The 144,179-nt window shown below is 41.3% G+C and overlaps 2 protein-coding genes across 2 annotated transcripts; one reads left to right on the top strand and one right to left on the bottom strand.

Moving 5' to 3' along the window:
* The first annotated feature begins 11,766 nt into the window (after nt 1-11,766).
* On the top strand, nt 11,767-14,562 carry HEY1 (hes related family bHLH transcription factor with YRPW motif 1). The gene is made up of 5 exons (XM_036378868.2): nt 11,767-12,145; nt 12,251-12,326; nt 12,400-12,483; nt 12,599-12,680; nt 13,481-14,562. Exons 1-5 carry the CDS (start codon nt 11,928-11,930, stop codon nt 14,062-14,064), a joined length of 1,044 nt encoding a protein of 347 aa, XP_036234761.1. The 5' UTR covers nt 11,767-11,927; the 3' UTR covers nt 14,065-14,562.
* A 24,154-nt stretch (nt 14,563-38,716) lies between these two features.
* On the bottom strand, nt 38,717-79,976 carry STMN2 (stathmin 2). The gene is made up of 5 exons (XM_036405717.2): nt 79,755-79,976; nt 54,514-54,609; nt 53,707-53,879; nt 42,439-42,630; nt 38,717-40,077 (listed from the first exon to the last, which is right to left on the bottom strand). Exons 1-5 carry the CDS (start codon nt 79,771-79,773, stop codon nt 40,018-40,020), a joined length of 540 nt encoding a protein of 179 aa, XP_036261610.1. The 5' UTR covers nt 79,774-79,976; the 3' UTR covers nt 38,717-40,017.
* Between the last annotated feature and the right edge of the window lie 64,203 nt (nt 79,977-144,179).

Here is a 144,179-nt window from a genome sequence, read left to right as displayed (position 1 = left end):
TTACATTTCTTGCTGTTAACTTTTCAAGAGGTCAACAGCCAGTGTCTGCAGGAAGGATGTCCCTGGGAGTTAGAATATTCTGACTGTGTGGTTCCTTCCAGCAGCTTCGTCGTTTAGTGGTCCAAGGTAGTTACCATCTTTCCATATTTTCGTTTCTTCACTGCGTCTTAAATTATGTATATATGTATATGTGCTTCCCATTAGCCAAAGCCCCTCCTCCCTACTACTTATGAGAAAGTGTAACAATGATGATATCGACTTCCAGTTTTGAGCCACAAGATTGATATTCCTCCAAAGTAAATACTGGCCTTGGCGGTGCCACAGTCAATATTTACTTTGAGTAAAATAAATCTTGCTGACAACCAAAACCTGAAGTCAATATTGGCTTGCTGTAATCCAGCTGGTATAAAGTAATCAGTTTCCTTTATAATACCTGAATGCTTTATGCAAATATTTTCAAGTTAAAGGTGGACTCTACATTCCTGGAGTTGTAAATGCAGTACTGAAACCATCCCCCCATTTTCAGTCATCACAAACCTGAGAACTCACCAAGAGAGAGTATGAAAGCTCTCCTATCTCAGAAACAATCTGTGAGTGACTGATTAACTATCTCATCTGTGTACTTTGAGGCCCAATACTTCAGTGTCTAAGAGTCTTACAAATCCTTAAGAGAGGCAAAGTTAAAAAAAAAATGGAGTACCTTTTACTAGAGTAGGCAATATAGCTGAGAAAGTGGGTAAACTGGATACACAAACCTTAGATCTAAAGATATGGACTCTTGCAGAAAACCCTGCATTTTGTTTATTTATACCATTACGTCTACAGCAATATCATTGCTGCTACTACCTCTAAGGATTGAAATAATATCTTCCTCCTAATCCACAGGGAAACACTTTAGTACTCAAAATAGGTAATTTTTAAATGGAGTTCCTTTGGCAACCAAGTTTCAGCAACATTCTCATTTATCTGCTTTGCTGTTTATGTATTTATTGATCAGACACTCCAAGCTCAATAATGTTGAAGCCTGTTGGCTACCACCTCACCACCTTTGATGAATGTCAGATTCAAACTAATGGATATCCTACAGGTTTATGCAAACCTGGGGAAGAAAAGGGCCCTAGATTGGTTGTCCTCTGTTGGCCATGCCAGAGGATTTGGTCTGGGTAGTCAGCATGCCCAAGCCCTCTGCCCATTGCAGCATCTCCTGCTTCCTGCCCACGTGCCAGCCTGTGGGTGCAGGCAGCAGCACCATGGAGCAAACTGGCAGGTACAGACTCTGGGCCAGAATCAGGATGTAGAGCATTGCTCCATAGAAAACAGGGTTTGATTAATTCTGCTGACTGTGGAAAAACACCATTTTAAAAATTTTTGTGTGTAACCAAGTATATTGTACCAGTACACACACCAAAAGAAAGTTGAAATGAGGTCGTTCATTTAATTTGTAGTTCCAGAAGGGGTGGGCATCTTCACAGAACATTTTGCAATTACTGTGACCAATGTACCCAGAAGCCTCTCTTTTAGCTGCAGCTCTTTTCCATTGAAGTGACTATTGTAGGCTACTGTGGCCATGAAGTCTGAGTGAAGCTCCCTCAGGCTCATATAGGCTTTGCATATCAGGACACAAATCATGAGCCACTTTCCATATTCAGTGAGAAAACAGGAAAAAGAACAGAGAACTTTCAAATGACTCACTGATGGGCTGGGTTTTTTTGTTCTAGTTGGAGCTTTTTAATTTCTAAATATAAATAAGGAGTTGCAAGGACTAAAAAATAATTAACTAGATTTAGTTCTGAAGAAGCCTTGTAATTGTTACAGTGCACAGAGTTGCTTTGCTAGATTATTTTTCCTTTGGTTCAAGTTACTTGTGCAAAGATGTTGGTGGTCCTCACATATTCTTAAAAGATATCTGAACAGAGCACTCACCACTCCCTGCAGTGCAATTCTGTCTGATTAGCAATCTCTCTGGGAGGTCAGTGTCTGGAGCAGTTTGTGAGTTGCATTATAAAAGAAATAAATAGTAAGAAATTATAATGCTTACAGTCAGGGGAAGACCACAGGTGCAAAAGGCAGCAGACTCTATCAACTGTTAGTGTTATGATAAAGCCTAGTCTTCCCCTCAATAATACTGCAGCCATTCCAAAGGAGAGGGATGCTGTCCACCAGGAAGAGGAAGATCTGACAGGACATTGCTCAGGACTATTTGCAAAGATATAAACCTGGGGCCAAGTCAGGGATTATTTAATGGAAATTATGAAGTTAATGATGCACATGTGAAAGCCTCCCATATTTCTACATGGCACCTTCCTCACTGGTCACCAGTTTCCTGAGTAAAGCAGGCCATGATGCAGGGTGGATTCTGCAGGTCTTTCCCTCTCTAAGCTTCTCCACATTCACAGTAGGAGAGCCTGCCTTCAAGGCAGACTCTGCTTTCCAACCTGCTAGAGCACCAGAAGTGCCTGCTCATCTGCAGGGGCTGGGTCACCAGCTACTTGCTCACCTCTCCTTAAATTCTAGCTCTTTATCTCATTGAAAGCTAGACTGCAATTTACTTACCAAAGCAATTGGAGCTACTGCATGGATGTGAAGTGTTTGTAAATGACAAAAGCAGTTATGAGCAGAAAGCCAGATGTGCACGATGGTACTGAGGACACCAGCTCTGAAGCCTTGTACAATAACTCTGTAAAATGCTTCTTTCCATGGCAGGGAAAATTACCTGCACTTCTCTGGGCCAGCCATTCAGTCTGTATCTTCAATAACGCAAAATATCGTCCTGTACCCTGAGCTGAAGGGGCTGTCATGAGACAGGTAACCCAGACAGAGGGTTCAGTTTCTAAACAAAACAGGGTTGGGGGATAACATAAATGACAACATCCAAGTATTAAAGTGAATCTCACAGAGATGCCCTTTAAAGCTGAGCTGACTCACAGGGAAGCATTTCACTGTTTCCGAAACACAGGACTTGTTTTCCTCACTGAAAGGACAGGAAAACCCCAAACCAAACAGACTTGAGATATTTCAGTAACCAAAGTGAAAGCAAAATAAAAGCATAGAAATACTGGGATTTCCCAGAGGATAGATATTTGTGCCTAGCTGCAATCCCACAATGTCAAGGCAGACTGATAATAACTCTTTCTTTAGGCCTTTCCTTTAACTGCACCAGAGTTGTACAGGAAAGCACAGGCCATACTTGCACTAGTCTGACTGTGGTCATTAGCAGCACATCTCTGCTTGGAGAAAACTGTGCTTGGTGAAAGGGAAGCAAGCACAGATTTAGACCGTGTTGTGTTTCTGGGTGAGTGCTTGGCAGCACTCCCTGTCAGAGGTTCGGGCCTGCCTCCTCCTGAGCACCTGTGCCTTGGCTGAGCCCGACCACGGCAGCACAGGCGCTGGGCACTCCAGCCTGCCGCTGAAATGGAAGAGCCCCAGCCCCAGTCAATGCTCGCTGCAGGGCTCCCTCCAGGGCTCCCTGGCCACCCGAGCCGCTGCCCAGCCCGGCCCGGCCCGGCCCACTGCAGCACCGCCGCTGCTGACGGCTCTCAGCGCCACTATTTCCTCAGCACAGGAGCAGAACACGGGAGTCACTGCAGAGCAGCAGGACAGGGACTGTCAGTGCCAGAGGAGCACGGCCCCAGGGCTCGCTGGCTGCCTGAGAGGGACAGGCAGGGGTCGGTGGGACCCTGGCAACTCCTACAGCTCCAGTTCGTTGCCTGTGTGGGCTACGTGCTGCCTGCATGATCTGAGGGGGGTCTAGTCTGCTCAGCATTTGAAAAGCACCAGAGCACCAGGGCTGTGGGCAGAAGGATTTAACTAGAGATCTAAAAGTTAAAAAAAAAACCAACCCAACACCTAAACCAAATCCAGGTGAGCCTAAAACCTGATCCATGCACAGGTAGTTGGTGCTGCTGTGTGACTTGGCCCTGCTGTCTGACGCCTGCTCTAATAAGCAAATGCCATGACTCAGGTAATCTTCCCTCTCTCTCTCTCTCTCTCTGGGTCTCATTTCATTTTGCAAGCCATGGCATGAACTAGCTTAGCCCTGCAATAGAAAATGGACTCACTTCCTAAGGGCAGACTAAAATAACCTGAGGATTTTTTTTTTCAAATGGTGCTTTTACATTCTTAGCTACAACAGAAAAACATTGGGGATTTCTGAAGATTAAAAAAAAAATTAAAAATCGGGTTTGTTAAACACAGATGAGATGTTCTTTCCAGCCCAATTTTCTCTGCCTCTCTGAGTTGCTCCTTTTCAGAAGAGAATCTGTGCCTCTCCGGTGTCTAGTGCTTGACAATCAGCACTTCTTCTCTCTTGCCTGAGTGGTAAAGCCGGGGGGGAGGGAGAGGGCTGAAAGTAAAGCAAAGAATTGTTCAGATTGCCTAGATCCCTCCAGGAAGTGATCTTTCTGCTTTTACTCCAGACACACGCCTCCCAGCTAGCCAGCGGCTCCAACTAATTAGCACACGTGATGGGAATAGGAAACAAAGCCACAAACAATAGTAGCGTGGGAACGCAGTGTAAACTGCAATTACATAGACCCCCCCCTCCTCCCCCGCCCGCCCCCCACTCTGCCCTTTTCCAAATAAATAAATAAAGGCATAAATAAATAAATAAGTGTATAAATCCGAAATAGCTGCCGACAGTGCAGCAGATAAGCGTGGGAGGTACTGCAGACCGTGCTGGGAAGGAGGTGAAGATCGGCGTTTGCAGGGCGAGCAAGAGCCAGCTATTATTTTCATTCCATACTTCAAGTATATCCAGGCTGCTTCGTTTCCTTTTGTTCAGCGTTGGGGCACAACAGAAAAATCTGTTTGGGGAATTTCAGCACTTGCCAGGTCATGGGGGAGGTCACTCTACTTTTGTTGGGAGAGAGGCAGAAGAAGAAAGAGGGCAATCAAATATCCTCCTTGAGACAGCTTACAAGCACATGTCTCATGCTGTCAGGGGGCTAGGCTCCAGTGTGACACTTCCAGCTTCTTGTCCTCCTGCCAAGCTGAATATGTTTGGTATACGTTATATATGTGAGAAGTGGTCAGCACTTCCCTGGCCGAGCACAGCTTTAAGACACAGGATAACGGGGCTATTGTGTGGGATTAAACACATTTGCCGTGGTGTAAGCATTAAGAGCGTGTGACTGTTTGCACTTGCTGTAGAGCACCGTCATTAACAGTGACTGTGGAGGTGCTCCTGGAGAGCTCATCATCCTGGCATCTCAGTGCTTGCACAGTTATGTATTGAGAGCCATGTCCCAGAGGTTTGGTTTGCTGACAAGTAAACACAAGGGATTTTTATCATGGCTAGAGCAGTATGAATCAAGAGAGGCCTGGGTGTGCCTGGGAAGTAAGTGCTGTAGGTGACCTGGCATGCTGCTTTGATAGTGTCTTTTCCCATATAACTGAGGTTTTCTGGAATAAATCTTTTAGATGGGGGCTGTTCTGGAAGAAAACTATTTCCCCTGGAATAGTTTTTCATCTTTAGAAGCAGCTGAAATGAAGGTTACTCAGAGAGCAGTGAATCTATACAGGGTACGGGTTTTGCACTGCTATACTGGTCAGCTCTGCAGGGTCCACAAGTCTTGACTTTTCTGAAACTGACAGGAATGCTGCTGTTTTTAAGAACTGTGAGCAAGACTGAAGTAAAGCAAGTCACAGGAAAATACCCTCAATGTCAGTGCAGGATGTTACAAAGCTTTCATGGCACTTCAAAATCGGTTTGAATCTCAAAATTATGACCCCTCAATTTGGAGTCAAAATGCTCAAGTCAAATGGTAGGTAAAGCATCTAACTCCATTCTAGCAAAATTACAGTGACACTTCTTTTCTGTGGTATATTTTTTTCCTGGTATTCCATAGGGAAGAGACAATTGATGATAGGATTTGGTTTTGGTGTCCTCCAATATCCAAATACTCTGACTGTCTGGAATAAGGATTCACATTCAAACCAGTCAAGCTTAGTCATTACCTAAAGTAGGCAAATCAAGCTACTTTGCCAGGGTCTCCATGATGAAACCTCAGCCAAAGCCCTGACCAACTTTATGGCAATTGAAAATCCCTGGCACTTTCTCACTCTTGTCACACATGCTAAACATCCCCTCACAGTTCATCTCTCTGTGGCTGGGGAGTGTCTCCTGCAGTGGCTGCTTCCCCAGGTCCAACTTTTGCTCAGGTGGCTGATCCCCGTGGGACAGCAGCTGTCTGGTAAAGCCTAGGGCAGAAAGGTGTGAGGTGAATACAAGTTATCATCTGAAAGAGACCAGATGCTCTTCTGGGAGTCAGTGCTCACCACTTCAGATACAGAGTATTCACCATTTTCATTTAACTCATCTGTGCAATGGTCTTAATAGAGCTGGTACCTTCAAAAGTAATGGATTAATACTTTGATTTGCTTTATTCCAAACTGCCCTTACCAGCAGCAACAGGGCATGCTCCAGATTCATTTTTATTTTTTCACAATGAAATTCAGTTCAAATAAACTATTTTAGATAAAAATATTGGTTTTATTAGCCAAAAAGTCAGGTTTTCCTCTTGAAAGAGCATACTGTAAAAATTAGTTTTCATGGTAAAACAGAAGGTCTGGGAGTTGTTCTCTATCCCACACCTCCTAGCAAGAATGAGTAGTACACACACATTTTTCTCAAAGCTGCATCTTACTGTCAGAGAAAACTCAAAGTAGGTCTCAGGCTGCAAAGTCTTCAGAGCAGGGACTTCCATATATCACTGTATAACACAAACATGGTTCGAACACTGCTTTTAAAACACTGAAGTTGTAAAATTGCACAGGAAAACAGCTAGTCAGGCTGTTCCTTGATGGACAGTGAAGATTTCAACGGCATGAAACCAGAGCAAACTTCTGCATTATTACTCCTCAGTCCATTTATGAGAAGCACTGTAGGAACAGAGCAAAACTACTTTGGCAAACTCCGGAGAACCTGGTTATAAAAAGTTGGCAAAAGGAAAACCTGGTTTTATTCTGTGATATTTGGTGCCAACTGTACTGTGATAATGAGAAGTGACTGTGATAGCGAGGAGTGATCACTGGTGTAAATGAACTACCCATTTACAGTGAAATTGTCACCATGGTGGCATGGTGTCAGTAGTTGACACAATTTTGGGGTTACTGTCCCCTCTAGATTTGGCAATGCTGTCAGAGGCTGTCCTGCCAATAATGTGTTGCTGACTTTTTGTGTGATTTTACACAAGGTGCACTGTTATACATATGAACAGGGTGTCACTTTCCCATGATTAGGATCAAAGGTGGTTGCAAGTCAAACCAGAATTTCCTACACTGTGCCATGTCAAGTTTGCCTCCTTTTGCATCTATTCTGAGACAGCCTTTAATTAATATGACCTGGTGTCATTCTTCCTGTAGGGTCTTCCTGTGTCTTGCAGTGTCTTTCCACAGGACAGCCTGTGTTGTGGAAATGGAAGAAGGGATATTTATGGAAGAAGCTGACATCTGTAAGAGCCTTAGGTCAGATGGAACCTTGCATGAAAAGAGGCAAAATTTATTGGAAAGGAAACCAGGTAATAAAATAGCTGATCTGCCTCTTCCCTCCTCAATCACAGGGCTGATGAAATATGAGGTAGCTTTGCCTGTCAGCAGCTTGAATGTGCAGTCACAGAGCCTTTTACACAGGTCTGGTTTTGGAGAAGAGCTGAAGCCTAAGCAGGTAAATGCAGAGTTGGAGCCTGTTGGAGACATCCAGAACAGATATCTGTTTGCATTGCTGCTCTTACTGTGCTGACAGTGCTAGTCTTGCTTATTCATAGCTATACACTGCTTCCAAAAGATGACACTTGAAACTTATCCTGCAGCAGAAGCACTGCAGCAGGAGCATTCTGCTTACAGTAAACACTTTGATGTAAATATTATTTATCCCTGTCCTTGGCCAGCTTGAAGAGAGGATCTGCCTATCACTACAGATGCATATGAATGTGTGAGGTTTGTGTCCTTCTGCTGCAGCAATGGCTCCAGCACAGACACTCAGTGCCTGCATGGCAGAAGCTGGGGCCAGTGTGCTTAGAGAGCACCCCAGCCTAACTTCTGAGCTGCCTGTTTGGACCTCTGGCATGTGCAGACAGGAGTGTCAGAGTTCAGCTCCTGAGGAAACATATTTATAGTCACAGCGCTGCTAACAGATCATGCAAGGAGTCTAAAACCCACCTCTGTCACTCCCATTCACTTCTCCAGCACTTCCATTTGACCTGTGATAACTAGTTTTGCCTTGTGTCAGTGGCACCAACAATCAACACTCAGCCAAAACTCCGTAAAGAAAAGCACAAGATTTGGAGCAACAACCTCTTGCTTGCAGAGCTGATGCTGCAGCTGGATATATGCGGGGAGGGGAGGTCAGGGGGGAGCACTGATGTTTTTGCCTGGCTGCAATGTGAGTGCCAGAGCCACCAGTTGAATTGGGCACAGTAACCATAGCAACAGCGAGTTTCCGGGACTTGGGGTGACAGGTTGACGGGATTACTCTTCAAAGCACTTGCTCTCTTGGGAGAGAAAACCTAAAGGAAGGGGATGGGAGTTAATTTAGCACACACACACTGGAGCAAGGGTCAGCAGTGGCAGGTCTCTGCTGGAGGGAAGCCTGCAGCAGCAATAAACAACACCATTTCAAGCACTTTGAGTAGCACTGAAATCACTACAGGGGGGCATCCAACAAAGAAAAATGTGGGGTGCACACAAAAACTAGCACTACTCCCTTCCAAAGGACAGTTGCCACAAAAGTTCCTGCATATCTCAAACCTGAGTCTCTGCTCTGGTGTGAGGGCTGTACCCTGTCCTGCCATTCCTGCTTCCAGCACTGGGGGCCAGATGTGGCTGCAGACCCAGGATCTGGAAATGCTGAGTTGTGCCAGACCTGGAAGCAATGGGGAAACTGAGGCAGGGGGGAGTGGCAAGAGGGGGCATGTCAAGTGTGGTGGTGTGTGTGATAGGAAGGGGTGTGAGATGAAATATTTGGATGGTGGGGTGACTGAGGCACGGCATGGCTGCAGTAGGACGTGGGCATGTAGGAGGTAAGAGGGCACTGCAGTGTGAAACAGGGAAAAGGGAGGCACAGTGTCAGTGTAGGGGAGACAAGAGAGAAGGCTGTCATCTCCTAAGGTTCATAGCCTCATTGGTGCAAAGCTATCAGTAGGGCCTGAAATTCAGTTCTATTTATTATGCCCTGTTTTAATTTCCTTGGGATTTGGTGAGCAATGGGCTGCTCTCCTGTCTGCCCTTCTGGTGAGAAAGATGTATGACAGCGCTGTCTTGGTGTGTTGGTAATTTTGAGCTAATAAAATTTCCCTTTGGGCCATGGTTAACAATTAGACCAATGCTATGGATCCATGCCCAGCACCAGAAAAACACAAGAGCAATTTAAAGCTGGTTTTGCTGTCTGCTCCTCCTAGTGCTGGATGGGGAGATTGAAACCACACACAGGCAAACATTTCCTATCTTCCCACAGCTGCTGATAGCCAGCCACAATTGCTCACACTATGTGGAGGCACAGCTACACTCTACCTGCCCGTTCTTGTAAATCATTTGCAGAAGTCAGTATCTACACAAGCTCAGAAAGCTTCTCTGGAGGCTGCCTGGCCCCAGTGGTTCTCAGAGCTAAAGATGGGGGCAGCTCCAGATCCAGCTGCTGGGAACCTGGGTGGCCACACCTCTACTCCCAAGCAATCGATGCTTAATCCCAAGGAACTTCTTCTACCATGTTTTTTTTCTCCACAGTAGAAGATCTATATGTGCCTGGATGGGAGAACTCAGATGTGTAGTCTGCAGGCCAGAAAGGCATAAATGTCACTGTACCTTTCACTGACCTGTAAAAGCAAGTGGTGCAGGCAGACAAGTTTCACAACAAAAATATAGAGGCTGGGAAGGTGGATGTAATAGAATTGCTGACACAAACTTAATTATTAAAGCACTGCAGAAAGGATATCTTTGTCAAAAAAATAATGTGGGAATAAAAGATTTCTGTCATCTTCTGTTAGCTGCTTACAGGTGGCTACAGGACTGTTTCTATCTTCTTAACTGCTGGTCTTTTGCTACTTTTAGCTTGATCCCTGCTTCCATTTCTCTCCTACTTGTGAAGCTTTGCAAAAATATGGGCACCTTCATGAAATCTGAGGCAACCCTGTGCTGGTAACTAAACCAATGGGAGGCTGAAGGTAATTATCCCAGGGCCTTAGAATGGGAAAATCTGGGTTCATCAACTCTTTGCTCTCACATGATGCTCATCTTGGTTATCCTCCAGTCCATCCGATTGTGAAATGTGGAAGAATCAGCTTAGAAGGGAGCCTGAGTTGAAAGGCTCCATGTAAATGAAAATTTAATTATTATGAAACCACCTCAAAGAGTGCACCCTCATTTCACCTGTCCTATTTTGCCTGTACCTCAGCCTGAGAAAGCTGGCAGAATGAAGAGGACTTGCTGGGGGAATACAGCATTCAGGCTGAGGGCCCTGCTGAGTGCAAGGCAGCATGTACTCACAGCAAGCGTGCCAGCCAGACCTCCACACATCCTGTATCCAGTGCTGACTTTTCCTGTCATTCCTCCCTCCTTGCCAGCAAAGGCCATGTGCTTTCAGCTTCTTAAAAGCTGTTCCTGCTTCTGCCCATTGCCACAATACGTGATGGGGGGAGTAAACAAGAAAAGGATGTGCCTGGCAGATTTGCAGTTTGGAAGGGTACAGGAAAGAGGGATGCCTTGATTTCCCTTGCATTGCCAACAAACTGAAAAACCCCAAGGGTTTTTTTTGTTTTGTTTTGTTTTGTTTTGTTTTTGAAAGAGGGCAGGCTACCCTTGCCAAGGCTTTCCCTTTTTCTTTTAGCCTGGAAAAGAGGATCGGGATGACCTTATCACTTTCTAGAACTCCCTGCAAGGAACTTGTAGCCAGGTGGGGATCACCATCTCCTCCCAGGCAATCAATGACAGGATAGTAGGACATAGTCTTAAGCTGTGCTAGGTGAAGTTCAGGTTGGACATGGGGAGGTATTTCTTCACAGCAAACATGGTACCTGGAATGGGCTGCCAGGGAGGTGGTGGAGTCACCATACCTGGAGGTGTTTAGGAAAAGAGTGGATATGGCACTTAGTGTGGTACTAGCCATTGTCTGGTCTGTCAGGTCTCTTCTAACCTCATTTATTCTGTGATTGTACTCACTTAGCTCTCCCAGGCCCTTAGGGAAGCCCTAGAAGCTTCATCAGCCTCTGCAGGGTGCAGTGATTCTGCTGGGTTCGGGCTGCTGGGGGACCCCAGCAGGAGGGGCTGGCAGAAGGACTGGCAGGAGCCCGAGGGTGCTGTCCTGTCCTGTCCTGTCCATCTGCACAGCACCCACAGCAACCACACTGGCTCCCCAGCTGGGGACGTGCCCATTCCATCCGTCCATCCATCGGTCCGTCCATCCGTCCATCCATCGGTCCGTCCGTCCATCCATCCATCCATCCATCCATCCATCCATCCATCCATCCATCCATCCATCCATCCATCCATCCATCCATCCATCCATCCATCCATCCATCCGTCCATCCATCCGTCCATCCATCCATCCATCCATCCATCGGTCCGTCCATCCATCCATCCATCCAGCCGTCCATCCGTCCATCCGCCCCCCGCCCCCCGCCGCGCCCCCCGCCGCGTTCCCACGGCGGCACCTCCCCCGCGGCGGGGGCGTGGCCCCGGCAGCGGCCGGCGGCGATTGGCTGGGGCGGCGGCGGCGGCGGCCAATGGGGGCGGGCGGGGCCCGCGCGTGGCGGTGCTGTGCGGCGGGCGGCGGCGGGCGTGCTCTGCCGGGCTGCGTCCGTGCCCGCCGCCTCCGCATCCTTCCCTCCCTCCATCCCTCCCTCCCTCCATCCATCTGTCCATCCATCCCTGCTTCCCTCCGTCCCTCCCTGCCTCTGCCCGCTGTCTCCTGCCCGCCCGCCAGGCGTGGGAACTCCATGGGAGAGACGGGCGCCGGGCGAGGCGCGGGACGCGCTCTGGGCGCGCTCCTCCCGCGCCCCGCCGCCCGCCGCCTCCCCGAGGGCCGCCCGCGCCCCGCCGCCCCCGGCCCCGCCGTCGGTGCCATGAAGCGGGCGCACCCCGAGTACAGCTCGTCGGACAGCGAGGAGCTGGATGAGGCCGTCGAGGTGGAGAAGGAGAGCGCAGACGAGAATGGGTGAGCTCCGGCGGGCTGCGCCGCGCCCCCCACCTCCCCTTCGCCCCGCGGAGCCCCGGCATCCCCGAACCCCCCGCGGTGACCGTGTCCCGCTGCTCCCCGCAGGAACCTCAGCTCGGCCGCGGGCTCCATGTCTCCCTCCACCACCTCGCAGATCCTGGCCAGGAAGAGGCGCCGAGGGGTGAGTGCCCGCCGGCCGGCCGCGGCTCCCCGCAGCCCGGCACGGCCCCGCTGACCCCCGCTCTCTGCCCTAGATCATCGAGAAGCGCCGCCGCGACCGCATCAACAACAGCCTGTCCGAGCTGAGGAGGCTGGTGCCCAGCGCCTTTGAGAAGCAGGTAGCGCCCAGCGACCCTCCGCGGTGCCCCCCATCCCTGCCCGGGAGGGAGCGTCACCCCTCGGAAATGTCTTTGGTGCTGCCTGAAACGTTTCGTGCCTTCCCTTCTCTCCTAGGGATCAGCCAAGCTGGAAAAAGCAGAGATTCTGCAGATGACTGTCGATCACCTGAAAATGCTGCATACAGCAGGGGGGAAAGGTAAAGTTTTGTGCGTGACAGAGTCAGCAGCCTGCAGGGAGGCTGCTGGGAGAGCAGCCTCCCGAGCATTGGCAATGCCTGCAGAAAGTGAACGGCAGCTCTCTTACGTTTCATCAGAAATGAGGGACTTTCTCTACTTCACAAGATTTGTGGCATCACTAGCGCTGCAAGGTTTTGCAGTGCTAGCTCTGAGGGAAGAGTTGTTCTAGAGGAGAGTGACTATGTCTCTCTAGCAGTGTGTCAGCACTGAGAAGTGAATCAGCTTTTGGCAGCTTGGAAAGCAGTTATTATTGGTGTCTAATGCTTGTTTCTCTAATTTTCTGAAAGTTCAGAACAAAACTAGGAAAAAATGCAGGATGAAATAAGTGGTGAAAAAAATTAGCAGAAATGCTGAAAGGTTTTTAAGAAAAAAGTACTTTGCCTGCTCAAGTCTCCCCTGATAAGTTAGGACTTGTGTTTCTAATGAATTTCACTGTGCTGTGGTTTAACTTGCACAAGGGAGACAAACGGAAGGAACAAAAATACTTTCCTCCAGTGTCAGTGGGCAATTCCAGTTTAAAAATGGCAGTTTGTGCGTGGTCTTGGGACTTGCAGCATCACAGCACAGATATAAAAGAAAAGCTTGTTAAACAAAAAAAGGGAGAAAAAAAAAAGGAGCTTGGCAGCTAGTCTATGGTTGGGAACACTAACCACATCCAAGTGAAATATGCTTATAGGGGAGGGTGGAGTGGGGAGGCTACTTGTAGACACTGACTAGAAAACAACATCTTAAGACTTCATTCTCTGTTCTTTTCTCTTAGGTTATTTTGATGCTCACGCTTTGGCTATGGACTACCGGAGTCTCGGGTTTCGAGAGTGCCTGGCTGAGGTTGCTCGATACCTGAGTATCATAGAGGGTCTGGATGCCTCGGACCCCCTGCGGGTGCGACTCGTGTCTCATCTCAACAACTACGCCTCTCAGCGGGAGGCGGCGAGCAGTGCACACGCTGGCATTGGACACATTCCTTGGGGCAGCGCCTTTGGACATCACCCTCACATACCTCACCCATTGCTGCTGGCTCAAAATGGGCATGGTAACAGCAGTACTACAGCATCTCCCACAGAACCACATCACCAGACCAGAATTGCTGCCCCTCATGCTGAAACTCCCTCACTCAGAGTGCCCCCAAATGGCAGCGTCGGACCAGTGCTTCCTGTGGTCACATCTACCACCAAACTGTCTCCTCCTCTTCTCTCCTCCATGGCATCTTTGTCTGCGTTCCCCTTCTCGTTTGGCTCCTTTCATCTGCTGTCCCCCAACGTGCTGAGCCCATCGACACCAACGCAGTCAGCAGCGCTCAGCAAACCCTACAGACCCTGGGGGACTGAGATTGGCGCCTTCTGAGAACTGACTCTTGAGCAAGGGTGGGAAAGCCTATAAACCTAGCTGAGCTGGGTTATGCCACCCTTACAGTTGAAGTTCTTAGTAACTGGGACAAAGGTACAGCTTCACCTTAACTGAGTTTGTCTAAAAACTTTCTCATTGGATTTTTCTTTTTGTTTTCTACATTTTTGTATTAACAGGTTGTTTGGTTTTTTTTTTGTTTTGATAGTTGCTGAAGTTGTCCAAAAATAAAATTACAATAGTGGTTTGTTAACACTTGTGTTAGATCTCTACTGAGCATTTAAGTCACTTTTGTAAACAGTTTGTTTCAAATGTTTCATTTTTCCTGAGTACATCAGACTGGCTTTTTATGAGGAGATACCACCTATTATTGTTAGCGATGACTTAGTTTTGTTACTAATTTTTCCAAGACCATTCTTCTCAGAATTTACAAGCTGTGTTTTTGTTAGTATTTTGACACTGAGATGTTCTATAAAGAATTACTCTTTTTGTAAACTATATTTGAGTCGTATATTTCTGAGCAAAGCGTTGACAAATCAGATGGACCTGCTTGACCAGCTTTATCTAAGAGCCCAATTCCTCTTTCTTCTGAAGCCATTGGTATATTTGGCAATCTTACTCTAGTTCCTAGTAGATATTTACTCACTTCTTAGAACCACTACACTATTTCTTCCATCAAAAGGAGCAGTATGAGTGGGGAGGGTTCAAAAGCCAAATTGCATGCTGTATTGGTAGTGGGTTTAGTTGTTGGGGAAGTTTTGGGAATTAAAGTTGTCACCTGCAGTAATCTCCCAGCCAGAGCTGGTCACATGCATCTTCATTCCATAGGGCCAGATCCTGCTTTGAGTTACAGTGGAGTAATTGTTCTGCTACCCTGAATTCTTGGGTATCTGAGGTCAGACTCTTCTCTGTCAGCTGAAAATTTTCAGCTGAAACAGTTGATGCTGGTATTTAAATAGCCAGTGGAATGGTACAGTGGGAACCTGTTCAGTGCACAGCCTTGTTTAACAGATGCATTCTCAGTAGGTGATGTTTCCATTGCATTTTAGGTGCAGTTCAGTGCCACTCCTCATTTTTTAAGGGTTCTGCTGTGTTCTTGTGTGCCTGAGAGTGTGTGCATGTACATATATTTTGCTTGATTTCATGAGAATCTTGATCTGAACAGGCTTATTGAGTGAGTTCCACTGGAAGGGGTTTGCCTGCTCTTGTATCTGTGTTGTGGCTAAATAAAGGAGAAAGAACAAAGTATTTTAAATGACATACTTGTCTGATATATATCAGTGGAGAATTCTATGCCTGTGGGTGTCACAGGAGATATTGAACGGGATCTGCTACTTAGTCCTGCTGTGGCCATTTGTATTTGCTCTTTTCTCAGATATTACGGCACGTGTAGCTTTACTAGCTGAGTACATGAAAAACCACAGTGCCTTGGAGTAACAGTCAAGGGAAGGAAAATGTAGGATTTCTTTTGCACATTGGTTTTATGTGCCTGGCAGTGCGTGGGCAGGTAGTGAAGATAGCAGGGTTTCTGCTAAAGAAGAAGTTAAAGCTGCACTGCACTTGAATATTCTTAGTGACTTGTATTAACATTAAAAAGTGATCATCTTTACAAATACGAAGTCCTTTTCTGTGTAACTCATGAACTTGTTATCTGTCCTGTAGCTCTGGAATGAAGTTTTGTACGTTAGAGTGAGGTTCAGACCACATTCAGTTCGTTAGTGTAGAATCTACCCCAGGTCTCTGACTGATCCTGTATTTGTTTCTGAGTGGTACCACCAGTGTCTAACACCCTTGCTTGAAGTAAAAACCTGGCAGGATTACAGGCAGATAGGTTTTCTCCTGTGCAGTCCATCCTACCTGCAGAACTTCTGGAAGTACTTCTTTCCTGCACATTTGAATTTATAGTGCACTTGTTTTGGTAAATGGCACATCCTTGTCTGGATTTAGCTGTGCCAGAATAGCAGAAAGAACTCGGCCCTGTGGGAGACGAGAGCTTTGTTTAAAGAGGGGCTCTCAGGCCAATTAAGGAGTGGCATTGATGAGAGACTTTCTCGGAAGAAGGGTTGCTGTGAGGCTGGAAAGAGCGGGAGAGCATTCAAGTGCATAACCTTGTTTTACCTTCCTTCTGGGGCTGTAAGAGACCACTGCTAGAAATGAAATGCAAAACACTGTGGAAGCTAGAAATACATAGGTGTTATTAAGGAGAGATTATAGAGCATAGTATTTCATGTAGAAACCTGAAATAAGAGGCTGTAAAATTCCAAATCCAGTTTCCTTTCACAGTGTGTATTGTCTCCTGTTTAATTATGCTCTGCCCTGTCCCTAACAGGTTTTTATACCAAATTAACAACTCCTACCTAGAAGATTGCTATAGTGCACGCAACTATTCTTTAGATCTTTTAATAAATGGCAATGCTTCTCAGCCTTTTAATGGTTATTTCATTGACATTCAAATGACTTTGCCTCCCTCTAAATAGCTGGCTCTTTTGTGTAGAAAGACCCCTATAATTATTTTTGTCCCACTGTCCTACCCTTGAATGGACTTCAGAAGCAGACTGCAATAAAAGTTTTGCTGCTGGTGTTTGTCTCTATATCCACTGTCTTCTCTTTCTATTACCAATGACAAAGGTATTAATGAAAAGTACTAATTCAACTTTTTAGTAATTCTGTATTCAATTTTAGGGATTCAAAAATCTACTGATTGTTATCATAGAAAGAAATGAATGAATTCTAGCAACTCACAAAAACTAGTAATTCAAATGGGAAATGCATGGCCCAGAAGCTGAAACACTGGGATTGTAAGTCCAGGGCTATTGCAAACTTTGTTAATCTGTCTTAGCAATCACTTCATATACATCTGTTTTTCCAGCAGTGAAACAGGTATGGCAGTGTTTGGTCTCCTTTCCTTAAGAGGCAGTTACAGTTGGAAATTTTCTCTGTGAATGATAAATGCTGTTATTTCTTAAAACCTAAAATTCTGAGACATTCTGCTATTTTTTCTTTCCTACAGGATGGTAGGTTTCTAAAGAGAAACTGAGAAAGGCAAAATGAGCTTGGTTCTTTAGGCCATAGATATCTCCAGAGTCCAAAAAGTTTACTTGTTTACCCTATTGCAAAAGAGCAATTCAGGAACACAAGCTTAACCAGAGGGATGCTGGAAAAGAAAGGAAATGCATATGTGCCTTGATCCTATGACCCCCCAACGATCTTCAATTGCTTTGGATGAAATGTGTCCATCTGGAAATCCTCAGGCTAAAGCTTTGTGTAGGATGTAAGATGATGTGGTACTTCATATAAGCTAATACTATCCTCCTTTATTAAGGAAGCCGGTGTGGAGTGCAGAATAAATTTAAAAGGCTGGTAAATGCTGCACAAAACCAGATACAAACCTCTGGAAATCCATTCTGTGCTTTGGCATAAAGGAATAGCTGATGAAAGTGACATTTTTTAGCTTTTGGAAAGAAGCTGTCAGTAGTTCTTAAGACACTTTCTGTTCAGCGCTCCTGTCTTAACACTAGTAGCATGACAGAGTTTATTAGGATCCTGCTGAAAACCCCATGAATCCTGCCTATTGCTCTCTTCACTCACACATCAGCATGTGAGTCCCCAGGTGACAGGAGCCTTCCTAGACTATTGCATAGTGGTGGGAAGTCTGCCAGGCTTTTTTTTTTTTTTTCCTCCCAAGCAACAAATAAGCCCAAGTGAACACAGATAAACTGAAATCCTTCTTCCTGTTTTATATTGTGTGCATACTCACAAATGTTTATTGCCAGAAACTCCCAGTTTGGATTGCAACATGCTCTACATGGTGCTGGAATTCTCTAGTGAATAATGTAGAGGCCACGGGCTTTGTGCTGGAAGGCAGCAAAAATTATATACAAAGCCCTTTTCTGAGGCCTTACATGAAAGGATGCAGAGATGGATTGTGGTGTTTGTGACTCAGTACACTAAGGCACGAATATGTTCATGTGTTAACCAGCCTACCTGATCTTGCACGGTCTGTGTGTGCTTTGCCTGTAACCAAATTACTCTCTCTCCTCTTGCCCAGCTTATAAATAAAAATTAGAACAGTCCCTTTCTTCTGGAGCCAGGAGATGTGGGCATTGACTCATGCTTGCAATATAGTAGCGTGTCTGCAGTCATAAATGTTGAAATGCCAGTGCCTTGGAAGATACAGATCCTCGAAGGTGTCTTTTGGGAGTCTGAAATGTTCATTTGGTGAAGGCTTTTATTAAGGAAGTGCTTGGGTATTATATGTTGTTCTCTCTTTTTCCACCTAGTCCTGTGAAATTTTTTGTCTAGCAAACTCTACTGATTATTCATGCAGCTTGAAGGAGTGGACCAAACAAACTGCCTTGCTCTGACCCATGCAGTTCTTAGCAAGACTTCCCAGCAAAGTTCTTAGACGTAGGTTCCCTTCCAGCTGTTTTTTATTTTTTATCTCAACAAATCATGTAACACAGCTGTATAATGCAGGAGGGGCTTATCTAAGGACAGCTGAGCAGTGGGGGCATTCTGCCCTGCTTTTAGACCCCCTAACCACATTACATTGTTTGGACCTTTTCAGAGTCTTTCACCAGGCTGCTCATTTCAGGTGAAACCTTCTGGCAAGGAAGGAGAGGAATGGCTGGAACCAGTTCTGCACACCTCCTGCTCATTGGGGCAGCTCAGCACAAGGAGGACATTGCAGACCACACTTCTCTCTGCACTGAAGAGACTTCTTGGAGCTTTCCAGGTGGCTTCTCCAAGGTAAGCTGTGAAGTACAGGCACAAACATTAACAACAGCTTAAACAGGTACGTGCATTGCACTGGTTTGCTCTGCTTTCACAGACAGAAGGATGTTGGGAGTAGGAAAGTTGGTGAAGCAGCTCTGCAAGAGAATGGCAAGAGAAGGAAGGAAGGCTGATCTGTAGGATCAGAGGAAAATTGAAGCTGTGAACAGATGAATGAAGAGATGCATTGTTTGCATTGCCTGTGGCAAAGATACAGAAATACCTGACATCAGATGAAAAAATAAGCTGCATGCCAGTATGTAAAGAATTTAGAGAAGGGAAGGTAGTACTCAGTATTCATAATTTTTCTCAGTATGAGCACCATACAAACAGTGAGGCACATTATTTAAAACCAATAAGGTGCTGAAACAATGCATGTGAATGTCTTCATTGAATTTGGTGGGTCATCCCACTGGCTAAGGAGAAACCAGGGCTAGATGGACATCAGTGGCTGTAAGAGTGCATCACAGCATGGTTTACTGATTGCATTTGTACAGTCCAGTCAAGTAAGTGTAAGGAGCTCAGGGAATGAAAGTGTGAGATGGGGCTTGACCCAAGCTAACAGAGAATTTGAGACATCAGAATAACTGATAAGAGCATCTAGTGATTGGCAGCCTCTTCCACAAGTCGCTCAGCCTTCATCAGCAGTTACTACCTAGCTGTTACTGCTGCCACTTAACTCCTGGGTCTTGATATGGTGTTTCTCAGCATGGATTAGCCATTTATGTAGATCTGAGGTCTCCTTCACAATTACATGTGTATGGCAGGTGCATGTTCTGACCAGTTGTGGGAAATGAGCCCTTCTAGTGAAGGTGAGTAGGGAGCCTCTTTCTGAGTCAAGGGACATCTGGTAGAGAGACCACAGAACTTCTTTCATGTTATATATCTGCTATATAGTGCTGATAATGACTGGGTAATCCTCTCATTATCACCAAGCCTGCCTTCTTTAACAGCAGAGGCCATCTCAGAGGCTGGATTTCAATAGCAAAAGAAGAAAAGAGAAAAAATGTCATTTGTTGCTATTCAGGGATGGTTATGTGAAAGTTAGTGGGATTGGATAGTGATTAAAAATGTAGCAAAGGGAACTGCAGTGTGTGCTGTAGGAACTCTTTTATATGCTGCACAGCAGATATATCTGTTTTTTACTTCATCAGGAAAACATCAATGTGATTGAACAATGTTCCCTGTATGATGTAGATGCCTAACTGTCTGTAGATTGCCCCTTTGAATTTCTCTGGGATTCATTGCGTCTTCTGTTAGGAGGAAATTATCAACAACAAGAGGAAATCCTGTACTAGTACTGAATAGTCCTTATTTTAAAGGTACTTCCCTTCTTGTGGGAATTGTATATAATCAGAACAACACTCCATAAAACAGATGAATTATTTTAGAAGGAGACAGGTCAGCCTTTTATTTAAAAGGTCTGACGTTATTGTACATAAGAAAATCAATTGTTAGAGTGGATGACATTCTTCCACTAGCTGCCTGTGCTTCCCAAAGGTGGGGCAAAGTTTAAGGCATTGGTAACAGGAAGCCTGGGCTCCTTAGAGACTTTCATGTTTTCTGGAGCATGCAATGACAGAATGACTCTTTTTCTTCCCCAAAATAGCAGTAGGAATAAGAATGATTAAACTTTACCCTGTTAAGAATTGGAATAGGTAAAGATGCTAATGGTGCACATACCTGTGGGCCAAACCCAAATATCCACCAGGTTGGTATGGGCAGGGGAAGGTGCATTAGTCTGTGTTGTGCTGTAAATGCCGTGCAAGAAGAAAGAGAAGCTCTTTTGAAGACAAAACCTTCCAATAGACTTCCAAGGTCTGGCCCTCTGTACCTCAGTTCCAGCTGCATAGATCTTTCCCACCACATAAACCAGTATGGGCAGAGCAGGGGGCAGGTGCAGCTCCCACATGAAGCCAGGGGCTGAACTACCACGTGGCTACAAATATGTTCTGGGATGTGAGGCACCAAATTAACCAAGCACACCAAGAGGTGTGATTACAAATGTAAAGCTAAGTGGTTGTCATTCCCTCACTTGTTAAATCTGTGCCTGCTTCAAAGGAGACTGCTGAAATCCCACGTACACTCCTCAGCCAGCCTTCAAGCTATGACAGCCCTGAATGAGTAAGATACTCCATGAAAGAAACTAAAGCAAAATATGTTATGGGACTCTAGAAGTCCTTGGATTGTTGGTGGTTTAGACAAAGTTTGTCTAATTTTTCTCTCCTCCCTGGGAGGTAGAAGGCTCCCTGCTTCTTCATGGTGCAGACAGAGGTTTGCAGGACCCCTCAGACCGGACCTCATCCTGCCAGGAAGCAGACTGAAGGGTTATTTTCTGCCCCTGCAGCACAGCAACATCCCAGGCTGAAAGCACAGCCTCAATGGCAGGGCTGGCTGAGAGCCACAGGGGCCCAGGACTGGGAATTCCCATGGTCTGCCACCAGGGACAAAGCTGAAGGAGTGACACAACAGGTTTCCGGGTAGAAAAGTCCCTGTGGTTTTTTGTTTGTTTGTTTTTAACTGCATCAATATCCTCATAATGTGCTAGTGAGACAGTCTGACTTTATGCTTTTTTTAAATAAAAAGGGAGAAATAATGAAATTATTCTTTAGCTTTCATTTTGGCTGTATACTTTTTAATGGGGAAAAACAAAAGGTTCAAAATCCCCATCTTATTGCCAGGTCTTCTCCTAGGAACTGCAGCCTTCTCTCCATACTATTTTCATTGCCTTTCATGAGATAGATACCCAGTCTGTACTAAGCAGTTGCTGAGAAAGCTGTGATTCAAGCTGTATATAATGCACTACTTTTTATACCAGAGTCTGTTGGGAAACAGCCTGTTCAACTCAGCTATCTGCATTGCATTAACTTTTATAACCTAAAACTCCCATCAGAAAGGAGATTTTTATGAGATTGCATTTGACACATCCCCAAAAATGTTCCCTTAACAGCTATGTCTGACTGCCTGAAAAAGGCTAGAGAAGACTTTGCCAGGGGCTAGTGCCACCTCAGATTTAATTTTTGGCGACAGTGTCTGCTCCTCACTCATTTGTACTGTTGCAACACTGCTGTTAATCCTGTGGGACAGGGAGAGAGGATGAAGGTAATTTTGTGCACTGAGCTTCTATGCAGCACCTAGCCTGACTTTGCTCCAAGATCACAGAAGATGCAGAATGAAGCACAGTCCAGGTGAGTGGGTAGGGCACCAGGGAAAAGTTGAGACCCCTTTTATGTTGAAGTCTAATTCTAAAGAATAGGTTTTTTATTAATAAACTCCCTATCCCCAGGGCTTTTTCAGTCTCAACACTACTGCATCTGCCTATCCCCAAAGTCAGGTGATATTTGCAGTGTACTGTGGAGGTATAGCACTATATTTTGGGTAAGAAGATGGGACTCAGAAAGTTGAAAATCAAATAGTTGAGCTTCTTGGCAGAGGTGTTTCAAACTGGGTTCATTTTTTCTTCAGGACCTCTGCAGCAGTTCTGGATTCAAAGCACAGCTGCTCTTGATTTTCTGGAAGCCCCAGAGGGTGAATAGTTCTTCACATCAGCCTGAGTTACTTCCCATGTCAGAGTTTCAGCATAGGGAACATTTAGGAAGGCTTTTCCTAGTCTCCTACAGCACTTAAGGAAATGGAAGTAAAAGAAAAACAAAACAAAAAAACCCCCAAACAATCCAGTTCCCACTTTACCCTCAACTCTAAGACTGTATTTTCCACTCCAAAGTCTCCTAACACATTCAGCTATTTCAGCAACAACCAGATTCCTTTACTACACCCTGAAGAAAGGAAATCCAGCCAGTGTTTGGAATGAAACAGGTTTTGTAGGCAAAATTAATACTTACCTTAGATGTGTTTTTTTTGGTGTTGACTTCAAACCTCAGCACTGTGTTTCTAACACAGTCTTTTGTGTGTAATATACTAGGTGTTAAATAAATTATTTGGAGACATGGCTTTACTTACGACATCTCAAATCATCATGTGTATGGTTTATCAGTAGGGCTGAAGGTCTTCAATACTCAGACCCCTTCAACAGGGAGGAATAAGTGGTGACACATATAGGTGATCTTCATGTGGACCAGATCTTGGTAAGAATGGGTTTAAGGGGAGAAAAATACCCATGTGAGGGCTCTGTGTGATCATGGGGCATGCACAGCTGAAGACTCTGCTGAGGTGGCACAGATTGTCTTTGTGCCACTGGATCATGGTAGGGACATGGCGAGGTGCCAGCTGGGATCCCAGTGGAAAATGTGCAGTAATAAAAATGTCTAGGATGTGAAAATTGGCATTTAGAGTGCAGCTTTGAGTGAAGTTGAAGGCATGAAAGGAAACTTGTTGGGACTGTGGAAAAAGGTGAGGGCTGAGAACAGGGGCCCATGTATGAAAGGAGGGGATATTCCCCTCAATTCTCCTCACTTACCAGAAACATCATGGTGCTTTCCTATCCTGTGCGATGTATCAGTTGCTTGGACACAAGAGATAGGATCACCTTCAGATAAGGCTGAACCTTTATTCTCACTGAAATTGCCTCTGTTTATGAAATGGATGCAATTACCTGGATGAGAAGCTGACAATAAAACATCACTCCTTTTGCACAAGGTGCCCCAGATCCTGAATTTCTGCAGACACAGCTGTGCTCTTACAGCCTTCCCTGGGCACAAACAATGCCACAGATTATTTTCTCCCTAACCAATTGCTTGCTTCCCTCTGTTGCCTCTCTAGTTCTACTGTGTGATACCAGGAACAATGACAAATGTGCAGCACTAATAAACAGCTAGATGCTTCAGCAAGGCATTTGTGCCTACACATGGCTCAGTTGCTCAAAATGGCCAATCTCTAACTTGGAGCGATGTATTCAGGGAATGAACAAGGAGCCCTTCTAACCTTGGGCAAGTGGTCTTCACATGATGATGTCAGAGGAAAAAAAAGGCAATTAGGATTTGTTAGGACTTGTTTTGCAATCCTTTGTAAGGAGAGAAAGACAAAATCTTCTTAGCGTGGGTAGGAAAACTCTTTTCTGGAAGACATACGAAAATAGGTCAGTTGTGTCTCTTCTTGGGGAGTGTACAGAAAACACAGATTAGTGCTCTGGCTTTCACAAGAGGAGGAAGGCTGTGAGGCAGCAGAGTGATTGCAGTATTCAGTGGTGCGGCCCATGGGAGCCAAGGAGCGCCGTTTGGGGCGGGGTGTGGGCTGCACAATAGCGACAGGGCTGTTTGGGAAATGCTTTCAAACAATTTTATGAGAGAGAGAAAATAGATGCCTATAGAAATAACTTTTACAACTCTGTTGATTTAAAAGAGAATGAGAGTGCAATGAGGGTGCTTTTGTTCCAGCAAAGAACTTTATAGTATGTATTGTGCCCTGACGTCTCTGTGGCTTTCTGCATGTTGGGGTGCAGTGGGCTGATTCTCCTGGGTTTTCCTTCTTCTCCCTCTGAGGCCAGCAACTGTGTCAGGGCTCAGTTCTAACATTTATGGCATAAGGGAAAGAAGATTTCTTTAAAAACATAAAACAAACCAAAAACCTGTGCAGAGACTTGGTACCATGGGTAATAATTAGAAGTTTCACCCTGGGGATCTTCAGGGGGATGATATCACAGTTGCAGTTGGAGATTGCTTTTTCCCTCTGGAACCTGTGGGATAAAGTCTGACATGGTCAAAATGGACAAATAATGAATTCAGTGCCACTGAGCACTGAGATATCTCTTACAGTAAGTAATCTAGTGTCAGAAAATATCTTTCTGTTCTGGAGCTGTACTGGTATCTCTATGGAGCAGAAGCATTTCACTACTGCAAATGCCTATTCCAGATGACAGGTTATGGTTATGCTCTGGTGAAATAGTCACTATTCATAAGTTTGAATTATGTGTTATTAAAAAATGAGAAAATAGTGGAAAGCATTTGGCACACTGAACTGTCAGAGCCCTGCAGGCTCACAGACATGCACACCTAAAAAAATAACAGCATTTTCAGGTACCACAGCAAATCCTCCCTCCTGGCCCCTGAACCTCTCCATATTCATGCAGATAACCCAGCCTTCATATCAAGTGCAAGGGATGACACGGTGTGACCTTAACAACATGCATGCCTTTATGGTGTCCAGATGAGAAGCAAACAATCAGTGTTAGCAGGTTTTTTCCCAACAGATTTTTTTTTTTTTTTTGGTCTGGAGAAGTTGTTGAAGAAGTGAGACAAGGTTCAAACCATGTACACTGCTAGTCCCAAAATTAAACCAGATCACTTTGACTTTTAAGAGTCAGTGATGCCTGGACAAGAGAGGAAACTGATGGCAAAGCACAGTGGTGCTGGCCAGAGGGTTTGCATCTGTGCAAGAGGTATCTGTGATACCTCTCATACCACTAAAATGCCAGAGAGAAACCTCAGGCTTCTGGGAGGAAATGTTTGCCATCTGCTTCCCTCTGTTGACTGAGTTATTGAAGTACACCAAACTTGGGTAGATTGAAGGCAAACTTCACAGACAATAAAGTGGGGTGGAAAGGCAGACAATAGGGCAGATTCCTGGCATTTGTGAACTGCTGGAGCTTTGCTCACAGTACTGCCATGGCTGAGGATTGGCCCATTTTGCTCTTAGTTTAAGCAGCCCCTTTTATGTAAGACCATGCTCTTAAAATGAAGACATGCTTTTCGTGTACACACTTTCAAAGGTGCATCACCTTTGCATCATGGCTAAATAATAACCCCCCCAACCTAAACTTTTCTTGTTTGACAGACCAAGCTGTTGGTCACTGCTGGCACTTGGCCTACAATCAGGGAGGAAAATGAAGTAGCTTTCTTGTTCTAATGCTGTTTTTAGAACAACAGCTTTGTATTAGTCACCACAGCTACCAAATGTGGGCAGTGGTTCAGGAGAGCTTTCCAAGAGTATTGCTTTCTGCCACTGAAATGTTGGTAAACTCACACTGGCTGTAAGACAGTTTCCAGTCCTTCATTGGGTGCTATGGAAATGTAGTGTGCATTATAGAGACACTTCTATTAAACCCTAGCAGCTCATTTGCACTGGAGTCCAACTGCCTAATATCTATCATCCTGTCCTGCTCTTGGCCACAGAGTATACATTTCCCTCGTCTGGGAGGGGAGAAATGGCAGCAGTGACTCATGCTTGACACTTATGTCATTTGACATGAATACCATTTCCACTGGAGACCCTGGCTTGAAGTTTCTTTTGTTTTCTGACTACTTCTCTGGCATCTTCCTACGTGACTTTGTGTTTGAAAATGCTAGAAAGGGATGCTCTCAGTTGGCATAAGATTCACACAATTTATTTTCTACTGGCAGAAGCATGCCACTCAAAGGGGCTTCAGCTCTCCATAAAGCACCCCCCAGATTTGGACAGATTTATGTTTGCACTGTTTGCCTGAGATGCACTGCACAGCAGCATGTCTGTGCTCAGAAGCAAACTTCACCCGTGGCAAAGGCACCTTCATGGGCCTGACACAATCCTCCTCTGGGTGTACAGGTAACTTTGAGGGCTCCCCTGAGCTGGTTGGAAGAACCCTGCAAGCTCTGCTTTATCTTCTAAGAAGTAAGCTGAAGTGACAAATCACCTGCTGGACACTTTTTCTCAGCTCACCCTGTACTGAGATGCTGCTGCTTGGGACTGAGCTTAGAAATACTGTGGACCTCTCTAAGGGAATAAATCACTTAAAGCTTTTTGGCAACAAGATGTGATCATCTGCCCATATGCAGAATGTATTGGCTGGCCACCACCTGGTAGTTGTCAAAAATAGCTATGGAAAGTTGCCTGGCTACGGAATGTGCCAAGGAATGCTGCTGCTCTTTCTTGGTGGCCTGTGATCAGAGGCACGAGCTGATGATTTGCTTGGCTCTGCTCAGCAGAGAGATGTTTTAGGACTCTGGTTTTAGCTGTCATCACCAGACATCATTTGTTGTTGTCTTTACTTCAGACCTGCTCCGGTACATAACAACTATGAGTGGATTTGCTCAAAGGTCAGCCATCTCTCAGCACTAGGATGAACCAGATTCTTTTCTCATTTGGCTCCTGCATGGTGCTTTGCTCACTTGGAGTATCCTGCCAGAATCTTAAATAACCTTAAATTATGTGGGATCTCTACTGAGCTCCCCTACTCCTAGCAGTTTCTTGTTGTTCCCTTAAATGTTCTGGGTGATGGAACACTGGAAGCATGTAGAGTTAAACCAAGTGAGCATAAGCATTCTATTGTTTGCATCTTTCTCCAAAAGGGCTGACAAAGAAACTCCTCTTTGAGGTGGGTGAAAATAGATAATCTTTGCAATTATCTTCACAGATGCCTGACTACAACTTCTACAGCTTGTCCTTGACTGTGTGTTTAGCATTAAACGTGAAGGGAGAATTATGCAGGATGCATGAGGCTGTGGCCTGTCTTCCTGCTTTGGGGATAGGTTGGTTTGTGGCTGGGAGTGATGGTAAAGCAGGCAAACTTCTCCATGCAGGTTTTTTTGCTGCCAGCATGAGCCCAGTTGCCTGCATCCATCATATGAGGGCATGCTCTTACCACATGCCATAGCTTAGGTACTTGGTTGAAATGTAGAGTCTGCTACTGTTTTTATGCCTTGGACCAACCCTTCTATTCTGATGGCTTCATTAATAGCACAATGAGGATTGATAAACTCATGAGAGCTTTTCCTGGCAAACAGGAAAGTAGGAGGAGAGCAGCTCACTCAGAAAGTTCATCTGTGTCAGAGAATGGAGAGATGCAGTTCCTGAGCTGAGCCACACCTGAAGTCGCAAGTATTTAACCAGATCACTTTTTCTTTCTCTTTTTTTTTTTTTTCCCTAGGCTGCCAAAGAGAGTATTTAATTTGCTGATACTGCTTCCATTTCTGTTTGCAGTCAGATACAGGTACTGCTTGGATACATGTGATGAATGAAAGAATGATTGCCACAGTTACAGATCAACAACAATGCACCTCCCATTTTAGGCACAATTATGCTGTAGTATCTAAAAAAAGAGAGGATATAGGTCATGGTGTGTGAATTTTCTTATTTACTCAAGTGAGTCTAAATGTTTCCTTTTTGCAATGACTCAACTATTCAACTATGGGATTTTGAATGACCTGATTTAGTTTAGTGCCTGATTCAACATTAAATAACACAGTGGAACAAATTTCTGTTTTTATAAGGGAATATTCACATCAGATCCTTTATTAGCCATGCAAAGATCAAATGATCTTAAGCCATACCTCTTAAGTGCTATTTGGTATTTTTTTTCTTTTATGAAATGTTCAGCTAATTTTAAAGTTTGTGGCTTTTAAAGTGTGATCAAAATACAAACGCTGAAATTTATATCTGAAAAGATTTTACTTTGAGGGTGCATTTATAGTGGCTGTTATATCACCATCCATTTTTCTTTAGAACAAGAAAAACCAAGATATTGTTTCACCACCAAAAATTCATTCAATATTTTCTCAGGGATGAAAGCATTAATGGCCAAAACAATTAAATGGCATAGCACAGAATAAAATAGAATAGACAATTTCAGTTGAAGGGACCTACAGTGATCATCTCATCCTGATCCCTCAGGGCTCACCAAAAGTTAAGGCATGATTTTAAGGGCATTGTCCAAATGCCTCTTACACACTGACAAGCTTGGAGCATTGACCACCTCCCCGTGAAGTCTGTTTCGACAGACTGAGGTCTGGTTGACCACCCTCTTGGTAAAGAAATGCTTCCCAGTAGCCAGTCTAAGTTTGCCCTGTTGCCCATTCCCTTTTAAGAGTCCATAAAAGAGGTCCTGGCTTAAGTAAATTAGATTGTGATTAATGGGAAAGAGAGGGAAATAAACTTATCCATAAGTAATTTTGCAGATCCACAGCTGGTTTTGGGAGGCAAAGTTAATTCTTCATAAAGTAGAGCACTTCAGTTTGACAAGTACAGGATTCTGTGCAACTCCTTGTGTGTGACTTAAACAAGTTTCCACAGAGCACTGTTTCAAAAAGTGCATGTAAATTGATGAGGTCCAAACACCAAAAATGATGTGTTACCTTGTTATTTGTTACTTTATTCCCTCTTCCAAATCCCAAAGAATGACCTGCATTTGCCATGAAACACTTCTACCAGCATTTGTGATATCTTATGTCATGCTGGACAAAATACATAACATGGGGTAAGCTAAAACATACTTTAGAAACTCTCTGCCTTCTCCTTTACATATTTTTCTCTACCATGGCCTCTGAGAGTTTGTTGCCAGAAAATATTAAGCAGTTTCTAGTAAGGGGGGAGTGTCCTTCCTGAAATATTCAATAGCACTCGAGAATTTAATGGATTCCCATTCTCTCATTCTCATGTGATTGCTGTACCAAATGAAGCCACAGAGGATGAGTAGCTTGTAAGGGTACCCAGGGCAGTTGTCTGGAGACTTGGGTCATGAGAGAAGCCCTCTTAACTAAGATAGGTAGCATGTGAGTCATCTGAACTGTGAGGGAGAAGGCAAAATTAGAGAAGCTTTAATTTCTGCTTCAAGTGGTTTTGGATTTAATAACATTTATAGGAACATTATCTGTACTTCCAGCAACTTTCCAGAGACAGTTTAAAATCTGTTACTGGTGGTTGAGTGTTTGCAGCTGCCTGAATGCAGGACATTTTCACCAGAACCACCCACCTATCTGGCTGGCTTTTGATAAGTGAAAATAATTTAGGATTCCATATGGAGCTGTTGATGCTTTGTAGATTGTATGACTTCAGGGGCATATCATAGCCAATGCCAATGAAGAGATGTAGACCATGATTTCTCCATTCCTTCCTATGGAAAGTGCCATATTTGTAATTCCATAGTGGACTCCTCGTATTTAAATTTAATAAAATATCTACAGTTACTGCCAGGGCTACCTCTGTTGATGTGAGCAGCTACCCCATGCAATGCCATGACTACCATGAATATTTGTATTTTCACCCACAAATCCACTTGATTTTGTCTTCTTAAAGTCTCTTGCTTTATTTATGACCATCTCTATGCTTTTTCTCAGAAATACTCATCAGGATGGTAACATTCATGAATCTTATCTAATTCTGAGAAAAACTGAAGTTGTTCTGACATTTCTCTAGGCATTTTAGTATAGTCTCAAATGTATAGTCTTTCTTCAAGACCAGTTGCTGAATAGAACTGCAACTCTATCTACTTCCACCTCTATTTTCAGCCAGTTCTTGTCCGCCTAAGTGTAATGGAGGTAATTTTGGATTTAATTTCTATTTGCTTTCTTTTAGGACTACTGTGAGCATAGTGGTCATTTGGAGAACAATAGAGTCTTAATAGTAATGCAAAGACGCAAAGTTATATTTAAACCTTTTTCTTAGTGAGATAATATGCATTGTGCAAAAGCTTTTCTGTGATTTCAGTCAACTATATCTTCTACTACAAGGCTAGCAAGAAGAAAATAAATCATTGTTAACACCAGAATAATAAATAAATCACTGAGCAGAATAAGGAGAAAGATAATTTTTCCTATGTTAGGCAAACATGGGAAAGATTAAGTTTGTGGGTATGGCCATGCCAGGAATTAATATTGAAGTATTTGTGGTTGATTTCCATTGCTGAGGGAGAAAGTGCAATACTCCTTTCCACAGAAATCAAGATGCTTGTTAGAAAATGGTGTGTTTCTGTTTTAATCATTCATTTTTGCTTGCACCTCAGACCTGCACATCATCCTATGCTGGGCACAGGACTTTAGAGCTCCAAAATACAGACAGAGTTCTTCAGGAAACTGGAATAAATTTGGCTAACTTCTTGCTTTTGTCCTGCCTTTAATCTACTGGAAAGTAGTCTGAAATATGATGGAAAGAGAACGGGATATACAGGTTACACCTGTGTGTTCCACATACCTGGGAAGATATTATCTTCAATTTAGAAACCTCTTCCCCTTCTTTTTTTTTTTTTTTTTTTTTTGCCTGGAAAATCCATAGAAGACTGCAGGTAAAACAATATCTGACTGCAGAGTGGTCCCCCTGTGCTACAGTACATGAGAAAGGAGCAATTCTCTTTCAGTGCAGGGAATTTTTCTCCTCTAAACTGGGAAAGATCTAATTTCTCTCAGAAAGGAGAAAAATGGGGTGATGAAAAAGCAGTTCCTATATTTTATTGGTCCAAATAAGAGGAGGGGATTTTTTTTCCCAGTATTAAAGCATAGAAAATATCCAAGTTTTCCATGAAATCTGTGAGAGGGCTCCCCGCTTGCAGCAGTAAGCAGCAGCCTCTCTGGGTGAGCTGGAGCCTGTGTGGCTGTGCTTCAGCAGCCAAGTGCTTGCTCCCAGAGTCCTGGGACTCCCAGCCTGGCTGGGGAAAGATCCTGGTTTCAAGCTGGCTGAGCTCAGCAGGCTCTGAGCCCAGGACAGGAGCGTGGGGCTGTCTGAACACACCCTCACACTGTGCTGCAAGTGCCTTGGGCAACGCTCTTGGACTCTGTGTATTCAGGAGCTCTTGGTGCCTCTGGGAGCATGAAACAGGTGATGGCACTCAGGCCAGCTGGTGTGAGCACCCTGTGTCCCAGGAATGATCCCAGGATGCCTGGCAGGAATGGGGGACTCCCCAGCCCTGCCTGGGATCTGCCAGGCACAGCAGCATCTTGCACAGGCCAAAAGAGAGCCTGTTAATACTGTAAACTCTGCATGGTCCAGAGCCCTGGAAGAAGATGTCCAGTTTTGCCTTCAGCTTCGATGTGGAGAAATTCTACACCTTGGATAACCATAAAACTAATGGGAAACACTGAGGAGGAATCTCTCTAATATCAACATTGTAAATTCCAGCTTGGTTTGCCAATGAGCTGTATCAAAGCTGTGGAGGTGCACCTGCACCCCTAGAGAACAGAGATGCCTGCATGCCTTCAAAAAAAATACATTTTTAAAAGCAGTCCAAGCACCTGATTATTGTGCAAAAGATGAGGGTAAAAATGCACTGTGAAATGCAGAAGTAGCCTCATTTCTACAGTCAGGTCTAACATGGAGCCCACAGCTGGCCAGAGGACAAGCAGATAATGCCCAGTGCTGGTGACCTGCTGTGAGCTGGGGAGCACAGGACACACACCCCTGCAGTGGTGTCAGTGCTGGAAAACATCTTGGATGGGTTCAGAGTGCAGTTCCCAGGATGCCCTGGGACCCTGCTGTCCTGATTTTAGCTGGGATAGAGTTCATTTTCTTCCTAGGAGCTGGTACCATGCTGTGTTCTGGATTCAGGGTGAGAACAGTGTTGATAATACCCTGAAGTTTTGCTGAGCAGTGCTTACTCTAAGTCAAGGACTTTTCAGCTTCTCACACCACATCACTTTTAGAAGACTGGGAGGCACAAGGAGATGGGAGGGGACACAGCTGGATCAGCTGACCCCAGCTGCTGAGGGGGATTTTCCATGCCTTATGACAGCATGCTCAGTATATAAGCTTGGGAGCTGTCTGGGCATTGCTCAGTGGGTGATCAGCAATTGCATTGTGCATCCTTTTTTTGGTATAACATAATAATAATAATAATAATAATAATAATAATAATAATAATAATAATAATAATAATAATAATAATAATAAGTAGTAGTAGTAGTAGTAGTAATATTTCTGTCCTATAAAACTGTCAACTCATGAATTTAACTTTTTTCTCCCCATTTTTCTCCTCCATCCCACTGGTGGGGGGAATGAGCCAGCAGCTGTACTGTGTTAGAGGCTGATTCCTGCTCCTAGCAAGTCTGAACCAGCTCAGATGGTGCTGATGGATTAAGCCATGACACCCATGCATGGATTACCTTCCCACAGGACTCCTCCTGAGTTGCCAGGGATTGGGGAAATTCAGAGCAGAAGCAGCTTCACCGTTATTCTCCCCCAGCTTGGCTGCTGCTGCCAGTTTGCTGCTGTCTCTCAGTGGCAGCCGTCAGCCTCCTCTTCCCTGTGTTTCCCAGATTACATCTTTCCCTACAGCTCTGCCACAGGCTCTGCATGCATGGACAGGCACCCAAGGAGATGCTGGGTGAGTCAGGCTCCCTCCAGCACTGGTAGGAGAGCATGGCACAAGGCAGACTGAGCTGGCCCTTCATGGGGACATCCAAGGTCTGACAGAAACTGTTAATCTGAGCACAGACTGTGTTTTGCAATCAAGCAGCTGTGCTGCCTCCAAACCTGTCCCTGGAGGCAGAAGATGTGCTCTCATCCAGTGCTGCTCCCAGCTAATACCTGTGTCAGGAAAACATGCACTCTGTGCAACCAGCTCATGGACAGCTCTTCATATGCCACTGCACTCCACCATCTGTATCTGTCGCGGACATCTTTTCGTTAAAAATCTTTCCTTAAGATTTCTTCCTCCTGAGAAGCTGAGAGGCCTCAGGGACAGAATGTAAACAATGATTGTCTGCTGCTGTGGAATGCAACAGGTGCATCTATGATTGGTCTCATGTGGATGTTTGGAATTAATGGCCAGTCACAGCACAGCTGGCTTGGACAGAGTCTGAGGCAGCTGCCTTTGTTATCATTCTTTTCTAGTCTTAACTTAGCTAGCCTTCTGAGATGAAACTTTTTCTTCTATTCTTTTAGTGTAGTTTAATGTAATATATATCTTAAAATAATAAATCAAGCCTTCTGAAACATGGAGTCAAATCCTTGTCTCTTCCTTCAACATAAGACCCCTGTGACCACCGTCACACATATCATCATTTGCAAACATCCAAGTGCAAAAAGTGCAGAAAGGGATGTTCCACTTTCGTATGCTGTGAGCATCACCCTTTTTCAGCCTGTGTGAAATCTCTCTGAGGAGCAGTGAGGTTTTCCTGCTTCCATCCAGCACTCAGGAGAGCTGGTTCAGACTTGCTAGGAGCAGGAATCAGCCTCTAAGCTCCAGACTAAGGAACAGGTAATATCAACCTGTTTATTCATATGGCCACCTTATCCTTCAGGTTTTTTAAAATGTCTGCCAGTGCTGTATTTTTAAGGAGATGTAGCAAAAGCAATGAATTTTGCCCAAGGGAAAAGTGTTATCTTTTATATTTTATATAAACTCAAGCCCATATTTTAGGGTAAATATAGAACATCAGACTCCACACAGTAGGATTTCAGGATTCTGCAGAGGTTGAAAGGCTCTTCAAAATAAAATTTACCATCTGTAGTTGCCTATTAAATAATAAGAGATTGCCATCTTCTGGTCAGAAGCAGTTGTACATGGGGAAATTTAGCTTTTATGAATATGTAGAAATTATTATCTAAATAACTTACTGGAAAGCTGTGTCTTTTAAGAACTGTTTTGATAGGGTATTTTGATAGGGTGAACCTATTTTTCAAAGTTTGTTCAAAAATCCATTGTAACTATAATAGCTAAAAGAAATTTAAGTTGTAGCTTGGCTGTTTCCTCATATCACATTTGTCTAGGTTGTTTCTGGGATAATGCCTGGCATGTCTCCGTCAAGAGTAGCCCAGGATATCCCTTTTCTGTGACTCATTTCACCAAAGCCAAACTGCTACAGCAGGAAGACATTTTCCAGCAGCTACTTACTGCCATCCAAAAGGAGAGCACGGCATTATATTGTAGACTTGCCCTGAACCAGGACAACTTGAAGCAGGCAAATGCTTCCTTAAGTAAATTATCTATTATCTGCATTCCTATGGTCTTTGAATAGTAAAAGGAATCTCCATGAATCTCCCAGGAGGAAAACTAAAAGATCAGATGGCATCAGAGCTTCAGCACAGCACTGGAATTATGAATAGCTAGAGCACAGGCATTTTACTGCACACTGGAGAACCCCCTAATCCATGGATAATCCAAGCATATTCTGGTTCCTATTGCTCACAGAGCTATGGATCACACACACACACACACACACACACACACACACACACACACACACACACATATAATGTGGGCTGGATTTTAGGTTCCTCTGTCTTGTGCCCCAGTTCCAAGAATTGGTGTGGGGATGGAGAAAGAGTTCAGTGTTTTTCAAGGGAGACAGCTTCAACCTCTGCAGAATCCTGAAATGCTCTCTCCTTCACTGGGAGATGAAAACTACTTTTCAAATGTGAGATTTGTTTCACAGTCGTTTATCCCCTAATCTGCTGATAGTTCCTCGTGTAGCTTCTTTTGCCCTTCCCTGTACTTCAGACATTGCTTTTACAATTGTCTCAGTCTCTTTTCTGAGCTGGCTGCTGTGCACTGTGTTGCTTGCTAGACGTATTTGAAGTTTCAGTAATGCAGGAATTATCATAGTCAGGAGTGCTGACTGATGGTGGTGTTGCAATAATTGTAATTCTGGCTGCTCCATGCTCCACACAAAAATATCAGTCCTTACTTTGGACTTACAGCTATCTGTGGTCATTCCACTCCTGTTCCATAGGAGTTAAACCTGAAAATCTCTGGACTCAGGCTTCAGATTTCAAAACCATCATCTGCCTTATATAAAGCGTAAATTGTGCAGCAGATGGGATGGATATTCTTCAGAGGAAATCCTTGCAATCAATCCCTGGTGTATTCAGAGATGCTCCCCCTTGTAAACTCTGACCACTGCATGGCAGTATTGCACCAACATCAGTGTGTTACCAGCCCTGAGGCACGGGGAAAGTTGCCTAAAATTGTCCCAATATCCCCCTGGTAATATCCCCTCTGCTGAGTGAATGTCTCCTCTTCCCACCGCTGGAATATGCTCAGGACAGGGCATGTGGTGCAAGGTGGATGTGGGGCCTGCCTGTTCCTGTGCAATCCTTGCTTCTCTCCATCAAAACCTGATGGGAGGGTTTGATTTGACATGATGGTATCTGGCAACAGTGGGATGAGAAAGATGTTCATGCTGCCCTAACGTCTCACTCCTTCTAGGGGAGGGAAGTTCCTCTCTTCTCTGCATAGTTTAGGTGCTGGGAGTAAAACTCTCCTGTGCTGATCACAGAGCCCATCTCTCTGATAGGGCTGCTGGATGGCAGTCAGGCAGGCAGCTCTGAGTGTGTGTACAATGCTGCTGCACATCAGCCACATGTTTGGGGATTCTGGAGGGAGGGAATGGGCAGACAATGCTATTTGGCTATAGAAGGGTTAGCATTTTCTTCCAGTCATTCTAAAACAAAGCAACAAAAAACCCTCCATGGGACAAGAAGCATGATAACAAAGGGAGAGAAAAGGCATTGTTTTCAGGTTCTGAACTGGTGATGGATTTAAACCATACATCCAAACCTCCTGACTCTGGAAATATTTGGAGGTTGTAGCGGGGTTGGTCTCTTCTCCCAGCTAACAAGTGACTGTACAAGAGGAAATGGCCTAAAGTTGTGCCAAGGGAGGTTCAGATTGGATATTAGGAAGGAATTCTTCACAGAAGAGGTAATTAGATATTGGAATGGGCTACCCAGGGATGTGGTGGAGTCACCATCCTTGGATGTGTTTAAGGAAAGACTGGACATGTACACAGTGCTATGGTCTAGTTGACATGGGTGTTTTGTCATAGGTTGGACTAAATTGTCTTTTCCTACATAAATGATTCTGGACTGTGACTCTGATAGCAGGAAAAATTTCTTCAACATCAGGGTTATCAAGCACTGGAACAGAAGTGGTAGAGTTGCCATCCCTGAAGGTTTTTAAAAGATGTGGAGACGTGACACTTAGGGGTGTGGTTTAGTGGTGGAGTTGGAGTGCCAGGTTAATGATGCCAGGACCCAATGATCTTAAATGTCTCTTTCAACCTAAATGATTCTAGGATTCTATGAGTTGGTTTGACCATAGATTTTGTGGCTTTGGTAGGACCACGAGAAGTGTGACAGGTTTGAGCCATTCCTGTTTGATTACTCAGGCTGTCACCTCGTGGCAGCTTTGACACAACTGATGAGTTAACCAAGAGGAGATCTAACCTTAACCAGCCTGGAGTGGCAGTCCTTGGACCTGCAGAGGTCAGAGGCCAGAAGTGTCTCTCTAGATGTGCTGCACAGCTCTGCCCTGCTTCTGAGCCATCATAGAGCCCAGTGAAAGGAGGAAGCATCTGTGTGGTGCAATGCCAGCGCTCCAGCCTCCCTCCTGTCCTGTGGGAGGTCTCAGGCAGTCTGTGGGAAATGTTCTGCAGCTCAGCAGCAGCTACTCACAGCTCATGGCATGGACTTGGGCATCTACAGTTAATCAAAGAACAAGTCTAATTTTTTTGATCTAAAAGCCCTGAACCCAACCCAATGGTTGCCATTGAATTAAAAAAGCCCTGTCTTACCCAAATGGTAATACTTTAAAAGCAGGTGTTTTATACTTGTATTTTCTTACTTTTCAAGGAGATTCTTAATCTGTAGCTACACATGAAGAGAGACCCATGCCCACAATACTTTCTAGCTCCTCCCTGCTAGCACAAGCAGGGAGGAGCTAGAAAGGCAGTAGTAAAGCAAAATATAAGGAAATGTAAAGAAACAGGAGTAAAAGAAGGAAATGGCTATCTGCAGGTCTCCAGCTATTTCTTTTTGCTATTAGAGATTAAATAGGCAGTGTATTTGCAAACAGGCTTTCAAAGCATAGTTTTATATTAATAAAATGAATTGTAGACCCTCCACTGTTCAAAGAGCCAAATGAGCAGGAGCAGAGCATGGTTTGTGACCTGGGGCAGCAATGTTCCCACTGTCTGGTTCTTCACTCTTTTCCCTGGTGCAGCCTTGGTATCTGTTGAGAAGCACTTACCAGGCAAAGCACAGCTCTGTGGTGGAGTAAGAGTGTGCTGGAGACCATCCCAGTTGGCACTTTGGGTGTGGACACCCTTTTTGGAGAGGAAGAAAGTTGAACCCCATGGAAGTGATGCGGGTTGCCCTGCTTGGCTCACCAGCAGAGATTTGTTCTTGGCTTGTTCTCCGAGCAACCACAGCCAGGAAAAGGGCTTGAAGTACTTCCAGAATTTGTTAAATCAGTGGACAGGGAAAACTGTAAGTGGCTTGCCATTGGGAAATGAAAACAGAATCCACAATACCTCAAGCTAAGATCCTGGACCTTAAATTTAATTACAATAATGTCTTTTTTTTTTTTTTTTTTTTAACTGGGGCTTAAAGCAATATACAAACTTTATAGGCTTGGCAACATGGAAGTTCATGTCTTCCAGACTCAATGTCTGCTATCTGGCTCCCATGCCAGGTTTACTTCTGGAAATTTCATGAGAAAGATAAGTAATTTAGCTGCTTAACAAGCTGGAGTACTCATTTCATTCTGCGGTTCTGAGTTCACTGCACACAGAGTTGAGCTCACAGCCTTTCTCCACGTTCAACTTCTTTGTTTTGACTGCAGGCCAACTCTTGGCCCCAAAACAAAATAATCTGCTAAAATAAAAAGCTGACTGTTGCAGACCTGGAGCATAAAGTCCACTTCTCTAAAAAAGCAAGTAAATGATGCGACTTTGATGACTTCAAATAATTAGTTTAGTTTTCTACTAATCCTAGAGATAATTCTTTATCACTTGTCCAATTCAAAATAGGGTCTGATTCAATTTTACATCTCAGCTCTGTAGCTAAGCAGAAACCCAAGTGATTTTGTTCTTCAATTAATCCTGTAAATTAATGTTTTCCACCCTGGAAACCAGTGTATTAACACCCAGGATCTTGTTGTAGTTATTGAGGTACATACTCAGAGATAGATTATTTACTTTTCTTTCCCCAAATTCCATTTTTCCCCCAATGTTGAGTCAGGATTAAGGAGTGCATGTGCATGTGTATATAGCCAGTTCTTTTTTAATAAACTCAATGCTAGAGGTCACATTTATAGGCTCAGTTTATATGGTAACCTTTAAAAAAAGCCAGCCTAAGCACTGGAAAAGGCATAGCAGGAATTAGTCCCATATTAGCAGAGAAATAGGCTTGGTCTATTAATAATTGTTTTAGTCTCATTTCCATGTTTTTATGACTACATTAGGTTTTCCCCTTACATGGGCACATGCCGGAGACGTAATGGAGCCAGAGAAGAAACAAGCCCTTTTTCAGTTCACAGAACCCCAATTCTTTATTAATCACAGCTTGCTCACAATGACATACAGGAAAATAGCACTAATGAAGAGTAGAATATGCAGGCAGCAACCTCCAGGGGGGGTAGGGACAACTTCAAAACTGCAGCTATTTTGGGGATGATGTGTTGGGTTTGGTGATATTGTACTTGGCACAAGCACCCTGTCTAGTCATTCCTCCTGCTTCAGCCCTCTTAGTCCTAGATGTCTGTCCCTAGGTAGGATTGGCTAACACTGAAGAGTAAAGGTCATGATGAATGGAAGTCAGCAGTGTCATAAAAAAACAGTAACAACTGGCTCATGGGTTCCAGGTGAAATACTCAGTAGCCTCTTGTACTATTACGCATGTAATGTGGTAGCATCAGATAAGTATCATAGATCATGGCACCTACCAGATAAAGCCACTTGATGCTATCTATTAGTTGCTCCATCAATAAATTTTCAAGTGGTGAATTAAGCTCACTTTACAATTAGCATTAGTATGGCTGTTTGGCATAATCCAAAACTTGTCACAGCTTGATGGTTACAACGTGCCTCTTAAATTTGTCTCAAACTGATTTTGCTTGATTTCATTCTGCTGCACAGATGTTTTTGTTGCCTCTCACCTCAAAAAGCAGAAGCAACAAACACGCTGTGTAGCGATTCAACCTCAATTGTACAGCACAGTACAGAGCCCTGCAGCATAAGTTGCATTTGAAAAACCATTTTAAGAGCCTTTTGTCTTGGACAGCTGAACGTGAAGTCACAATACCTGTGATCTAGTCACTGTTTCAAGGAAGCTTATAGATGGCAAAGCAGTCTAGGTTATTAGGCAATGATTGGCCTCTAGCACCATAGAACTACTACTGACCTCATGGTGGGTTGGAATGAGAAGTCGCAGGGAATGGAATTAGACACGAGGTGCTTCAAATGAACAGACCCAGCAAATTCAACCGAGTGGAAATAGACAACATCAGAAGCCTGTTACAGGACATGTAAGATTATGAAATAACTTGCATAATGCAATAATTGTTTTTTTTAACAAAAATGTAAGTATTTACAAAATAAGATCCAAGTTTTTTAAACATCAAGCAAATCATTCTGCAAAGAGACCGCATTGATTTTGTCTTTATTTTTTTTTGTTTCTTTTTAAAGTTTTTTATTGAGTTCTTGTTTTTACCTTTTTTTTAAACCACGTCATACATTTCCCATACTTATATCGCATGATCCATAATAATATAGGCAGGGGGAGTTTACTAATGGTGGGGATGGGTCACATCCACCATTGCTGTTTTCAGCCAGACAGTTCCACCTGGAGCTCCTTGTTTCTACGGACCTCTGCAGCATGCCTCTCCTGGAAAACATCAAGAACAGAAAAATCAAATATTTTTCTCATTCCACCTGCCCAGGAAGGTTCATGCTGACAACCTGTTTAGTTCATGCATTAGATGCTTGTGCAAAACTTGTTTCACAGCACAACCATCTTTAAAAGAAGCAACATAGGAGAGGTGTCATCCACCAGATCAGCCTGAGGCAAATTTTGTGTTTACTTTCTACTCTTGCTCTGGAGCTCAGTCTTTTATCTGATATGGCCTTATAATCCTCAGTGCCTCACAGAGTTTCATTTAAAAGGGCCACATAGAGAGGTGCTGCTTGCAGCATAAATTGTGCCCCATGCTCACATTTGCCCTTTGAATTCCTGGATATTAAGCTAAATATAGGGAAGGATGAGTGTGGAATTAATTGCCTGCACATTGTATGTTAGTTACTCTGTTATCTGTAGCATTTAGGAACTGTAATAAAGATCCAAGAACTTAGTTTCAATGAGGGAAGTCAATCTGAACATCTCAATAATTTCCTTAGTCTGAACACTGAAGCTACCTGATCTCTTGAGTCTTTCTCTGCCTATGACAAAGAATATCACCTATTGCACTAACTTAATATGTAAATCAGTCCTTTAAAGATTTGTAATACTGAATGCTAAATTTTATAAGGGACTTCTTGCTTGGTGTTCCTATTAACTGCAGCATAAAAAAGTTATTTCTGCAGTAGCTTCTAGACACCAATACCTTGGGGAACCCACACCTCTGTGTAACTGTGGAAGACTTAGAACCAGAGACCTCACTTATTTTTCTGTATATTAAGAATTTTGATGTTGGCAAATTATGTTTGTTTTTGATGCCTTGGTGTTGACAAAATTGTATTTTTCAATTACCGGTCAGAGCAAATGTTTCCAAGAAAGTTACTGTCATCTTTCCTCAGAAGTCTTTCTTGGGTTTCATGTATATATGCTATCACATTCAGGGTTTAACAGTCTGCTAACATTAACCTAGGACAGAGAGATGCATCAGCTGTCCTTCCCACTTCCTTTTGGACCTTGAGAATAACTAATTTGCTTTTCCCTTTGTTTTCATAAGGTCTGGGTATGTGCCTGCAAATGAAGCTAATGCAAAAATGTCAAGCAATCTGAGTATAGCTTTTAAGCTCAAGAATTATCCTGTTTGTGTAGTTACTTGTGACATCATCCTTTGGATTCTGTTGTTTCTTTCCTACTCTCAAAGACTTTTGTCTGCATCACAGATGTAGAGGTGCTTATGAAGATCGCCTTGAAAACCTCTGAGAGCTATTTTCTTTATCCAAATTACTATTGAAATAGTGTATCAGAGTATATTAGAAAGTTCATTATTGAAACAAGTGGTCACTCATGCAGAACTAATTAATTTTTTCCCTAACACTTCTAAATCTTTATTTGCATGTTTCTCTCCCTTGTGTGGAAGGTTTTTTTTTGGAGAAGGACATCATCCTGCATCTAGGGTTTGTGATTCCCTGTTTCCTCTGGATGTACCAGAGGAATGATCTCCATAGGAAAATTTACTCCCTTCCTTGCAAGACTTGTGGAAAGACATACCTCTTTTGCTGTATATGAAAGATTTTTTTTTCATAATTTTTCATCTTTCTCCTCTGAGAAACCAAGAATTACAGACATAGGGCAGTTGTTTGATTTGATCAGTGACTTTTCTTAGAAGCTAAAATCTAAACACAAGTGACCTTTCATTTGTTCACAGAACTTCTTAAAAGCTAGAAAACCAACCTTTCCCTAGAGACAGTCCAGCAAAGGGCCATGAGGATTAAGGAGCATCTCTCAGTCTCTGCTATGAGGCAAGGCTGAGAGAGCTGGATTGTTCAGTTTGGAGACAGCTCAGGGGGATCTTACAAATATCTATAAATACCTGAATGAAGGGAACACAGAGCCAGGATCTTTCCAGTGGTGCCCCAGTGACATGATCAGGGGCAAAGGGCAAAGCCTAAAACCCATGAGGTTTCCTCTGAACATCAGGGAACACTTTGTCATTGTGAGGTGACCGAGCACGGGCATAGGTTGCCCAGAGTGGAATTGGAGTCCTCATTCTTGGAGATATTAAAAAGCCACCTGGACATGGCCCTGGGCAACTGGTTCTATGTGGCCCCCCTTGAGCCTGGAGTTGGATCAGATGATCTCCAGAGGGCCCTTCCAACCTCAGCCATCCTGTGATTGTGTGACTGTAGCACTTCAGTCCTTTTTTGAACTGAGTGGGGGTTTAGACAGGCATCAGTAGCTCTGACTTAAAAATAGCTCAAGTGTAGCAGCTGAGATAAGGACTATGCACAACATCTCTGCAAAATATTGATTAGCTTTCCCTCTCTAGTCTAAGGTGAGGAGTGATGGTGTGGTTACCTTCTCTTGGAGGCGTTCAATAAGAGCAGCTAAATTAGCTTCACGGTTTTCTTTGATCTGTTCCATTTTCAGTATCAGCTTTTCCTCTGCCATTTTGCTGAAGTTATTGTTCTCCTCCAAAGCTTTTTGAAGCACTTCTCGCTCATGTTCTCTCTTCTCTGCCAGATGTTTCAGCACCTGGGCCTCCTGGGACTGGAAACAGAGACACAGGCTGAGAAGAAATACTCCTGTGGAGCAAAGCATGTTGCCATGTTGCCAAGGAGCACGGTTCCTTGCCATAGGGCAACAATTCCCTGAGTGTGGAAACTGTGTAAAGTTTGCCGCCTTTTTTTAGAAGGTCACTTTGTGACTGAACCAGGTTAGCCTTAGGTTTAGAAGCACTGGCTGAATGTGGGGTACATGCCTGAGACAGCAGCAGAGACGTGTCCAAAGCTCTTCTGTTAACAAGAAATGCTGCTGTGCTGCTGCCCTGGCTCGCCTGCATTGCTGCAGTGCTTGCTCAACCTCTGACAGATGCAGTGTCTTAGCTACAGGCCTTTTATCTTTAGAGACAGGGACCTGGGGTTGAAGAAATGTACAGAGTAATTTCTGTGGAGATTACTGATGCAGGACAGGTGCAATTTTCACCCAGGCTGGACTGTTCTATAACGTGTTTGAATAGTTAATAACAGGTTTGGAAGTTCATTGACATGAAAGACAGGCAGCATCAATTCAGACAATGTTTCTTCCCATTACATTTATATTCAGATTAATCTCACTGATTAGGAAAAGAAAAAAAGTGTTTTATTGCATAGAAAATACCAAAAATTTTTAGTTAAAAGTTTTTACTTTTCAAGGAAGATGAAAACTGCAAGTAGGAATTAAACAGATGCAGTCTATGCTTAATATTGTGTTCTCCCTTGCAAACTCACTTCTCAGAAGCATAAGCTTTGTTATGTATATTCAATCAAATTTCTAACAGGAAACCACCAATCCTAGGAAAGAAGCCAAAAAGTTGCAGCATCATGCCCATTCTCCAGGCTAGTTGAAAAGGCAATTATTTGGAAAGGATGAACAACATCATATGCTTTTGGATAAAATATATGAGAAGCAGCATGAGAAGAAACAGAAAAACTTGAGAATGAAATAGGACACTGGGAGGCTAAATGTGTATTTCAGTGCTGATCCCAAGGCACTGTTGCCATTGTGATCCATAAAAATGAGTTAGTTTATGGCCTAAATTAAGGGTTTTAACCATTAATTACAATTTGTGGTAATGAAACCTTTTAAATTCTGTTGTGTGGCTTTAAATGGACTGAAAAAGGCTGCAATTCTTTTATATGAGCAAGACTTAGCTAGGAGAAAACAAATATTTTAATGAAAGTAAGATATGCATAGAACAAAATGCACTGGCAGGGCAAATAAAGGAGATTCTAGAAAAGGCTGCAAAGGCAAGGCAGAACATCTTGCAGCAAGATACTGGGGTAAAACACATCTGGCTTTGAAAGGCTGTAATGGCTTGCTTGAGATAGGACAGAGGCACTTCCATCCATTCTTTTCACTTAATGAGTTTCACCTCTGGCCTGGCTACAGGTACAAGCTCATTTCTCCATTTCCCAAACTGATTTCTGGAGCACCTGCTGGCAGGAATGGTCTCCTGGAAAGGCTGGTACCTCCCTGAGACTCTTCCTGCCTCCTCTCTCCCTTGCAGCATATGCTGAACAGAGTAATAGAGCAAGCATTTTTCATGTCTCTGACTCTGTTGTGCCAGATTAAAGATGTTGCAAATGGGAACAAAACCCCTCAGATAGATGAAGCCAAAAGCAGAGGGAATTTCACTGGTGGAAAATAGAAGAAGGATGAGCCAAAGACAAGTAGAGCTAGGCAAAGAAGGAATTTTGTAAACCAATTAAAAAATCATATAAGACCCATAAGTTTAATTAAAATATAAAAAAAAAATATAATAAAAGTAGTTTATTTTGAAACAAAATGTTTGATTTCAGGTACTTAGCATTTAATAGTTCTTAACCATAGGTTAATTTACTAAGTAAAAAAGTTATTTTGAGATCTGATGCAATGTAAACCTGAAATAATTAAATATTTTCATCTCTCTTTCCCACTTGTGGACAAACCTGAGTGGCCCAGTTTGACTAGTGCTTCTAAAGTTATTCTGCATTTTTTTGTTTAATTTACTACTCAACAGCAATCTCTCAAAAGTCTACTTTTGGAAAAGTTACAATCATTAAATTTTGTTTGCTGATATGAATTTTGTGAACCCTTTGCTTAAATGATCTAAAAGTAATGGATAATGTGGGAAGGCATTTATTTTCCTGTTGGGAGGCTGACTAGAAAAGACACCATTAGACTAATTTAATGTTATGTCCTTTCCCATGAAACATTTCAGAAGTGACTTGTTAATTTGAAAGGCTAACATTTCATAGTGTTTAAATATGCATGTATAATGTGTTATAAAATCAGACCTTTCCAGATTTGGAAAACAATTTTCAAGGACACAGCCATGCACTAATAAAAAGTAAGATTTGGACTATGCAGATAAGCATTTTTTAAAAGAGCATTTGCTTTCAATGGCGGCAGCAAAATGCCTTTGAGATTTTGAGGCACTTGCCCATTTTTCAAGATTTGTTTTCTTCATTCAAACCCTTTGCCTTCTGGAAAGACTTTTTATCATAAGTCCTGGAGAACACTGAAAAATTAGAGCTTCATATCAAAGTACGCATATTTCTGGATGCTGTGCTGGCAGACAGTACATTCAAAAGTAATTTGTCCTATAATTCATGATAATGAAGAAAATCCTTATCCTCTAATTCAGTATTTACTGGATGCAAATTGGGTTGGCACCAGAAAGAGACTGCATGAAAGCTGAACCAGGCCTCAGGAAGTGACTGTAAATCCCTAATGTGATTTTCCTTTACAATATGTCTTTAAAGGCACATTGTGATGAATTTTGAGACAGGAAAATCACTGGTACTGGTTCAAAATAAAGGAACCCCCCCCTCCCTGCCATGAAACATCCACAGGGTAAAATGTCATTCAGACTGATGTCCCTTCTCTAATGGCCTTGTACCCCAGCTGTCAGTCTGCCTGTTTCCCTGGTGCTCAGATCATTCTGAAATCCCCTTATGACAATTCTGGAAGGCGCCTGCTATGTGTTTGTACTGGATTGTCAAATTATTTTCTGTTTCCAGCCCATTTGGCAAAAGAACTTGGCCACCCTGTCTGTTCAAAGTCTACTACGCATCCAGAAATGGGTAAATGAATGACCATGGATACCCAGGGGAGCTGGGATTAATAGATTCCCTTTGTTGTTTGTTTTGGATTTTAAATGGCTGTGTTTGGACTCACACAGCTCCACAGTGATGCAAGATTCCAACAACCATAGGAGGTTTTCATTTTATTTTCGACACTGTTTGAAGTGCTGGAAAGGATATTTTCAAAATTTTTATAGTTATAACACAGTTGTATACTGCTTATGGTGTTTCTTATACAGATGTGGTGAGAAAATGAAAAAAAAAGGCTGTAAACAAGATGAAAGATAAAGAAGACTAATAAGGAGAGAAAAATATGAAATGGTAGAGCAAAAAAGCAATATTCAAGGGGAAATGTTCAGAACACTTCTTAAATATAACAAGGCATAACCAATGCAGCTCCAGCTGCAGCATCCAGTGTTACATAGAATCAAAGCATCATAGACTGTCTTGAACTGGAATGGACCTTAAAGATCATCCAGTTCTAACCCCCTGCTACAGGCAGGTACATCTTCCTCTAGACCAGGTTGTGCAAAGCCCCATCCAACCTCATCTGGGGCACTTTGAGGAATGGGGCACCCACAGCTTCTCTGAGCAACCTGTGTCACTGCCTCAGCCCTTGACATTAAAGAGCTTTCTCCTACCATCTAATCTAAATCTCTCCTCTTTTAGTTTAAAACCATTCTTCCTTGTTCTATCACTATCTGTGCTTGGAACAAATCACTTCCCCTCCATTTTACAAGCCTCCTTAAGGTACTAAAAGGCCACAAAATAATGTGGAGAAACAAAAATATTTATTTGTTAATAATTAAATGTGGAGGAATAAAAATACTGGAGAAAAGTCCTGGTACAAATACCTTTGCTCCAAGAAACATACTGATGTGCTAAAAGTGCAGGCAAACTCCTGTGATACTCATATCATATTTATTTAAAGGATTTTGTGCATCTTCAGTTTTCAGAGATGAGTGGTTCAAAAGGAAATCTACATCTGGTACCTAGATGGCTGGAGATAGATGCAGACTAAACACTCCATGAGCAAAATTAGTTATGGAAACTGGCTTTGGAGATATATTGTTTAATTACTACTCACATGAAGAAAATTCTCCTTATCTGAGTAAGAGGTGCTTTATTTTCTCACATCTATCTATCTTTGTTTGACAGATATATCCAAATATTGAAGTAATTAATGTGGAATTAAAATTAATCCTTTATTGCTCTTAAACAATAAATGGGTTCAGACAACTGTTTTTAAGCTGGAAATTTCAGCTTGAATGCATTCAACATCAGGTACCAGTACCTTTGGTTACTAGGGTGTTTTAGTGCTCCTCTTTCACAGCACATTTTATCACTGACTGTTTTTTTTGTTTTTTAACAAGGCAGTTGTTCAGAAGAAGCTGCAGTAATGTTTGTGTTCCTCAACACACTGTGTATCTAAGAGACACTGTTAAAGGACAGATTGTGGAGACAGGAGGAAAGGCTCCTACTGCAATGTAAATGCCAAGGTGAAGCCTTGGTATGGTGACTTGAAGTACTGATGTTTTCAGTGGAAGGAACTGAGGCTGGGATTTTTCCATGTAGAAGCATGGGAATGGTCTCAAATTAGACTTCTCTCAGAAATACCCATTTGGCAGGAGAGTCAGAGACATGTGATCTGTAACTATGGGTGAAGCTCTGCTTCTAGTGAAGCTAGATAATGAAAATTTTTGCTTAAATTTAGGTGGGGATTTCTTTTTTCAATTTATTTTTGTACAGTCTGCCAAACAACCTTTGGGATGTGGAGGAAAAAAACAAAGCCCATCCATGTTGTGATTCAAGAAAACTTTCTCTTCCTCAGCTGGCACAAAATTGCTTCTCTCATGGTTTGACCTGTGGGGGTGAACAAGGCATGCTGGGAGCATGCAAGAAGCACCACCTGAGCCTCTGCCCTCATGGTCTGCTGCAGTTTGAGGCCTGGCATTATAAAGTTAATGAGGATCAATGTCAAATTGTCTTACTGTCGTTCATTAGTGGCAGAGCCCATGGCAGAGTGGGCAGAGAATGTTTGCCAGCAGTGGGATGCATGCTCCTCGCTCAATGTGGTCTGAGACAGACCCTGGTGCCTAACACCAAATCCTCTCCTTGTTGGTAGCAAACATCTTCCTACAGGCCCATATTCCATAGGCTAACATGTGGTTTTGGATGAGTGTGGTGGTTTGACAGGAAATGTGTTTTTTGGGATGCTGTGTTTTGGGCCAATGGATATTCAGGCTTTAATATTGGCATTTAACCTGGCCATTGGGACATGGACACGCCTCTGAGAACACGGGGTTAAAAGCAGAGCTCTCCCCTGGGAGGGTCCTCTTGGGTTTCCAGCGGGAAAGAGTTCAGGTCTCTCCCTTGGCCCAGCTGCTGGCTGGGCAGGGGGAGGGGAAAGCCATGAGGCCGAGAGAGGTAGGCCTGAGCCCCGGGGTGGAAGGGTGGATTATTAACAAAATTACCCCTGGGAGGGGTGGAAGAGAGAGAGAGAGAGAGAGACACTGGGAGCCACCGGGCAGCCCCCCCTGAGAGACACAGAGAGAGAGAGAGAAAGAGAGAGCCGCTGCCTGGGACTGTAACCTTGAAGCTTCATAAACATGGGCCTGCGCCGGCAGCACGGCTGGGACGGAGAAGAAGGGGGGGGGTTCAGCCGGCCGCTTGTAGGAGCTTTTAACCCCTTTTTGGAGAATGAGAACTTTACAGAACACTGACCTTTCCTAGAAGATAGAGTGGAAGATGAGGAAGGAAATGGGCCAGTGTGAGAGAGGTCTGGGCGAGTGAGAGATAGTAGAAGAATAGAGAAGAATCCTAGTGAGAAGAGATGATGGAGTAGCTTTTGCTAGACTCCTTTTGTATAGCCATGGACAGAACCATGTTCCTTGTGATACAGAGACTGCATTCTAGGGGGAGGCAATGGCCTCAGAACCAAGAGGGTTCAGTGTTGATGCCCCTCGGCCCCAGGGGGTGAAAAAATATGGGGGGGACAGGTGTCCCAAAGGAGAGATTGTGAGGACAAGTGTCCCAAAGAGAGACTGTGCCTTTTTTGGATCGGGACAGAGCATCCTTAAAAGACAACCCTAGAAGCAGCTCTGGTCCGTGTTCAGTGGTGAGAGCACTGGACATGAAAGGAAGAGGTCACGATGGCAGATGTACTCCGGGCGGTGCCACGAGTGACACAGAAACACACGAGGCTTCAGCTGTGTTTCCAGGGGAAGCCCATGGTACAAGAAGGACTCCTCTCCTCTTGATGAACTGAGGATTGATTGTCTAAAAGGTGCTGCTGGACCGAGAGTTGGTGATTTGAAGAACAAATGTATTGTGTTGGAAATTTGGTGGGGGGAGGAGGAAATGCATTTGTGAGGTTTTCATTTTCACTGTGTGTGTGTGTGTTCCTTTTTATCTGTAGTTGTAGAGTAGTTAATAAAGTTCTGGTTCTTTTTTCCCTAAGTAGGAGCCTGCTTTGCTTATTCCTGGTCACATCTCACAGCAGAAACCAGGGAGAAGGTATCTTCATGGGGACACTGGCATTGTGCCAGCGTCAAACCATGACAATGAGGAACTGTGAAGTTTCTTGGAATTTTTGCTATCTTTGTTTACTTAGGAGTGAACCCCTGTGTATTGACACACTATGGTGTAAAGAAAAATGTGACAGAAACATCTGTTTCTGGTGCTGATTACACCTATTACTGGGACCTTTACATGGAAAAATGCTTCATGCTGTGTTACTTCTCCACAGAAGCACAGCTGAGGGCCAGCAGCAATAGAAAGGAAGATCAATAGGTGGGCAAGACAGGAGACATATGTCTTGGGCATTGCCTATCTTCATTCCCATTCTTCTCACCTTAAAATTTGGTAGGAAAGGGTAACAGAAATGAGATGGAAGGAGAAAGCTTGACTTTTGACAGGGAAGGAGCACATCCCTTCTCTGCCTGTCACCTGGAGCAGCAGTTCTGTAGGTATCATGCAATGTCCAGGGAGGAACATCTGTCCCCCAGCTCTGCTGCCTTCCCTGCCTTCCCCCAGCAGCCTCCTGTACAGAACACTAAACATGGGTGGAAAAGCAGAGATGGTAAAGAGTACCAAGAGCCCCCTCTGGGCAGGTGTGGGGCTGGCTCAAAGGGGCAATGAGTTGGATGCTGAAGCCCAGCGCTGAGTGTGGTCCTGAAGCTGGCAGAGATGCCCTGGGCTGGCTGCAGCTGTGGGGAGCACAATGAGCCTGGCCCAGGCTGGACAGCAGGCTTGTCTTGTGGCATTTCATTGCAACAGCATTAAAAATCCAGGAAGCTGGAAGTCTGTATCCAACAGCATGAAATTAAAAAAAATATGACTGTTTTCCTGCATTCTTCGTCACACTAAGCTCTAGGGATAAGCTTGATTCAGTTTCATCCCAATACAAAGCCATTAAAAGGATTTAATTACATACAATTTCTCATCTATAATCCACAGTCTAGAAGAAATGCACATCCCTTTAGTGTTTCCTTTTTATGCTACTAAGTAAATTGAACACAGGCAATAAAAACAAATAATTTGACATATGCCCCTTGAAGTTTCTACACCACTAATAATAACAGCTGAACATTCAAGGCCAATGGGTAAAAATTGATAAATGTTAAATATTCTGTAAGAAAAACTTCTGCTCCATACAATGTCACAGTGCTCTAATTTCTTTCTGATTATCCACCAAGGTAGAAAAATATAGCACACATATGCCAAAAAAAAAAAAAAGAAAAGATAATAATGACATGCTGTAAAGAGGATTCTATAAATGGAAGGACTAATCTGTAACTAGCTCAAATGGGCTTTGCTGTGTAATGCAAAAAATAAAAAATGCCTCAGGTGAAACTCTCTGAGAGGATGAGGTCAGGTAGAGAAAAAAAGGAGAGAAAAGGAAAGGAGTCCTGTAAAAGCTTACAAGGAAATAAACAAGAATGACAAACTGGAAAAAGCCTAAGCAGGAGACTGCTGAAGTGCATGTATTGCTCTAGATGGTCTCATGAGTTTGAATATTTATTAATGAACACTGCCTAATTAACAGAGCAGAACCTAATTCCTAAGCAGCGTAAAATTCGTTAGCAACTTGTTTTCTGAAAAGGCAATTCTCATCCTTTAGTTATACTTGATTGGAGTTAAAATTGTGCTGGAAGGACATGCCTGACAGCTTGGTACATAGATTGAAAAGTATGATAACAACAGCCATGCTGGCTTTTGGAAAAAGTCTGCCTGGTTTGTCTAGCAGCACAAAGTGGAAGAAGATGCTGAGGGAAACTCTAGATGAAGTGGGGCAAATCTCTCTAGCTTTCATCAGTCAGCAAGTTCCATATTTCCTGAGTCACAAGTTCCATTCACATAATAATTTCCTACAAGGTAGTGCTCTATAAATTTTGCTATTATATTTTTGAGCTAAATAACATTTTAATAACCTCTAAACAGTCTGTGATAACAAATACATCTTAAATAAACAATACATGAAAACATGATTCCTTTTTGAAATCTCTGTCTGATGATGTCTTTGAATGTTTTGTCCCCTCTGGATTGTGTGAAATAGAATATAATTGTTCCTATTCATCTTCTCATTACCATTCATGACTTTGTAGACTTATATTTTATCTTTCATCTGTTGTCTCTTTCCAAGCTGAAAAGTGGACTGTTTAATTTATCTTCTTATGGAAGATTTTCTGGTCCTCTAATTGCTTTTTCATCCTTCTCTGCACTATGCCTTTTTTGGGGCAAAAATGAAGTCAATAGTTAAGATGTGAGAACACCAGGTATTTTTAAACAGTGATGTAAAGAAACATTTTGCTCTATTCTTTGTTCCTTTCCCAGCCATTTCTGCTGCAATGCTAATGTGCAGGATCTTGTCTATTAAAATAACTCAGTTATATGTTCATTCAAAATGAATACAGTATCAAGGGGAAGAAATGGCAGGTGTCTGTATTGCTATCACCGATTACCAATCTATTGCATGATGAGTTTTTCTGTAGGAAGAAATGAACAGTAATGAAATCAATGGAATGAAATCTCTGAAACATTCAATTTGTAATTTCCACCAAGTATATGCATAATATCAGGCCTTTTATTGCTGTCATTTCATTCTGTGTCTGTATCTTTACTTGAGCATTTGCACTCAGCACACAGGAACTTTACAGACTGAGTTTTTGGGGAATATCATAACTTGGATGAGTGAGAGCTCACCCCTCTCAGCAGGTGCTAGTGCAAATGGAAATTCCTTGGATTTACAGTCATCACGTCTTACTGAAATGAATGCTCTGGCAGAAATATTTGTTTGAAAGAAGTGATAGTGCTAATGAGTGTGTGCTGGAACCACAGAATCATTGTTAGCAAGCCAGCAAAAATGACAAATGTAGCAACACTGCAGTTATCATCTAGATGAATTGTTCAAATTAGTGAGGTCCAGAATAGTCAGGTTTCACTGCAAATCCAAATTAAGTGCCAGGTTTTAAAGCCCTGTCAGTAATCCAGATCTACTGACTTCAGCAGAGACATAACAAACCACACCCCAGAGTAATCATTCCCTTGAGGTTCTTGACAAGTGACCCTGATCTGGTCTGACAGGAATAAAAGAGAATGGAACTGCTTTTCCTGGCTATCTGTGGCACAGATGCTGTACCTGAACTTCTGTATATGTTTTTGATGACATCAGGAAAAGTTGTGTTAACAGCAGTTTTAGCAAGAAATCACATTGTTTAAAAGAGAAATAAAAGGCTTAAGAGATATATAAGCTTGTTTCATTTTCAGAAACCCTCTGCAAGGACTCCATGGGCAGGTAGAAGGGGTTTCTAAGTTTCTAATGCCTATTTAACTGTGCAAGCTGATTTGCCATGAAATAACACTGATCTCCTGGGTGAAGGACACAGAAAGCACGAAGATCCTAAAGCTTCTGTGTCTCGCCTTTGTTTATCAGCAAAAAGAAACATGAATTAACCAGGACAATATATTGCCAATTTTAATTTTTCTGTGGTCATTGCAGCCAGTCATGACTTTTCTGAAATGGTGCAACACAGCACAAATGCTGTGTGTATATAGAACACTGATAATTTCCAGGCTAGCAATTCAGGCTGGCTATGATGAGTGCCTCATTGTCATCTTCTGACTTGTTTGATCTGGAGTTTGTCCTTTTCTCTTTGCAGAAAGTAAAAGGAAAAAGCAGCCTGATTTAGCTCTGACTTAGAGAAAAGGAAGACCTCTTCAACATATCAGTCATGATGAAAGGCAAATAAGCAGTTAATGGGTATTTCCATCTGCCTTTGTGCCAGCCTTTGTGAGAAAGGTGTAGCAACTCTTCCAAATGCCATGTGACAAACTTAGTGATTACGAAACAGAGCTTTACCATTGTGGGTAGGATCGTAAAGAGGGGAAGACATAGTCTGTGCAAAACCCTAGAAAGCCAATTTCCATCACTACTGAAACTGCTAGAAATGCCTCTTAGCATCTGTGCCATGCTAGTGTCTTCATTAAAGTGTGTGGGAATGATCCCAAATTCACTCTACTCAGGGTGTTCCTCTATATTGCATAAATAAGACATTTTAGCTGCCTTATGCAGACCCTGTGAATAATTTCCATGGATGCTACGAGGAGTCAAGATCTGGTAGCACCAAGAGCATCTGCTTGAATTGCAGATCTGCCTCTTAAACTCAGACACAATAACTCTGCTGGCTTTGAGCAAGTATTACAGATGCCCTGAATGAAGTATTAGTTATGCTCACATTGTAAGCAACTGCATTTGAGCCCACTTGGCCTCTGTCTGAAGTGAGGTCTATTTTGTAATGCATGCTTCCCCAGCACTGAGACCAGGGAGGCTTGCTTGCAAGCTGCTGAAGGACAATGAACTCATTCATTTCTATAAACATATAAATGATTTTTGTCCATGAAGGCTACCATGACTCAGTGATGGCAATGGAAAACACACAAACAGACAGGAAACTCAACTGCTATTCTGTACACTAAATCATGTCTGATTACTAGCATATTTTTTTTTAAGGAAAGGTACCTTTCTCCTCTCCTCTGCAGCCTCCAGCTTTTTCTGGATCTCCTCAAGAGAGAGTTCTTTCTTCTTTGGAGAAGCTAAAGTTCGTGGTGCTTCTGAGACTGGAGATGGCGGCTTTAGGATCAGTTCAAAGGCCTGGCCTGAGGCACGTTTGTTGATTTGTTTCACTTCCATGTCTGCACAATAAGGTGGGAAATTGTAAGTCCTTAATATACCAGCAGTATTCAGGAGAGAAGCAGCACTGATATCAGAGTAGGATCAGAAGCACAGACAAATGATTTAGCATCTTTGCCTTGGGCATTTTAAATGCAATGGCAGATTATGGGCTGAAAACTGTTCTCAGGAGTACATTCCATTTTATTTGTAATTGCTTAATTATACCTTAATCTCATAAAGATAAAAAAAAATTACAGCAATTTTGGATGCTTATTAGGGTTCTGTGCCATTTCACACCCCCTGAAAGCAATGCCCAAGCTGGTTAATTTTTTAGGCATCCTTTCATCTTTTCTTCACTTTCTTGGGAATTATGCCAGCTATGAAGAACTGTAATTCGCAAATGGGGAGTAGGGAAAGAACAGCTCAGTATGAGAGGACTAACATTAAAAGTTTAGTCAGCTCCTATTAGGAGCAATATCCAGCATCATGGGTACTGCACACTCCATAGAAAGTATAGCCCAAACCAGCAATTAAACTGTTAAATCAGCAAAATATTCACCAACTAACACTATGGACTAGGAGGACAATTGAGTAGTTTTCCAGAACTAGCACATTTTCTGGCCTGCAGGATGATTTCCAGTAAACATCACTCACCATCATATTTGTAGATGTTCATGTTGCGAGGTTCCGGGTAAAAACAGGAGCAGATCAGCGAGAGCATGGACAGCTCCTTCATCTTTTCCTTGTAAGCTGAAAGGAGAGATCTCATTAGCATGCTTCATTTCCCCAGCTCCTCCTCTGTGAATCCTGAGCTGAGATGAGTGGCTGGGGACCAGAAAGCCTACTCCATCACCCACCTGGCAGATTTCTCTAGAAGATTTACTTTCAACTATTTATTCTCAACATTGAACCTTTATCAAATCACAAACGAGATCCTCAGAACTGGCTTCTGGTCCCCTACATGACCTCAGCCTTGGGCATAATGCAGGCAGTCCTCTCTGATTTATGGAAAGTGATTTTGGCTACCAGGAAATGCATTTAGCATTGGAAGAGTGCCATGACTCCACTCTCCCCTGGCAGGTGGAGAGACATGAATCTCTTACAGTTCTCTGATGTATCCAAATGCAATTGAGAACAGCTATGAAAAGCTGGCCATAGGCTAAAGACATTATTTCAAAAATGAAAATGTCATCCAGAAAATTAAAAACAAAACCAGAAATAGGGATACATTTATCAAATCATTTGCATAATGTCCTTAATATGCTTAACTACCTGAAACAAAGCTTTTCATTCCCCACCTACTGGCCAATATATATGGCTTTCATACTCAGGTCTCGTCTATATTAGCTGATGCCATTAATACCTTTGTAATTTACCTTTATGGTGCTATCTTTGCTGACTTTATAATGCCTGTAGGCCCCAGTCATGAACTGAGGAGGCACTGGTCTAAAAATGGTCATACCAATATATAATCATTATGCAGTGAGCACTGTGCTCACCCTTCCTAATTGCCTGTAAGTAAGCAAACAGTCTCATACTTTGTCACTTGGCAAGCCAATGACAGAGCCCAGATTGGAGCTGGCTCTCCTGGGTGCTGGGGCAGTACCCTGCCCACTGCCCACACTCCATAACACATGGATGTTAAGGCAGAGTGCTTCAAGATTCATCTTGGCACACACAAATCCCTGCTATAATCAAAATCACATCTACAGAGGCAGACACTCATTTGCTGCCAGCATGTGAAAATGTGGCTTAAAATACGTGTGACTCAAAGTATTGTATTTAACAGATTAGACCAAATTAGCCCTTGTTGTTGCTAAAGGAAAATCAGATGGTCCTTGGATCTTCAAACTGTGGATACAAATGAAATTCTCAACCAGCCTTTCTCACGGATGCTCTTGTGGTTTTTGATTTTGCTTTTCCTACTCAGAAAGAAACCTAAGATTGATGATGAGGGCTTGAGAGCCTTTGGGTGCTGCTCAGTATGATGGTATTTGAATAATCCATGGTTCAAGAAAAAATTTCTAGCTGCCAGTAAAGGATTAGATAATTTAATTAAGCTTTGCACAAAGGCCTCTTGTGCAATCATGTACTTTGAATAAATCGCCTAAAGGAGATAGAGCTTTTCAGAAACCATTGGTAAAGGACAGGATTTGAGGTTAAGAACGTACTGAATACTTTGCTTTCAGTGAATTTAGGCTGTCATAGAAGCTTGGTCTTGACATGATTTTGGTTTGAAACCTAAGTACCAACTTGCAAGGGATAACTCAAAAATCTTCTGAAGAGAAAAACCATGTGTGGCATTCACATGCCCTCTGAACAGAGAGAAGCAGAGAAAAGAATGATCAAAACAATTCTTATTTCATTTACTACTCCTGTGTTTGTGTGCAAGTGGAATGTATTCTGGAGATTGTTTACCTGAGGTGACCAGTTAGATCCACGAGTGTGAGTCGGGACTCTCGAACAGAGAGTCACGAGGTTTTCAGTTCAGTAGTTAGAAGTTAGGAAGTAAGTATGATGTAGTATAGTATCTCTCTTTAATACAGTATAATATAATATAATATAGTTTTAATAAAGTGAACGTTCAGCATTCCAAAGCCATAGAGCAGATATCAATCATTTCCCAGACATCGAGAACTCCCTAATTTTACTACAATCATTTCCATCTGATGTATGCTGAATTATGAATAATGATAAACATAATAAATTGTTCACTTAGACTCCCATCCAACAAGCACACAGGTGTGGTTTTCCAGATGTTTCCCTGAGGAGGCCTTGCCTAGCCAGCTGCCCATACCTGGAATGGCATTCTTCTCAGCAGCAAGGTTGTGGAGTGGCTGCACATCAAACCCTGGCAGGCTGATAAACACAGAGAAAATGGACACTGGGCTGTTTGTTAAAGACATGGCCATTGATGATACAGGCAGAATCTTGTACAAGATCTGCTGAATCACTGCAAAAATGTATATCTTGAAATATCTTTGTAGAAAAAGGCATGCAAAGCAGCATCCTAAGAATCTTGCCTTTCAGGGCCTTTGTTAATATTTTTTATCTTTGCATGACATTGAATATGTTTTGCTTCCTAACAGCATTTTAAATCATTAGAGAAAGGTGTTTTTTTTTTTTTCCCAGCTTGCCATCTGCAAAACACAGCAGGAGAAAGATAAGAACATGCCCAGCTCTCTTTCCTTCAGTACAATAGCTGCACTGAAAACATGCTGGCAAAATCATTGTCTTAGTTCATTCTGGCCACTGGCAGAATTAAGATGACTTTCCATCCTTCACAAGAATTACTTTTTGCTTTTTTGTGGTATTGATTTAGTCTGCACTTGCCCTAGAGACTCCTTTAACTGTAGCTGGAGCTTGGCTTGAATACTCGCAGAGGTTCTGGAGGCTTCTGCAGCCCTGGGCACCAAACAACCTTCCATGGTGGCAAACACTGGTTTTCCTGTTGTAGACTTAAGGGCTGAGGGTGTCAAAGGACCTGAAGAGGCACACACCTCCTCTAGTGTCCAGCATCAACATTGTGATGACCTGTCCCCCTTGACCAGACTCAGCTCTGAGTAGCAGGGGGTCTGCTTTGTTCAGCTCTCCTTTCCTTAAACATTTCCCTAAAACACATTAAAAAAATCTGAAAGCAGTAATGTTAGCCCAGTTGGTGGTCTGATTAAAATGGCTGAATTAAAATGGTTGGGTTAAAAACCCATGTCACACAGGTTAGACAGGGAGATAACTGTACTTTCCCAAATCCCAAGGGTTAGTGTTTTAGCAATGGAAGCCTGTTATCTCAAGAAGGTTTTCTGTTAAGAAAGCAGCACACACAGACCACACAACCAAGGGCAGAGCATTTGTGCAATCTGCACAGGACCTCTTGTGCAACCTGAAAGAGGCACAAAAATTACCTGCCTCATAGTGGAGCTCTTCAAAACCCTTGAAGACCAGCAGTGATTGCAATGAAGTTTATTTTCCAAATGTGTTTCCAATGGCTTTCTAATTATATCCGTCCTTGTGCAGTCATGTAGGCTACATATCATTCCATTAACTGTGCAAGTTAAATGAAGGAGAGTAAATGATGGTAATCCTAATACTACAAAAGCTTTGATAGGGAAATTGCTAGGCAAGAACAGTGTTGACAAAAGATGGCAACAGAATCTTTTGAGTTATATGCAGCAAGATCTAAATGTTTATATGCGTTAAGAACACTGATTTTTGCAAAGACCAGAAGAGAATTCAGTATTAGCATTTCTTGTAGTTTTGCTGTAAATATCCTAGGTTTCATAGGTCTTAAATTCTGAAACTGTGTGATTATTCTAGAATCTCATCTACTTTTTAAGAATAAACTCCTCATATTAAGATCTGCAGAGAAAACCTTAGAAATACTGTCAAATGCCCCTAAATGTTTGACAGCTTCAGAAGAGAATGAACTCAGATGGCTTTGAAAATCAAAAATGCATGATTTTCTTTTTTTTCTGAATAAGTCCCAAATGTATCTTAATATTATTGTTTCAAGCCAACCTCACTCTTTTTCTCAAACTTGTGGATTATTTTTAACAGCCGTATTTAGAAACTGTGAAACAACTCCCTCTTTTGGGTGAACATCCATCCTCTTCCTTTTTGGGCTCTGCTTGCTTGTCTGGCTAAGACCTTCAGGGGCCTTTCAAGGGCTCCAGTCCTACAACTGCCTGAGCAAGAAGGGAAGGACAGCAGGAAACAATTCTAATGATTTCATGCCCATGTTGTATAATTTTGGAGATCTTTTATTGAGGCTAGTCTGGTCCCATGGCCTGAACAACCATTAGAGCCTGGGGCACAGTGGATATAATGCTAATACACACCCTTCCAGTTTCAATACCTATCAACTAAACTTGTTTGTGCTCCAAGATTGCTCTGATGTGTGAACTAAAGCGTGGTCAGCTGGGATGTTTTGACGATCCTCTTTCAAAATGCTCTACTGATCTCAAATAATATGTTTATTTAGATATATCCTGTATTCTTCTGCTAATGACAGAAAAGGGCTGCATCCATTGCCAGTCCTGCAGCTCACTTGCCCAACGAATGAAGGTGCTAAGGTGGAGTGCTATGGCTGCCATTAGAAGCCAGTAACCACTTATTTACATTTACTGCTGGGAGAAATAGGAAGGTTAAGGAAAGCACTGCTAAACTCTTACTGTCTGTCCTCATCTGCTTTCCAATGGCTATAAGGAATTTTTTACAGTTTACACTGTAAAATGAAAATCTGTCCTGACTGACAGGCCATGGGCAATTTGGGCCACATTTTGTTCCTTGGCAAAGCACAGCTCAGACAGATTGCTGTGTCACAGCAGAGACCATTACTCATAAGCAAGGCTATTTTTAACACATAAAGGGAGAGAGAAAAGTGTTAATGTTACTTATAATTAACATCTGATATAGGAAAATGTGTTGATTATTTTTGCCTTACTGAATCTCGTCTACAAATAAGAAATGTATTTTATACACACATTAATATATATAAATATTAATCACATACATTATATGTATACATCGTGTACATTAATTTGTAGTGTTACTGTATTTTGACATTTCAAGTACCACATGCCAACTAGTTCTTGAAGTTCTGTACACCTGGAAGGAAAAGGAAACTGGCACATTGCCCATGGTCAGAGTGTGGAATCCATAACACAGCTCAGACCTGTTCTCCCTTGGCAGGAACCTGTGTGATAGTTGCCCTTCTGAGACTGAACTGAAATTCTGCTTAGTTTTCTCCTCTGGCAGACACTGAAGCATTAAAATGTGAGATTAAGCATGACATGCAGATAGAGAAGACCTATCACCCCCATCCTTCATATGGATTTCTGATGGATGTTATTGACAATGTGGTTTGTTACAAATGTCATTTTGGTAATGCTCCCTCTGGGGTGCTAGAGCTTTTGGTTTGTCAAGGCAATGCTTTAAGTCATATAATTTTGTGAACACCAACAGCCACAATCTATTGACCAGTAATTTACAATTCTATTTTTACTAATCCATTTTAGTAATGTGCTGCATCCTTTTCTGCCAAACAAGGTGACATTATACAATCCCAGCTGTGTTGTTTCCCATAGATGGCAGGGTATTTGAAGAAAGTTACATGATGAGTGCTGCTAAAATGGGGCTTGTACTTGGACAAGCACATGGGACTGGGAGAATTAAAATTCAAGATGGGGCACGAGTAGTACAGATTCTAGGTATCATTTAGTTTTTAGCATGTCTGAGAGCTATTAGCCTGGGATTCACTTTAATTAATGCTGGCCACTATTTAAGAGAGCTACTTTGTAGAAATCATGAAAGCTTATTTTTCAGTCAAGGGAGAGATTAGCACCACCAGAGAGTGATGGCCCCATTCAGATGTCTGAAGTTAAACAAATTAGGTTGTCTTAAGATCAGCAAATCTATCTTCAGTGTCAGGAAGCCTAAGGATGTTTATAGGCTTATGGAGTCACCAGTGATGAAGAGAATGAAAGCAAAAGCCCCTGCAGTAAATAAATCTTATCCATCCCTTATGCTCAGCCATGATTGACATCTCATTTTGGTGGTTCACATAGGTGGGGCTCAATTTGTTACTCTCTGAATGCAAAACACTGCCCAGCAGAGTATTAGGTTGAGTCCATCTCACAATCTTATGTATATGTGTACTTTTCCAGTTTCCCCAACAAAAATAAAGCTGCTTTGCAGCTTAGGGACTCTTTAATCCCTACAGTGCTCACCTGCTTCACTGTAGGGAAAGGTGGCACAGGACTCCCACTCACCTGGGGCCGTTCTTTGGGGACCAAGTCTTTAAAATTGCACTCTTTATATACTGCAATGCAGGTTAAGCTGGAGATGAGAATAGAGTTTTTGTTTTGCCCCTGCTCCTGATTTTTTTGATATTTCTATATCTAGGCAATAGAATAAACAGGTATTATGAAAAAGTAACAAGAAACAGAAATCAAGGAAAAAAGAGCTAACCAGTGAGTTTTCTCTGTCAACTGTGGCTCTAGAATTTCCTAAAATATGCCCAGAAAATGAGAAAGGAAGAGCTTGGGACAGCTCTAATCTGCCTTTGTGGCAACTGGGAGTTTGAAAAAATAGTTTTAAGCATTAATTTTTGTAACCCTCATTAATGTTCCTGGGTTTTGGCAGAAAGATCATCCATTTTATTCTCTCAACAAAAGTCTTTAAATTGGTTTGGGAGGGGAATCGAGCATTAGTGTCATCCATAAAAGAACATAGTGGCTGTGAAATCAGGGATCACCGTAGCATCAGTTCTTCAAAATACACAAAAAACCCAAATACAAGCAACAGATCTGACCTTCAGCTTCTTATTAAGACTGTCAGATTGTACCAGTGAAGCCTGTCCTCGAGTGCAAGGCCTGGCATACCATTTCCACAGCATAATTTAGGTTACATCATGGGATATGGCTGGAAAACCCATCCTGTGGAATACCAAGAAGCTGTTTGCTTATGGAAATACTGTCCACTAATGGTTTTCTTAAATTCTAGTGCAGGGATACAAATGCACACAAACATGCAGATTGGAGAGTGGCACAAGTCTCACTAAAAACTGCTCCTAATTTTACAACCTAATCTATCATTGATCATGACTATGGCATTTTGGACTACTTCAGATACCATGTCTTTGGTTTTTACTTGCTGTGCATGGTGAGAGTCAAATGTCTTTGCTCACTTTATGATGTCAGAATGTTAAGATGTAAAGTTACTATTTTGTATTATTTCAATGTATGTAATTTTCACTGCTGTAACAATGAGAAAGCCCATTTACTGAACCCTTACTATTACAGTCATCTGTGACACGAGTTAATGGGTTTTCTTTGTTGAGTTAATGTAAACCCATTTCCAAAATGAGATTTTGATGTAAGGCGTTTTTTGAATTTGAAAAAAACAACAACTTTGTCATGATTACTCAAAACAAACACTGATGCAGACTCTTTATTGTGGTCACAGTGTGGTTTCTAGTCACTGAAATGAAGACACACACATTTCCTCCTCGTGTGGAAGGAGCACAGCAGACATGTGCCTGTTCAGTGCCTGTCAGTGCACTTGGGGCCCCACAGCCTCACCCCACTGTGTGCTGGAGGAAACATGGGCAGACAGGACAAGAAAGCCACGGGCTACCTCCTCCTTCTTCAACTCTGCAGAAACTGGTCCATGGCAGTGGCAGAGCTAGATGCTGCACTCTCTTCTGAGCCACCCTTTGCAGAGCCATGAATCACGTTGGCATGAGGAAGCCCTTGGCAGCTCAGTTCCAAAAGTCCTCTGGGACTGAAGGGAAGGCCAAGGAGCCAGTACTAATACAGAGGACTGTGGCCCTCTTGAAATGTGTTTGAACTTAAGAGAACTTCAACCAAGGTGAAAACAAAAAATTCCAGAGATTTTTTTTTTCATAAGGGGAAAATACAGCCTTCTTTAAGGTCTGCTTTGCCTTTACAAGGCATCCTTCACCATATTTCTCTCTGTACCTCTACATCCCATCTGTAGTGGTGTTCGCAGGGGTCCCAGGACAAGGGAAGAGATGAGAGTCTTGACTCCATGTTTCAGAAGACTGATTTATTATTTTATGATATATTAAAACTATACTAAAAGAATAGAAGAAAAGGATTTCATCAGAAGGCTTGAATGGAATAGAAAGGAATGATAATAAAATCTTTGACTGACCAGAGGGTCTGAGACATCTGGACCTCTTATTGGTCATCAAGTAGAAACAATTTCACATGCTGGGTAAACAATTCTCCAAATCACATTCCAAAGCAGCAAAACACAGAGAAGCTGAAACTTCCCAGCTTCTCAGAAAAAAAGATCCTAATGAAAGGATTTTTCATAAAATCTGTCTGTGACACCCATCTGTCTTCCCCCAGTTTTCTTCCCCCAGAGCTTTCTGTGTAGGAAAGGATGTAAGTTACTAAAACAGATTTTGAAAACAATGGGGTGGATGAAGAGTGAAGAATTAACTTAAAGGCTACAGTAGTCCTAAGACAGCTTTATTTCCTGCTAGTTAACTGAACATGACTGTTTAATTTTTGTGCAGTCAGAAGTTCAAACCCTGCTATTCAGATGATTTGGCAGGATACTGATGTTTAAGATACTGACTTTACACCTACCTTCATAAGAGACCTCCAGAGACATAGAAAATTTCTGATTATCACTTAAGTGTGAAAGTCATGCAAACATCAAAATTTGAAAACTATTAAGGCAGCCCCAGCCAGGAACCATTCTGCTATCCACTGTCTCCTGTATTCATTGGAAGCAAAATGTCTGTGGAAATTCAGCAGTGGGATGATTTGAACCAAAGTAATATTCCTGAATGTGGACTGGATGGAAAAAGTGAATAGGCTTTCAGCAAGTACCAGGAGGAAAGCAGCAAGACCAGGAGGAAATAGCCTTCCTTATTTGGCTCACATTACCTTCTCAAGAACTGTTGTTGGTTTTTTTACATATCTGCACCTGGGGCAAACAGCTTCTTTTGACTGGCATTGTAGCAAGCTTGGCTCTGTCTGTGGCTTACAGAAAAATCTGTTTTACTTTTAGCTGAGGACTCCTGCTAAAGTAGTAGTAAGGATTCTCCATATATTGTTCTGGGTTTGATTCTATCACTAATTTTCCTGTTCTCAAGAAAAATCCCTCTCTCCTGATCTCTCACTTAGAGTCTTATATAAATGATTTAAGAAACAAAACCTTGAGCTCTGGAGTTTTTGAATGGGTGGATTTGCCTGCCATGATTTAGTGCTCATGGTGTGTAATGTATTTCCTTTGCATTGTATGCCCCAAGGGTTGTGACATACCCTTTCACCAGGACACAGACATTAATCTCCTTTACACTTCTGAGACAGGTTACATATAAAATGGCTTAAAAAGCCAGATATTTCACTCCAAAATTTCCATTAATATGGCTTTGAAGATCCTTCCTGGTAGGCACCACTGAACCACGATGTCCATCTACATGCAGGCTAAAAAGCAGTGTTTTCAGGAGTCCTGATGTACATGTCTGAAGGCCAGGGAAGCAGAAGGATTTTCAAAGACTCTTCTCAACAGAACCACTCCAGCCTTGCTGCATGCAGGTTATTTTGGCTCAGCATTCCTGGGATGGGGGCTACCAATTGTACTTGCCTTCTGTAACATCAGGATAGTGAAGTTTGCTTCAGGACTTCCCTGCAATAGACAATCCCAGATTGCTGATCCCTCCCTCAGAAGTGGACATGCAGTGCCCAGGAGTTCCCTGAGCCCAGCTGCTCCCTGTGGGGCTTGGCTGGGTTCTGGGGCCATGCTGGTGGCTGAAGCACCAGGGAAGGACATGCAAAGGAGCTGGAACTTCTTCAGTGTCTTTCTAAGTGTGGGGTGGGGAGAAGTGAGTTACAGATTGGAAGCTGCCAAGCCTGCAAGCAGCCCACTTTCCCTCAGCAGCATGCAGGCTTCAGCCACCACAGCAGCACCATGCCTGCAGCTTGGTGCTGAACCCAGCACTGGTGGGAAGTGAAATTTGGAGTCCTTGTGTTGAGCACTCCAATCTCCTCTGGTGTCTCAAGCAGAGAACCCAGCAGAACGTCCAGGACTGGGCTATCAGGGATGGCTGCTGCCTCCCAGTATGCTCTTAAGGTCATCTCATCATCCTTTTGTGGGAGTATGCGGGGGCCCAGCTGAGATCTGCACTACTTTCTGTAAAAATGTGTCAGATGCAAACACTCTATGCCAAAGAGCTTATGGAGTGAGAAGGAGAGGGAAGGGATGCTGGGGGATAAAATGTCACAGACATGAAAAAAGAAATGCCTTGGGACACAGATCTATTCTGCAGGAACACCTCATGGGGAACAGAGCTCTCCTGAATTCTGTATAAGTGACACCTCTTTGCAAGTGCTGCAGGCACTACAGGTGCTGCAGGCACTACAGGTGCTGTCTGCAGCCTTGAGGGAGGATGCAAATCCAATATGATGAAATAGAATGGCAATGGTTTAGTCACTCAGCCACTATGATCAAACCGCATCTTCCCAAGGCATGAATCACAAATGGGTTCTGTTCCAGCACAGTAAGACTGGGTTACTAGAGCAGGTGTGAGAGAGCTGGCTGCCAGTATTACTTTTATTTATCTGAATCTCACTTTCATCCATGTGTGTATTTGGAACAGAGGCATTTATTTAGTTTTTCCCCGTGATGTCTTCAGAGGCTTCCACTGACTTAAATTTGCATCACCCTTATTCCTTTATGTTGGCTGGACAAACACTTCCTGGTCGTGCATCACCTGGCCATGCACCACCCACTGACACTTGACACTGAGTGCCATTTTACTCCAAGCTGTCTATTTTTTAATCATTCTTGGAGACTAATGACATCACCTTGTATACTGCCGATCTTGGTGATGGAAATCGGAGTTCTGACACTGTTTCTTTTCATCTGGACACAGATCATTCCTGGACTTGTACCTGGCATTACATGATGAAGTCCCTCCCCTCTCCTCTGTGCTGAGATTAGTCAAATTGTTCATACTGAGCTTCTCCAGAAAGCCAGTTTTAGCACAACTACCCACATGTTTTGAAAGCAAGCCATTGATGCAGCATAAAGGAAAGGAATGGCTCAAAATGGTTCAGGAAAAGCAAGCAATTAGGAAAGAATGGGCAAGGAATGCAACTTTTTCTGTTTTCGTCATTCAGCTGTTGTGGAGTACCTCAATCAAGGGACCAGAGATAGATTACCACAGTGACAGTTTCCATTATCAGACAGGCTGATTCTTGCCATTTTTCTGGCTCAGATATGCACATGCTTTTAACAGAACTGTAGCTCTGATATAAAATATGACATTTTTATAACTCATATACATTTTTTAAACACATCATTAACCTGTGCCATTCCAAAGTGCAGATACCTTTAATGTCTTGCAGTATTTTCAAAATTTTGCTTTGAAATAATGAAGGCCAAAATATTATTTAGCTGTGTCTTGAGGCTCAGAACAATAAGCCAGATAAAATGGAAGGTGCCTTTTTTTTTGTCTTTTTTGTTTTTTTTTCTCTAGACAAAACAAAAAAAAAAGAAGCAGGGCAATCAGCTAAGTAGAAATTTTTGTTTGTACAATATGATATAAATGCAATTACAACTTCTTGTAGGGTTGACTCTCAATCTTTGCATTCCAGTAATTAAATGTGTTCCTTGCTTGTTGAGTCATTGCACTGAATGTAAAACCTATCACAGTTATTTTCACACCACAAATATCAGAAGAATCCATTTAAGAGAAAATATACTGCTGTGAATGCTGTAGATAGTATCTTTCAAAACTAATCATTCCATATGGACAAGAAAACACATTTTATAGGGTCTGAAAACCAAACATACAGAATCATTAATTAGTCAGTTTATATATATGTTTATACATAAAAAAGTATTTATGTGTGTATATGTATATATATGTGTATATATATGTATGTATATAAAACTAGATTTCTGTAAGTTTATGGGTTGATTTTGAGCAATTCCCATGTATTTAATGTACTTAACCCAAAGCCAAATATGTGTAACTGCATCTTTATTCTCCACAATTATTCTTACTGGCTGCCATGGCTACCGACTAAATGTCAAAATGCAAAAGACAATGAAAGGAGGCAGTCTGGAAAATCCAATTTACTTCTGGGTTTTGAATGGAATTTTAATTTTGTGGAACATTTTAAAATAAGAATGTCTCATCAGTTTGAATAAAGGCATTTTCTTTACAGGGTTTGCTTTCTGCACACAATTGCAAATGACATATGTAAGTAGATTACATACAAAGGAAGAATCCCAATCCTTGCAATTATACAATGGGACACACATTATAGTTGTGTTAATTAACAGTAGTATTTTAAATTTGAATGCCAGAACAAAGTAAGCTCCTAGTAAATAACTCCTGAGTTTCCATATAAAACTGCTTGATATTAGATTTTGCCTGTCGACATAGCCTCATAATTATGGAAGATTTTGCTTTAAACCCAAGAAGGTGTGATAATGGAAACTGTGTTACTCTGATGCTTTATGTTGTATGGCTTAGTTCCCCTTTTTCATAACAAAAACTATTGGAATGTAAATGTTTTTATACAATTTTACTCAGTGGGGTACATGTGGGCGTGAGGGGCTGTATTTAATTATGAGATATTACAAAGGATGAAATTTCTGGGTTTAGAGAAATGTAATCCCTAATTTAAAACAGTCTCCCTATGTAGGAAGCCTATCAAAGGCATGTGTATCTTTGATTCAAAAAATAATGTCTTCAGGTTGTGAAGGACTTTGACAGCACTGCACAGAGTAAGCACAAATGACAGCAATTCCCTCACCAACCATGTTGATACAAAGCAGATTCTGTAAAATTCATCTTTTCACTTGGTGTTTTCTGCTAAGAAGTGGGCAGCAGAATGACTAGGAGAAGTATCTTTTGGCAGGTCACCAAATCTAGAAACTGGGGCTAGTGTGGAAATCTATTTTTACAACATCGAAAGGGATAAGATAATTTTCTGTTACTCTTCTCCACGGTCCAAAAAAAGTACAAATGCCCAAGTGAGGCTTCAGATGATGGGTTCCTAAACCCATAACTGTCAATGCTGAAGGATGAAGTGTAAGAACCAAAACAGGAATGGATACTGGGGAAGTGACTTATTTTTTTAAAAAGTTTGTAGAAATAAATTCAGCATGTGTAGGTTGGCATAAAAAAAATCTCACAAGGGAGAGTTTGTGGGGTTTTTTTTCCTTTTTTTCTATTTCTTCAACCTCTTTTAAACATCCAGGTTTGGAAGACAGAGGGAAGAAGCAGCGGTGTGTGTGAATCAGCAGGAGGGGTTGGTTGGGTTCACCTTTGAGTGAAGGTGTTTGGTGCTGTGGAGCTGCACCTGAGGTTCTACATCCACTCTTGGATCCCCCAATTTCAGAGTGACATGGAGGAACACCTGAAAGTCCAGTGGAGGGCTGTCAGGGAGGTGGGGGATAACTGGGAAAATAGATGGCTTAAGGTAGTGAGCACACTAAATGAGGTGCTCAAATTCATGAAATGACAGAAGCAAACCCTTCCATATGACACACATCTGTCACTCTGTGGCTTTCAGAGTTTTCTGTGTGACCTTTACCTAAACAATCTATGCAGCTATTACTACTAATTACCAGATTTATATTTCTGCTATTGTATCCTGCCATGACTTTATGCATACATGCAAACATTTCATTGCTTCCATAATGAAAATAATGATACCTCTCAACAGCATATAAACTCTATCATGGTTGGGCATAAATTATAAATATTATTGAGTATGCTAACCAGAAGATGAATAAAATTAACAAGAAAAAAAAGAAAGAGAATGATGCCTCTTCTTGGAAATGACACTGATGGTGCAAAGAAATTAGTATATTATTCAGAATTGATTAAATTGGCTGAAAGGGAACATTTGCTGGTACAATATTTTTATTACAATTGATGCTACAATAAAACTAGAACAAGAGCTACTGCTTGCAGTGAAGTGACCTGTGTTTTAAGTAGCTTTGTTCTGATTTGCATAAAAGAAGCACTTTGATTTTTGAAGATGTAAAATCAATACATAAATGTCTATGCTATAGCAATTTATATGGACTTTTGGGAATGTGACTGCTCCCAATTGTTTCCCAGTCTTTCATGACCCCCCTCTCTTTTTCATCTTTCTCTTTTCCTTCCTTCTTTTTTACTGTTTTTCAATTTAGTGGCATTTTTCTCATCCCAAAATATTACTGAAAATTTCTAGAGTACCTTTGGTCTATCTCTCTCTGCAGCTGTCTCTGTCTGTGCCTCTCTATTTTTTCTGCAAGACCAGCCTCCACTTAGAAGAAAATCTTGATGAATTCAGAGACACTGCTCTGCTATTAAATTAACCACATGAGGAGCTGATCCCTGCAGAGATGCTCCACTGATTGTTGTGTAAGGGTGTTTGTCTCATTTAGAATAATAAAAAAAAAAAAAAGATCCTGCAATAGTGAAATTTTCAGGGCACTGTGCACCAGCATCAACAATCTGCCATTAACAGCAAATCAGAACTTCTTTGTTGTTCAGTCTGTCCTTTACAACAGACTTATCAAACTTCCAGAACTGGACTGTGCATCACATTTTTAATATGTTCTAAAAGCAGCAGGAGTTAGATATCCCCAAATGTCAATTTGCAACAGCCTATTCTGTCTTTTTCATTATATGATCTTTTTCCAGTATAAAAAGAAGTTTCTTTTTCTGAATAATAAAATTCTCCTGCTTTTTTAGTGTAGCTGGCTCTTACATGATTTTAAAAAATAATAAAGGAGATGTTTCGTCCCAAGTTGATGCTTTGGGAGTTTTAAAGGGGGAAAAATAGGCTCATCAGATGTAAATCAACATGAGTGTACTTCACCCACAGACTTCCACTAGTTTAGTATCTAATTCTGTCAAGGTTGATGTTCCTGGCCTTTGCACATCTTAGCCACTTAAACGTGCAACACTGTCAGCCATTGCCATTTCCCACCTTGTGCTGCTTTGTTTCTCCCACTGCATGAGAAAATCTGTCCTTCCACTGAAAATCACATCCTTAAACTACAATTTGGTCTACAGTTTTCTTGGCTGGAAGGCTGCTTCTTCCTGAATTTTGGAGAAGGTTTTAGCTAAAAACATTTCACTATTTCTGTGATGATGACTAGGGAAAAATACATGTGTGTGGGTAAGTTAAGCAAGTGGTTATTGCACTTGTTTGAAAGGTTCTAGTGCTTTCTGCCAGGGAATCATTCTTCATTTGAAAAATTTGTCCAGGCCTGGCCATGGAATAAGTCAGTGAAATATCAGATTTCAGCCTTCAGCCTTGTCTGAGAGACACAAATCCAGCTTTACAGGCAGCTTCTCTCAAGCCACTTTGTGCTGGATTCTGATTCCATGTGGGCTAAGAGTGATGTTATGGACCAGAGGAGCACTGGAAACTGGAAAAAAAAGAGGATACAACTATCCTTTGATCTCAATTCCTCCCCTTCTGATCTCATAGAAGTGTGAAGGACTACAGGAATGAAGCAGCTGTGTGAAGAGATGAGAGCTGAATCTGCATTGTGGGAGTAATTGCCAAGAGCAGAGAAATTAAAAACAATAAATAAAGGAGGAAAACCAAGCAGGTAAAGTCAGTCAAGGAATAGGATGACTAAAACTGGATCAAGAATGAGGATAACACTTGACTGACTGGATAATGAAACTAGGTTGAGAAAATCAGGGAAAGGGTACCAAGGAAATGGATGAGACTGCAAATCAGTAGGTCATGGGGATGGAGTAGATGGGAGATGGATTAGGATGGTAGATTGTTCACAAGAACCTTGAGAGTTTTATCAAATAGAAATTTTCCTAACTGCTATCTCAAACTTTCTCCTACATACAAATTACATTAAAAGACTATAAAAATAGTAATCACAGTTCAGGGACAGACTGGAGTCCATCTGATAAAATGTTCTGTTTCCACAATACTTTTTCTTAATTTTTTTTTAATCTTGGAAATTCAGTTTGTATAACTACATAGAAGTGCACTAAATATAATTTTGTAGCCTTCATATTGTAGATTACATGTTTGCTTATCTAAATGGCTTCATTTTGCTGCATAGGTTCAGAATTTGTTCTTATTGCAATTTTTACCCTTGACAGACCCATTACATCTTTGTGCAGAAACGAGGATGCCAGCAGAGATGAGACCTCTAGAACAGCACTGGCAAACGATGCAAACTGATAATTACAATTTTGCAGAGGACTTGAAAGTACTTCTGTCATGTTTATTCCTGTTTTTCAAGCCTCTCACAACAAGAAGATGAAATACTCTACACTGTTAATCAAATGAAGAATGGTTCCCTAAGTAAGATATTTCCCTTCTTAATGTTTCACTGTGAAAAAAATAATGGAGTAACTTGAATTGTCAATGCACCTTAAAAAAATACTTCACTATTACTTTTCTTAAGTCATTATTGATATTTTACTTGGAAAATGATATTTATACTTAAAACATCATTTCCCAGGAAAAGTTATTTGCCTTGAGAACAAGTGGTTTGTTGACAAATTTTAAACATTTAGGTTTTTGAATCAGGAATCAGTTTCATTCCTACCTACAGCATACAATATTGAAAGTCCCCTAACTGCAGTCTTGACAGCATCAAAAAAAAATCTGAGCACATAGAAAAAAATATCAGCTTAGAAATAGCTTTTTTTGTATTACATCTATGTAAAAAACACCAGCACCTGGAAACAACAAGGTATACTCAAGTGATTGATACAAACATGACTTGAGCGACATAAGATACCCTTTCTTTTCACATGAATAAAGTAAGCAACAAATACATCAAAATAGCTAACAGACTAATTAAATGGGTTACAGAAATGAATTTCACTTCCAAAAATGTCTTTGAAAAATTATGGATATTGATGCATGTGCTTTAAGATTTCCTAGGTACATGCAATTTTTCTTACAGCTCCATTCAGGTAACTGGAGGATTTGCAGTACAAAAATACTTGTAAACCAAAAAAGGTTATTTCTGCTGCAATTCCATATAGCAATGTTGCTAAAAACACTTTGTGCATCTTTGACATGGCTGTGGTCTCCACGATCTTTTGAAAAAGAAAAATAATAGATGTGATGATATTAGTCACTTCAGGGAACTCTACCAAATGACATCCAGAGTCATCCTACTGGAAACCAGAGGATGAATTTAAACATGTATATATCAGAAATCTTAGTCCAAAAGGACAATTTGTGTTTTCAGCAATTTTGAAAGCATCAAAAATAGCATCAAGATCAAAAGTTTTAGCTACTTATAGATAAGTGAATATATTTAAATGTAGATATTTCATCCACCTTCCAGTAGCGTATACCTTAGCTTAGGGTAAATTCTGAATTTGTAGAACTCTGTGCCTTCAGTAGCATTAAATAAACTCATCATTACTTTTTCTTTCCCTAAGAAATTCCCTAAGGATTATAGAAAAGTACCTCAATAGTACAGAATGCTAATACAGCTTTAGCAGGTAAGTTGCTCTGCTTCTTAATCTGATCAGTATGGATTTTGGCACTTCTATAACATCAGAGCATGGTTACACATTTTCATGCAGTATGGAACATAACCTCACATCCCAGCTCTGAGGTAAGTACCCAAGATTATCCCCATCTTAAAGAGAAGAAAGTCAGGTCATAAAATGATTAACCTACAAATCCAATAAAGGAGCTAGGTGCCTAAAATGATGCTTAAGAAAACTCAGGTTTCTAAATCAAGAATCTGGATCCCAGAGATTCCTACACAGATGAGGAGAGGTCATAAGAATACAGAAAACCACAATTTGTGCTCTTTAAATTGGTCTGCATTGTAGGGTGCTAAACTTTGGACAAGCAAGGATAGCTGAGACTTGAAATGTTTAAGCCACTAACATTGGGAATTGTGTGTTCCTCCAGCTCACAGCCAGTCCTCTGAAGAAATCTGTGTAGCCTGTTTCCTGGGAGTGTAGGGCACACATAGGTAGCACAGGGCTCTTCATAAACAGAGGAGCAAGCCACTGTTGTCTTTTAAAAAGTAGCTGAGGAGGAATGCTGCTGGCTGTCTCAGTCCTGCCTATTGGAGCAACTGCCTACAGTGACATCTTTGACTGGGAAATGCCAGAGCTGGGGTCAAACTCTCAAAATTTCCATTCAAGCCAAAGCATCCTATCACCCAAAGGAACTCAGGTTTTATTTGCTGCTTCCACAACTGTTTCTATTTTGCCATATATGCAAAATCCAGCGATGCTCCTGGGATCTCCAGCTCCTAGGTGTGGGTCATCCTCCCTCCTGTGTGCTCTCTTGTTCTCTCTTTAGCATAATGCTCTTCTCATGGGAGAGTGGAAAGAAGACACAGCTGGTGGCTCTGGTATTCTGTAGGAAGGAGGACACACAGGGACAAGGGCCACCACACCCCAGCAGCACACCTGAAGGTCACCCACCAGCTGTTTGGCTCAGGGGCAGGAGCTCACCCATTGCCACATCTTCTCCACTCATCACAATGGAAGAGACCGAGCCGGGGCTTCCCTAAGGCTGTGTGTGAAGAGTCCAAGGGACAGTGGAAGTCTCACCATTCCTCCTGGCATTTTCCTCTGGGCCACCAAATTACGAGTACATTCACTCTGGGCCGACCTTGAACACGGCCAGAGGTGCTGACCTCTCCCTGTTGCTGTGGAGGTGCAGCCATGCCTCTATCTCACCACAGGTGATTTACTAACCCTATCCTCAGCCACCTCTCCAAACTACTGCTTGGGGCCAAATTGGTGAAAAACTTCTTATAATCCTGTTTTGTGGTTGTGTCTGTGAAGGATCATAATTTCACACAATAACTGCTACAACAGTGATAGGTTTTGTGCTTTAGAATGAATGCATAAATCATAATTTATTTATGAACTGCCTGGATTGAAAGCTATAACTTGGAAAAATAACATTTCTGAATATATTCAGCAAAGCGTAATATTTTGTGCAGATATTGTGCACCAATTTAACTGCACATCCTGGCAGAAATAACTTAAATTTACTTCAGTGGTTAAATTATGTATTAGAAGACTGGAAAAAGAAAAACATAAGTGGAAGAGAAAGTGAAATAATTTCAGATCAGCTTTGTATGCTGGTATTTGTCAGACACATGATGTCATAGGTATTTAGCTCCCAGGAGCCAACATTTACACATCAGTCCATTTTTTTTTGACTCAGGATGCAGGTCCACGTGGATTGAGGTCTCCAAAGCCATTTTTGTCCATGTTTGAAAAGTTCTGAGCAACTAGAGGAACAGGTACTGTCTGCACTGCAGTCATGGTACCCAGCACCTTGCAGGACTGAGATACCTGTCCCTGGTGGGACTGCTGGCTGAGATTCCCCATGGGGACCCACCCTTCTGAGTGGAGCAACAATCCTTTTAATGGGAATGAAAACCAACACCACCTCAGACCGTGCCCATGGAATAGTGTGAGGGTTGTGTGTAGCCTAGAAAGGATTGTGAATAGCAGCCATTCCTCCAAATCAGCTGCCAGTTTCTGTGTCCCCATGGACTAAAGAGCAGCTGGTTGTGCTGAGGCCAATGGCTGTACTGCACTCCAGTTGTCTCCAGTGAGGCAAGACTCATTTCAAAGTTGGTTCATCTATCATCCATTTTATGGATAAATGCTGAAGAAGGCATGTTCTCTGCAAGCCACCTGAGGATGGCAATAGTTTTTTGTGTTTAAAGGTGACTTGTATGGAGAACTGACAGTGGAGTTTTTGAAGGTAGTTACTGCAGAGGTAAGCAAGCACTGCTGCTTCATGGTGTCCCATTTGCTCCTCCTCTTGGGCAGAGCTACTGAAAGTGCCAGGATAAAGGGTTTTGAAGCGTGATACCCTAAGCTGAAAGGCAAATTTACACTCTCTTTGCCCACTGGTCACAGGGCCAGATGCCACCCTCAGTCCCTTATCTTCAGCTTTTTTTGCTGTACCAGCTTTAGCAAAGCTTTTAGTGAGTCACTATACCAATTATGTGGTGTGACACCATTTTTGGATGCCTACTTTAGGCCTCCTAATGTTTGTTATTTTTCAGGAGTGCTGAGCATCTCTTTGCCTGTTTTGTCTGTGAACTATTAAGGTAGTAAATTAGACCTACATGAAAATGCTGCACAGGCGAAGTATTGCCCAGACTGATCTGTCATGGGAACCTTCTGCTCTCTGTATTTTAGACTACAAAATAATGCTGACTTCTCTCTGCAAGCAATTAGGAGAATCAATATAGTCTTTGAAGGCTAAAACACTACCTAAATATATTGCTGGATGTGAGTGCCTCATCTCTTTTTTGCAATGAGGTATTTTTTTTTCTCAAATGAATGTTATTAATTTGAAAATGGAGAATTCTTTTCTAAAGAAATTAATATAAATGTCACCTGAGATAAATCTAACCATAAGGTTAGATTACAAAGTATATATAATAAAAAATTGGTGTGCAAAATGTGATCTAGAGAAATGTACCATTGTTGAACAAATACCAATGGTAAAAAAATTCCAGTCTTAAATAATAAATTAAAGAAAATTCAAATTCACAAAATCTATGTGAATGAATTACAGGATTACATTATTAAACAAGGAAGTTTTTAGCCTAACTCGAGCTTATATTGGGACAAAGAGGTGATGGTAATGGAGGTGGAGGTGAGAGAACATTTTGGAAGTGTTCAAGATGCTGAAGTTTATTTTTATTTCCTCAGTGTGTTATGGGTTATCTTCCATAAGAAAATGGAATAGATGACGTTCTATCCCTCCTGCCAGTACACCTCAGGGTAAGTAAAGAACTGCTATGAGGCAATATAAATCCTTAGCCATATGGACTGTTTTTAAAATTATTCCTATCTTAATTCTCAAGAGTAGGAAGAGTAATCAAGTCTTTAAAAACCAAGAAAAGAACATGAATAGGTGTTAACCTCAGTTCTTTAGTGAATTTTACTTACCAACATTTCTATATTAGCTCAGTAATAAAAGTTCACAGAAGAAATAAAGTAACTGAAATATTACCACTTCATTTTCCTTGTCACATCAAAATTATATTAGGAAAAGGTTTTTTTCATCCAGAGGGTTGCTGGTCACTGGAACAGGCTCCACAGAGAAGTGGTCACAGCACCAGCCTGACAGAGTCCAATAAATGTTTGGACAGTGCTCTCAGGCACATGGTGTGACTCTTGGGGATGGTTCTGTGCAGGGCCAGGAGTTGGACTCAGTGACCCAGATGGGTCTCTTCCAACCCAGCATATTCTGTGATGTCTTCTCCTATTTCTTCAAAAAATTTGGAATAGTGGTATCTCAGTCAAATCACATTTTTGCCAACATTATGATACAATAAATAACTTTCTGATTCTTGCCTATGTTCATTCTTCTCTTAAACTAACTTCCTATTTACAGACATGTAATTCTGTGACAGTTGGAAATAATTCAGAGCTGACGTATATTAATTTATTTATAAAAGGGGTAGGTTAAAATCTTCAGCTAAAAACGGAATAATATAGAAAGAAGCGTGTTCAGTCCAAATTCAGCCTGGCTCTTAGCCATATGTTGTTTAACTTGAAGCTTGTCATTGCCCTTGATATTCAGATGACTACTCGTGCAATTGTTGACAGTCAAGCAATTGTTTAAGTGTAGTGGCAGACCAGAGGCAGAACTCTTACCCCTTTGCAGTGAAAAAAGGCTACCTATTAAAATAATGGAACCAGTCAGACTCAACAACCATACACTTATTTATGACTTCATATGTATGTTACACACCAGATAAAACAATAATGCAGTACTTAGTTAACTGAAAAAGCAGTGGCCTTGCATCCATCAAGCTAAGTATTGAGGTCTGAGCTTATGACTAAAATGCAAATGACAAAGTAGAAGAGCAACTCTGAAGCACTTGTACAATGGTTTAATCAGTCTCACTCAGATATGTTATACCTGAGAATATATTATTTTTTATAGCTGAGAAAGAGGGAGCATGGCACGGCCTCAATTCCTGTATCCTCATAATCCCACCCATTCATCACATTAAAGTGTTCCTGACTATCTCAAAAGGAGTTGACATTAAAAAACTTCCATAACACATACCCCATGTACTTCTGTTAGCTTCCTACAGATAAACCAGAACCATAATCAGGACTGAGATTTTCTGTATGATGGTCATCTGAAGATGTTAGAACAGTAAATATTCTTTACATTGCAACAAAACAATGAAACAATGGTTTCAAACACTTTTTTAGTTCCAATGTCATCGCACACTGCTTCACCTTCACAGTGCCATCTATGTACTTTACACTAAGTAAGTTTATCAAACCAGATATGTGGCCTGGTTGGTCTGTAGTGACCCTGATTGAGAGTCATAAATCAGGGCAAAGGCCCTGATTTATGTAAGACACGTCCTGTTTCCTTGGGAGCTTAAGGCGTGAAGAATTTCCTCTATCCAATATATAATTCATGTGGAAGATGGTGTCAGGGGGAGGATGAAGTTTAAAAGGCCTCAGAATTTCTGTACAGTTGTTTTACATGGAATTTCAAGAAAAGACACACTTAAAAAAAACCCCAAACAAAGATGCTTGTGTGGCATGCATCATTCATATACTATGTAAACTAAACAGAAAGAAGAATCTTGTGGGCATTCAGAGTGTAATGATCTCCAGAAGTCCTTGCAGCTGTTGAAACTCCTACGTAAGTAAAAGGAGCTTTCCCTGAAAACCTTTTATTTTACACATCTTAATAGAAAATTAGGCTTAATTTTGCTTTCTATTGCAGAATATAAACACAGGCTTGTTCAAGGTGTTTTGCATCTGCCTAACCTGAGTTATGTGAAGAGTTCTGTCCAAAGCCAGTAGGACTATTCACATGCTCAGACACCTGATTAAGTGCCTTGCTGGATCAGGGCCAGAAACATAATAGTGGGCTGGGTTAAGCTGATTAGAAATGTTTTGCTGGCTCCAGTGGTGGCAAGACCTAGCCTTTATTGCCACTTTGCAAAATCTGGTGCTCAACAGGAAAAAAATCAGGCACTCTATAGTTCTTTCAGTGTTCTACTGGGTAAAGTTTGAGTACAGGAACAAATGCAGCTCATTTAGCCCTAACTGGAAATGTGCATTACTGAGAATGGATCTATTTTTCCACATGAAAATAAAATTTGTTGCTTTGTTGTAACTCTTGAAATAAAGTGGTTTACTCTAATAGGCTGTCTAGATACAAATTTTGTCTATTTATAATTATAATGAGGAAGAATATTGTTTAAAGAAATGGTGAGGAGAATCCTTTAAACATGGTGAGTTTAAAGATGGAAGATGCTTTTAATAAATTAACTTTAATTTTCTAATTGAATGTGGCTGTAATTAGTATTTTTGGAAACTGGAGCTAGGTGGCTGCGCGGCTTTTTATAGCTGGTATAGGTGGCTCGTTAACGAGGGATTAACAGACAAACTGGCGCCTCACAGTCCCTCTGTCTCTGGGCAAACCTAATGATTCCTGGCATCACTCTTGCCGCAGAAATCTTTATATTGGTGTGATGAGAGATCATTAACACCAGGCTGAGGAGCCCTTCCTTCCCTTGTGACAGAATTCCTAACAGGCCTTCTGCAGCGCTAAGTCCCCGACCAAGTACAAATTATCAATACTGATTACGGGATTGCTGCAGTGGGGAGGGGACGGCGTGCTCGGCACTGCAGGGCTGGCCAGGCTCCCGCAGCCCTCACGTCCCTCCTCTGTTTGCATCTACAGCTGTCTCATGCCTTGCTCCCAAGGGTGCCACAGCCGGGTTAGAATGCTTTCAATCCCCACCAATTGTTCCTTGGGAGAGGAACATCAGCATTCAGATAAACGCTTTGGGGTAATGCATCGGGCTCAGCCGGTGCCAGGAGGGTTTGGTGTAACTTCGTGCAATGCGATGAAGAGTGGTAAAAAAGAATCTGCACAAATGGAAATTTGAACAGGATTTGCTTCTTGGGGAGGACACTAACTGTGTTGGGAGCACTTCATCCTTATTTTGTGGGATTTGCGTGTGCGTGACATTACTGGTGAATGATTGTGAAAACTTGAATTTGAATGCGTCAAAGGCAGGTCCAGCCTCTTTCCTCTTCAAAAAGAAAAAAAAAAACCACCAAAAAACCAAATCCAAAAAAAACCCCAAACCAACAAAAAACAACCCTGAGGAGCGTTAGGGTCTGGACCCTTTCAGTAGTCCGACCCCACGACTATTCTCCCTCTCCTTCTTCCACACCCTCACTGGGATTTTTTCTCCCACCCTACCCAGCAGCCTCCCTCGAACAAAGGGGCCAGCGCCGGGCTACCGCCCCTCGCTCCCGCCAGGAGCATCAGGACCAGCAGGGACCCGGCGGGCAGGCGCTCCCCGAGACCCGGGAGCCCCGCGGGGCCGGGAAGGGCGGAGGGGCCGCGCCCCGCGGGGCCGCTCCCGGAGCGGGCAGGGGCGGGGGCGCCGCGGCGGCAGGGCGCGGCTCCTGCGGGGGAGGGGGATGCTCTCCGTGCCGCTGGAAAACGCGAGGTAACAACAGCCCCGGCGGCTGCCCCCCGGGAGAGAGCGCAGGGCGGGCACTGCTGGCGCACACCAGCTCTCCGTGATGCAGTGACCTACTTCACCGGCCCCCGCCCCCCGGCGGACTGCAGGTGCGGGCAGCGCCGGGGCAGCGCCGAGCGGCGGCTCCCTCCCGCCCCCGCCCGCAGCCCCGCGGTGCCGTGCAGGGCCGGGCCGGGCTGGGCGCGGCCGGCCGCAGTGCGCGCCTGGCGGGGTCCGCCCCGCCGCAGCCCCCCCGCCCCGCACCGCACCGCGGGCCCGCCGGCCCGGCCCGGCCCCGCCCGCAGCCCCCGAGCCGCGCCGAGCCCCTTTCGGGCGGCGGTGCCTCTCCCCGGTTCCTCTTTCCTTCTCCCCACGCGGTTTCAGAGGCAGAGGGGAGCGCTGACTCCGGCCGGCGGGGATGGGTGGAGGCACACTGACTACAGGGATAACTTTACCGTTCGTTTTTGGTTTTATTTTTTTTTTTCTTTTATATATATGTATATATATATATACATATATACACACACACATATATAATATCTATCTATATCTGTATAGTATATATGCATATATATTAAAAATATTTATTCACCTTTAAAATAATGAGAACCATTTCAAAATTACGCTGTGCTCATGTGCCGACCTCACCCATTGCTATATAATTAATCCGATCTCTGGTTAGATACTAAAACGTTAAAACATCCCCATGTCCCACCCACCCTCTCCTTTTTTCTCTGATCAATGAAATAAAAAATACGTTCAGTGTTCTTTTGATTTTTTTTTTTCCTAAACTTTTGGGAGAGCAAGAAGAACACCCAGGGTAGGTAGCAGACCTAGGAGACAGCAGCCGTAGTGCTGGCTGAAGGAAAAGAGAGGCGTTTTCTTACCCATTGCTGTTTTAGCCATGCTGGGATGCGCAGCTCTCAGAGGTGGAGAAGGCAAAGGGGTCCAGCTACAGCAGTGGAGAGAGGGAGAGAAGACTGAATAAGGCACTGAGTCAGCAGAGTGGGGCTGTGCAAGAGAAGGAGCAAGAGGCAGGAGCCCATGAATAATTATCACTCCTCCACCCAAGCAGATTGGCTCGAGAGGTCCCCTGACATGACTCCTGCAGAGCCAGAATCTCCGGGCATTAAATATTGATCCACCAATGGTGCTGGAGTACAAAGTGCCAGAATGCAGTTTGAAATGGAAATCAGTCCTTGGATGTTTCTCCCCCCTCGGTCTGGTGTTAATAGTACATTCCATGTCAAATGTTTTATGTCTTACATGAAAAAAGCCTATTGGTGTTGAGGGCTCTGCTGTTGCTACCTGTAAAACATGCACAAATTCATTTTAACATATTTCATTCCAAAGATGCAACAAGAAGGGGGACCATTGCAAGGGATTTCCTAGACCATTTCAGTAAAACAGCTGCTCAGATTATTTTCGCCTCCTGCAAGGGTACACAAATATCCTATACAATTGTTTAATTGTTTTATACTAAATGTTTCTGCATTTTAGTACCTTTTTCACTGTTTTACTGTCCCCAGACCTAACCTTGGTCATCTCAAACTTTTCTTAACCTTGGGAAATGGCAGCTGGACCTGCTTACGCTCTCAAAGGGCTCTGGAAATCCCAGAACAGGATAAATGTGGACAGAAGTCAGTAACTACTTCCCTGATGCACTATGGTAAGAGTCACTGGGAAGATGTGATTGATGATTCCCTTGATAAAGTGTGCAGGATGGGATCTGATGTGGTCATTACATGAAGGGGGATGGACACGTTCTAAGAATTCCCTACACTAATTTTAAGAATTCTCTATCCCTGGCAAGAGGAAAGGCAGTGACATAACTGGCAGTCACTAAACAAATGTGGTAGAGGTTAATTGAAACATTGCTAGAAACAGGGCAGTGATGGGACCTGTTTGTACATCTTGTAGGTCTGGGAGCAGTTGCTGGCCTAGAGGAGCCAGTATCCAAGACCTTGGCACAAAGAGAAGCATACTCCACCTTTGCCTTCTCATCTCACTGTCCAGCTGGGGCTCATTTGCCTCTCCCAGAGGATAACCAGCCTTACTGTTAAGAGCTTTCAGGGATACCAGACTCCCACACTGCTTCCAGACAGACAGGGCACTGGGCAAGGTTTCAGCTTGCAATTTGGAGGATGCTTCTTGTAGATGTGTTTCCTGGGTGTGTATGGGTGGGTGGGAAAAGCAGGGCATTGGCACTGTTGTTCTTCCTTATGTGGGGCTGTTTGCATCTGCACAGACCACACTGCATGCCATCCCTAGCTGTGATGCTCTCACTCTGTGTCTGCTTCCCTAGAACTGGTCACTCACAAATATGCTTCTCATGCTTTCTTGAAGTCAGTGAAGAGGATCTTTGAGTGAAGCATCACCCAGAGCATGGGCATAAGGCTAGCTATCTCTTTGAGACAGTGATGACGATGCTAAAAACGAAACTAGGTTTTTTCTTTAAATGAGAATAGTAAAGTCTAGAAGTGAGTCTGGGGAGAGAAACATCCCCATTCACAGACACCAGCATGTGAGCTGAGGCAGGGCAGACACCGTGACGGCTCCCTGCCGAGGTGCAGGCAGAGGGGATGAGGGCAGGTGTATCGGGATGCAAGGCACAGGGGATGAGGACAGTTGTATTGGGATGGAAGGCACAGGGGATGAGGACAGGTGTATCGGGATGCAAGGCACAGGGGATGAGGACAGGTGTATCGGGATGCAAGGCACAGGGGATGAGGACAGGTGTATCGGGATGCAAGGCCGACCCACCCTCCTGAGAGGCCCTGCCCGTGGGGAAAGCAGGAAGGTGGCCCCGGGACCCGGTGGCTTTCTCGGGTGTGTCACTTCTGGGCCCTCGGTTCTGTGGCTGCGTCGGGGCGTTGGTGAGCAGGGAACGGGATTGCGACTGGATGTCTGTAGTGAAGGAGCTTATTCCCGAGAGGAAACGATGAGCACCGAAGCAGTGCTACACGTACAAGGGCGGCCTCGCCCCAGCCGCGGGACCCGCCGAGGCTCCAGGGCCCGGGCAGGGGTGGTCCGGGCCGGGGCAGGGGTGGTTCAGTGCCGGGGCAGGGGTGGTTCAGTGCCGGGGCAGGGGTGGTTCAGTGCCGGGGCAGGGGTGGTTCAGTGCCGGGGCAGGGGTGGTTCAGTGCACGGGCAGGGGTGGTTCAGTGCCGGGGCAGGGCGGGCCGAGGGTGTCCGGGCGCTCTCCGTGGTGCTGGAGGCGGCGGCGCTCCCGAGCGGGGCGCTGGGCGGGATGGGGCGCGGTGTGGCCGGTAGGGTCGGAGGGGCCGGAGACAGGCCGGGGCGCAGGGACGAGGAGGGGGCAGCAGGGATGGGTGCGGCTGACCCCGGCCCCAGGGAGCGCCGAGGCTCTGGCTGCCGGCCCCGCCGCTCCCCGTCGCCCTGATGCCTTCCCGGCACGGGGCGGCACCGGCGCTCGGCTCGGCCCGGCTCGGCTGCCCGGGAGGGACGCGACACCGGCGCTGCGCAGACACAGAGCATCTCTGCACCTCGGCTCCCCATCCCCCGCCCGGCACGCCCAGTAGGCAGCGGAGCCGCCCCGGCGTCTGTCTCTTCTATTCGGCTGCTTTTCCTGTTCTCCGAGCTCAAGCGGCCGGCGGAGTGGGAAGGTTCCCCCGCCCTGGCGGGAGCTCGCTCGCTCGCTTCCCGCTTCCCGGCTGCCGCCGCAGTGGCAGCAGCGCTTCCCCGCTCCCTTCCCCCGCCGCCGGGAACGGCGCCGCTGCCCGATCCCCAGGCCGGGACCGGGACTCCCCGCAGTCCTTTGCGAGGGAGCAGACGCGGATTGTCAGCCCTGGGGGACGCGGGACGCCGACGATGACAGTTCGGGTCTCCCGCAGGAAGCAGCTCCTGGGGTGGGGAGTGCCGAGAAAGCGGTGCAAGAAATTGCTTGGCAATCACTGTCATGTCAAATCTTGGCGTGTACAGGAGCAGTTATCAGACACCTCATACATCATTTCTGTTCCACTGACTGCCACTTTTTCATGTTTTATTCCACATAAATTTTACAGGAGCATGAATTAAACTCCAGCATGTCCTAGCAAGGCTAGGACTTATTTTCTTTCACAGTTTGTGCCTTTTCTAGATTGACATTAAAATGCATTTTCAGGCTAGGCTACCTCCAGGTCTGTGGCTATACAGCCTGTAAGGATGTGCTACTGGGCAAAACACCCCTGAATTGCTGCTAAATAGCAGTGGGACGTAACTGTGGATTTCATCCATTTTTTGTTGGACATTTATCTGGCCATGGCCATATCACTGAAAACCTTTTGTTCATTTTTCTCAATTGTTCTTTTCTCCATTTGTTAGGAAAGATTTTACTTTTTACCCCATTGCAGATGAGGGAGCAGCAGAGGTGGTACTGGAAAGAAAAATGTTTGCACAGCACTTTGAAGACAATTGCTGCTAAGTAAATGATCTGCATTGGCACTGAAATGTGAATCACAGAGATGGGAATAGGCCATGAATCTCCTTTTCTGTGACTGTGCTGTGTGGCTGACTGTGGCTTTGCCACCTTGTTTAGTTTTCTTAAATAACCTGAAAAGTCAGCTTTTTTCCTACTGAATTTTGGGAGAATTGTTTACACTTAGCCTTTGTCATTAGGAAATGTAATAGACCTTATTTAGAGAAGCTGATTTTTTCCTATTTGTTCACTTCTACTCCTTCTTTAGGCCTTCAAGAGTGATTTCTTTTTGTTCCTATGAAATTTTAGAACATTAGTTTGCAATTAGTTTCATTATTAGTTCATTTACATCTCTCTTACTTTCACATCCTCACCAAAACTTATTATAAAATATATCATTCAGACTATATGACGAAGTCTTCAAAACTCAAAGAATCGTGCCTGTACAACCTTAATTACTCTTCCAATGCATTTATATAATGATAGACATTTAGATTATACACTCATATGCTATGTTTTTCTCTCTACATACATAACAAGATGGATGGTATTACCTTTTTGAGCACTATTTGATATTTTCTTTTCATTTTTTTTTCTCATGAAAAAGAACCTTGACACAGTCCTCTGTGCCCTTGAAAGCATGAGTACAATAAAGATTTTCTTGCAGGAATGTTTGTCAGAATATTTTCCTACCATGGGTGAAAAAATCTTTTGTTTTGCCTTACTCTTCACAGCAGGTTAACCACAGATTAGAAGGTGTTAGCATAGTTTGTGTTTCAGTAAGTAGAAAAGCAAGCATATTTTAGTGTGAAATTTAGAGAGAGAAGACTCCAAATATATGCATGTGTGATTTTCATAATCTTTGTAACATTTGGGATTTTTGGTAACTTTTTCTGAAATTTTCTGTAGAACTGTATAAATATACCAAGCAGATGAAAAGATCAGCTGTGTACTGAAAACATGGGGAGAAAGAAAGAGCATATATATATATGTATGTAAGTATGACTGCCCTGTATCTGAAGCATGGTGACCATTTTCTTCTTGAATTGTATCTTTCTTCTCCTTTCATTTCCCTGTGTAACGCTCGTGCTATGACGAATGACGCAGTGGAGTACTGTTATGTTCCCATTAGCATTTCTCTGCTTCTGAAATTGTGCTTTTTTTGCTGAGCATAGCCTATCTAAAAATCATCTTGCAAAGAAGCTTGGTAGCAGCTTGATAAGCCAGCTGCAAACAATGTCACCATTAGTGATTTCAGTTGCTGCTTGTTCCACACACATGTTGGAGAAAGGCAGCTTTAGTGCTCGCCTGGTTTCATGCAGGCTTTTATTCTTGCATGGCTGCACGTGGTGCTCCTTTCAGCAGCATTCTGGATCACTGTGGGGAAGCTGAATAATGATATTATGGCATTTGTGGATTTACCTTTTTTAAATGTTCGTAGAAATCTGTAAGCAATGGCTTAATGCTAGCACGGGTATTGTACATAATGAGATCTCCCTCAACAGCCTTGTCCATGAGATGTGAGCTAGAGCTGTGCAAGGCCACGTGATGGGAGTGACTTGCTTGCAGGTAGATCTGTGCTGTGCCAAAAATACATAAACCATAGGCCTGGTGGGCAAAGACTGGGCAAATTGAGGTGGAAACCAATGACATCATTCTGAATGAGGGTAGCATATGCACGAGAACTCTTGTGTGGAATTAAACCAAGTAGCCATCTATCCAGTAGCCTGTAAATTGCATATCCTCCCCTCTCAAGGCCCCACCAGATAGCAGAATTTTCTAGTCAGTGACATTCTCAGCTTGGATGAACGCCTCATGACCAGCTCTTGGACATGGCAGCTTGGAGGGGAATCCCAGTGCCTGTGGAACAGTTTTGGTTTTCTCATCCTGACCCATCTTTGTGTTAGCCACCACTGGGCAGCCTTCCCACATCCTTGCATGCATTCAGTGTGCTCACAGAAGTGCTGTTAGAGATGCTCAGCCTGATGGCTTCATGTGAATCCTTACATATGTAATTCTTTGACTCTCCCCTGCCTTCTTGCTTCCACATCCATATTCCCTTGATTGAAAAAAAAATTATCCTCAGTTTCTTTCTTCTTCTGTTCACTCTTCACAGATAAAGTCTTATTTTTTATTTTTGTAATGGGATGAGCTTTTCTTTGAAATGGGAAAATGTGTAGGAAGAGCAGCCACAAGCTCATGCCAAGGAGCAGCAGCAAAGGGCAATCTCTTGTTGTTCTCCCAGTATATGCACTTTGAGGCCCTCCTGTAATCTCTACACATTTAGCTGCCTACCCTCTAGTAGTGCAGCTTCTCTTTATCATCACTGGCTGCAGATGAACTCTGGGGGAAGGCTGACAGTAGGAAAAGCACATGAAGAACTTCCCTAGGGATCATTCCAGCCACTGACTGCTCTCAGGAATACCTGAGCTAAATGCAATTTTGATACTCACTAACCCTTGACCGATCTTTTTCCTTCTGTGGTATCCACAGTGTCTCATGGAAATTTCTTCCACAGAGCAGCTCCTTGGTGTGTGAAGAAGCATCTTCTTTTGTTTATATTGAGCATGTGTCCTACCAAGATCTGTTATATTTACCTTGATGTGGATACTAACTATTCTTTCAGCCCTGGAATCAGAGGGTCATTCCCTCTTTAAAGTAAAAGTTAATGGAGGGAGGAATAGCAGATCCAACTACACTTTTAAAATAGGAGAAATAGATGATACAGAAGGAGTTATATTAGGCTGATGGGGAACAACACCATCTGCTGCACCTCAGAGGTTCACAGTGAAATTTTCCTAGAAAAACAGAAGTGCTGTTGTCAATGTTCATCAGACCTAAATCACAAGTCATTCCAACACCAGGAGGCCTAGCTGGAAAGTGTCCTCCCAGTGCTCTGTCCAAATGAGATGTATCCTGACATGGTTCTGATTTGCTTTCTTTACTGTAATTTTCTGAACAGCAAAATGCCTCATGTTACATGAAGTCAGCACCAAAATCATGCTATAAGGTGCCTAATTCACTTTGCTCTGTCTTCCTTACTGCTTGCTGTAAGAAAGGTCTGGGCTATTTCAACTTTCTTTTGCTCTTCTTTGAATTGATTAAATTTCTTGTTACCATAGCCTGGTTATCAGATGTTTCATCATGGCTTTTTCTCACATGCCTTGGAGAAGACCAACAGACCTTTGCTGCTTCAGGTGTATTCCAGACCATTTTTCTCTATGTAGTCAGGCATATTCATAGATATATTTGTTTTAAGGCAATAAGTGTTAGTTATATTGTTGGCTGTCAAATAAAGATAAGGTTCTTGATACTAGGCACATCATCTATTCTTTCTGTGACTAAAATTTATTTTGACTGAGTGATTTAGCGTGCAAAACAACAGATGATGGTAAAGTAAAAATATGCTGAGGTTAGATAAAACAGACTTTGAAGATATTAGCTGAAATCTTAGTGTGAAATTCACACTTAGAAAGAAACATCAGAAAATCACTTTGAGAATGAAGTGCAAGAGAACTTTTTTAGTTCTAGTCTTGCTCTTAGTACATTAAAATGTTTACAGGAAATTTCATTTAACAAATGTTTTTACTTATGGCTTTGCCAGACTTCATGATCTTAATCTGATATTTTTAGTGTTGTTTGCCCCTTATTTTTTTAGCAGTGTCAGCAGACTGAGAGCTGGTCAGGGAAATAGGAAGATGGGATGAACAAAATGCTAATTGCGAAGAGCAGAAAGACAGGGTAACAACTGGAATAATGAGAGAAAATGGGCACTGGCTGGACTAAGAAACTGCAATGAAGAAGCCTTTGGGAGAATGGATAATTAGGGTCACAGAAGCAGACAAGGAAGAGTCAGGTTGTGAGACAGGCCTGGCATGTGTTTGCTGAAGAGATGAAGAACAGGGATTTGTGGCATAATGTGGGGAGGTGGTTGCTTGGCAACCTTAATTTGGTCCCCTTATTATACATGGGTGATCACATACTGTTTTTATGCAGGATTTCTGTCTCTGTGCAGGGTGGACCTGCTCTGGGGATGTGCTGGAGCTGTGCAGGAGAGACGAGTGATGCCCGTGTGGCTCCTGCTTCATTTATTGCTTGAGCTGGGAAGTCAATAATGAACAATGGGAGGGGAAGGAAAGGTCATGCAACTGTAATAATGCACTGTTGCACAAAAGATACTTTTCCTATGTAGTGCTAAAAACCAGTTCTGTGTGGAATGTCTAAAGGTGTAATAGTTTCTAATTATCTAATTTTTAATGACCCCTTTTAGAGCCCTAAATCCAATTTCCTCAGCAATCACACCTGCAAGTGATGTTGCAATGTCTGTTTTTGAAGTATTTTTAAATACTTTTAAATTATGTCTTTAATGCCTCAGAAATAAGATCTAAAATCAGTGAATACCTCTGCCTTTAATTATTTTGTGCCTCCTTGTCCTGTATTTTAAACAGCAGTAGTACCTTTTCTTTGCTGCTGTGAATTGTTGTGAATTAATTTGAATTTGTGCAGCACTCAGATGTTGAAATGATGAGCAGCACTGAGAAGCTCTGGAGGAAATTAATATTTCTGGCATCATAAGGCAGTTGAATAATGAGCAGTGAACAAAGCACAGGTCACACAGTGAGTTATGAGGTGAAAGCAAAGTATTGATTAACTGTTTGATGAATATAGCATAGTGGTCATATGCAAAAATAGCAGGTAAAGACTGTGACATTGATACAGGAAGTTATTATTACCCTTGTACTGGGTAGATTTCCAGGAAGAGGATTAAAAGGTGTGCTGATGACCCATGTACTTCCTTCTGTCTCTAGGCAGGGCTGCTTGTTTGGAGCTTCAGGTCTGTGATGGGTACTTTAATGGCAATACTCCTATTAAAATGTGTAGGGCTCATGAGTGCACTTTGTGCTGAGGGTAGAAGGTGGTGGAGTTTTTTAATTTTTTTTTTTTTGAGTTCCTGTCTCTTGTGGAACCTTACTCTAAACTATGTCACCAGAGCTGCTGCCTCTGAGTAGTGGGGTTAGGTACACTAAGAATAAATAGTACTTAGGTAGATATTTGATTTATGTAATGGAAAATAGTGGCAATGCACTAATAGCTTGTGACTGGTCAGAGATTAACTAAACATCTTTAATGCCACTGTTTGCAAGAAAAATGGGGTTTTAGGAAGAGTTTATGCAGGTAGGGAGTTAGAGGCTTAGTAACTCACGACAGACAATAAAGAATGGTTTTCTTTACTGACCTTTTGTTTTGATTATTGCTTCACACAAGGTGGCTTTTGTTAGTGCATGCTTGTGAGCATTGCAGGTATGGGGCTCAATAGGAATTTAGTTTTTGAACGGCATAAAATTTCTCCTGTTTGTTAGTTCAGCTCTGAACTTACAGAAGCCAGTGTACTGCCTGAGTTCCAGCTCTGTGACATGGGTGATGGTTCTGCTGTCTGGTGCATATCTGTCTGTCCCCTTTTGTCTTTTCTGTTTTTTTTATGCAGCCCTGCAAAGCCTGTCTGGTGCAATCCCATGTCACAATGTGCCCTGTCAGTTTTGTCCTGTATCACACATGTCAAAGGTGGTAAAAACCCTGTGTTCCCAGCAGCTTATGCTACTTGTGTTTTTTGGTTTGCATAGCTATCTATTTTTTCATGTCTGAAGTTGGAATGTAATCACTAAGCTCAGAAGAAATGAATATTTTCCAGTAAATGTTCAGATAAAGAAATAAAAGGGAGTCTTATTAAGCCACAGAACTTGAAAAGACCGTGAGCTATTATTCATATGAGCTAATTCAATGGCCAATTAAAGCTGTAACTCACTTTTATCTTTTCTAGAGCTGAAAAATTCCTGACTTACATCTGATTTCCTGTTCAATCAAATGTTATTAGATTCAATTCATGTAAGAACTTTAAACAGAAAAAGAAAAAAAAGGCAAAAAAGCTGTCCATCTTTGTCAATGGCTCCATGGTACATAGCCATTGTAATAACCAAGCATGGAAAAACACATTAGATGAAAACTTCCAGTTCAGCAGCTGGATTTCTCTGCCTTCTGTCTTCTGATTTTCTTTTTCTGTTTTAGTTTTCAGTCTCTTTTCAGTGTTTTTCTGAAAAACCAAGATGACTTGGTCCCTGAAGTTTCTTGCTTTAAGGCATTATCTTAAGTCTTAGCTTTGTGACTCTTCTCATTCAATTTCTGTCCTTGCTTTTTAACATCTTAAAAAAAAAAGTAGCAGAAACATATTATTCTAAAATGACATCACCAACAGACAAAAACTGCCTCTCTGTTTTTGCTCATTTCTTTTAACATGTTCAGAAATTGTATTAGCTTATCTTGTCATAATAGAGCTGCTTTTAAGAGTTCATGCCATTTCTCCCCTGGGATCTGCAGATCCCTTTCAGACTCTGCTATCCAGGTTGTTGTTCTCTGCTATGTTAGACAGGTTGTTGCTGTACTTTTGCATTGGCTCATATAACAATTCAAATTGATATTATTTGAAAAAATAACAAAAATTTATCATTCCATATATTCTGTGCTATAGTAATGATTTAAAGTTAAGTGGTTGAGGAAACAAACCAAGTATTTTTTTACATCTGATTTTTAGTAGTGTTGTTTCATCAAGGGTCAGCTCCTGCAATTTACATGTCTTCCAGGTAGCTTTATATTCCTGTGTAGGTAAGCATAAGATAATTGGAGTTAATGAGAAACACTGGCTTCACTAGGACAAGCACTCAGCTTCTTCTTAGGCCCCTCCATGAGGATGGAAGTGTTTGACTGTGGGGATGTTTGCAAAGAGCTGGGCCATAGTGTCATCTTGCTAAGTACTATATTTAATTTTCTGGGCAGTTTTGTTAATTAGCCCTATGGAAAGTGCAGTAAATGCTCCAATCAATAGAGTGTCATCAGTTCATAAATTTTTAAGTCTGGAAAGGACTGTTACTTTCTCTGAGTCATTCTGCAAATAGTTATTTATGAAATCACAAATTTTCTTAGTCGTTTTGTATCTACTAGCATCAGTTTAATAGCCCTGTTTAGATTACTAAGAAATGCTGCTTCAATTGATTTAAAGAATATTCTGCCTAGAAAATACCTGTTTGGAAAAAGTTGCTAAGCCTTCTATTGCTTTCTTCAGTCTCTCTGGTTAATCAACCTTTAGACATTTATTAGAGTTGTATTTATTTAGTGCCATTCCAAAAACCAAAGAATCAAATTGATCCAAGTTAAAGTGTATTTTACAGAAATATGTTCTATGAATACAATGAATTCTTATCCCTCGTGAGCTTTTTCATGGCATTGCTTGAATTCTAATTTCTAAGTCTAAGTAAATACTATTTAAATATTTTTTTTAATATGGGATTCCTGGGTACTGATATGGAACAGTGAAGTACTCATTCACTATATTGCCAAAACTGTTCTGATTCCAGTCATTGGTTTTTACTTGCAGTCTTTCTGCTGGTAATAGATTTTACAAATGGAAGAAATTCAATTGTCTGAAAGGATGATAAGAATCCTGAACAGCAAAAGGAATGCAGCATCCATCACTTCTGAGAAACCATGTATCCCTATCACTAAAAAGGAATAATTTCTAAAGTAAATAATGTATATTTAGAGAGCTCTTTTTTCAATTTGGTAATGCATTTAAATTGGCATTATTAAATATCTGTTATGGCAGCAGCAATTATAAAATGAGAATTTTCAGCTAAAGTTTGCAAAATTCAGTAGGTTTGAACTAACACAGTACAGCCCATACCTTTTTTTTTTACCTCAGTGATCATCTATCTCACCATTGTAGCACTAGGATAAAAGCTTTTCTTACAGATACATGGGTTTCACAGGCTAAGAAGTTGCTTTGAATTGCCCATTGAGAAGAAAGAACTGTTTCATAAAATTATTTTTTTCATAGAATCATAGAATGGTTTGGGCTGCAATGGGCCTGAAAGATGATCTAGTTCCAGCCTCCCTCTTCTGGACAGGGACACCTTCCACTAGACCAGGCTGCTCAGAGCTCCATCCAGTCTGGCCTTGGATACTTCCAGGGCTGGGACATCCATTACTTCTCTGAGCACCCTCAGCACCTCACAGTCAAGAATTTCTTCCAAATACCTAATCTAAGTCTACCTTTCTTCAGTTTTAAGCCACTCCACCTTGTCCTATCATGTCATGCCCTTTTAAAAAGTCCCTCTCCTGTTCTTTTGTAGGTACTGGAAGGCTGCTGTAATGTTCCCTGGAGAATTCTTTTCTCCAGTTTGAACAATCCCATTAATGCAGCATAATTCTTTGAAAGTTTTGGTAGTGGTGAAGAACAGAATTGCTATGACAGTATTACAGCAAGCATTTTTTTCCTCTTGTGCCAGGGTTAACAAGATTTTGTTCCAATTTTTTATTTATGAAAACTGAGATCAGGTGGTAATCTGACTTTTGAAAGGCCACAGTTTGACAGCCAACAAGTTTCACTAGGAAATTTGCTATCTTTACTCAGGAATTTGGATGCTCAACTAAACCTTTGAATATAAGAAAGTTCACTCATATAGTAACTGTCAGTCTTCTAAAATGACTTTATTTCATCCAAACAAATTCAATTTGTATGCTGCAGTCAATGGCAGGATGCACATTACAAAACAGATTCCTGATAGGAGTGTGGAGATGTCTTACTTCTCTGCAGAGAAATGGAATATTATATCCAGTTCATATTCATATTTTTAAAATGGTTCAAAGGTTTATAAGAGCAAGGGAAAGAACTACTGAAATGATTCATGAGCTGTAAGAAATACCTCATCCCATGAGAAATAAAGAAATTGGCATGTCAGTGAATTAAAAACAAGACTCAGAGGTGACCTCATTAAAATGTGTGAGCATATTCACCATAAGAAAATTCCAAATACTACAGAAGCAATGGCTGGAAGCTGTCACCAGCCAAATTAAAATTAGAAATTCTGTGCCCGTTTTTAACAGAAAGGGTGATTAATCATTGAAATATATGATGAAAGGAAGAGATGGGCTCCCCATCTCTCGTTTTCAAATTAAGACAAGATGTCATGCTGGAAGATGTATTTAAGTCAAACACAAAGTTACTGAGCTCAGTACAAAGGTAATGGCCTGTGAAAAGTAGTCCAGATTAGGTGATCACAAGTGGCAACTCTGGATTTAAGCTTTGTGACTCCATGGGATCAGGTCTTTGCCAAGAGCTGGGTGAGCAGCTGGGTGGTTCTTGCATGGATCAGAAATTGTATCAATTGTAAAATGCAGGTTGCTAAGCCCTATGCAATTATTATTCAGCTGTGTAGAGTATGCTGAAGATTAATTTCTTTATGATAATCCTGGCAAAGTCAACTAGACCAGTTCAATGACTAGAGAAGTTACTGAAGACTGCTGATTTTAATGTCTCTTGGATCAGGTAACACCATTTTTTTTTTTTTGTTTACACAGCATAAAGTCTTCCATGTCAGTTCAAATCAAATGTCCATGTAGCCCTCATATTTTCTGATCCCAGCCAGGATGTTAACAGCGTAAGCCAAGGGCATGGACAGAGGGATGTACCATAATTCAAGTTGGAAGACGTCCCCAGGAGGTCTGGGGTCCAACCTGCTTCCCACAGTGAGGCCAAATTCCGAAGAAAGGACAGTCCATGCTGCTCAGGGCTTCCCAGCTTCCAGTGATCACTGGTCAAGAGGTTTCCTAGGCAGCACTTGGAATGCTGTATGTAATTTCCTGTTCTCCAAATTTGTCCAGTGCTGTGTTTGTGTTGGCTGTCCTTAGGTTCAATGATAATGATTTCCATAGTGGTACATTGCACAAAAAGTGCTGCTTCACTTTACCTTGAACCTGCTCTTTACCCACATTTCATCCTGTGAGAAATAATGCATAATCATTTTCCTTTTCCAACAGCCCACATTTTACAAAAGATCTTGCACAATCCCCTTCTTTGACCCTGGTAATAAAATTCAAATACATCTTTGAGCTCTTTCCACTTTAATACATGATGTTAAAATGTGATGTTGATGACATTAGGAATAATGATGCAAACACACACTTTTACTAATGGTCTAAGCTATAATGAGTTTTAGCTCCACTCAATAAAATTTTTTTTACAAAGCAGTGTCTATTCAAGACTGAGTAAGCTGTGGAAAATCAATTTTCCATGGCTGCTTTGGCCTTGTGCAAAACCTTAGTGGTTTTTTAGTGAACCAAGCCTTTTGTTTTATTATTTGTTCTGCTTATAAATTATGAGGGTTGAGTTACTAATTTATAAAGGCCAAACAAATCTTGTGTGACAGTTTAATCACCTAATTAATATCTTAAGTCAGAAGTTTTATTGTATTTTTTTGAGTTTATGAGATTTTGCACATTAACACCTGAGTAGGAACATGTAATAAAAAGTATCATGAATTTATCAAATGTCAAAACCCATGACACAGCTTAAATGTGTAATTTTTACAATGAAGTGATATTTGAATAATTGTCACATTGTAAAACTGCTGCCCTGTGGAGGCTAATGGAAAATTACATTTCAGCATAGTTCCTGAGGATTGTTCCTAATACATTAATTACAAAAATCACCACTAGCTTTGCTGGGATGAGACTGGTCCAATTTCTCGGAATAGCAGCCTGATTCTGCCATGAACACTCACATGTGCCAGAAATCCTCTGCACATTGGGGTGCCAACTTGTAACCCAAAGTCTTGCACATGATGAACAAGCTTGGGCTCAGTCCTGCCAGCTGTAGACATTGGTGGAAAGAGCCAAGACCTGGGCAGAGAATGTGGATTATGTGCTTGGCTGGAGGAAAGAGGCTTTCTGGGCTCCCCTGAGGAGCTGGAAACAGACCTGGCCCCAACAGGAGTTCAGGCAAGGAGAAACAGGGGCCAGGGAGGAGGGGATGCCTGGCTACACCACAGTTCTTGCACTGCAGCTGATGAGCAGAGTTGCCAACCCTCAGGACTTGATCTGATCCCCAGCAGGAGGTACAGGGAACAACCTCCTTGGCCAAGGCTTGCAGAGCTGATCTCTGAAGAGTTTTGTGTCAGAAGGATTTTGGCAGCAGCATTCCAAAAAGCTATCTGCTGACCTTCCCAAGATGGATGCTAAGCTTCTCTTCCATGGGTCTCCTGTGTTTGTTTCCCTCATCTCATTGAAGTGGAAACAATTAATTGTCATGCTCAAGCAGCTCCACTGCTTTCTCAGTAGTTTTTTAAAGGCAGTTTGTTGCCTCACTAAATATCATAAAAACATTTATGACAGCTCTGACCAGCTGCAGTTAGCAGATGTATTTCCATGGGTTTAGTCTGGATTTGTACAAAAGATTGCACTTTACCATGCTGTTTTACTTTTATGTTAGAGCATTGTCGTATCTCTGTTTCAAACTGCTTGCAGTGGTTTCTGAAAGCTTCACTCAGGCTTAGGAAACTCTGGGGTTCATGCCTGAAGGTCTTTGCTTCAAAGCAAACCCTAATGAATTCAGTGCAATACCCCCTGGAAATCACTTTGAAATTTGGAGTTAATTTGAAACCTTCTGCAGATGCTTTGTAAAGTGGAAGCATTGGGAATGACACACATTCAATAACAGCAATGAGAACCATTCAGGATCCTTGTAGCCTTGGGTGGGGAGTTATTATACCTTTCAGAAGTGTTGGGAGCAATCCGTATTTTTCAAAATGAGGCTTTCAGGTGCCAGTCCCACTCCCACTACCACAATGGTGCATTGATTCTCTCAGTAGCACGTCTCCGAGCAGCATTGGTGTATGACTGAGAGAGACAAAGAAAAATGAGTGCTGTTTAGGGGTGAAGATGTCTGCTTTTACACTATTGTAGCCTAGTGTAGTGTTGTGCATCACTCTTTTTACAGGATAAATCCAGATTACTTCTTTATGTATGCGTATAACCATAGCAGTGAAGCAAACAACAAATAGTTTGTTCAGTTAGTGTCTTGAATAGTTTTGAATTTTGGAAGGAAGACCATGATGTGTGTTTGTACAATCATTTGCAGGTTTCTCCCTGAGATTGCCAGTAAATGTGTTCATCCCATTCACGTGGCAGGGGCTGTTGCAGCGCTGTCAGAGACCACAGGGGTAATCGAGGGCTAGTTACCATGGTGTGCCCTGCTTCAGCTGCTGGACTAACTATTCAAGAGAGCTTCTATGTAAATGTCCTTGAGGAAGCAGGGAGTGGTGAAAACACCAACAGATGTTAGGACAGGACCCATCATTAAAAAAATTAGGCCAACTAATCCATTGGGCTCCCTGTGGAGGAAAAAAAAGTGACTTCTGAGTAGTTTTACATGAAGAGCAGAAGTTTGATAAAGGGACCATCATTGTAGCAGATCCAGGTGTAAAAACATATTGGGACTGGACATTGAAAGATTCCTGTATTTCAGCCTATAAAAGGGTTTACTTTTTAACCACGCAGGTTACTAATAATCTCAATTTTTTCTTAAAGGCTGTAATGGTTTTACTGTCAATGGCATTTTTACAGGTCAGAGTAAATTAATTTAGGGAGCAACTATAGTTACAGAGCCAGAAATAGTTATAGAAAAATATTGTGTTACTTATTCCCAGCACTACTGGCTTGCTTGGCAGTTGCCAAATCCCTCACAGTTTTTGGACAACAAGAGCAACAATGGAATTTTGTGCACTGACTTGTGTAGTGTTGCCCTGAGTACTATCATGATTTGAGCATGGGTAGTTTGCTTAGTTAAAACCAGTCACAGAGAGAAGGGCATTTCTATGTATCCACAATAGTTATTGGTTGCTGTGTAGCACTTTCTCATGCCAGGGCTGTCTCTGCCCTATCATCTATTTTGTTCTCCACTGGTGGCATCTGGCTCTGAGATGCCCACAGTCCCAGGGTGTCAGGGGAGGAGGAGGGAAAGGTGATTGCAGTGTGTGTGAGTTGAGGGACTCCTTTCTCTCTGTGCTGCTGTAATGTGGGATAAGGAGACACACCATGCTGCAGTCTTCATTCCCTCTGCTGCAGGTCTCTACCCAGTGCAGCTGGGACTGGGATTTGGAAAGACCAATGCTGGGAGAAAAGCCAGGAGGTGAAGATCTGAGCTCCTCTTTCCTGCTGTTTTCTGTCTTGACTAGTCCATGCTTATGAGGCTTCTATTGGAGATATTATTGTTTAAATTCAACAGAAACCCTTCTGCTGTTTTGTGCTGCCTAGCCCATAGCAGAACTGTGTCTTTTAAGACACTAGGATACATATAAAAGTAGCCATAACTTTAATAATTTCTAATACATTACCTGAATCTACTTCAGGTTGTTTACTTCAGGAAACATCAGTTCACCGATGATGTCTGGTGTGTGTCCCACATGTAGTAGTGTGCACTGTGTGGAGATAGAGCTACATCAAAGCCCTCCTCTTGGAAGAATCTAGGGAAAATGTTTTGTGTGTTGATTTGTTTTCTTTTTAAAAATTTATTTAGTTTAAAAAGGAGAATAGAAAGCTAAGATATCTCATGTCTGTTCTCATTTTTCAATTTGAGAGAGTAATAACTCAGAAATCCTGAGTCCTTGAATTTTTTACCCTTTTATTTTTTGCAAGGCATATGGTATTAAAAATTTATTATTGTATTTCAGGTTCCACTGAAAGTTCTAGTAATGAGCTGGGCATTTGTTTGTTTAAATATCTTTATTTGGCATGCTGAAAAGACCAGAGTTAGCATTTTTTTTACTTTCAGTACAGAAATGTTAAACCATCCTGATAGATAGAAAGAAAATATTTCTGCACAATGGGGATGTGAAACACTGCAATATTTATCTAGCAAGGTTGGTGAGTTGCCATCCTTGTACATACTTGAAACTTTCTTGGACACAGAAGCAACTTGAGCAACTTCATTAAACTGGAAGCTGGCCCTGCTCTTGGAGCTCCACGTAGATGGCCTAAATTCCTTCCAACCTAAATTATTGTATGGCCCTTTAAGAAACTTAGGGGACAGAGACAGCTCTTGTTTTGGAGATACAGAATTATCACTAAGTTGCCTGTTAATAGTTCTGCTTTGTAATTTTTTTTTTCTCCAATATCTGTAGCATAAATAAAGGAGAAGCCCTGTAAAGGTGTGTTGGTTTTTACATACAGTTCTATGAGAAATAATCATAGGACCCACAATAACAAGAACTGCTTCCTGGTGACCACAGCCCTGGCCCAACATCCCAAATCTGTGTGTTCATACTGGGAAAGTCTGTGAGAATGGAGCATGCCTTTCCTTACCTGGCTGATCCCTGTCCCTACTCATTGGATAGGGATTGCCACCAAAGCATGTCCTGCTTGCTTTTTCTCAGATATGTCCTTCAATTCTACTGACAAGAAGTAGAATTCTAGCTCCAAAATGCAATGTCACATACCAAATGTAGGCACAGAGTTTTTTTTCCATGTACAGGAGAAGTCATAAGGTTTCAATGCCCATTTGTTCGACCTTCAGCTAAAAAGATAACACAATAATAGTGATTGAATGTTCAGCCTGTTTAAATTAGTGACAGCAATGAGAAATGTGCATTAGTCCACAATTGGCTTGACAGGACACAGCAGAATATTCTCCCCTTACAAGTTCTCTTTCATCTGACATGATTGCTTTCCCTTTCTATTCTGCAAGGCCTCAGCTCCTGACCTGCTGGGTTTAGAATTAGTCCCATTAGTCTATTATTTTTCTTTTCAGCAATGACAACCTCCTTAAAACAGGCCCCTTTTATAGGGATTTTAAAGGTTTTCTGTGGCTTTCACCAGAGCCTGACAATTACTAAACCGTCAGTAAATTAGCCCTGTTCCTCCTAAAGTCATTGTGGCATTTTCAGGATATTGCCTTCCATCCAAGGTCTTTCAGGAATGACTTCTCTCTCTCCTTTCCTCCCCTAACCCCCTGCCCAAACCCCTTCAGGCATACCAAGCATTCCTCTCCACTGACAACATGTTAATATTTTCAATGTAAATGCTTCCCAGGCTCTCACAGACTCAGAGGATGTCTCCTCTCACCTCTGAGACCATTGTGGTGAAGGATCTTTAGCTGTAAGTCACAAACTGCAATGTAGATGTATGTTGTTACGTGGGGTTTTATAGCAATAAACACATAAATACTAAATAAAATGCTATTGGTAAGGCAGAGATTGAGTAAAAGCTGAGTTTCATCATGTGAGCTGGCTGTTTTTACCTTGGTTTCTGCTGCACTTTCCTGTTTATTAAATATTTTATTTATTCTGCTCATGTTCTTAGTATTTTTCATTATTTTACATGTATTTTTGGAACATTTCCCCTGTGTAATCTATGCAAGTGGCTTTCAGGATTGATTTCAAGCTTCTTATGAAACCTTTTCAAGGGCTTATCAATACTTTTGATTTGCTGTTTTCTTTTTTCTCCCCATTTGATGTCAATAACATTATAATTTCATATGGCTTATCTCTTTACAGGTTCAGCTTCCATCTGTCTTCAGGCATTCTCTTACTGTTGCTACTGGATCTTGATTGTCATAGTTCTATAGAGCAACCCAGGTTCTTCTGCCTTCTGAATTTCCCTTTGCAGGGGAAGGCTGTTCTTGTGCTTCTAGGGGGTTATTGAATCATTTTGCAGAATGGGAACATGTGGTGCTGCCAGATAGTAGGAGGTCAGGAAGCTTCTTGCTGACATAAAATTAATTTCCCTCCCTGATTCATATCCATGTGTTTTAGTCAAAAATGTCTCTGTTGAAGGACTTAGGGAGTAGTCTTCACGTTTACTTGTGTAGCAATGAGTGCAGTTATCTTTCATAGCTAGGCAGGAAAACAAGGAAAAATTCTTGAACTTATTTATTTGAAAACAACACAGAAAATTTCTGATTTTATAGGTCACCCTTGATTTTTCATGGGATATTTGACAAGAAGGGAGGTAATAGCTCTTGGCCCTCTCATGGAAATTGGAAGAAACATATATGGTGAGTGTCAGGAAGGTGCAGCTTACAACTGAAGCTTCACTAATGAATGTGTTGAAATCTTGATCCATTCGTCCTCTTTTTTCTATCTTGGATTAATTTTTGATAGTAAAATGAAATAAACAAAACCTCAGAGAAATGTTGTGAATATTAATTAGGGACTGTTGATTGAACACTGACTGTTTACCATGTGGACTGATACGTAGGCGGGCACTTTTTCCACATTAACAGTAGAAGTAAACGAACAACCCAGAGGAGATATCTGTAGTAATTTTCATGTATCAGTAAATAGGAGCAATGGATTACCAGAAAATCGTGAATGCATTTCTCCAGAACTGTTAGTAGCAAAGCAAAGACTTTATCTGGAGTGAAAATCCTTAATTTTAGAAAGTTTAATTTTTTTTTTTTAGAATCAATAACTCTTGTTACTGCTGGTGGGCTGAGGGATGCTATTCAGTTTATTTATTCACTATCACTTGCGGAGAAAGAGAAAACAGATACAAAAATAGTCTTCTTTATCATATCCAATATGATTTTTTCCAATGAATGTGTCAGATAGAATTGGTATTTGTAGAAAATTCTGCCTTAGCATTTCCAGGGAACCAATTCCCTCTTCAAGAGGAGAGAGGGGAAATATGCAGCTGCTTTAATTTTACTACCAAAAATTATAAAATTATTATATAAATTAAAACAAAGAGATATTTCTTTTTCTGCCAGTTGCAATGACATTTTTATGTTTTATGTGTTTCAGCCGAGAGTGGTGACCCTTTGCTAAAATAAAGTATAATAGGCTATTTTCTTTTTGTTCTGTAAGGCATATTTATACCTTTTCTGCAGACTGTCTTCTGATTCGGAAGAATTTGTGCTGAATCATCATTTGAACTCCAATTTCATGCCAATGCAAGGTACAAGGTGCATCTTGTAAGCATTGGTGCACCTCTGGAACATTGCCAAAGCAGAACCACATGTTTTTTAATTTTGGCATGTGCTTGAAAAGCATTCTCATTTGGAGGGACAAAGTGTTTCATTATTTAGATCACAGGCATCAGATCGGTGAATGCTCCAGAATTACTCTGCCTAATCAACTAATTATGTTGCCAGCTGTAGCCTAAACTAGCACTCTTCATGAGTGACATTAGAAAGCAAAAGGACATTGTGTTAGGAATTCCTTCAACAATTATGTTTCAGAGAGCAGAACAATCATCAATTTGGTCATTAGATAGATAAGCTGTGTGTTTTCAACTGTAGTTTGATGGGGTCTTGTATAGAGAAATCTTTGGATATCTCTCTTTGGTGTCTTCTGAAGTTCTACAGAACCCTATTAAAAAATAAGTCTTCTCTCTAATTAAAAATGTTTTTGGTGTTTTATGTCTCAACTTTAAGGAAAAAAAGTAGGTAAATCTCATTAGAGATAATTCATCTTCCTTTGCATCCTCTTTGTAAAATAATCCTGTTACACCCTTTCTGCTAATTTTTAACATGGCAACTGTTTGGAAATAGGATCCAATTCCTAAATAATTTTATATGGCTCATCCCATCTGTGCTATGCTGTCCTCAGTACTTCAAGACAGAAAACATACTTCATGATAACAGCTCAAGTGGGAGACTGCTATGAAAAGATTAAGAACAAGTTTCTATTTGCAGTTGTAATGGAAACTGCAATAAAAATTGCTTTCAGAAATTGCCTGTAGAACGTTTTGCAATTGCACTCCTGTATACCATTGATTGATTGAATTCATTGTGATGAATATTTAGTGCTTTGAAATCCGATTGCAAGATGGCTCAGACACTTAGGTGAAGCACCTGAGGGACTCCAAGGCTTTTTGTCTCTCCTGATGTGCTTTGCTAGCATGTCCACACCAGCCAGGACTGTGGCCCAGAGGGAGCAGGGTCTGCCTGGGTAACGCCACCTGATGTCCACACTGAATGTATTCCATGAGCTTTTACTTTGCACTCATTCTTATATGTCTGGGAAATGCCCAAGGCTGGGCAAAGTGTGCCAGAGAGGGTGCAGGACTGGTGAATTTGCTGTTTTGCATGCAGCCTGAGCTGCCCTCCACACTGCCACATAACCCAGGAGAACAGTAGCAGGAAATAGGTATGATGGCATTAGTAAGGCTCATCCTTAACGTATCCGTGTCTCTTGTAATAATTTTTTCTAAGTCTGCTAAATGTCAAGATGTCAAATCATATACAGTGCAGTTCACAATATTGACATCTGTTTCTTGGCCAAGACATCTGGGCTGAAATTCCAATCTCAATGAGAATTTTGCACTCTGGTCAGGGCAAAAAATTAATTTCTGGCATATTATTCTCCTTTTTCTGCTTATATTTTCATTTAAGCTAGGATAAAAAAAAAAGGAGTGCAAACAACTATAGGTCTTGTACAGTGATTTTCTTACCAGATTTCAGGTCACCCCTAATTGACAGCATTTTAGGGTGTTTTGTTTGTTTTTAAATAAACATAAAGCAGGTCAAGTAAATCAAACTGAACACTTCAGCAAGGGATTTAGTTGTTAGCTCTTTTAAACAAAAAAGTCTAAATGATTTCTGTTGGAAAGATTGATCAAAATACCTTAGGGAAGGTAAAATTATGTATTAATAAATTCTTAATGTCTAAATAATTCAAATGTCACTTATAGAAATCTGTATTAGTTTTCTCTTTCTTTATTCCACAGTTGTTTTTATATTTGGCATCTGTCATAATTGTCTTAGCCTTTGTTGGAGGCTGTCATAACTACAGGATTAAAACTCATGAAAATATATTAGTCACATTTGGCTAATACAGCTTGTTCAGCATGTCACAACATTGGTATCTAAATGTATTGAGAAAATAAATAAGAGAATAAGTTTGCAAAGGCTAAGCTGGCTTCTAAAGGACACTGAAAATCTTCCAGTAAGGCTGCATTTAAACAGTTTTGGTCTAACTCAAAATATTTGAGTGTTTCTCTTTATCTGCTCAGATCTGCTCCAGTAGGTAAATACCAAAGGAAATGTACTGGAAATAGCTGCGATGGTGGAACTGAGCACAGAGTGTCTGGATTATGCTAAGAGATAAGCTGGTATAAAGGTTGGGTATTAAATAATTCAATATTACTGACACATAGGCGTTCCTAGGCAGAGACAGCCAGACAACAGGAGGATTTTTCTGTCAGAAAAATAAGCACCCAAAGCACCCTGGGGAATCCCTGCATTATACTCAGAATCTGAAGGCAAGATGACAGTGGCTAAGTCACAGAGTCATTTTTATGACATTAACTGAAAAATGTCTTGGGTTCCACAAAAAGGAAAAATAAAACATCTTGCTGAAGGAAATTTGGATGCCTCTCTACCTAGGTGATAGCTAAGGGCAGTTCAGGTCCCCTTCAATTTCCATTTTGCAGGGGTTAATTGGAGAACGTAAGATTTTGTCCAAAAGCAAGGTAGGCAGCAGTGTCCTATTCTGAGGCTTTATTACACCAATCTTAATTTGTAAAACGGAGATAATAAACTCCAGTGCAAATCTTGGTTCTATTTGCTTTGAAATGAAAGGTGAACATTGTCTTTGGGTTCAGAGTGGAAGGATCAGACTTAATAGCACTTCTGCAAGCACTCAGCAACTGCAGGATCAGGTTGTCTTAAGGACTGACCATCTGCCTGGTAAGACCTGAAACACAAATTACCACCATTCTCTAAAGAGAACAACTTTCTAAGACCTTGACCAAACAGCACCATAAATTTCTGGCATGTGTGAGGTTGTTTGGGGAGGAGGACGGAGATGTGCAAACTAGTGGGAAAAAAGACAAAAACAAGCAATATTTAAATAGTGATATGACCTTAGTAGTCCTCCCCAGAGAGTCCTCCTTTTACTTTACATATGAATGACTCTAGTCACCTCTGGGATGGCTTCTTAATGCATATTTCTATTTTGCATCAGGAAGGGAAAAATGTATAAATGAAAGGTGGAGAAAAGGCTTACTGTTTGAACTAAATAATGAAGGAAGGAGCACTGTGCATAAGAAAGAAAAAAATGCACCAAAAAGAATATTAAATCAGAGATGATGACATGATAAAAACATAAAACTTGAAGGTTTTATTATTCATCACTTACTGTTATGGAAATGTATGCAGTGGCTCCAGTATGATGCATGCAAATCCTCAACCCATTCTTCTCACATTCAATGTCTGCATGATTTTCATTAACCTCACCTTTTTAGGTCAGCTTCAAGTGCTTCTACAGTCATATTTAAACTAAAAAACAAAGAGAGAGAATGAGACTGAAGTGCTCCTACTGTAATATGGCATGATGGGAGCTGTTACCAGAAACCATGGATGCAGGAGCTGAGATCTGCTGCTGTGTGCCCAACTCTCCTGGTAGTAAGGTGAGAAGACATGAAACTGGTGCCATGTGTAATCAGCTTGAAATGAATTTCTTTGGTATATTGTCTCCCAATTCTCTAGCCACATAGATCCTTATCCTTGGAGGGCTGTAGTGGGAAGGTAGCTGGGAAGTGCTATCAGTTTCCATCTGCACAAATTTTCTGAATGTCTCTGTTAGAAGAACAGACTTTCCTCCAGTGCCATATTTTATGAAGCAGAGAGTTTAACTGATCAGCTCCAGGGGCATTACCCAGAGGCAGGATTCATAGCCATTTCTGCTGAGGTCCTAGCAGTGTGTTTTTGTCCTGAATTCAGGCATTTTGGATTCCTATATGATTAAGGCTTATGCTTGATTTTGAACAGAATTCACATTCATACCTATGTGCTGAAATGCATTATTGACTCAGAACAGTGGAAAGGTCACTGCATTGATGTGAATCACAGCACCACAAAGAACCTCCCTAAAAGAGTTTATCCTAGAGCTTGTTCTCTGTTTTCATTACTAATCTGTTATTACCATTCTTAGATAGAAGAGCCCACGTACTGTCATTCTCTCCAGCCTCTAATACACAGTGTCACTTACCTGGTTATAGAAATACTTAATTTTGACAAAAACGTTCTAAATTTTGACAAAAACATTAAAAAACATTCTATTCTTGAGGAGCAATGGCATTTCCTGAATACTTTTAAAATGCTCATGGCCTTTAGTCTCAATGCATACAGTGCTGGAGCTGTAGTTTCTGTGAAATGTCAAGTCAATAGCATGGTCAAAGCACTGAAATCCTGCCCTACAGGAGATGTGGAAATTTCAGGAATTTGCTCCCACTCACCTTGAATTAGGATGAAACCATTCTAAGGCTCTTCACAAATGTGAAAATTCTGCAAATATTGCTCAGATTAAGCACATCCTTTTGATGATCTATAGATTACTGAAAGGTTACTGATAAAGTTGATAGCAATTTCATGACAAATGTCTCAATTTTGCACAGATTCCTACAGACTGATTCATCTGAGATCCAGAAACTTGTTGTAAATGTTAAAATTGGTTCTAAAAAGATGGTCTAGTTAAAATTGAAGTTTTTTTGTAAACTGCATGATCATTTTTGGTGCTTAAGAGCGACATACTGTTAGTGCTAGAAAGCTCAGCAGTCTGAAGTGTGTCTGAGTACTTATTATTAATTTATGAATACAGAAATTATATAGGCACTTGTTCCTGTAAAAATGCCTGTGAGAACATAATATACCTGTATTTCTTACCTTTTCCACCAGTGAAAAAAGAAAACAGAACGTGGAAGAATTGAATCCTATAATCAGGGAAAAAATATGATCAAAATTTATTGTGGTGTGTGGAAACAGAAGTTTGTGTTTTACAACTGTAAGCTGTAAGCCAGGGAGAAGTGAGAGAGGCTGAAGAACCCATGGTGTCTTCCATAGGCTGCAGTGTGAGTATCTGCTCCATTGTGGTCCTCTGTGGGCTGCAGTGGAGCAACCTGCTCCACCATGGTCTTCTCCATGGGCTGCAGGAGAATTCCTGCTCTGCTGCTTGGAGCACCTCCTCCCTTTCCATCTCTGAGCCTGGGTTCAGCAGGATGGATTCTCTTGCATTTAAATGTGAACATTTGGGATGAAACCGAGACAAGGACACTCCACTTTACTGTCAACATCTTTCAGAAATGGCTTTAGGAGCCTGTGAATACCAGCTATGTCTCAGTCCCTGTGAGAAACATTAGATATAATTTAACATTTAAAACACTAGATGAGTGGAGTGGAAAAATTGTAATTTTCCTTTGGAGGAAAAAAATCAAAGAGCCAGAATTCTTTCAAGAATGTTTCTGGTTGTCTGCACATAGGATTAGCTAATGAGTCAGTCTATGGAGCAACATATTACACAGGCAATGCACTGTGTAACACTGTGCATCTGTAAGTGGCATGAGCAAGAAAATAGTACAGTTAGCACTGACACAGCAACACAAACACAGAATGTAGGGCACTAGACCCATTTTAGGAATAATAATCTTTTTACTAACTATGTAGATCTCGGCTTTCTTTTTTTTAATTATTATTTCTTATTTTCCTGAAATAATCAGAATATGGTTCATAAATTCAGCACCTACATCCAAATTTGTTGGTGGTTCTCATAAAACCACTGGACTGCTTCTGAGTTTCCAAAATAAATCAGATTCTTTGACCATAATTAGGACACTTGGCTGGTTAAAAGCAGACTGGAATTTTAGTGCTAGCTTCTTTGATGACTTTTGCATTTTATATAATGGCTATTTAACTTTGAATCCATAAATGATGATTTTCCCCTTTATCTTGGAGCAAAACTACCTGAAGATGATATAGGTTTGAGAACCTTGAATGGAAGGATTCACCTCCTCATAGCAATTCCCATATTTTGCAGTCCCTGGGGAGTGGTAGAATTTGGAAGTCAGTCAACACTGCCTGCTGGTTAGGCTTTTGTAGCTCTTGCCAGCCTTCACAGATACCAACATTTAGCTGTCATCACCCTTCACACAGAACAGGTGACTGCTGAGGGTTGCCAATGCCCCTGCAGGGAGTGAGTCCCTGTCACACTGCACGAACAACCTGACTAAAGCAGCATTTGGAAGAATCACTAAGATCTGGACAAGAATGTGGGATCACTGATGCGCCTTTTTTTTGTCTCAAACACGTAAGCATTTTTACTTCTCTTAAAAATAATACATTCTTAATGTTTTTGCTTTAAGTATAAATAATTAAGAGATATTTTACCTCTTACCTCCAGCTGTTTTCTGATACACAAAATCATTCCAAATGTCATGACAAATTGTTGCAAGAGCAACATTTATATCACAGAAAATTTTAGAATGATTAGGACCTGACAATTAAGCATTTTTACTTCCTAAACTAGGAAAATACATTTTAACTAGGAAATGTATTTTAATGAGAACAGTCTTTCCAAATGCGTGTGAGATTGAGCAAGACAAAATTTTGGTTTTGCCATGCGCCATGTGGGACTGACTTCATGCTGTCCTGTGTGCAGGTGCAAAAATATGAGTCATGAAGGCAGCTCACTAACAGCCACACTCAGACTCTCACTCTGGCAGTGTGAGAATAAGGGGAATGAAATGTGAATAGTAAGGCTAAGCTAGCCCAAGACAGCTATTATGAGCAAAGAATATAAACATCTTGGTTAAAAAAACCCCTGGTTCTGTGAGTTTGGGAACGTAACAACAATAAAACTGTGAGACCATCTGCCATTTTGGCTTCACACAATGCTGCAAGCAATTACAAAAATGGAAATATGTCTCCTGAAAAAGTCAACTTGTTGAACAATATAGAATGGTGTCCTTTGAAACTGGTAATATGACTGACATTCCCACTAAGAATCTTGAAGAAAGAGAATGAATTTGAATAGAAGTGGACAATGACTTCCTGACCCATCTGTATTGCAGCAATGTTTAGTAATGCTAATGACTATTTCTTCATCATGAACCTTTAGCAAAACAAGATGGGTCAAAACTTAGGGTATTGCATGAGAATATTAAATCTGCCTGTAGTCTTCACTCTGAAGTGAGTTGTAACATCTATGCTGGTAAGGGTCCTGTCAGTCTTACTGGTTTGGTCAGACTAAAGGACAGATCTCCCTTTGCTCACTGAAAAAGCCTTTTAGAAACTCAGGTTTTTGGTACCAGTGAGAGTTGTCCAGCCACTCTTAGTGTCTTGTGATATTTTCAAGTGGATTGGCTGAATCTGCCTGTCTGTGAAACTGAGAAGTGGTGGGATTTGCTTACAGTTTTCATCAGATTTAAAGAGAAAATTATGCACTTATTCCTTCTGTGGAATCTCTTCTGGGGTCCAGTTTTAAAGGCTTTGGCTTTCTACTCTGAGATTATTTAAGGAGAACTATTTTTACCTCTGAAGCTGATCCTTGGCAAAGTTTAATGGTGTCTCAATACCTGTGTAACTTCTGCTGCTACCAGAAAAAATGGTCTTGCATGTAGAGACTACTGATACAGAACGATCCACTGAATTTATGCTAGAAGTGTCCACAGACATTCCTGGAACCTTAGAATGGTTTTGGTTGGAAAGGACCTTGAAGATTGTCTGAAGGTTCCAACCTTCCACCAGACCAGATTGCTCAGGAGCCCCATCCAGCCTGGCCTTGGACACTTCCAGGGGTGGATTGCTCATTTGTAGAGCATAACCACCAACATGTTGGGCTAGTGGTTTTGGTCATCAAATACATCAAAAAAGCTCCTGGCAAAGTTTGAAAAGTTTGTCTTAGTTAGATACTCAGAAATGGCTTCTTAGCAAAGGGAAATACAACACAATGGGGTCTTTATATTTAAATCTTATATTCAGCTAATAGTTGCAAGGCAACAATTTACACCTGTCTGGGCATGATGGACATTGTTCTCTAGATTCTTTGTGTTGTGTACAGTGAATGTTTGGTCTCAGGGACAGAGAAGAGTTGCATTTAGAGCCTTTCTATACAGTATATCATAAATGGTATACAGGATTAAATTTCCTTTTACCAGTAGCTTTGTTGCTGTGTTGTGCAGTTGAAGGGCACTATAGGTCTGTGTGAAAGACACTTTGCTGAAGATATTTGTGGACTACTATACACAGCCAAACTGGGTACCCAGACATATGTGCCAGCAGGATCTCAACTCTAAATTCTGAGGGTACTATTGATACTATAGATCAAAGCATGCCTAATTCTGCATACTCATGTACTCATTACTCAGCCTTCTTGTGTCATGGTTGGTTTCTCAATCAATAGAATTTATCTTTGCTGTGATATGTGGACTTGTAATTAATTTTGTAGAATCATGAAATATTTTGCACACTGCTTGTAAATACATTAATTTCCATCTGATTTACTGGTTAAAATAGAGGAAATAATTGTGTTTTAGATATGAAATCACTATGCTAATATTGATTAAGCAAATATAAGACTTTGTCTCTGCATTTTTTCACTGTTAAATCTTCCAAAAAAATTACATATTGAAATGCCTGAATGAATTTTGTCCTTCTTTCTTTCCTTCTGCCTATGACAGAGACAAAGGCAAAAGATGCAATTTGAACCTAAATGTATGATTGGAGGGTTACATCAGTCTCCCTGGCATCTCAGCATTTAAGGTGCTTCTACTGTGACCAGTTCCAGTGCTGAATCATGTGTCCTGTATTTCTAAAAATGATGGAATGAAAAACATTACACCAGTACTAATGGCATTTTAACATGAAATGACTGTCTTTGCTCTGCTCCTTGATGTAAGAGCAAGGATCAGGAGATGATTAGCAACTTAGGCTTTTGACTGCAGTGAAGTAAAAGTGAGAAACTGTGAAACAGATTGTGGCATGAAGCTAATGGAAAATATGTTGAAAGGATGAAAGCATAGATGGGGACTGGAGGGCCAAAGAGCCAAAGTTCTACAGATGTGTTTGAAATACCAAAGTCATGAAGCATGGCACAAAAACAGGGTCGTAGAGAGCTGCTCTTCTGTAGCAATGTGATGGCTTTTTGTCTCCAGCACGTAAAATCAATGACAGCTCTAGAGAGTGGCTTTAGTTTTGATCAAAGCTCAGTGATGATGGGTGGCAATACAAATGGTTATTGTATAATGACAGTGGGAAATAGAGGTGAAGACACAGACTCAGATCTAGTGACTTGAGAGCAGGGCCAAAGTGATGGGAAGACAGCCAGAGGCCCATGAATAAACATCCTTGACATGCAAGGGAACAATAAGACAGTTACTGGTGATTATCTTTAGGTGTATATTGAGGGTTCAGAGCTGCAGATCAGTTGTCGTATACATGACCAGGAATGCAAATCCTAATAAATTATGCTGTGTGCTGTCCCAAAATATGAATAGTGAAACTAAGCTCTTTTCTCCGTTTGCACAAAGAAATGTTTACTGACTGATGCACTAACTGTATCATGCCTAAGAAAAGAGGTCTCTGCTGTTTTTGAAGAATATCCAACTCTATGTGCCAAGGATGCCAACCCATCATGCATAAGTGGCGAGAGGGTAGAGTGTTTCAGACATGTATCAGAGGATGTAATGGATCACTTCTTAACTAAACCACAACCACTGTCTTATTTATTGACACTCTACCCCTTGTAGTGGAGGAAGCAGCAAGGTTTAACATCTGTAGCCAATAAGAATATTTGGATTTGTATGAGGCTTGTGTGGCCAGGCTTTGGTAGCAAGGGGGATACTGGAGTGGCTTCTCTGAGAAGCTGCCAGAAGCTTCCCCATGTCTGGCCAAGCCACTGCCAGCCAGCTCCAAGATCCACCACTGACCATGGCCAAGCCAGTTGGGAATCATAGCAATGCCTTTATGGTAACATATTTAAGAAGAAAAAACCCATTTTTTGTGGAGCCATAATTGTTCTCAGAGAAGAGAGGATTTACAATACGTGAGAGGAACAGCTCTGCAGAAACCAAGGTCAGTGGAGAGGGAGTGGGAGGAGGTGCTCCAGGCACCTAAGCTGAGATTCCCCTGCAGGCTGTGATGCAGACCACAGTGAAGCAGCTGTGCCCCTTCAGCTGTGCCCCTGCAGCTGTGCAGGTCAGTGGGGACAAAGAGATCCACCTGCAATGGAGGAGATCCATGCTGGGCCATGGACAGAAGGCTATGGCCCTATGGGAAGCACATGCTGAAGTAGGCTCCTGGCAGGGACCTGCAGGCCTGTGGAGACACGAGCCCAGGCTGGACAGGTTTTCTAGCAGCACTTGCAACCCCATGGGGGACCCATCCTGGAGTAGCCTGTTTTTGAAGAACTGCATCCCATGGAAGGGGACCCCCTGTGGAACCGTTTGTGAAGAACTGTAACCCACAGCAAGGACTCTAAAGGAGTTCATGGAGAGCTTTCTCCTGTGGGAAGGACCTAATGCTGGAGCAGGGGAAGGACTCTCTCCCTGAGGAACAGTGTGTGATGAACTGACCATAACTCCCATCCCCATCTCCCTCTGCCTCCTACAAGGCACAGGAAGGAGGAAGGAAAGGGAGAGAAGGTATTTTAATAATTTTATTTAACTTTTCATTATCTTGCTCTGATTTTGATTTGCTATAATGTCAATCAATTTCTGCAAGTCAAGTCTGTAATGACCATGACAGTAATTGGTGAGGGATCTCTCCCTGCCTTTATCTCAATTCATGAACCTTTGGTTATGTTTTCTCTCCCCTGTCCCTTTGTGGAGGAGAGTGACAGAGTGGAGTATCTCTGGTGGGTGTCTGGCATCCAGCCAGGGTCAAGGCTCCACAGTCTTTTCCAGTGTAGGATGGGGGTGAGAAGGAAGAAGGGAAACTTCTTGGGAGTATAGACAGAGGCAGGGAACAGAATTACAGTAAAGTTCAAGTATCTCTGGGAAGTTTGGAGTAGAAGCTGCTTGAAAAATGCCAAGGATCCATCTGAAATACTTTGAAACAGAGACCACAGGTGCAAGAAATACTTTTGCATTGAGAGGGAAGAAAAGCAAGGCTTTTCTCTAAACAGAAGCTGAGCCTAATCACACAAGCTATGAGAGGAAGTGCAAATAGGAAATCAAAGGACAACACAACACTGTAAACTTTTAGATTATGTGGTGCAGAAGTTAAAGGTGTATTCTCTCAAGGATGAAGCAAAGGTATGTGTCCTCACATCTAGACACTTTCATAAAAATCCCCCAAATTTCCTTGAATTAAGGTCAAATCCCAGAGAAGCAGTGAGTGAAAAACAAGAGCAGAGTGAGATGTAAAAATAGGAAATGATAAAGGAATCCCATGTCCTGAGGGGAAGACAGGTAGTGGTGTCTTAACCCAGATATCTTTCTGGCAGGTAAATATGAATCCAATTCTAAGACATATTTGATGAAGTGTTAAATCTTCTAATTTTCCATGTCTATATCCACACTTTTTAGTCAAGGGACCTTGGTGTATCCCTCTGACCAGAAGGGTGAAGGTAAGGGAGCAGGAAATTTAGCCTTTCAACACCTGGAGTTCAGAATAATGCCAGCTGGTCTGTGGCTATAGTTGTTTTTCAGCACTCAGTTTCTTTGGCCCCATCAGGAGTGTATGAGGACAAATGACACTGTAATTTTCAGTGGACAATGGGAAGACCAACTACATGTGGTCAGAATGGTTTTTCTCATTTTAGAATTTGGTTAGGATGAAAGATTGAGATCAATGCCCGAGTAGTGCATGCAGAATATAAGTGAGTTTTGTCGTTTGGGTTTCTAGGAAAATGGCATAGAAAGTACATGATGGAATAATGCCCAGAGGCAATGGAGATTTTATTTCAAGTGGAGAAAGAAGAGAGACACTCTTTTTTCTTTTTTTTTTTTTTTTTTGCTTGGCTAGCTATATTGGGTGGTTTGTATATAGGTTCTTGGAAGTGGTATCACCACTTCCAGAATAAAGACAGAAAACATCATCACTGCTGATGGTACCAGATTGTCAAAGCTATATATACTCTGGACAGATGTCTCCAGCAAGGTGAAGGGGACTGCATTATATTGATAGAATGCTAAGTATACTTTTAAATGTAATATTAGGTTTAAGCACAAAGCTATCAGCATGGGAGAAAGCATATTCAGCCATTGAAAGGGTGTCCTTGCCAGCTGGTTGGGAAATTACAAGCCTGACTCAGTATATACTAAGCACTTACTTGTCTTTGATGGATGCTTATGTACCCCATCATCCTGGGTAAAGGGTTGTAATTATAAATTAGAGCTGTTGTCCTTCACTCCACAGCCTTTTTCCTTTTCATTGCAAGGTGGCCTTGGGAAGGTATAAATACAGATTTATTTTACAGATTTGGTGAGAGTGGCATGAAGTATCACCTGATTTCCACAGAGATAGCCCCAGAGATACAAACCCAGGTGTTCTCAGAGTCTCCTTTAATGGGCAATCTACAGTGCTGATGTTTTTGAGGTGAAAGAGGGCAACAATCTCTCTCTCCACTCTGTTTGCTCTAAAGCAGATGCCCAAATATTGTCACAGAGAATTTGTATAAACCTGGGTGGGCCTGATGTTCAAACAAACTCATTCACCCACAGTTGTGACTTAGATGACAGGAAAGAGCAACTGAAAATTTGGCCTCAGTGTGTATTATATTGGCAAAGAGAAAAAAAAGTCCTGGCCTGGAACACAAGAATAACCAAGCATTTGTCATAGCCGATATTAGTGTCTGAGAGAAAGGTAAAAGTGTAGATGAAAAGAGAATGTTTGGTGCCTTGAAAAATGAAAATGGAACAAATTGGACATTAAGCAAACGTCACATTTTCCCTAAAACTTGGTGGATGGTGAGAAGAGGTCATAAAATTGCGAGTAACAGCAAAGGGCAATAACATGCTGCTACAAAGTAACACCTGTATTATACCTTTAAAAATAATCTGCTGCCTTATCTTCCAGACTCCATGCGTGTTTGAGGGGCTGTTTACAGGTTAGAGCTTGCAGTGGATACCCATGATTCAATATCGCCAGCCTTAATATTAACAAAACTGTATGGCACATCTCTGTAATGCTCCTGGGAGCAATAGGTACAGGTGTTGGTCACTGCAGAGTTAAAGCTGCTTTGGCATCTACCCATGCTTTTTTGCTAATGAACCATCTGGCTCAGTATGAGAAGTTGCTCAGCCACAAATCAGCAGTTTTCTTGCAGATGTTTGCTATTCACTGCTTCTTAATTCCCTTACTCCCAGTTCTTCCTCCTGCCTCGCACTGCTCTCACTTTGCCATTTATCTCAATTCTTTCTTCAGAGGTCGCTTTGATTGCAAATACTCTGGTGTCTGGGACTCTCATTATAATTATGTCTTTCTACATTCAAAACACTAAGTTTCAGGATTTTGAAAGTAAAGATTTTCCCTCTTAAAGGAAGGAATGTCATTTTCTGCAGACTGTGCTGGGTTACATTTCTGTCCTGGATGTACCAAGTTGAAAAAGATAAATATCACAACCTACTTTCCTCCTCTTTGAATTTCACTTCAAAAGCTAGGTATTTAAGGTCCTGGACACGATGGTTTTCATTATAACAATCATGTCACCATTTTGCTGTAGAAGGAGCAGAAAATGTGCGACATTCTACTGCACTTTCATAAGTTATGTAGCAACCCATTCACTAACATGTACAGAGGAATCAAAATATGCTCAGGAAATTGGGCTTTCCTCTTGGAAACAGGTAAATTATGGGGACTGAAATCTGGACCTTGATGTTGGTGTAGAAGAGAAATTCTGCAAGGGAGAGATAAGTCTTGTGGTCTGTACAGCATTTTTATGAACTAAACCATCCTACTTCAGTTCTGCCCTTTATTTTCTCTCGGGTGATTCCATTCATCTGCATTTTCTTTTACTTACCTCTTCCTTAGCTCTGGGGGTGACATTCCATTTCCTGTGTAATTTATATGAAAATTAACCTTTCACATTGGTGAAAATCCATGTGGGTGGAAATAATGTCATCTGTGAATTACCCTGTAACCAGAGGCTTTTGAACAGATCCTGGAAGGCATTCAGAAAAACTAATTTACCATGATTTCTGTAATAGCAGATCCTTCCCTAAAGCTGTTCTCCTGCAAGATATTGCTGTACTGGCTCAGCATGGATTTCAAGATTTTACAAAAACCTGTTTATCTAGAAAACTTTAATTTGAAACAAAAACCATAAGAATGAAAAAAAACCCAAACTGTATTTGAAAATTAGGAAAATGTGGAAGAAAACCTCGGGCTTTAATCAATATCTGTGTGGGAGACAGCAGTGTTTGCAGAAGGTAGCAGCTTCATGAGGGGTTGCTTTTACCTATCTGCTTTCTTCTAGTGAGTAGTGAGTTTAATGGATAGAGTCCCTCCAGGTGGGCAATCACAAAACGAACATTTTTATTCTCCTGACAGAAAATTGCATGTCTTTTTCCTAGCATAAAATGACATTTCCCCTAGAAAATTCTGATGCTTTTGCATAAGTGGTTTTCCTTGTTAGAGTATTTCTCTGAAGAAGCATTTCCCACTGGTTTTAACAGTCTAGGAAAATTCTTGAGCAAATTCCTCTTTTTAGTCACTTATTTTTAGTTAGCATGCTGCTCTGACAGCACAGTCTCTCCCTGGGTAGCTTGGGGCACAGGTGGAGACCATAGTTCTTCTGTCTTCAATGCTACCAGGTTAAAGTGAGGATAAGAGAGATGATTTACAGGTACTTTTGATCTGGTTTTGACTTTGAAAGTTTTTCCAACAATTCATTGGGAAGAATAAACCCTTTGCTCACAGTAATGGCTGAAGGTGCTGGAAGGGTCTGGCCCTAATTTCTACAGGTACACCTGTTCTGACTGGTATAAAAAGAAATTACCTGAACAAATCAAGATCATTGTGTTCTAACTGTCTTTTCATGCCACAACTACAAGAACTTTGGATGCTCTACCTATTGTTAACAACTTTCCTCTCTTAAAATGTGTGTATCAGCAGCATTTACCCAGTGCATTTTAAGACTCCATTTCAATTTGTTATATTGGACATTTCAGAGACCTGGATATTCTGGATATTTCTTTACAAAGAGCTGTTAAAAGAAGTTTTCTCTCCCTCTTAAAGTGCTGTAGCCTTGTTATTAACAACCATGTGCTGGCCATTGTTCCTCATCATTCTCGTGGACAGTAATTCATCCTCTGAGCAGAGGCTGACAGATGGCCATAATTTCTGTAACGAGAGGGAAGCTTTGAAAAAAGCCAGAGTGTTAGAACCTGAAAACCACAAAGAAAGCAAGCATGAGGATTGGCTTATGCTACTGAAAATGATGAAAGTCATAGGTATAGCTAGAATCCTAAATTCTACTCTGTTCTTAGAAAAGTTCTCAATTTTTGGTTTTAAATTCCCAGTGATAAACCACAGCATAACTGAATGTGGATGTCAGAAAGGAACAGAACCAAGGTACGAAATCTGATATTATTTATTTTTCACATTTATATTTGTATCAGACTGTCAGTATTGCTTCAGTAGATATTTTAAAATGTTTGTAGTCTTATGCATGGGTTTTGTATTTATCAGACCTATACTCAAAGGACCTTGAACTCAATTAAAGAACGTTACTCATATAAATTATTTCAGACAACCTCTATTGCTACTTGCTGTCTTTGAATCTTTAAATGTTATCCTTATGTCAAGACAATATGTTGTGAAGTCTGAATTCATTAATGAGGAAGAGCCTATCAACCATCTGTGAAATATTTGAAGGTAAGTATTTGTTGTGGTATAGGAAAGGTGTTCCCACTGAAACACTCCAAACCATGTGGTGCTTGCTCACTGCCCTTGCCCCCTTCCTCTCCCCCTGTGGAGGGCTGGAGAGCAGAATTGAGTCACAAAAGGTAAAATCAGGAGCTGAGATAAGAAAAATTTACTAAAATCAACAATGAAATATGAAATTAACAGTAAAAACCAGCAACAATATTGATAAAAGGGTGTACGAGAAAGGCAAACAGTTCACATGTGAAAGGCTCACCATGGGGAAATTGGCAACATACACACTACCACCATGCTACCCCAACCTGGAAGGGACCCCTTCTCCTGTCCCCAGAAAATGGGGTGAGGTGGTACAGAGTACCCTCTGTGTTTACAAAAATTAGCCCATCCTGCCTAGAACCAGGGCAAATTTCACTGTCCTCTAGAAAATCTGAGCTGTGTGATGCCCTGGGGTACACAGGAGTTCCCAATGCCCTGCTAAACAATCCCATCAGGTTGCAGCTGATAGGTGACCTCATTAGATTTCACAAATTGAATTGCTCTAGGATTTCCCCTGGGTTTAGCAGGGAAAGCATCTCTGATGAGGATTCCTGGGAAGAATAAATCCTGCATGCTGGTATCAGCCCTTCTGCTAGAAGAGAGAAGGAGAAAGGGGAATTAGGCAGTGAAGACATGAGTGTTATTCTGTATGGGCCTGGTTAAGGGATGGATGTATCACACAGAGCTTTTTTTTCTGTACCTGAACTGAAATCCAACTCAGGCTACCTGACATCTTTCTTTCTATAAATTAGTCTTTCTTTGGGGACTAAAGACACTCTTTTTCTCCATGCATAGCACATGTACTCTGTCAGATGAGGGGGGCTGGGTGGCCTCCATTAAAATACAGAGGCCAGTGTCCCTTTGTAGATGGTGAGAGAAAGTTTAGAGAAGGGTTTCACAGGATTTGTGTGAAATTCTGAATTTGAACTGGAAACAGAGCCATGAGCCAGTCAGGCTGTGCAGTGCTAGGAGTATTGTTATCAGGAATGCTGCTAGTGATTCAGTCAAGTACCTGTGGCTGCTGTGAAACCAGAGACAGACTTGCACTGTCTGACTTTGGTTTCTGGGGTATTCGTTTTAGGAATACAGCCATCCCTTTCCAATCACAATAAGAGAAATGCACTTGCAAAGGCTGATTCTACACCACTCTCTAATCACTGCCTGTGGTAGAAACTTAATGTTGCCAAAATCCTAATTAATTTAAAGGGAGCCTGTACTGCATTTGAAAGCATGGCAAGGAGTAAAACTGACTTTCCAGACATTTCCAAACTAGCAAATACAAATACAGACCTAATATCCTCTAGCTTCCCAGAAAGCAAAGCTTGCACATTTTTGCACTTAACCAACACAGAGGCAACTAACTGGATAGCAGTAGCTGGAATTTATCAAGGTTCTCAAAGTATGGTTCAGCCAGTGCATGTAATGAATAAATAGAATGCCAGAGAGGAAAAATCAGATGTGGAGTAGATGAGAGAGGCATGGCTGGCCTCACACAGATACTTACACATAATCCAATTTGAATTTTGAATTAATTTTCCCTAGATTATGAAGGGTATGAAATTTGTCTTGGTTCTGCTGAATACACATATTCTTGATTACAGCTTCTTTGCATGATGCTCACCTTTTAATCCTATAAATCTTTGTTTTATCCTTCCTAGTTTAGTAACTGGATTCACAGAAGAGGTGGAAAATTGTTTCCTGCATTACTGGAAGCTTTTAACTGCATTATTTCTTCTGATGCTCTTTGAGGTTTTAGGAAAACAGATATGTTTTAAGGAACCTGGATACCTCTGTCCTATAGATATAAGACTGCTTTTAAAAGAAACACTCTGCATTTTAAGATTGTCCCCACTAGAAATACTTGATTTTTAAAGATTGCCAAGAGTGGGATTGATGAAAGACCTGCTTAGAATGTGCTGGGAAGTCAGAGAGTCAAAACTGTCAAACACTGGAAATTCTGAGAGATGTAAGAATAAGAGGGTTTTTATTGCTAGATTAAGTGGCACTTATAGCAATCTGTCCTTTTTTGTGGCAAATATTCTGGAAAATAATATACTGAGGAGAAGTCTTCTATGCTTCTGAGCACAATGCACAATTACAATAATAGGGAGAATAGAGCTACTGATTCTGTGAATAACTGGTTTGGAGTTTCATTTCAAGGCACCAGTGACAGTGCAGCCTTTTCTGGGTCCCAGAAAATATGCAGAAGTTCAACTTCTTTATACCCCTCTGTCCCACTGAAGTCACCATAGCACAGGGGAGAGTTAATCTTATGGGTAATTTTTCACATTTTGTTACATCAGCCCAACAGCTCAGAATCATGCAACCTTTCAGCATGGGACGGGAATTCTTCTTATCTCACATTTAATGGAATCTGTCAACCCCCTGGCACTTGCTTAAGATCAGCTTTAGACATTCCAATAACCTCAAAAACCATTTTTCACAGGTTTGAAGACATAAATGAGAGATAAGACAAAGTATATATATGAAGACATATAATACAAAGACATATATAAGACAAAGTATATATACAAAGACTGTATTTCCTTTTGGAAGTATATCCCCACCATTTGTCCATGTTTTAAATGACTGCATGTAATGACTGGGTCCTGCTTTGAGGCTGAAGGTTTGCTGGAGAGATTTTGGGGCTCTTTATTCCATGGTATTTCTGTCTTTCTTGGTAGGCAACCCCATCTTTTCTTTAACTGGTTTAAACTTTAAAGAGGACATTTCCCCTCTTACATTTTATTCTCCAAATACATTTTGGACTTTCCTCTTTAAGTGTACTTACATCTCTCTGACCCAAACTGGTAGATTCTTTAAAAATTTATCTCATATTTCATGTTTTGCATCTTTCTTCCAATCCAACTGTCTTTAAAATTCTGGTTTCCAAAACCATGTCAATAAAATCACCGACCTGGAAAGCATTCAGGGACTCCATGCCAAAAGTCATCTTTAGTGAAGGACTAAGTACAAAGTTTAGTAAGGTGCTATAGACCTAATATTTTTTTATTATTGGCCAATAATATTAGTTCTTTTAAATGAACCAGATGTGACTGGTTATTAGTTATACATAGTTATTTCAAATAATTTTTTTTAATTCTTATGGAGTGACAGTCTGATAATTCCCCTAAAATTAATTAGTTTGCATACAGCTGATGAGTTTGGTTTCCAGAACTCCTTATTTAAACATACCTACATCAGTAGACCTAGGAAAAGAGAAGTCAGATAGGAAACAATTTCTACCAGTGAGGTCTGTGGGACAGTGGGCAACAACCATTCCTTTTGAGTGGCTCTACTTCTTTATCAAACAGGTAAGATATATAGGCAAGAAGAACACAGAAAATAGCAGTTGTAAGCTATGTGTGAAACCTATTGAGAAGCCATGCACATCCATTTGAAAAGATTTAGCTCAGTTCAGGCCTTTACAATAAACATTTAAAGAAAAAGACTAATGTCTGCAAGTGGTGCAACTCATGCATTTTCATTAGCCTAAGTGCAAATATGGAAATATACATCAGAGTAGGTCTGACCCTCAGTCTTACCCAGAGCATACTCCTTATTCATAGAATGCCCTCCAAAGGACAAATGTAATGTGTAATCTTATTTGATAATGTATGTTCACGTCTCAGAAGATGCTGGGGAATTATGAGCCTTTGACAGACTTCCTTTTGGCTTTAGCAATTAACAGAAATGAAACTCTGAAAGATTAAATTTCTGCTTTGGACCATGTATAGTTTTAAGACTTTTTCTATAACCCCATAAAGTAACAAAAAAAGATAAGCACTGAATTTTCAAATAATTGTGCAGTGATTTAGCCAACTCCTATTGAAGTTTGGACTTTGAAAATTACTTATATGAAAATTATATTCTTGGCCTTTAGAACTCCTTTGAGAAGCGTGTCTTCTTAGGGTGTGACCATAGGGAGTTGTTGAAGATGGAGCTGGGGAGCAGGGTTTTTGGCAATGTTTAAACTATTGGGCACAGATGTTTTAAGTTAGATGGAACATATCCTCAACATTAAGAAAATGGGATTCTTCCAGTGTTGGGGAAGTGAAATTTCTGTATAAAGCAGTGCTGAGGCCCTCCAGAGGCATGGCAGGGGTCTATGCCTTAATAACCAAACTTATTGATGCAGGAAAATGAAATGAAAGTCAGTAAATTGCTGATGAAATGGAGTTCAGTGGGTTGTTTAGTCCATTCCATGCTGAATTGGTCTCTACCATACATTATTCTCTACCTTGCCCAACTCAGGTGTAAATAATGGAACTGACACTTTTCTTGTTACATTTACAAAAGTAATGGCTTCCTCTTTCTGTTCACTTGACAGGCTAAAATGTATTTAAGTGGATAAAAATGATGGTAGACCAGAATTTGTCTGAATTGCACGTAGAGTTCATTAAAGCAGCAGCCTCTGGTGGAAGTTTATTCATGTGTGAAAGTACCTGCAGGTTGGTCTGGATCCCTGCTGGAGGCTGAGCAGAAGTAGCTGCTAAGGGAGGAATTTGATGAAGCTGCAACCTGTGACAGTTACAGCACTGGGTGTAGCAGGCATAAAAAAATACTTGTCCTTACTTGTGGACTTGTTTCCATCACACAGGAGGAGGAAATTTCAAAAAGATTAAGCAGAGCAGAAGATCTATTTTGGGAATGGTTATCTGAAATCAACTGAGTCTAGGAAATCCTTATGGAAAAATCAACTGATCACACTAATTTGTATACACTTATACACACTGCAAGACCTTGTAGGTTGATTAAAGGAGATCAGAGGAGGAATTTTCTGTTCCATAAAAATATCTTGTGTAAGTAAACAAAATTCCTGTTGCTATTGAATACCAACAGTTCTTTCAAAAATCTATTTCTATAGCTGGGCAGGGCTGTGGGACCTGGAGCCTGGCCCTGTTGGAGCATAACTGGGGCAGGGACTGATGTTTTACCAGCTGCCAGTCACACTGGGTTGGATGGGGCATATGGGCAGTGCCTGCCCTGATCCAGCCTGAATCTGCCTCCATCTCAGCAAGAAGTGCTGAGCAGGGGGGTTGAAGAAGTCTATGTTAAAACCGTGCAGCCCTCTGGTTTCAATCTGGCCTGGTGAATTACCACAAGTGGGGCCCAAACCCATCTGGTAGCTGCATAGCATTAGAAATAAAGGCCTGGGTGTATGATTGTTTTGGCAAGCACTGGCAATGTTTAGGATGTTTTTTTGTCCTCAGGAAGTCTAGCCACTCACTAATACATGGGGTGGTATTGGAAGCATGAGGTGACTTGTCCTGTCTCAGATTAGCTATTAATTGCCAAGCAATCAGAAGGTATAATCAGGGGTATTTTAAGTACTTCTGACTATTTATTATTTCTATGAGTGGCTATCAAAGCCTAAGTAGCAGAGGTGACAGGCTTTTAAGCATGAAGTTGCAAGCTACCTAGAGAGAGGCACATTTCACTCTCCCAGAGTAGGTTTGGAGTATTTTTGTTTCAGGCCAGCTGGCAAAGCCTTTTACTGATACTGTAACATCTGGAGGACTATCTAAATTCTTAAATGCTCTGGGACAGGGCCAGAGGATAAAGAACCTTCTACAAGGAAAGGCTCTTGGGGTTTGCACAGTCTGGCTGCTGGGTCATCAGTAAAGGCTGGACTTCATCCACAGAATGATGAAAGCTCAGCAAAATCCAGCAGTTATCCCCTAGCTTTTGGAATGTACCTTGGGAGCAGAATCCCCCTTGCCAGAGCCATTCCCAGCATTGTGTTTTGCCAGCCCTTCCCCTGCCCTGAGAAAGGCTCTCTGAGTCAGTCTCTGGGTTAGTCAAATAAAGCCATTCTTCCTTTTCTGTCTTTCCTCTCTTCTGTCTGGGATTCCCAGCACTGGGACCTTGTCCTGCCAGAGAAGGAAGGGACAGAGTGTGTGAGCAAGCAGGCCTGCCTGTGGGACATGCCAAGGTCTGCTCATGCTGAAGACAAGCAATCTAAGAGCTTTGGAAAGTGCATCATCTCAGAAAGCCAGGGAGACCATGGTTACTTAGACATCACAGCAAAGAAGGCCAGGAAATTTGGGTTACCATTTTTATAATTAATGTTTTTATCACTTTTTTTTTTTAATGTTCAGAGTAAAGTTATTTAAGGTTCCCCACTGGTTTTGAAGAGAGAACTAAAAAGGTTTTTAATTAGAGCTGTACCGTTCATGTACCTAATGAATCAATAGTAATTGAATATAATGGAAACTTCTTCAAAGCACACTTATGGAGTATAGTAAAACCTCCTTTAACAGGTCTAGTTCCATGCCAGTGACCTTTTAAAAGGATTCTCGATCATATACTGGCTCTACTGTATGTGTTTTTCCTATATATTCTCTGGAGTTAATCCAGGTATTGTATGCTTGGATATACAGCGGTATATATTGTATTTGTGGGTATTAGGTACAGTCACAGACATACTTGTTAATTAATAGACTTCCTAAAATTGTTATTCTCTGTATGTGGTTTTATGAAAGGCTAAATGGATTATATTATCCCTACAGACTATAAAGATAGCCAATATATTTTCATTTCAATTGTTTTAACCATTACTTTAATCTAAAAGTTAAGGCTACAAAATATCTTCAATCAACAGATTGGAAAAAGAAAATATATGAGATGAGAAGTCATACTGAATTAATGGAGTCTTAGCATCACATTAGTCACATTTCCTTAGTAAAAAAGAGAGATTCATAATGAAACACACTTCTCCAGATCAAGAAATCATTGTACAAGACAAAATTTCTGGAGAAGATCCTTCTCTAAGGAAATCCCCACAACTGCTCCTTCAAAGAAAAGCCTACAGGTATGGATGCAGACTTGAACCTACAGAACTTTCTTACACATTTTTGGAGGACATAACCCTAGCAGACTTAGGATACAACAGTTGAATTGACGTTGCCTTACTGATGAGGGTGACTTCTGAATCTCACACAAAAGTGCCTTTCCAGACTCTAGCCCATTTAGGTATGGTTGCTGATATAATCTGTGCTGGTTTAGCTCTCTTTGTCCTGCTGTGACTTCATGTGCCCTGGCAGCTTGCAGTGCTGCACCTGTAGGGCTCACAGGGCAAAGCACTTGAGCAGATCTGGGCTGGGGGGCTCAGCCCCCTCCAGCTGGAGCACAGGCTGGAGGGGACTGGGCAGGAAGAGCTCAGCAGGCAATGAGATGCTGCTTTGATTTCCCCTGGAATTCAGTTCCTTCAAGAATTGCACCGATGCCCCAAGGGTTTCTGCCTTGTGCAATCCAAGGGATTGTTCAGTCTTGTTTTGTGTGGGGTCTTTTTATTTACAGAGGAAGGTACAAGCCTTTCAACTGAAGAGCAAAGACACTTGACTGGGACAGAGGGAAGGAAGCTCAAATGCACACACACACACTAAAACCACGGTGCTTTAGACCTGCACACTTTAATGCTTGTCATCCACACTGCACTGGATCAGCTTTCATTGCACCAGGGTAAAAAGTCCTTACCCTGAGAAAAGCCAAGCATGAGGGCATTTGCCTGCTTTACAAGATCTGAATCAGAGTTTAGGAACTTAAACTTTCAATTTCAAAAAGCTCTCCAGGTTTCATTTTTATGAAGAATATGCAATCTGAGGGAATGCTAACACTATAAAGCCAGAAGGCATCAATAACATGTGTATATATTAAATTTCAATTATACAATAAATAAGTTTTATATAATGGAATGCATTAAGTATATCTAATCTCATGATTTTCAGATTAATATCTTTCTTCTCAAGGGTCTCTGTTCTAATTCTGGAATATTCATATATCTCAATCTTTCCTTAAGAGAGAAAAAAAGCTACAATGTAAGTTTTTGGACCAAGTAATTGAAAATCTGAAATTAAAATATGAGATTTTTTTTAGTTAAGCTATTCCCATAAAAAGCCTGATGTATTGGCTGACTAAGATGTCTGTTATGTCCTGCCAGAATTTAGATCTGAGCTGAAATGTCTCTTTTTATATGTTTTCTGTTTTCAAGAATTCTTCCTAGAGCCAATCATCTGGTGTTATGCATTAAAATTCTTAAAATTCAGCAGCTTTGTAATAAATTTAGAAACCTGTAATATCTCAGTATGAAAAAGGAGGGAGCTAGGCTGTGCTGATTTGAACTTGAGTTACTATTACCAGAGAATGCTGCTGTCTGGAGCACCTGAATGTCCTTCCTAAGGTTGCTCCTGGCAAGTGGTGAGGAACAGCCAGGCAATTCAAAAGCATAATTAACTTTTGGATGCTCTTTTCTGACATGATTACCCGAGGTTATAATGTGTTATTTAGGTGATACTAGTGGTCCCAAACTGCATATTAACTGGAGGATCTCTGCTGGAAGTAGCTCTACCAGAAGGGTTTTCCAGGGTTCCTTTCTAGTTGTGGCAAGTTTTTAATTTACTAAAAGTAGGAGAAATTTAGGGGGAATTCATTGCTCCACTGATAAAAAGCGCCCCCCTTTTTTGAGTTTGCCATAACTGGCTGATTAATTGATGTTTGTGCTATGCGAGATGTTTCTATCAATTCTTAGATTTCACATGTGTGTCAAAAATGAGATACATGGGTAACTGTATAGCAACACATACAGGGAAAAGTAATTTTGACTTAACATGTAAAATGTTGTGTTTTGAGAGACCATTACAACTCAGGAGTGAGACCTTGAGGACCATGAAATTGTTAGCTTAGTGTTCATCAGTAGTATGAAAAGAAAGCAAATACAAATATAGACAAAGAATTAAAGGAGAAAACAGAAGACATCAGAATGAAAGCAAATACATTAATGGTTTTCCCATACTTTCATGGCTGTGTGCAATTCTGGTCCTCCCATCTTCAAAAAGTATGTCCTTAAAGGAGAAAAGGTTCAGTGCATGGTGACAAGGACAATTCACAGTTATGGAGCAACTTCTGTGTAAGGAAAACCAAGGTAAATCTGCCAGTTTTAGTCCAGATCAGGCATGTGGTTTTGAAATATATCTTCAAATCATCCTCATTTACTGCACTTTGGCTCAAGCAGAGGACAGTCTTGGAGCACTTGAACTGAATTCCATTTGGAAACAAAACCAGCCTACGCTGGAACATGTGCAATTCTGGAACAAGCTCAGTGCAATCCAGCTGCTAATGACTATACAATCTGCAAGACCATTTTTATACTAATTGGAAGAAAAAAGCCTGCTGAGGGTCCTGGAGACTCTACATCAATAATTTTGTTTTACAAATGCACTCCTATTATCTACTGTACAATGTGAATAGCTGAGGTGAACGCTTCAACCTGGAACATAAATGATTTGGAAGTATGGGAGAGGTCCACACAATTCTGAGTGGCATGGTGAGGAATGCTAGACACCAGCTTACTGATCATTGTATTTTTCAGATGCAGATCCCATAGAATTAGGTTAATTTGAGTCAGGTTTAAAACAAAGGAAAGGATATGGTTCTTTGTGTGGCATGCAGTGAACCTGTGGAGCTCCTTGTCAAAGGATGTTTCATACAGGTGGGTGGGAAAGCAGACTGGACAAATGCTTGGGAGAGAGATATGTTAATGTTTATTAATTGGATTACCAGTTGTGCCAGAATTGGAAAATCTCTGCCTGAAAGTAGGTAGATCCCCAATGTTCCCTTTTCTTTCTCTTCCCTACATGTCCCATGTCCCCTCATGACCATGGCTGAAAGCACAACGTAGTAAGCCCTTGTTCTGAGGCAGTGTTATGTTCTTCTTGTATTTCTTGTATCTTCTTATAATTTGTTTCTATATGCATTAAAAAAAAATAAAATATTAGATATAAGAAGTGCTGTGAAAATGAGCTTGGAATAGACAGTTAGATCTGAATTTTACCTTTGTGGCTGGTGCTGGTGATTTCCACACTAGAAATGCTTCTCAAAAACCTGTGACTGTTAAATTAAAGTGTGTTTTTCTAAGGAAGTGTTAAATTAGTAATTTAGATGATTTTCAAAATCATAAGCTACCTGAACTCTAAATGACTGCAGTAATAAAGGATAATAATTTAAAGCAGACACAGTTTCCTATTGATACTTCATGTTCATTTTGAATTAAACTTTATTGTTGCAACATTGCATAATTTCACAGCTGTAAAAAAAAGCTGGGTGTGTTAAATGTGCAGTTGGAATAAAGGAATAGAGCCGAGGGACATCCCAAGTTTCTTAGTCTTGGTGTTTATGCCATTTTTTGGCATGAAGAATAGGGTTTTTTTCTTATACATATATATGAATGCTTTTGTATAGTAGTAAAATAAATCTAGCTTTGGGTTGAACATGATGATTTCTAGCAATAAACAGCAACACTATATTTGACATTTGTGACATGAAGAATGAAATGTCTGATTGCAATAGTAGGAGATTTGAAACATTGTCCTTAGAGAGGTGGTATAGTCAGGTGATGCTGTGCCAAAACCACAAGAGGATTGTCAAATTCTGAGTCAAATGAAGATCATTTGGTTCAAGAGTGATGAATTAAAGTTTTGGGCTTTGGGAGAAGGCATCTTTCTTGCTATGATAGTCAGAAATGGCCAGAATGATTTTTTAGTTTCCCTCAGCATGTGATGCTTTCAGCTGCACCTTTTCCCAGCTGCTCCTTCTGGATGAGGTGCTGGTCATGGAATGGCAGCTGTTCCTAGTGTTAGACAGCTGTCCTTGTCACACTGCTTTGGAGATGGCAGGAGACAGCATTTGCTGGCTTGCTGACAGAACCTTGGGTGGGGAGCATGGCTGGATCACAGGAGCATGGCTGGATCACAGCCTGGGGTGGCGTGGCTGCAGGGAGTACATTTTATTACAGCTGAACGATTAAAGTAGCCAATAACAGTAAATATTTAATGTGAGTCAGACCAACCTTGTGAGTCAACACTTCTCACAGTACTAGAAGATGCTGTTTCCTACCATTTGAGTACCTTGAATTCCTGTAACTGCACTTTGCTGTTTCCTCAGGCGATGGGATGGCAAGGTGTGACTATGTAGCTCTGTCATGCAGCAGGTCATCTGTATGCTGGGCAGGGCTCTGACTCCCAAGTGCTTGTGAGGTGTGAGAAACAGAAAAGTTGCCAAAAAACATACCTCTATTCTGGCTTCTGGCTTAGTACAGTGAAAAGACTTGTCATTTAAGAGATATGTAATCATTAAGAGATACGTAATGTGCTTTTTAAAGATAGATGATCTGTAACTTATTTTTAGAGACACAATTTAACATATAGTGGGAAAAGCATTTATACAGATATTGGTTATCAGCACCATGCAGTCATCAGTTTTAAGACTTGTCGAGGAGAGAAAGATTCATAGAACCTTCTGGGGGTGATTTAGACACAACTGAACCTCAAGAGATGGAGATATTCCTACTGTTCAAGTTATCTTTTGATTGTAATTAGAATGACTTAATCACCAGCATTCTGCTGTAGCTGTAAATACTTGCTTTGCTCTAGAAAAAAGCTATGCCAGAATTATTATCAATGATCATGATACTGTCCACCAGGTGTTTTCAGTGTAGAATGTGTTCAATAAATGTGTACAATATATCAGTAAGAACATAATTTCAGAGGTTATTTGGTTTGTTCTCACTGTACCTTGAGCATATGGAAGAGGGAGTGCACCATGCACTTTCATGTAGACAACTAGAAATGAGACAACTGCTAAAACACAAGAAATGTCATGGTATAGCACCTGAGGAAAGACAGGTCAGAGAAATCAAGATTAGGGAACATGTTTCCATTTCCCCCAGGGGTTTTTAGATAAAAATAGAGAAATCTAACCTTTGACTCCACTTTCATTTGGAGGTTTGATTTTTGTTTAACTTATCTTTCGAATAAGATTATTATTTGATTGTTGGATATTTCAGTCTCTGAAGGTAGAAGAAAGGGTTAAGGCTTTACCAATATGTCACCAATTCCTTCTCTCAAAGGCTGTGGTAATGTATGGAAAGGTCTGTAAGCATGGCATTTTTTTATTTTAATCCTCTTCCATTAAGTTCTAATGACTGGTTGCTAAACGATGTCATGCATTTCCTGCTCCTTTTATGGGGAGCTGTTTTATAAAGCAGCAGCTTGGAAGCGTGCAGGAAGCAGTCATCTCTGGAATTGATTGCATTTCTGATAGACCACTTTTGTACTGTATCCCTGGAGAAATGCTGCAGGTCATAATGGCTTATGTTCTCCTTGTAGCTGCAGCATAATAATTTACAGAAGTAGAACAAAGGCAGAAACAAGCTCTACCATCTCTAAACCTCTCACTAGACTCAGTTCACTCTGTTTCTATTTATTTATTATTTATTTAAAGAAAGCAGACATTATTGTTACTGGAGGGGAGTAAAGGGCTATGTACAATGCTAAGAAAACCTCTTGGTCTGAAACAGCTGATGTTTATAAATTGGTTGGGCGTATGATCCACAAGAAACACGTCCAATTTGATCAAGTGATGTGGAAAGGGCAGTTGAACAAAAGCAATGTTTGCATATATTGGGATGGCAGTAATGATCCTGTCCCTTCTGTCTGTCACACTGATTCATTAAAAATGGGTGTCAGCCATTAAGCTTTGATTTTCAGCACAGATAAGTAATAAAGGAAGGACATAAAGGAAACAAAGGCCGGCCACACTGCAGAGCAGTCTGATCTGATTATGCTGAGACTGCCACTTTCTTGGGTGGGGGGTAAGTATAAGGGGATGACTCCCATTGTTTCTCTTTCTGCAGCTCTGTCCTCAGTGAAATATTGGTAAGAAATGTGTGGGTTTTTTCATGCATCTTCTCTGGAAAAATGCTTTCCTTGGTTCTTGATAGAAATCAACAAGACAGTCCCCCAAGTGAATTCTTCCTGATGGGCCAGATTTAGTGAGTGCCTTGGTGTGCAGAAAGCATGTAGAAAAAAAGCTTTTCTGGTTGATAAAACACATGGCATTTGCTGTGGTTTCTTTTTTTTTCTGTCTGCAAGTGTGCTGATCTTAAGAATATATAGAAGTAGAGATGGTTTTTGCTCTTTATTTCTGCAAATGCCTGAAATTATAGCATGGAAATAAAGGCCTCAGCCAAATAGTAACTGGTACTGAATATCAGTCTTTCTACTAGTACCAGGCTGTCACAAGCAATTTTTTTATGACTGGACTGGTGCTAGTCTGAACAGGTTTCCCATGATAGATTTAAAAAGTATCTCAGGGCCATTTTTTATTTAGTACTCTGGTAATTTGGATGTTCATTGAACCATGAGCAATCTTGCAAAATTGCAGGTGGGCTAAGAAAATGTACTGCTCTTATCAGAGAACAGCAAGAATGTTTAAAATATACCTCTGACTTCTACTACAACTTTAGGAAGGTCACTTACCTTCCTTATTTCAACCTGCCTGTTTCTGGATAATATAATGTCACTGACTGCAATGGAATTTAGTGAATACATATTTGCAAAACATTTGGCATTTCACATAAAAGGTTTTGCAGTAATTCTTTAGAAGACTGTGAATTCTTGCTGGTGAAGTCCATAATAGTCACTCTGGGATGAGACTGCTCTTGAAAACTATGATAGAAAGTGACGGAGGGGCCCTGAGGCTATGAAGGGTGAAACAATGTGAAGGCAGCACCCTTGGTGACAGAGTTTAGGCCTTTTTCTCTTCCTTTTTTTTTTTTGTTTTGTTTATTTTTGTTTTTTTTTTTCTGTTTGTTTTTGGTTTGGTTTTTTTTTTTTGGTTTGTTTTTTTTTTTGTTTGTTTTGGTGCTGAGGAACACTTACCATTGTGTGTAAATCCACTGGTTTCAAAGCTTTTCATGCTGGAGAATCTAGCATGTTCTTTTTCCTGGAATTATAGAAATAAGCATATAATAGGGATGGCAGAAGGGAATGTGCAGTAGAGGACTAATGGAAACTTGATATAATTGGTATGATTTTCACTAATTATGTCACTGCCTGCTAATATACATCATCTTTACATTAGGAAGAAAGATTAAACCCCAAAATATGATGATTTTAAGCTGTGATTCTTTCACCCTTTGTTTTATCTGCTCTCCTAAGCCCTGTACCTGTGCAGCAGTAAAAAAGTACAAAGTGATCAAGCAGAGAAGCACTTGAGATTTTTAGTTTTTACCTTTTAGCAAGCTGATTTGAAAATTCACATATATTTTGTGGTGTTCTGTTGGCTGTTTTGCATCCTTCAGTGGCCACTGGGCTAAGAAGATGAGGGCTTGAAAAAAAGCAAATCTTGAAATTCCTGCCAGAGGTGAATGGTAAGAACCCCTTGGTGCTCCTTTTTTTTGTATGGTTTTAGGCATGTTGAGTTTAATAACTTATTCTGTGCAGCCCGGTAATCCAACAATAGTCCAGGAGTAAGTGGCAACACAAAGACCAGGAAGAAAAAGGGTGAGAAAATGGTAGAAACCTTGGAAGAATGGCTGAATGTAAAGGCTGAGAACACAGTGCTAGCTGTGCAAGAAATTCAAATTATAATGATGGATTAGTGATATCCATTCTCTCTGCCTTTTCTCTCTACTGAAAAAATAATTTTGTGGGAACTTGTTATAATTGTCTGTTAATGTTTGTATTTGAGAAGGGAATTATATTAGGATGAATGAAACATGCATCATTATTTTTGGTCATAAAATGATCTGAGATTTTGGCAGCAAAACAATCAGAAAAGGGCTACCTGTTCTTTATTTTTGAACTTTACTCACAGAAATTTTTTTAATGTGGTGAACACATAGTCCTGAAGATACACTATTTGGTGCTCTTCCTACTTGGGTCTCTGGGCTATTAGGAAATCAAAGTTCCTTACTTTCGAATTAAGCCTGGCTCTTGCAGGGAAGATGAGTTGTTGCTATTAATGTATTTATTTTCCAGAGGTCATTTAGATGGTTTTTTTATCATCTTTATAGCAGAAAATGACAATGTGACGTTGTCAGGACTCTGGAATAGAGTAACAAGAATTTTCTTACTTGGAAACCCAAGAAAATCCTGGTTTATAGAACTAGGATTTTGCCTGTGAAGCTCAGAGAGGTGACTCCTTTTCCCAGGACCTTTCCTTGAGCCTCTAAGCAACCTGGTCCAGTGGAGGATGTCCCTACCCATAGCAGGGGGGTGGAATTAAATGATCTTTAAGGTCCTGTCCAACACAAAGCATTTGTCCTGGATAGGGGAAGGACTTTATTTGTGTATTCAGGAGAGGTGTTAAAAAGGGACAGCTGAGTTAGGAGTAGAATAATTAATGCTCCCTCATTTCCAAGTCTAGTCTTAGGTGGAATGATGATTATTTGCTTATCTTGCATCCATCACTAACAAACCTTACCCTGCTGCCTCCCCTTTTTCCTCTAAGGAAGAGCCTTAAATGCAACTTCCAGTAGCAGAAACTGTCCAGGAATCTGAATGCAATCCTCTTGGCATTTTATACAATCTTCTGCCCACCCCTGCTGCAAAATCCAGGAGTACGTTTCCGATACTTCCCAAGCTGTGATCTGTTCCTGAATATGCATTTTACATTAACACTTACTATTTACAGTGGGGTCCCTCTCTGGCATCAAAAAACACAGGTAACCTCCCCAGAGGAAATCAGAGCATTAAGATGGTCACAGAAAGAGAGAGTGACTAAGGTGACATTGTGTTTGATGAAATGCCTCCACAGCAGTCTCATCTCTTTGGATGGGGGACAGATTGTATAGCAACCTACCCTAAGCACTATAGGGTGCAACCAGCGTGGTGGGTGAGGACTCAAAATCCCTGTGAGCAGAGCAGTTCCTAGTTAGGATCACATACTCATTGCGCAGAAAAATTGTTGATGCACTGGGCAAAGAAATTTAGGCATTCATGATTATTTTTTAAGCATGGTATCTCCTTGATCTGTGTTTCCTATCTGTTTTTTTATCAAAGTAATTTTGATTTACATATAAGAAACAGGCAACTCAGTGCTACTCAGGATGAGGCATGTTTTCAAAATACTTTTGACAATACAAGGGGTTACTACTATTACATTACTAGTAGTTTCACTTATGTGCTAAACAAAGGAAAAATTCCCTCAAATACGTATTTCTAAACATCTACTTCTGCTTTCTTTCCTGTTTATGATAGGATGAAGGTATGGCTGGTCCAACTTTGTATTGGGACTTTGAGATGCTCCTTATTGTTACTGCTTTCATGAATCCTTTAGGGAAGATTCCTAAATGCATGGTCCTCCAGCTGGCTATATTAAATGTGGTGTTAGAAGATATTTTCTTGTCTTTGTTTTCTAAAAGAGAAATTCTAATGGGGTCTGTCACTCTGTAAGGATGACTACAGCAAGGACTTTCTTCTGAACATATTCTGATTTGGGTAATTTCATTCTCTCCACCAAAATTCTGCAGAAATTTTAGGTTCTCTACCCTTCCCAAATAGCATTTCTCTTCCCAATTATCATTCAGCTCTACCTCAGCAGCATCAACAAATCAAAAGCTTTAGTTGTACAGCCTAAGAGAACTCCTAATTCTCTGGACATTTCTGCAACTAAATATTGAAAATTATTTACTTTATAATTCGTGTTTCAAAGCACATGATTATTTTTTAACTTTTGCCCTTTTTTTCATGACATACTCCTTTTAGTTTAGTGTGAATTCTGGATTTATTTTCAGGTTGTCAATAATGTATCCATCAAGATGTATGTTTAACATTGCTCAGTTTCCTGTTAGTGTTTACCCTGCAGTAATCTTCAGCAATAGAACAGTGAAAGGTTCTGTTTATCATTTGGAGCTCATTTATTATTAATCTAAGATTTGACAGACTCCAAGAGTCTATTGCTGTTTCTTGTGGCACATAAGTGATCTAGAGGAACTGATAGATTTTTCAGGTTTGATAGAAAGAATAATATGCATTTTTCCTAGTGGATTGATGTGTTTCCAAATAAGCTACCTGTTCAAGGGGATAATTGTTCTGATCCTTTATGCTACTTTGTTTTAAAAATGTATTATACCAAGATCAATTGAAATTGTATTCCAAATTTTAAAAGGACAGGGAAATACAATAAAAAACACACAATAAAATTCTACTGGCATAAAGTTACTTAACAAAATTGTTGTAAAATAAACAAGAGAGCATTAAATCTATTTTTCATCATCTCTAACTCTGAGAGTAGTAAGTCACATAAAAATGCAGTACTTTTGGTGCATTTATAAATTCTCATATTTTTCTTGCATCAGAATTAATATTAAGAAGGTTATACTTCTAAGACTTATCCAGAGTCTTTGTTTCAAAAGTAACTTGAGTTCCTAAATTTGAGTCCAGTTACACTAAGGGAATTTAAAACAAATGAAAATGCCTACTAACAACTGATAACATTCAGCTGCTACTGGGAGTGGGTATTCCAGATCTGTAGTGCTACCAGGTACTTTATCTGCTACTGGTTGTTTCAGACTTCTGTTATCCTCCTGCAGTTGCAATTTGAATGTGTCTTTTTCATGCAAATAATACCATTAACCAATCATTCCTGAATATGTTTCGATTCTTTCTGAGTTTAATCAAAGATCCTTCACTTTCCTTTTTAAAATGTACTTGTATTTAGATTTATTTGACTTTTGGAGGTAGCAATGTCTGCAATGAAATAGCAATGTCAGCTATGAAATATTTTTTTAAATATTTAGTGGCTGCTATCTGGCAATATACATGGAATGAAAGTCTATAATTTGACAGATGGCAAGGAAAATCAAAGTAGTAAATTTAGAGCAATTCATGGTGTACATTCTTGGAAGTGGTTTTAGCATTTAGTGGGCTTTAATTGATGTAAAGCAACTACTAAAACAAAGCTGAAGGTTTATCTAACTTCTTTTCATAGTTAAACATGGTAGCAGTACTCTGGAAAGTGTGTATCCACATGACATTTTGTTAATCAGTTTTATATTGAAACTCCTGTGGAATTGCTAGTTCTGATTTAAGAATATTGCAAAAATCAAAAGATGCCTGAGAAACTGAGTAGACAGAGATTTAGTAGAGACCCAGTAGACAACTGAGATTCTTGGAGACAACAGAAGTCTGACGATAATTACTATGCCAATAGGAGTCCTCTAATTCAGATTTCTTCTGTGCATACCAGCTAAACTAAAACCTGACAAGTACAAAAGTGATCAGACAAATAATTCCTGTGGGTGAAAAATACACAGGATGGTTTATGTCTACCTTCTGTGATTGGGGCAGGAAGAGTTCCCTGTTCATTCTCCCCTACTCATGGACAACTGCAAAAGCACAAACTCTTGTTCTTCACCAAGGACCAGCAAGCTGTGAAAGTTGTACTTTATCATAAGGTATAACCCAGTGGAAGAAGTAGGGGAATTAGATCATAGTTCAAGGATTCTTGCAGAAATCAGTAGAAAGGCCCAAGAACACAGAAGGGAAAACAGCTCTTTAAACCTCTCTGAAATTTTCTCGTACAGTCACAAGCAGGTGGGCAGGTGGACAGGCAAGAACATATAGGAATGTGCCCCCCCAGTCCCCATAGCTGTGCAGCTATGTGCATGCACACACAACTTTGATCCTGTTCTAAGTCCAGCCTGGAATTTGAAATGGGATAACCATCTTGCACTGTGGGAAGAGTCTCTCCATTTGGTTGCTGCCAACAGTGGCAGGAGAGAGGAGGAGAATGACACTGGCATTTGAAAACAGCACAGTGCATCCCAATAATTTTGCAATCCTAACAATGCTAGCCTGTCTCCATAGCAAAATTTGATTATGGGGGAGGCCCAAGTTTTCCCTGTGAATGATTACAGTTTCTTAACCTGCAAATAAAGCAGTGAAGAAAACAGAACATTAAAGGTCTGATTGATTTTGTGGATAAGTTTTGAGTAGTGAACATATACAAATAGCACGTTACTCTGCTGTGACAAGGAATTGGTTTTCATGTGCCTTGTTATCACTTTGAACATTAAATTAAGTCCCTGGGCTGGAAACACTTAAGCAAGTGTCGTGTCCAGAGTAGAATGGTTTGGCACATTTTTAGATTCTTCAGGGAATCTCATCTGAATTCCTCCATCAACTGGGGAGGCAATAGGTCTACTGCAGGACAAACCAAGTCTTCCCTCTTCTTTTGGTTGTCCTGGATGCTGAATTTCAATCTGGGACCAAAGACATCCTGTCCTTACTGCCACTGTTTGACACTCATGTGGGCATCAGCAGTCAAATTATGATCTAATGTTTGAAAACAAGTCCTGCCTTGATAATCAAGTGTGTCAGAAGAAATCCATGACCACTGTGAAATGGGATTTAATGGGATCCATCTGAGAACATTGGTAGGTAGGAAGATACCACTTGTAGATGGTAAATTATGAATGACTTATCTAAGCTATGTATGCTCTAACACTATTAGGTCAAATCATTCCAACAGATTCACATCATGTCTTGTAAGGAATTTGACACTTTATTCTCTGTAAATCACAATGTTAGTAGTAAACAAGTAAATAGTTACTGAGTCTTTTTTGTGCTGTCTACTTCTACTGTAGAACATGATGATTTGACAGCATATTTTTTTTCTCCTGGAACAGCAAGAGTGCAGTTTGATGTGTGCTCTGATGTGTGTTGATTTACAGCTGTGGCATGGATCAGTTTAGCCTGGCCTGAAAATAGGCTAGTTGACTTCCTATTGCATGCATACACTGAGACTTCGCAGTAATTAAATCACTAAAGTTATTAAATATAGGTTACTTATTTGAAATAAACCATGAGACTGAATGGCATGTGTAGTATTGAAACAATTCAGTAAATACACATCTGTGCTCCTAATTCTTGCAGTCTTTATAAATCCACCATCTGACCCTTCCAGGAAATGCTTGTGTGTGTAATGTGGAGATCAATACCTTGTTGGTAGGAAATTACCCTTCTGTTAGTCTGGGAGATCAGTGTATTCAGAATACAGGGTGTAGGGCTCACTCTTTGTGTTTCATGCCCAAATTACTGTATTTTTTCTGGGATAGTCAGTTGTTTCTGTTTTGTTTTTGTTTGGCATGCATCTTAAACAGAACACCCAAAACTACAAGCAATAATGGTTTGGGATCCTGTCTGCATTGTTTTCTTCTCTGTCTGCTAAGAAACCAAAGGATAAAAATTGAACTTTGTAGATTGTGAATCTGCAAGTGTCTTGTAGGAAAACAAATAGGAATCTCCTAAAAAATGTCAGTAATAGACATCTTTGATACATTTTACACAGTGAAAACTGTGAAATACCAGAATATGTTTGTGTAGGGAAGACAACCACCAGCAAGGGAAAACAGCACTGGTGTTATTAGTGCATTGCTGGATTTAGCCAGGAGATTTAGGCTGCAGGGGTCTGCCCTTGTCTGATATGTAATACAGAGTAAAGCTTTATCCTTTCTGTGCTTCTGTTTGCCCATCTTTAAAAACAAACAAAGCTGCTGACTTCCTTAGTGGGGAGAGAAAAAGAATGATTGAGAGAGAGGGAGGGATTTTCATTCCTCAGAGGTGGATACTTATAGTCCTCACTCTGATGCATAAAAGGGTATTATAGACCTTTAAAGGGAGGGCAGAAAGTATTTTTTGACTATTTATGTCAAGATGAGAGCTAGCTTATGAATCAAAATTGTAGAGTAAGAATGCAAGGTAGGATGCTCTTTGCTTGACATATGGTCACAACAGACAGTTTATCAGAAGGGACTTGATCCGAATGTCTAAATCTTCCCCTGGTTTCAAAAATATCCGACAATAAGTAGATGAAGAGGAAGAACTAGTAGCTAAAAGTCAAAACCTCAGAAGCTGAAATGAGAAATAGCATGCACATTTAAATTGAATGTGGATAGCTTTTGGGGAGATATGCTTATGCTAAACTCAAATTATTGCACTCAGAATGGGTGTAATTGAATGAAAATCTTTGGTCTCTGGTAGAAAGATGCTCTAATGGTTTCTCTGGCTTTGACATGGGCAGCTATGGCAACAAATGACTCCAGCAATAAGACTCTTTCCCTTCATTAAATGAAGCAGCTGCTATTGAAGGATCTGCCACTGTTGTCTTCCCCTGAAAATCTCTGACACAGACACTTAGCTCCAGAAGCAAGGCAGGTTGCCAGGTGTTGAGCTGAATCAATGGCCTCTTTCTTGCTGCAGGGGAAGGAGGCTGTAATCAGCTGATGGAAAAAAGACTTTCCATATGTCAGTAATCAAGGGCAGAGTTGAGGTTATTTGTGCATCTTCTTTACAATTCCAAGTTTTCAGTGTTTTAAAATACTACTGATATGTTCTGCTTCCTCAACATTTTTAAACAAAACAAAAACAAGACCATGCTCTCTCTTCTGGGTATGTTTTTTTTTTTAATTTGTTTGGTTTTTGGTTTTTTCTTTTGTTTTTTACAAAATTCACAATAATTCTTTAGTTTCAGATTTTTTAGTGTGCAGATAGCATAAAATATTGACAACACACAGTGGATAAAAAGACTTTCAGTGCAAAACAGTTACACATATATCAGTCATGCCACGTTTTCCAAGTTCTGTTAATGAGATATATTGCATTAGCTACAATAACATTTCCTGCAAACATATATAAAAAAGTCATGCACTTGGATTTCTGCATGTATTATTGCATCTGTTTGTAGGTGAAAGACATCCTACAACAAAGCCAAACACATCAAAAATTTGTGCCAAGATCCATAGATTCTACCTCACTGCTGGGAACGTGATCAGTTCTGCAGGAGCTTCAAATGCGTTTAAATGGAGATTGAGATTCAGAACTGGGCAAACAATCTTCTGTTACAATTGCTACATTATTTTGTGATGTTTCCACACTTTTGCTGATCGTTTCCTACTTTCATAGCGTTGGAGTTAGCAGCCCTTTGAGATGAATTGTGTTGCTGAGGTCTGTGTGCTATTGTTTCAGAGCACTTGTCAGTGCAGGAATCACGACTGCTGCAGTTGGCATTCTGCTCACATCCTCAGGCGCTGCCTTGCACCACAAAGGCTTTGTAGAGCCATCTTTGTGCTCGAGGAAAGCTGGGTACCTGGAACACATTTTGCAGCAAGGGATAAATCTGCAGAGTCACCAAATCACAGAGCATAAAGGGCCCTGCCTGCAGCAGCACGAGTGTCTCAGTCGAGGTACTTAAGTATCCATGTGGACATAATGAATGCAAATGAATTAACTGTGCATAATTGTATGCTTACTAACACAGAGGGAAGAAAGTTGAAATTTTATTTTTCATGCTGAACCATATATATCTGCAATCCAAAGGCACAAGGCTTGGACTCTCGTTTCTCCTAGAAAGTAGGTAATTAAAAAAAAAAAAAGTTTTAAAAATCTTATCATTGTTCAAACTATAATGAGTCAGATCTTATTTTCAGAATATTTTGACTCATTGTATTGGGTCTGGCTGGGATGGAATCAGTTTTCCCCACAGCAACCCTCACAGTGCTGTGCTTTACTGCTTTATATCTGGAGCTGGAGAGTCACTGGCAACACTCCCTCATGCTGGCTGAGCACTGCTCCCACAGCACCAGTGCTGTCTCTGCAACATTCCCTCCCTCACCAGTAGGCTGAGGGTGAGAAAGATACACCCAGTGTGTGAGGGGACAGAGCCAAGAGAGCTGACTCAAACAGACCTAAGGGATATTCCATATATGACACATCTCAGCAATAAAAGTTAACAGAAAGGAAGAGAGGGTGGGCATCCACTACAAGCCCTGTTCCTCTGAGACAGCTGGACATCACGTACTGATGGGAAGAGGAGATAAAATCTTCTGTTTTCTTTTTCTTTAGTGTGTGGTCTTTGCTTTTGCTTTATTGAACGCTCTTTGTCTTGGTCCATGACCTTTTCCCAGTTTGTTTTCTTCCCCCCCACTGCCATCCTGCTGAGGAGCAGGGTGACAGTGCAGCTTGGTGGGCAGGTGGTGTCCAGCCTACCACACTCTCTGACAATTTACATTGTGAATAATGGATACCAAACAAGCCTGATGTCACAAATTACAGGGTCATCCACAGCTGGCAAGGAATTTTGTGTCAGCTGTTTGCTGTCACTACAGAAACACAGAAACCAAACTGCATGGGAAAATGATGAATCAGTGTTCTGTTACAAACAGTGCTTTTCCCCAGCTGAACACAGGACTCTGAATCCCTGGGCCTGAGAGCACAATTGGAAGCATTAATTACAAGCATGGGGCAGAAGGTTTCATCTTCATTTGAATTTTGCCTCAGGGTAACAGGGCAATATCAAACCCTTGTCCCTGGCTTCTGGGCACCTTTAATTACCTTCCTGCAAGTTTCTAACCACCCTGTCTCCCTCTCTGTCACCATGACAACATCCCTGCTGTCAGCATCCTGAACTTTCCCTCTATGTTGCAGTCACTTGGAAACCCATAGTTTAAATAATATGGAAATAATACAGACATATAGAAGGGCAAATGCAGGAAGGGAATTCATTTTCTCCCATCCTCTGGCAGCTCCTGGGAGGCAGGTGACCGTGGGGAATCCAGGAGTGTCCATAGGGACTGTTTGTGTATGAAAAACTGAATGCTTGGCTTGGTTGTCTTCCTGGATGAAAAAACCTTTTCTCTATGACTTATAAAATCCATCAGGTTTCTAGTCAAATGTTGCATGGGGTAAGAGTGAGGAAACCAGACAATGGAAGAGGGGGAGGCAGTAAAGAGGAGCAGAGTGAAGTGCATGTCTAGCAGCTGCTAGCTGAGAGCTGCCTGGAGCGCTGGGGCTGCCAGCTCCCTGCTGCTGCTGCAGGTCACCCTCTGCTCTGCCTCACAGAACATGCTGGCCCTGTGCTGCTGTGCCATTCTGACTGCTCAGCTGGCCACAACACACATTGGGCTTCTCAGTTCTCCGTGGGTTCATGGCATTCCTCAAACCCAGCTTCTTGTGTGCATAATTGCAGTTACACTGCAGAATTTGCACTGTGGTTCTATGGACCCCTTAGGAACAGATGTGGTAAGTGTGAGACTCATCTGTTGCTGCTCCTATTAAAAACCCCCCAAAGCAGAAGCTGCTCTCAAGTGTCACCTTGCTCTGTCACCCAGAGCGTTTCTCTGTCCCCTCTCTTTGCCAGCTGGGTATGACGTATGTCTGTGCTCGTAATGGACCTGGCACAGGATGTAATTTGTCTGCAGAGCACTCTGGAAAGTAAACCAACAGATTTATGGGTATTCAGCTGACCATTAAAGAGCACACTAAATCTTACAGAAGATGACCTTAGGAAGAAGTGGGGAGTAAACAAACTATTGACCCATTGCCAGTCATGCTCATTACTCTCTACAACAGGGATTCTCCCTGTCTTCCAGCTAGAGATGAAGGCCATCTGGGCTCAAAGAAAGTTTACAGACTGATGCAAAGAAAGATTTAGGTAAATAGAAATCTAGATGTAGAGCCCAATATTGACTTTTTTTTTTTTTGGTTTGCGTTGTGTATTTTGAGGTGCAGGAAAAGTTTGTTTTGAAGAAGATGTGAAGGAGTAATCTTGTTCTCTCAGGTGTTAAGGTCTTTGGCCTGCCAAAGATAATTTCTTTTGTTAAAATAGAGGGAAGTTTAGGGGCAGAAACAAAGATTGAATTTTGAAGGGACAATGCTGCATGGTTTTGCTAGGCTGAAAGCAGAGATACAAGAAGTCTTTCATCAGACAGCTGTAGAAAAAGAGCAAATAATCACCCCTCAACAGCTGGAACTATAGTCCTGAACTAAGTACTGAGCCTTAAAAAAAATTCATAAGGATCATCTCGTGCACAATGGATACAGCATGAAAATATCAAGGTTCCCATCTGATTCTGCCTCTAGTAGGTTTCTGCTTAGTGATTCCAGATCTGTCATTTGCAAGAGTTGTTCCTCTGTTTATCTCTCTACTTCCTGGCAGCAAATTAGTACACAGATAAGCACAAATATACACAAAACCAAACAATCATCTCTTTTAGGCAAATCTAAGGAAAGCACTCAGAGAAAAACCTGCCACTTAATGTTTATTTTTATAGTTGTGTACATTATACCATTGAAGACAATTAAACCCATGTAAATAATAATTTCTGCATACTCATGCTTTTTTTTTAATATGTGAGGTGGCACTCCCAATACCTGCCTTTCTTGTCCCCAGTAATGCATTTATTATTAATTCAGGGTTTTAGTAAGCTGGCTGAAGGTGAACAAAGAGCACCTGTGGAAGGGGCTGCTGTTGAGTTATCAGGGTCTTTTACAGGATAACTAGAACAAAAGGCTGAGATTCCTCCTGCTGATGGCTGGGAACTGAAGCCATGGCTCTGTACACCCCTGGACTTTGTGTCTGCTTACCAAATTTGGAACCTGAACCAAATTCTGCAAAGTTCTTTTGCAGGATCTGAAGGAATAACCTGCTTTGAACTCTAAACCTAAGTATTAAAAAAAAAAAAAAAAGAAAGTAGCTACTCTTCTATATTTAGGTACTTGAACAAGTGACCTGATTTCTAAAGCACTGAAGTTAAACACTGAATTAAAGTTTTTGCTGACATCTGTGGGAGCTGTTAAGTGTAAAAACTTCAGAAAATCAGGTCATTCATTTTGCAATTCTGATTTGGAGAAAGAATCTAATTCTCTGCTCCTAATTTTTCAAATTTGAGTGTGTTTGTAGTCTAAACTCAGGTTTGATGTGGAAAGCTGAAAGAAGCCCCAGCAACACTACCTTCGCTGTCTTTTAAGAGAAAGAGACCTTTAAATGTAATTTAAGTGTTGTGATGATAGGAGTTTGGATTATGTGTTGGCTGAGTTTAAGAAATGCAGGACATCTCACAGTCAGCACCTTTCTCTGCCTATCCAAGGTAGAGACCTTAGGATTTGACATTCCCTTTCTTTTGGGGTCTTCTCTTGTGTTTCCCATCTCCAGTGTTACTTTACACAAGGCAAAAGCAGAGAGGAGATCTTGTAGGCCAGTGAAGCCCTGTGAGAAGTTAACTTATTTCAGGCAACCCAAACCCCCAGGCAATATCAGCATCGTGGCCGTGTGTGTCACTGCCCCATCAGGGACAAACCCCACTGTCAGGGCTTGCTGGTCCATCTGTCTGTCCTGCCATAGCTCAGGGCTGTGGCTTCAGTCCCAAATCTGCCTTGTTTCTCCTGCCTGCTGGTGTTACCTATTGCCCCACTGCACCTCAGACTCCCCCCAGAACAGCAGCACTCAGACTTGCTGCCCTGCAGCCTCAGGCACTGAACAGGGGAGCAGAGGGTCCATGTCCTGGTCCCACCAGTGCTAGGTGTCATCTCTGATGGGAATGACCAGTGTGACCTTGATTGGAAGGGATGGAAAATATAGACAGGTAAGGAAGGAAAAGAAAGAGTGAGATTCCTATAAAAAATAAATCTCTGCTTTTCATTGCATTTAATTTAGTACTTTTGTACTCCTCTATGTAAAAAACTGTAAAGAACTATTTGGAACAGAAAGAGTTACTGCAGCTTAGCAAGTTAGGTCTACTTATGTGCAACTGTCAAGGCAAATGTAATGGTGGTTTAAAACTAATGTATTTTACTTAACAAGTACCATGCTCAAGGTTCAATTACCAAGGTGCATCCCATGAACTTAGACAACAATTTAGTCCATTTTTCTTCTTAGTGCTCAATATCAGTACATTCTCTGCCTGCTCATCTGTTGCTGATACATGACAGGTTAAGCCAAGAAACTTCCCTAATTAATAATGTGTGTTAGAAGAGCTTGTACTATCACAGAGCAGGAATTCAGATGTATCAACCCATCCTCTGTGGATTAATGCAGCCAGGGGACGTTAACAGACACCCACTGGAGGGCTGTGTGTGCATGCAGACACAGATTACTGATTTCCTGTCTTCATCAGTTAATATGAACTTGACAATATTGATGAAACTTATTAACTTTCTCACCTCTTTTAGTGTCTTATTTATTTGGGCTGTAAGTGCTTTGGCCCATGGAAAGTCTCTTGTCTTCAATTAATGCTGTTTGCACTGGCCTCAGCTGCATCTTTAGATTATGTTTCCACATGGCATTATAAAGCAATGATTACCAGTGACTGATGGGATGACTCCTGTTCCATGTAAGGAGCTGCATAAAACTGTGTGTGCTGCCAGACAGAAAGTAGGTAAGGCCTTGCCAAGAGTGCACCTGGACTGCACTTGGGACTTATGATGGTTCTGCTTTATGGATTTACAGGAATTTAATCAGGGCATGAGAAATGTCATCCTAGAAATCTCAATTAATCCTTCTGCTTGGTCTCCACTGAGACACCTCCAGTTATTGCAAGGGTGCAGGGCAGTCTCCAGTGGGAGAGAATCTGCCATTCTTCAGCTTCAATGGATGTTCAAAACAGCTGAAATGAGAAAGTGCCATATAGAAATCTGCTTTGAGGTCTTCCTTGGTTATCAGTAAAGGAACTTCTCTACTGTGAGCACTGTAATTCTTCATCATTTCTGTGTGCTGCTGCATCTAATAAACATTGTAGTAGTGGCATTAGCTTGTCTGTCCTCTTTATTTTCTCCATATCACACCACTATCCTAGTGCAAGTGAACTACTTCACCCTTACTGATGGTGCACTGGTCAACTTCCAGTACAAATAGATTGAACAGTGAAATCAAGAAAATCAAAATGGACACTATTAGCATCTCCAGTACTTAAAGTATGTGCTTGTTAAAATTGACAAAACCATATTGCAACATGCAGTCTGATAACATTTGAAGAACTGAGGCTTGGAGAGCTGACTCTTCCCTTGTCCCTTGGGAGGTGACCAGCAGATGCAAACACTGGGAGCTCTGGATCCAAATGCATTTGTTCATGACAGGCTGGTCTGGTTGCCCATCCTTTCCAAGATGGGGATTATATAATTTGCTCTGCATACTGAAACACAGTGACCTAGTAAAAGGTGCATATAATTTAAGTATTCAATAGAATAGATGCTCTAGCCAGTACATTATATATGCTAGAATTACATAGGCTAGGTGATTGACATGTATGAAATCAATCTCTATAAGCAGGAAAAAAAGTAAGAAAAAGTTTTGTCTTATCAATAAACTGAATAGAGTGTGTTCTCTAGGATATGATATCCGAGGGCAAGTACCACAGCAGAATTTATATCCACATGACCAAAATTTCTGGAAATTGCTAGGAAAAATCTATCTTGACTGTCTCACTTCTGTCTACTTTTAGATGTATTTTTTCCACTAATTGATAGACACCCTTTGCTATTTGTTACTACTCTTTCCGGAGAGTAACTGTAGCTAAATCCTTCTTTGAAGATATGAAGGGATTTTCTACATACTTTTCTTACACAAAGAGCAGTCAAAAAGCCTCTCTTCTGGCATCAAGAAACCTACATTTTCATAAAACTATAATAATTATGTTTCTCTTATTTTTAAGTAAAATTGTTCTTCCTTCCACCCATGTTTTTACTATCAAAAGGAATGACATGAATAGTCAGCCTTGTAAAAAGGTCAGTACTGTCATTGTTATGTATTTATCAAATCTTTGAAATTAAATGTGTCTTCTTGTACCTGGCTCAGGAGTAAGATTGTGTAATGGTTTTG

This window comes from Molothrus ater, chromosome 1 (genome assembly GCF_012460135.2).
Source record: "Molothrus ater isolate BHLD 08-10-18 breed brown headed cowbird chromosome 1, BPBGC_Mater_1.1, whole genome shotgun sequence".
Lineage (NCBI taxonomy): Eukaryota > Metazoa > Chordata > Aves > Passeriformes > Icteridae > Molothrus > Molothrus ater.
Note: the sequence above shows the minus strand (reverse complement) of the source record. Positions and strands in the feature narration are given on the sequence as shown.

Excerpts from the sequence above, each read along its gene's own strand:
- STMN2 (XM_036405717.2), bottom strand. Across the intron at positions 53,880-54,513 it reads GAACATCTACAAATATGATG|ACATGGAAGTGAAACAAATC; the intron begins GTGAGTGATGTT and ends CTTATTGTGCAG. Across the intron at positions 40,078-42,438 it reads TTGAACGCCTCCAAGAGAAG|GAGAGGCATGCTGCAGAGGT; the intron begins GTAACCACACCA and ends GATGTTTTCCAG.
- HEY1 (XM_036378868.2), top strand. The coding sequence starts at position 11,928 with ATGGGAGAGACGGGCGCCGGGCGAGGCGCGGGACGCGCTCTGGGCGCG. Across the intron at positions 12,146-12,250 it reads GAGAGCGCAGACGAGAATGG|GAACCTCAGCTCGGCCGCGG; the intron begins GTGAGCTCCGGC and ends TGCTCCCCGCAG. Across the intron at positions 12,681-13,480 it reads GCATACAGCAGGGGGGAAAG|GTTATTTTGATGCTCACGCT; the intron begins GTAAAGTTTTGT and ends CTTTTCTCTTAG.